The sequence below is a fragment of the Ursus americanus genome, chromosome 18, assembly GCF_024610735.1.
Source record: "Ursus americanus isolate L20-20 chromosome 18, mUrsAme1.1.p, whole genome shotgun sequence".
Classification (NCBI taxonomy): domain Eukaryota; kingdom Metazoa; phylum Chordata; class Mammalia; order Carnivora; family Ursidae; genus Ursus; species Ursus americanus.
This window is the reverse complement of record NC_142144.1, coordinates 36,424,831-36,547,094: the sequence shown is the minus strand read 5'-3', so window position 1 is coordinate 36,547,094 and position 122,264 is coordinate 36,424,831. Positions and strand designations below refer to the sequence as shown.

The 122,264-nt window shown below is 40.9% G+C and overlaps 1 protein-coding gene and 2 non-coding genes across 10 annotated transcripts; all 3 read right to left on the bottom strand.

Moving 5' to 3' along the window:
• Positions 1-1,180: 1,180 nt before the first annotated feature.
• Positions 1,181-118,096, bottom strand: UBAP2 (ubiquitin associated protein 2). Of its 8 annotated transcripts, XM_087869590.1 has the most exons (30): positions 117,747-117,845; positions 98,000-98,123; positions 80,187-80,326; positions 69,665-69,742; positions 67,244-67,354; positions 61,146-61,299; positions 60,557-60,634; positions 46,825-46,879; positions 45,236-45,339; positions 39,059-39,124; positions 35,739-35,791; positions 30,849-30,916; positions 28,222-28,411; positions 24,114-24,327; positions 21,315-21,589; positions 20,549-20,718; positions 18,822-19,035; positions 15,798-15,837; positions 13,001-13,184; positions 11,750-11,819; positions 7,407-7,602; positions 6,484-6,575; positions 6,169-6,216; positions 3,742-3,820; positions 3,298-3,503; positions 2,931-3,030; positions 2,738-2,845; positions 2,522-2,589; positions 2,246-2,437; positions 1,181-2,155 (listed from the first exon to the last, which is right to left on the bottom strand). In XM_087869590.1, exons 3-30 carry the CDS (start codon positions 80,283-80,285, stop codon positions 2,060-2,062), a joined length of 3,408 nt encoding a protein of 1,135 aa, XP_087725716.1. In that variant the 5' UTR covers positions 80,286-80,326; positions 98,000-98,123; positions 117,747-117,845; the 3' UTR covers positions 1,181-2,059. The 8 variants fall into 8 exon arrangements, with proteins under 8 accessions (XP_087725716.1, XP_087725717.1, XP_045636160.1 ...); XM_087869591.1 differs by lacking the exons at positions 98,000-98,123; positions 117,747-117,845 and adding an exon at positions 118,076-118,096; XM_045780204.2 differs by lacking the exon at positions 98,000-98,123 and having other exon boundaries at positions 117,747-117,855.
• On the bottom strand, positions 13,831-13,912 carry LOC123781390 (small nucleolar RNA SNORD121A). Its single transcript, XR_006776719.1, has one exon. It is a non-coding gene; the product is annotated as a small nucleolar RNA SNORD121A (small nucleolar RNA).
• LOC123781389 (small nucleolar RNA SNORD121A) lies at positions 28,019-28,101 on the bottom strand. The gene has a single exon (XR_006776718.1). It is a non-coding gene; the product is annotated as a small nucleolar RNA SNORD121A (small nucleolar RNA).
• Positions 118,097-122,264: the final 4,168 nt, after the last annotated feature.

Genomic DNA, 122,264 nt, shown 5'->3' with positions numbered 1-122,264 from the left:
TTGCTCAACTCACCTCTTCACGGAATATACATTCCCCGTCCTTACTAGCTTTTAGGAAAGGTTATTAAAGACACAGCCATTTGTTAAGCTTAATTCTTAAGTAGGGCACAATCTGCCGGTACAAGCAGGTCGCTGAAGGGATGAGGGTGCTCCACTGCCCTCCCTAGGTAAGCATATTGTTTTCATCGTCATTTGTCTTTTGAACTTCCTGTTGCTTAATAAGCAGGGATCAGGCAAGAGATATAAAAAGTCCCTATTTAGTTTCACTTGTGAACACTTACCTTTTTTCTGGCTGGGATCTCAAGCTGTGGGTCACCAGCAGCACGTGCCCCATCTGATAAAATGACCACTGATTTTAGAGACCAAAAGCAGAAAAGGTGAAGTGAAGCCTGACCCCAGGCCCGTTCGGGCACACCGACTTGGCCAGTATTTGATGTCCCACTCCGGTCGCTTATTTAGCCCAGTGTGAAGGGGTTACTTAGGAGTGAGAGGCTCTAATGCCTCGGGCAACACCTGGAGGTCGGAGCACAGCCGTGCTGCAGACTCCCAGGGCGATCCACTCCTGCCATGCGCGGCTGGGGGACGGCCCTGAGTCCTCCCTGACTGGTGGCCTGGGAGCACAGGAAGTAGCGCGAGAATCCTGGCCCAGGCGAATGGTTGCTTGGGACTTTCCGGAGCACCTATTTAGCCCAGGACCCACTTACCCACTTCATACCACCACGACTTGCTAGTCTTCTCTTCTACCCCATCCCTTGACTAACAAGATTCTGTTTGGTTGATGAAGAACAAAGGACAGAGATGGGGAGGTGTTCAAATTTCCTCTCTCAGGCCACGAGAAACATATCCTCGTTCTTACCTTTCAGATTTTGTCGGCTGATGTTCGGAAAAGAAATGACCCTGCCCTGGTATTCCTGTTGACCGGGCCCTGTAAGAGATTGCCTCGGCAAAGTGAACTTTGCTAACCCCTGCCCGTGCCCTGTCAGCCTCCTCGTTCCCCTTCCCGCTCCCTGGATGCGGACCGGGGCAGAAGGAGGAATGCCCAGTTAAGCCCTCACAACCTGTTGTCAGAAGACTAATCACGGGAGTTCTCCTTCAGCTCTACCGTGAGGTCCAGGGTGCCCGGAACAGAAGACAGCCTCTGCCCTGAGCTACCCTTTAGTCACACCACACAGAGACCGTGCATGCTCTCAGAACTTTATTAGGTGGAGATTGGGCAAAAGAGAAAACCCCTGAAACAGTCGCCCGCCTGGTTCAGGACAACTGGCATAGAGGAGCCTTTGCTTGGAGACGTGCTCTCACTGAGGTGAAGGCATATCTTTGATTTTTTTTTTTTTTTTCTAAAGGGAGCAGACTGACTGAACACCTCTGAGCACAACTTCAGACGGTTTTAAAAAATGGTCAGCCAGAGAAAGGCAAGTCTCTTGGGGACAAGACCAGGAGCAGAAGCCTCTGGTCTGTATGAAGACAAACAGGTGCCACTTTCATGTTGGGCAGGAAGGATATCTCTGCTATTCCCAGATCAAGATTTGGTAGGAGAGGAACAGGACAAATGACAAAAGGACCAGTTTCTCAAAAGGAGGGGGCTAAAGTAATTACACAGGGAAGGCAACTCAAATAATGGCTTACAAGGGAGCGAGATAAGTCGTGATTCTTCATTGGTACCTGACCCCAGTCCCCAAACCGCCTTAAAGCAGCCCTTCCAGACACTGCTCCCAGCTGCCCGCGGGCTGGGAGGCTACACCGAAGGCCTGAAGGCAGAAGTGGGAAAAGGGCTTATTTGCTACAGCGAGAAGGGTCTCGAGTCGGGACTGCAGACCTGGCGAAGAGTAGCAGCTGTACCCCCACACCCCCAAGACTTCTATCACATTTACAAATACATACATAAATACATTACATACAATAGCGAGTCTGGGAGGCAGGCTCCCCACAGAGGCTCGGCTGACACAGTTACACGTCTCAGGAATTCTAGGAAAGGGCGCTGGGCTCCCAGAAATGGGCTCCGTGTGTTCTCTCCTGCCCAGGGTAAGCCCCACCCGAGCCCACCCCTCTCTTCAAAGGTTCAGTTTGTCCAGTAGGGAGAGTTGCCGTAGGCGGGCTTGGAGGCTTGCGACTTGGGCTGCAGGGAGCTGGGCTGGCTGCGCTGACCCGAGCCACTCTGAGGAGGAGGAGGAGAAGAGAAGGCTGTAAGGGCTGGAGCAGGACCCCCAGTCCAGGGCAGGGTGGCTGCCTCCACCACTGGGCTCACCTGGGCATCCTGTGGCAGGTGGTGGTGTAGCAGCTGTGAGTGAGGCTGCTGGTGGGCGGGGAGGATGTGCAAGAACGGTGGGGGCGCGTAACCGGGGGCCGCTCCGGCGGCCAGGGGCCCGGTGGAACCCAAGGCCGAGGGCAGGCTGAATGGTGGGGGAGTCCCTGCATGAAATCCCTGCTTGTCAAAAGTCTGCAGGGGAAAGAGACCATAGTAAGGGGCCAGCGTGGGCAGTACCTCCCACTGGCCGACCCATCCACCCGAATCCTTCCTCACCTGAGTCTTATTGTAGACGGAACCGGTCATGTCAGGTAGGCCGGTAGTACTTGAAGACACGGACACTCCTAGGAGGGAAAGCAGTTGTTCCCACGGCCACTGGGCCCAGCTCCAGCCTCCCCCACCTCCAGGGGCACTCTGGGGTAGCCTTGCCTGAGGAAAAGTAGAAGACCACTACTCTGGGCCTCAATCCTGGAAAGGAGGGGTAGACGCTACCTTTGCCAGGCCCAGAACCTGCAGACTTGTTTTGTGCCTGCGATGATCCACCATAGCCACCCTTGGTGTAGTCTCCCGCTGCTGTCCCCTGGGTCAGGTCATCATAACCTAGCATGGCGGGGGTACAAGAGGCACGTGTGAGCTAGGCAAGCCTGTCCCGTCCGCATTGCTCTGAGCTGGGAGCACCCCTCACCTGCGCTGTAGCTATGCTGGCCATAACCACTGGCCTGCTGGAAAGGGGCGGTGGGGGTGCTGAGGTTCACACCATGCTGCTTGGCTGAGGCCGGAGGGACCTGGTGGGGCAAGCAGGAGAGGCATTAGTGGAAGAAGAGGGCAGAGGGGAGCAGGTCAAGTATCCCCCGCCTTAGCCCCAGGCAGCATAACCACAAAGGACCTGTGTTCAGTAGCGTGACACAAGCTAGCTATAAAAACACACAGGAAAGTAGCTTCGGCCCCTGCCTCAAACATTCTTCAAGGCCAGGTGAGACTGTGTAGGGTCATTTCCCTCCCTCCCTGCTTCTGGTCCCCAGAACTAGAGTAACACCCCCCACAACACTCACAAACATCGTGGGCCCATACTGGAAGGCACTAGGCACGCCTGTGTAGTAGGGGAGGCCGGTGTAGCTGTAGCCGGGGGGCAGCGCGGGATTCAGAAAGGGCTGCTGGGCTGTGTGGTGGGCCTGGGACTGGCTCTGCTGCGGCTGAGCCAGTGTGGTGGGGGGCGCAGGGGATGCGGAGTCACCTCGACCAAACTTTGTGACATCACCTAGGAGAAGAGGGAGGAACGCTGACTCGAATCACTGCCCCCACACCCTCCTTATCCAACCAGAAAAAAAGCCAGACTGGCTCCTGCAAACAGGAACAGGTCTGGCTGCTGGCTCAACAGGAAGCTAGCAGGCCTGTCTCAGCCCTTCCACTTCTGTTTCCAGATTCCTGGGATGACATGCAGACCAGTCCCACGCCCCACTCCCCCACCCCACTCCTCGCCCCCTGAACAGACTAACCTGAATACGGGTTATTAGCTAGGCTCCCATCTCGGCTCGCAAGGGCTGTGGGCGTGGCAAAGGGAATTCCATAGTAATCCTAGGAGAGACCAGGGAGGCTCAATCAGCAGAAGGACCTGACCCCAGTCCCAGGAGAGCAGGCCCCGCAGGTAGCCCAGGTGATGCCACACTCCCCTGGCAGGCTGAACTGTAGGGACACATGCATACCTCCAGAGGGTGGCACTCGAATTCAAAGTAAATGGTGCCCATCGGAGTTGTGCAACGTGGCGGCCACACAGTGTGCCGACGCACTGACAAGTCCATCAGTCTTCGCCAGGCAGAGCCACTGGCAGCCCAATCTCATGGGTAATTTATGGCCCAGATGGATGCTGGTAAATGCCACCGGCCAAACCAACTCTACTGGCTTTCCCTATGTGACAGATTCTAAGGAGCAGCTAGGAAAGCTGACTGGATTACAGTACCCTGAAAAAGAACCAGCAGGAGAGGGGGTGCCTGAGGGTTTAACAGACGTCAGAGCAGCAATGCCAGGGAGGCACAGGTCCAAGAGGAGCCCAGGAAAGGTCCCGAATTGGCCCCTCAACACCCACACTGTCATGGCAATACTGAGGAGCCACGACAATGTGGACACCAAGAACACAAAACAGTGGGAGCTCTGTAGGGAAGGGGAGGCCTGAGCTGGCCCGTACTCACCACCCAGGGCTTTGCCAGTACTAGACATATGGCCCCCTGGCTTCTGGGCCTCCCGGGAAGCCTTCCTGCTTTCTTCGTGGGCAGCGATGCCTGGTCACAGCCAGACAGGAGCCAGCCTGGCTAGGAATGGCACCTCTACCCTCCTTCAGCCTCATGTCCACTTAACCTCCAAGAAATCCATTAGCTTCCTCAGCCCCGAACCCCAGGAGGAGGCAGGACCAGGAAGTCATAGAGGTAGTAAGAACACAACCGGGGACAGGCCTAGAGCAAGACCAGGAGGGGGAGCCCTTCCACAGAAAAACAAGAAAAACCAAAGGCGGGAACTAGGTACAAAAGTACCAGATGCTAATAAATGAACAATGGGAAAAAGAGCACCATGTGTCTCAAAAGGTGGGCTCAGAGGTGATTTCTTCTAAGGCACAAAACTGATACAAAGACTACGAAGCAGGATGACTCCCAGGGTGGGGATCCCACTGAGTCCCTCCTGGGGGCCCCCACCAGGACCCCCTCTGACACTCCATCTGATGCCTGGGGCTCTTAGATAAGGTGGGTGCAAGCTTTCCTCATGAGAGTCAGAGGGCCAGGGCCACTTCCAGGTTCCTCTGCAAAGTCCGAAGGCTCACGCCATTCCTCAGAGACCCTAAGTTCTGTTGACCACCCTAGAAATCTGCCATCATATCTTCAACATTCCCTCTAGGTCCTTCGGGGACACGGGCAGCAGCAGTTTGCACCCAGGGGAAGAGCTGCCTAGCCACCCACCTCTGCCTCTGGAAATACTTCGCAGGTAGAGAAGCATTCTCCTGAGAGACAAGAGCTTCAGCCAGCAGGCCCGGGAGGTGGAAGGGAAACCTGCAGCTCCGTGAGCTCTCTGTGGGCAAGCAGAGCAAGGGGCAGCCAACGGGAAAGAGCCTGAGGAAGGACACCTCACTGGGGGGGAAACCTCTCCCTCAGGGAATAGGAAAGATCACATCGAGCAAGGGTGTTCAAACAGCTCTCTACTTTCCAACAATGTGACAGATGCCCTAGGCTCCTGAAAATTATCAGGAGTCTGGGAAAGGCCAGACCAAAGAAGGCGTGGCGGGGCAGCAGCCCGCAGGCCTGTCAGGCAAGGGAGCACACCTCCTTCAGCACCCTCCCCACTACAGGCCTGTTCACCGAGGCCAGGCACCTCAGCCTGGGAGCAAAGGTTGGATGAAAGCAGGAGCAACCCTGGCCTCACTCAGAGTGAGGCTGCAGAACCAGGGACACCCTGGGGCCAGCATGCTTGCAAACAGTTATGGCAGGTCAGATCCAAAAGGGCCCTTAAAGAGTGTCAGCTCCAGCGGGTCACTCAGCTGGGGACAGAGAAGCCATGCTGCCATCACAAGCATCACTGATGGCCACTTCAGAGGCCAAAGACACAATGGCACTTCAAAGAAGATGACTTCTAAAAAAAAAAAAAACTCTAGAGGCAGTCAAGCATCCCCACATCTTGTGTCATATGGTTTTTCTTTTTCAAAATGGCGGGGGCGGGTGGTAAATGAAGAGAAGGACCCACATGTAGTAGGGGGCACTGCCTCCTGGGACCTCAGGTCCCAGTGGTCTCCAAGTTCCCAAGTGGTAAGCACAGGACACTCCTGCCCAGCTACAGTGACCTGATGCACAACCCCCGAATGCCAGCAGCTTTCTCAGCAGGGCGGCAATGAAGGCCTAGGGAAGAGGGACAAATCCCCCCAGCCCCCCTCACAGCCCACTCACCATTGGCAGACGTGACTGTAGCATCTGGAGCTCATCATAGCCATAGATCTGCAAGAGGACCATAAAGGGTGTTAGGGACCATGTACCATCCCCTGGGAAGCCCAGGCCCATGTGGGGGCCTGAACAAGGCTGGGGAGATAGGACATGGGGACTCACATCACCTGCTGTGGGAAGACACCTTGATGGAGTCCAGATGAGGGAGAAATTCCAGGGAAGGAGCAGCAGCCCAAGGCCCACCTCACCAGGTCCTGCCAGGTGTGACCCCCTAAGGCCACAGGAGCAGGGCAGCCAGGACCTATACGACCATACACTCACCGGATAGGCGGGAAGCAGTCCTCCAGGGCCCACGAGGTACTGGTTGTGCAGCAGGGGAGGTACTCCCTGGGGCAGGTTAGGGGGTGCTTTGCCTATAAAAGCAAAAATCAAATGAATGAAGATGCCACCACAAAGAGTGAGATGCCTCAGCTACTGTGGGGGAGGGGGCGCCGAGCTCACGGTCACAGTGCTGCCCCATATGGGGCCACCCCCAAGAGTGAAGAGCAGCAACTGAGAAACACAGAAGGCTGTGCCAGGAAGTGGGGGAGACAAAGCACGTGACACCATATTCAGCCTCTTTCCACATCAGAGGGTTCCATGCCCAGACAGAAACACCACCCCTCACCCAATCCCATCACACTGCACTGAGCAAACCTGAATATAAGGAACTCTGCCTCCTTAGAACAGAATGAAGGGTGGGTGGTGCCAGCAGAGGGGGACAGGCTGGGTCAACGGCAGCTTTCAGCAGTTTCTACCAAACCACACTCTGCTTGGTCTACACAGACTGCCCAAGTCTGGCTGATGGACAATCAGTCATACTAAGCGGCCAGAAGGAGCCCAAGAGAGCTGTTCCCCTGGTCCATCCACGTCACCAGGCCATCTCAGCTCCAGGAAGGAGTGAGGACAGAAAAGACAGGGGACCTACAAGCACAAAGGCTACCAGGAATCCTGCCCAGGGGAAGCCCACCCCAGAAAACTGGTCTCACCCATCCCCACATCATCGCTGGAAGGACTGGGACTCAAGAAGTCAGTGGAACAAAGAGGACAAGGGAGCAATGACAGGGCTGGAGGGAGACCAGGATGTTCGTATGCTTGTAGCTACCCAGCATGCCCTGCAGCCACCTCTAGGCATCCTCCGTGGGAAGCCAAGCATCACCTTCTAGGGGCGGGGGATAGACAGTGAAGGTCTGGGGAGCACACACCTGAGGTCACCAAGGGCGTGGCCCTGGTGCTGCTGCTGGGGGCGCTCACAGTGGTCCCACCCAGGCAGAGGCTGTTCACTGTGTTCATGCTGCTCGGCAGGCTGAGCCCTGAGGACGTGGCACCCGAGGCAGAGGTCGCTGCCGTTGAAAAGGTGGCTGAGGACGGGAGGGAAGGGGTGCTCTCCGCACTGGCATGCTGGCAAAACAAAAAAGCGAGGACGCATGGATCTGGTGGCAAAACACAAGAGTGCAAGAGAACGTGTCTGGCATTTGGGTCTGCGCTCTGAAGACCGGTCTGAGGGGCTCTGTGCTCAGTGCTCACTGTGCCACCCCGCAGCTAGACAAGGCCATCGGGACACAACTCACGAGCTGAGCATCAAGCAACTAAAGCTGAGCTTTACGGACCAACACCCTCCTAAAAATCGTTGCTCAACCTTTGCTATCTGAAATTAGGTACAGACACCCCACATAAACTTCAGGTCACCTATGAACACAGACCATCATAATGTGAGGTGAGAACCCACCTCACAGAAAAGCAAAGTCTCAGGAGAGTCAATCACGGCATCACAGGCAGCCCAGCCCAAGTCAGAGCCTTCTGGGGCAGCCATCTTCTACTGGGCTTCCTAACTATTCTGAATTGGAAGTCACAGGGGCCCAAGAAAGGCCTTTGCTCCAGAACCTGGGGACACCACGCAGGCCACCAGGACCTACCTAGAAGGGCACGGCCTGCGTCTCTGCCTGTTCGACAGGATCCACATAGGAAGGAAGGGTGAAACCCAACAAAAGCTCTAAAGTGTTCCAGGAAGCCTGCCCAGCTGCTCGATTCCAGCTAGGAACAAGGTACCAGAAAGGGCTTCAAGGGCTGAGGGGCGGGTTGAAGAGGCACACCTGGTTGGGCAAAACAAGGCTGAGAACAGCCTTCAAACCACAGCATGTACAGAACAAAGTAGTAGTCTGGAAACTCCTGGAGGAGAAGCCTCAGGAACAGGAAGCCCCAGGAGAAGGGGGGACAACCGTGCACCCTGTCTTCCACTACACAGATGGTGCTATGTAGGTCCCAGTCTCACAGGCTGCCCTACCCAACTGAGCACTGACCTTAGGGTCGTGACATCCAGGACAAGGGGAAGATAGCCAAAATCATGGTCTCCTGGGGCAGCCTAGACTGACGGAAGCTGGGTGAGAAGAGCCCCAGGGGCAGGAGGAGGCTAGACCAACCTGTCCCAGCACCCACTCCACATTCTTCCGCACAGAGCCAGGCTGAACACCTGCTACAGAATCAGGAACAGCTCTGACCACTGTGCCTACGTTTCACTGGTCATAGATCTTTTCAACTCCTTTTACCACAGGACAAAAAATTACTGTTTCCTAGTCTGGGGAGAGGGGGAATCCACAAGAGCAGCTTACTAGAAAATGAAAGGAACTCCAGTCATCCAGCAAGCCTTTCCTACCTCCAAATGAACCTGACAGAGCTCCTGTCCCTGCTCCTCACCTCCCCTCCCCATGAGGGGCTGGCCTAACTGGCCTTTACTCCATTTTAAACAGCTCACACAGTGGCCCCAAAGGGGCGCTTTTCCTCAGAAACGGCCGGGAAAACCACAGCTGCACTAACCCTTCCACAGAGACACAAAGGGCAGGAGAAAACATGGAGAGTTCCTTCATAAACTTCAAGGGGGAAAGACCTACTTATGACAGAGTACGAAAAGACTGACGTACCTGACCATACAAAAGTCCAAAATAAAATGACACACCTGAAAAAAGTATCTGCACCTCCCATCACAAAGGGCTACTTTCTAGTCTCCTGAATATGGACTGCCTAGAAAGAGACACCAAGGACCTGACAGAAAAATGAACGACATGAAGAACTCACTGAAAAGGAAATTTAATGGCTTTCCAATATATAAGAAAAGATGTTCAATCTCATTCAATTGCACGCTGTACTGACAGGTCGTTTTTCAATTAACACATGGGAAACATAAAAATATTTAAAAGTAACACAATTTCAGGAGGTGGTAGGGAAACAGCACATCTCCTTCGTTGTCAGTGGGAGGTAAACAGGTTAGAATCACTGTGCAGAGCAATTCGGCAATTTGTATAAAACATCAAATGCCCGGAGATTCAACCTCCAGGACTGCCCTGCAGACACAGCAGCACACAGGAAGCGACAAAGGTAGAAAGTTATCGAATGTAACGCTGTTTATAGTCTTCAAGACAGAAAACGGCCCTACAGCTCCATCAGTGAAAGAGGGATTTAGTAACGTGATGCAGCAGAGCTACGGGAAAAGAAGACAGTCTACATTTCAACACAGAAACAGCTCAGAAACGCTGATAAATGGGGGGAAATGCTGAAGGACTCTATCTAGGGAACACTCCCAAATATGTTACGGGGGAAAAAAAAAAAAGGGCAAGAGGCAGAGGGAAAGTGACTGTGTATGCATTTCCTATTTTATGGGTTAAAAAAACAAAAACAAAAACAAAACACTCCAGTGGATAAGGAAATAGTAGGAAGAGGGGGAGAACCAAGCAGACATGACACAGAAACACACGTCAGCATGTATCTCTTCCTACTTTTCATTACTGAATCTTTTAACTATATGAGCAAAGCTGCAATTCTGGCACATGACAAAGCGTGGGACTCCCTGGATGAAGCCATTCTGGCTGTGGCGGTTTAGAGTTTCTTGCTAAGACACAGAGACCGGCGAACCCACGTGAGCAAGAACACTGGCTCCAACGCAACAGGGGGCCAGCTCTCCAGGGCTCGTGATGGCGCCCAGCCACAGCTCCCACCGGCCAAACAGCAGGCAAAGACAGGGGCCAGTCACTTACTCCAAGGGCAGAGGTGTCCACACTGCGCTCTGCTGTAAAGATGGTGATCTATGTGTTTTATGACAAGGAATTATGTGCAAGATTTCACTAGGAAAACTCGAATTTGAAAACCACAATGTTAGCCACATCCTGATAGAAGGAGAGAGCTGACCCTTGGCCATCACTCCTCCATTCTGTAGCAAATGAATTCTTCTTCAGATGACACAAATTTCCCAAATTTCTAATCCCTCCTCTATTGATCTGTACCCCAACCTTCCTTCCCTGCTTGGGGATCCATCTCCTGTTATCTGTTCTCGGTTCCTGTCTGCCTACCCTTATGCTCAGGGTCCCCCAGCCTGAGTGAAGCACCCCACTACCACCCTGCCTCTTCACCATCTCACCACCTTTCATTCCTCTACCACAAGCTACACACACCCACCACTGAAACTGTGCCCTCAACTCTGCGCTCTGAGAAGCCACCCTTCAGGGGCGCCTGGGTGGCTCAGTCATTAAGCGTCTGCCTTCGGCTCAGGGCGTGATCCCGGCATTACAGGATCGAGCCCCACATCAGGCTCCTCTGCTGGGAGCCTGCTTCTTCCTCTCCCACTCCCCCTGCTTGTGTTCCCTCTCTCGCTGGCTGTCTCTCTCTCTGTCAAATAAATAAATAAAATCTTAAAAGAAAAAAAAATGAGAAGCCACACTTCAGTAACTGTCACCCAGGGTTAATCTTTGGCACATCAGGACCCTGGCCAACTGGCATCCCACTCGTACTTCCATGCTTGCCTCTCCACACTCCAGGCTTCCCTCTTCACTACTGACCTTCCCAAAGTCTGCCTCTGAGCTGAGGAGGATGGCCTGAGAGGGCACAAAGGAGGAGTGCACAGAATACCTCACGCCACAAGGAGGAAAGTCCCCATGAGCACCAACACACTGGAATGCAGTTACACTGACTGGGCTAAGAGCCAGGGCTATGAGTCTCAGAGAAAGAGAGATGCACAGGTGCATGTGGCAAAAGACAGCTAGTCCTCACACAAGCTCTCCCTTTTCCCTCCCAACATTCGCTCTATAATGAGAGAGAGAGGTTACTCCCCAAAGTAACAGAAAGTAACCTACAACAGTGCTCTTGATGCAACTTGACTTTTGGTAGAGCACAAGCCGAAGTTAGCGATAAGCCTACTTTGCTCTGAAAAGCTTGCAAACACCTCAACATGACCAACCCCAGAGTATGTTCAAGAGGCTCCTCTAACCAACAGGGAGCTCAGTAAATGCTTAGGAACAAATCCAGACCCAAGAGCCCTGATGATCACAGATCAACTCTGGAGAAGCAATTCCTCCACAAAGTACAGTTTAGGAAGCAAGACGTCCTCCATGGTGCCTAGGAAAATCAACAGCTCAAACCGCACACCTAGAGATAATACACCTGAGCTGTTCGAGATTATCTTAGACATTCAAAACCCACAAACCAAAGCCCCACCTGCACAGGACTAAGCTCCGAGCCCTCTGAGCAAGGTGGGGGATGATGGGGGAGAGAGGACACTTACCGTGTGTGATGTGCTGGAGGACAGTGCTGCATGTGCAGAGGAGAGGCTGCTCTGATGGCTGGAGAGTGAACTAGAAGACAAAACAGAGGACCATGCGTCCACCCCACTGAGTCATCCCACAGGAGCGGCCCATGTGTCCAGGTGGGCTAAATATAACTTTGCCCGGGGCGCCTGGGTGGCACAGCGGTTAGGCGTCTGCCTTCAGCTCAGGGAGTGATCCCGGCGTTGTGGGATCGAGCCCCACATCAGGCTCCTCCGCTATGAGCCTGCTTCTTCCTCTCCCACTCCCCCTGCTTGTGTTCCCTCTCTCGCTGGCTGTCTCTATCTCTGTCAAATAAATAAATAAAATCTTAAAAAAAAAAAAAAAAATATATATATATATATATATTTGCCCCATCCCTCCAAGGGGAGCCCTGGCTTCACACCCATTATTCATCATCACACTGGGGCCCAGACCAGGTGTTGAGATGTTTAGAAATGATCTAAAGGGGCATTCACCATGAGGATCTGGGATATCATGGCCTGGGAAACCTCCAGAGCCAGCTTCAGCCAACTAAAATCATTCGCTCTTTAGACTGTAAAAAGTAAGAACAGGACTGCACTAAGAACGCTGCCAGCCATGGAGACCCCATTCAATCTGTGTGCAAGGGAAGAAGTTCCTATGTTCAAACCCCTCCTCCCGCCCCATGCCATAGCCAGAGCCTGACCTCCCATCAAATCCAAAATTCAAAATCAAAGGCCTTTCTTCCTGCCTAAGGGGGGAAGAGGTATACTCTACTCTGAAGATACACGATAAGGACCAAAGAAAATCCATTCTCCTACACCCTGTTCTAATCATTCACTCTCTGAAGCCAGGACAAGAGCAAGTGAAAGACCTGCTCAAATATCAAACCTCATTCTCACTTCACATCGCAATGACTCAAGCCCAGAGCCGAGAGGAGAGGCCTGGCTCAGGGCACACTCCTGAGGGGTCCAAGAGTAGCAGGAGCGACTCCCTGGCCCCACCCCATTCCCGGGGTCCCGGGACTCTGCGATAGCAGGGGCATTACAAGTAGGCCAGGGTTACACATCCAGTACTTATGAGACCACGCGCAGCCCAAACGTCCACACTGATGCATTACTGCTGAAGACCAGGCTGTCAGGGCTGGGGGCAATGAGAGGGTTTTGTTCATGGCCACTGGCTGCTGTCTATAAGGGTTCAGGACTTCGCCCCAGTGTGCCTCTCACTTTAGGCCCGTATTTTCTCCATACCTGCTAAGCTGAGAGAGGGGGCTGCTGGCCAGGTCACCAGGCTGGGACATGGAGGGCAAAGTGGCAGTGTGCTGGGGTGCAGAGGGCAGAAGCGCGGTGCAGGAAGTGCTGCTGGGCAGGGAGCCCGCAGATGGGAGGGCGGAGGGAGGGTCTGCTGTCTTTGGAGCTGGAACAGATGAAGCTGCTGTAAGAAACAGATCAGTTTAGCTCCAGAACCAATCGTAAGTATCTGAAATATGCTCAGTGTCCTGTGACACATCAGGATCGGTTTGAGAAACGTACATAAAGTTACATTCCCCGGGGAAAATGCCCAAGCATTTTCTGTCAGTTACAACTAATAAAAATGACACGTGAAGGTCAGACAAACAGGACTTGGCCAAGAGCAGGAAATGATAGCTTTAGAACCAACCCTGAACTGTCCTATAATGGAGACGTACTTCTAACTAAAGGCACCCAACCCCGAGCTGCACCAGAAAGGGCAAGAGGCTCTGAGATTGATACACAGGATCAGAATGTGAGGCAAATTTATCTCAAAAGGCACAACGAGGGATGGTACAAATCTGGTAGGCAAGACCGTCAAAGGGTTAGGTCTTTGCTTCTATCAAACCAGTATTAAATCAGGCTGACCTGGGAAAACTCACAGCCAATTCAGGGCAAATGGGGGTTGAGAGCCCAGGGTATATACATTGTGGAGTGTTACAGATGCCTAAAAGCCACCGTCAACACCCACTTTCATGTGCACGGTGAGCATTTCCTTAATCAAAGCCCTCAGAGCACATAAAGGAGGCTATTAGGCTTCCAGAAGAACATAAATATGATAAGTCCTAGCTGTAGAAAAGACTCAGTTTTAATTCTATCCACACATATAACTCAGATATGTGCTTGGATATAAAGCATCATTGTCTTTTCCAGTTAGGAAGGAAGAATAACCTTTACCCACCCGCACGACTCCCTGGTAACCCAATGGAAAACAGCTAGTCTCTACAAAGAAGGACGATTTGAAAACAAACACAGGTAGCAACAGGGTCAACACACAACTTGGCCCATTCTTAGAGGAGTCCTTACAGTCTAGAGGCTTATTTTTTACTGACGAGTCTATTCCAAACATGATACCTGTTTTGTTACAGATACCGGAAGAAAACACCACAGATGCCCCTGACCCAAAACTCAGACCCCATAACTGACCTCCCTAGGTCTTGGGTCACAGTGATTAACAAGTTCCTAAGAAGCCTCTCAAAGAACGGGGGGGCGGGGGGCGGGGGCGTGGGGAGCAGACACAGATGGAGATAAAATGCACACTATGTTATCTAGACATTTCATATCTCACTATATCATTTAAAATCCCCAAATAGGGGTGCCTGGCTGGCTCAGCTGGTTTAGCGCCTGACTCTTGATTTCAGCTCAGGTCATGATTTCAGGGTTGTGAGATCCAGGCCTGCACTGGGCTCCAAGCTGGGTGTGACACCTGCTTTAGACTCTCCCCCTTCCTCTGTCCCTCCCCAACCTCTAAAGAAATTAATTAAAATCTCCAAACAATCGGGACGCCTGGCTGGCTCAGTTGGTAGAGCGAGTGACTCCTCAGGGTTGTGGGTTCAAGCTTCACTTTGGGTGTAGAGATAACTGAAAACAAAAAAAAAATCTCCAAATACTCTAGGATACCTCTATGTGTTCTCAATCTCACGCCATCAGGAAAGAAACTTGCCACCAAGGCTTGTGGAAGGAGAATGTTCCCTGACATGAGAAATTCTCAGAGCTACCAAAATACCTCCAAACAGCTCCAGCAGCCCAGCAGTATCAAAACCAATTCTGAGTAAAACACATGTGTCACTTTAATTCCAACTGAGGCCTCCTCTTGGACTGATGAAATTCCACGTCCACACTACCAAAAATCCTGGAGCCCCGGAAAGTCTGGACACCTGGGTGCCTCAACTGGTTAAGCATGTGCCTTCGGCTCAGGTCATAATCCCAGGGTCCTGGGATGGAGTCCCCGCATAGGGGGGCCCTGCTCAGCGGGGAGCCTGCTTCTCCCTCTGCCTCTCCCTTTGCTTATTTGTGGTCTCTCTCTCTCAAATAAATAAATAACCTTAAAAAAAAAAAAGTAAATTCCTTCCAGCTTCACCCAATAGTGACACCCATTTGCCTTCTGAATAATGAATGAAAGTCATCATTAACCATCACAGATAACCAAGCCAAGAACAAAGGAAAGAAACAACTAACAGGGACTCACGTGCACCAACTCCAGGGATCACTGAGCTTACTAGAATCGGGGGCAGGGGGTCCCTCATCTTTTCCCCACACGTTCATAGTGAGGAGCACGTGCGCTCTCTTCTGCGCAACAGTCCACGAGATCCTGAAGGCAATGAGCAGCTGCCTGAACTAGCACCCCAAATTTTTGCTTTAGACTCCTTCACGGTACTGGAGAGCTCTATGACGGTACCGTAACCTGTACCTCTAAGCAAAGCATCTTTTAAATCCACACCACACTCTACACCTGGGGTGCAGTCAACTAGAACTGAGTAGGATGAGGCCATCACCTCCTCCTTGCTGTACTTACGACATTTCTCATAATACCATCAGCTACAATCTACTCACACGGGCATCTCTAGCTGAGCTTGTAAACCCTGCCAAAGAAAGGATGCCAATGTGATGGATCAGTAAGTAACTTCAGAAAAAATGCAAAAGGACTATTTTTGCAGAATTAGTCGCCGGCCCCTTGTTTTCCCCATCATGTTAGCTATACTCTTTTTCTGTTTGATTCCCACCAGCCAAAACAAGAACAGTTTGTTTATATACTTACTGTCTACTGTCTGCTGACTTCGACCACCACCATGTCCATTCTATAAGGAAAGGATAAGAAAGTAAGTAAAACCACAAAAATCAAAAGACAACTTAGCTGAGTTTCTATTGGAATTTAGCCAGAAACATAAGAAGTATAGATCAGTCAAGAAACGATGGCCTGCTTTATCTTGTTTCTTAATAAAAAAAAGAGGTAATAACAACATATTCTTAGTAAATCCCCAAGAGCTGACATTTTTGAAAACCAGACTGGGTATTCAGGGAACTAACAAGGACACACCATAAGACTCAAATCACAGGAAGCAATGAAACAGTCCTAAAAATTATTAAGTAGCGCAAAAAACTTAGGAACTCACTATACTGCAATCACCACACCTTTCTGTATCATGCACATTCTGTCTCCTGAGTACCACTCATGCATGAAAAAAAATGTTTCCCAATGAAATGGAAAATGGTTCTCAGAGAGAAAGAGATGTTACTTTGTAACCTAGCTTCTCTGACTGGGTAGGGAAAGAGCTAGTTAGCAGAGTGTGGTAGTAACCAAATAGAGCAGAATCTGGAAACAACTAGTCGGCATTATTTCCTGGAACCAAGACACATAGAAGGAGGCACCGTCACAAGGAAACTTTCCACAGACTGAGCAAGGGAAACAGGCAGAGTGAATGACAGTGGAGCCTATAAGACTCAGACACTATCCCTGGATGAGAAAAGGAAGCTGACGGAGATTTCTGTCTTATAAATGTCAAAACTACTAAAGAATGGGGCGCCTGGGTGGCTCTGTCAGTTAAGCGTCTGCCTTAGGCTCAGGTCATGACCCCAGGGTCCCGGGATGGAGCCCCTCATCCGGCTCCCTGCTCAGTGGAGAGCCTGCTTCTCCCTCTCCTCCCCGCTCGTGCTCTATCTCTGTCTCTCTCTCTCAAATAATAAAATAAATCTTAAAAAAACAAAACCAAAAAAAAAAAAACCACTAAAGAAAAAGACAAACCTTATAGATGTTGCCTCTGTATTAACCCAAATCCAATACAATTTCTGTTCAAGAAATGTTATTTACAACGTGTTTTCCTTAAAACAATTTGAAGTTATTTACAAGAAATGTAGACTATAAAAGATCAGAACTTTGAGGGGGAGAAAAACAAAAATGAGTAAAAAGACTGAGGTCAGGTAAAAGGAATCACAATACACCCTACCAATATATACAGATAGGTAGAGAACAATCAAAATGTTACCCTCTGCCTCCCTCTAAACTAGGGTTCACTACACACTAAATGCATGGACATAACATTGAGCACGTACATCCAAAACAGCACAGACGGTGACACACAAAGAAGTGTTCTCAAAACTACACCAAACAGAAATAAAAAAGGGTAACAGAAAAAGAGCAGCCACCAAACCTTAGGAATATTTTATTCCACTTTGAAAATCACTTTTAAAAAACAATGGACAAACTGATACAACATGGGAACTACATTATCTGTGGTGGGGGTAATTCTAGGCAGAAGAATGGTGGGAGCAAAAGTAAAGAAATACCAAATGGTCAGGAGAGATAAGAAATCTGCAGAGTCTCAGTTCAACTATCCAGGCAAGGAATGAGGTGAGTAATGACATGAGCAAGCAACAGACCAGGTGAAATCAGGGCTGGAATTGAAAACGTGAGCAGATGACATACACTTAAGCTTGGACAGCACATCGTGTGATTTGTTTCAGAAACTATAGCCCAGTACTGTACAAGGAAGCATTCTGCAATAGAAGGAATATTCTATACAGACATGTGTGTGTTCCTATACTGTAGCCACTATAGATATTGAATTGTTTTTTGTGGTTTTTTTTTGTTTTGTTTTTTAAGATTTTATTTATTTGACAGAGAGAGAGATTGCACAAGCAGGGAGAACAGCAGGCAGAGGGAGGGAGAGAAGCAGGCTCCCCACTGAGCAGGGAGCCCGATACAGGACTCGATCCCAGGACCCTGACTGAGCCACCAAGGTGCCGCAATGTTGAGCATTTAAAATGTGGTATGTCTGAGGAACTAAAACTGTAATTGTTTATTTAATTTAAATTAACTACTACAGAATTTTACCATATATGGTGACTAGAATTTAAATTAAAAATTGAAATAATTTTTAAAGAAAAGTAGCTCTCACTAGTAACGCTTGAACATCTCTGCCTTTCAGGAAACTAGAATATTACAAATAAGACTATAAGTCCGTCTTGTCTCCAGCCACCCCCGCCCCAAAACCCCATGCAAAGCACTATGGACAATTTGGGATGTATCCTTATGCTATCTGAGTCCATTCATACACTCTTGTGTATGGGTGCTTGAAATGCAGATTTCAGGGGCGCCTGGGTGGCGCAGTTGTTAAGCGTCTGCCTTCGGCTCAGGGCATGATCCTGGCGTTTCAGGATCGAGCCCCACATCAGGCTCCTCCACTAGGAGCCTGCTTCTTCCTCTCCCACTCCCCCTGCTTGTGTTCCCTCTCTCGATGGCTGTCTCTGTCTAATAAATAAATAATCTTTAAAAAAAAAAAATGCAGATTTCACACCACAGCCCACTATTAGTAAACTCAACAAACTATAAGCATCTTATTCAAAAGGTTAGCCAATTTCTAGGGGGTGCCATGCTGGCTCAGTCGGTAGAGCATTCGACTGTCGATCTTGGGGTCGTGAGTTTGATCTCCATGTTAGGTGGAGAGATTACTTAAAAAATAAAATCTTGGGGCACCTATGTGGCTCAGTTGGTTAAGCACCTGCCTGCTCAGGTCATGATCCCGGGGTCCTGGGGATCAAGCCCCTCAGGCTCCATGTTCAGTAAGGCGCCTGCTTCTCCCTCTCCCTGCCGCTCCGCCTATTTGTGTGCGCGCGCTCTCTCTCTGTGTCAAATAATTAAAATCTTTAAAAAAATAAAATAAAATCTTAAAAAGGTTAGCCAATTTCTAAAAGAAAATCTCATCTAAAACCCTCAATTTCCCAAACTAAACAATGACCCTCCAGCTAGGACTTCCTACAAGAAGAAACCTGAAAGACCACTTACCGTGATGGTTCCCGGAGCTGACTCAGATGGACTCACAGAGCTTTGGTATGCAATTCTGTTATGCACAGAACTCTGGTCATAGGAGGAAGACGTTGTTACTGGACTAGTGGAGCTCAGTGATGAGCTGGTCAGACTGGAGGAGGTAATGACTGAAGTTGTATACGTGGAGTTCTGTACTGCACTGGTCATTGGTAGAGAGGTATTCAAAGAATCACTAGAAAAAATAAAAAGATTTGGACATAAATTTGTGTCACTTTACATGGGTTCATCAAGTACTATTTCATTACTTTACTGCCATACTATAAATTAAATAAACATGTCTGTACCTACAAATTTATACTACTGCATTCTTTGACTGTATTAAGGATGCATATTCAAAACATCCCTCCCTGCCCAATCAGACCCACCTAATTTAAATGACAGGCAGAGGAAGATCTTTAAGAATCCTTAAGAATCTGTAAGGAATCCAAAAGTCTGAAACCAATTTTTTTAAAGATTTAAAAAAATTTTTTAAATATTTTTTATATTTTTACATATTTGTTTGTTTGAGAGCGAGAGAAAGAGAAGAGCACGACCAGCCAGAGGGAGAGAGAGAAGCAGGCTCCCCACTACGCAGACAGCCTGATGTGGGGCTCAATGCCAGGACCCTAGGATCATGACCTGAGCTGAAGGCAAACACTTAACTGACTGAGCCACCCAGGCTCCCCCTGAAAACATTTTTAAAAAGAGCAAATGCCAGCTTTCAGCTCTGGGGAGCAGAGAAATTAATAAAATCTAAAATCTGGGCTTCTCTACTTAGGAACCATTTCACTGAAGGAAAATACATGCTGGCAAAGCTGTACAAAAACTGCATCCCTCACAGGTTACTGGTAGGAATGTTAAATGTTGGGGCGCCTGGGTAGCGCAGTGGTTAAGCGTCTGCCTTCGGCTCAGGGCGTGATCCCAGCATTCTGGGTTCGAGCCCCACATCAGGCTCCTCCACTAAGAGCCTGCTTCTTCCTCTCCCACTCCCCCTCCTTGTGTTCCCCCTCTCTCGCTGGCTCTCTCTCTCTCTCTCTCTGTCAAATAAAAAAATAAATCTTAAAAAAAAAAAAAAAAAAAAAGGAATGTTAAATGTTGCAGCCGCTATGAAAAAAGTTTGCTGGTTCCTCAAATGTTAATATAAGGGTTAGCAAAGAACCAGCAATTACTAGGTCTATATCCAGAAGAACTGAAAGGACACAAAATTTGAAAATGAATATTCACAGCACCATGATTCGTAATACCCAAAAAGTGGAAACAATCCAAATGTCCATCCACTAATGAACGGATAAACAAAATGTGACATAGCTGCACAATGAAACACTATTGGGAAATAAAATGCATACAAGCTACAACATGGATGAACCTTGAAAACACCATGCCAAGTAAAAGAAGACAGACACAAAAGGCCACATACTGCCTGATTCTGCTTTATGAAATATCAGAACAGGCAAATCCAGAGACAGAGGATTAGTTGCCAGAGGATGAAGGGAGGGGGAAATTGGGAGTGACTGCTAACAGGAACAGGGTTTTTATTTAGGATGATGGAAGAAAAGTTCTGGAATTAGATACTAGTCATGGGTGCACAAACCCCCCACCACAGGGTATACTGTCTCCAGCAGGTGATTTCTTAGGCTCTGTTTTGTTTTACTTTGCCAACAAGGGACTTAATTCAGTCAAAGCCAGAGAAATAAGAAGATGTGTACCTTAAAGACTTTGAATACAAGCTGATGGGAATCTGGTTACTATTTTCACTGCTTGCAGTTGATCCAAATTCAGAGAGAGAAGGTTCTGATCCAAATTCCAAGGCGCCAAACTGAACATTTAATCCTGTGACATCTGCTGAACCAGGCATTTCCACTGCAGAAGCTGGGATCTGAAAAAGCAGAGCCATCATGTCAGGAACAAAGATCAGAGAGTCCAAGTCCCAGAGGCCATAACAGAGCCAAACAAGTACTGGCTTTCCAGAGCACTACTGGAGGAACAAGGAGCAAGATGCCCAAAAGAAGGAAAAAGCCATAGGATATCTCAAAAACAAAGAGAAGAGAAAAACGAGAAGTTAACAGCAGAATGGTCAGTGCCACGCACTGCTTCTTAGAGCAAAAGCCAAAGAAGGGGGGCGGGCGGGCCGGTGGTGGGTGAGTGAAGGGAGGAGAGCAGGCCACTGATGAAAGCACTATCTAGCCAAAAAACCACTTACTCTCTACCTACGAGACACAGGCAAATACACAAGACCAGCAGATTCTCTGAGCCAGGTCCTGTAATCTGAATGAACAGTCTCTGTCTCCAACACAAAACCATTCCCTCTAATACTAGCCCAGCCACTCAGAAATGGCCAATTCCTCATTAAGAAGTAAGCTGTATGCTTGAAAAAAAATACGTCGTCACCATTTCTGAGACTTACTAACCCAACCCTTGAGCTAAATGTTAAAATACATCCACCACTGGGCCTATGAGTTCTGGACAACACACCTTAGAAGCTGGAGGTATCCGCCGCTTCGGTAGTTTGATGTGTTTAGGCTGTGGCTGGTGGGTAGACACAGCAATGTTTTCTACAGTCATGCTGGGCAGCTGCAGAAGTTTGTTCACAGTGGAGGTACTGTCTCTGGGTGTTGACTCTCGCAGTTTCACTTGGGAAGGAAAGGACTCCAACCCAGGAGGAGGAACAGCAACGGCCTGAGTGTGGTGCTGCTGTCGCTGGCTCAATTGACTAAGAACCGGGGATGGTTCAGGCTGAGATTTGAAGTCTATGAAATATGTAAAGGGAGAGGGAAAGTAAGCAACAATCAATTATTTAGGAACGTGGGCTTAGAGCTCCCTCTCCCACCATGACTAAGAGTGAAAGATTGTAGTCACCACTTCTTTCTCCCAAAAACCTTCTACCTGAGTCCCCTAAGTGTGTGTGTGTGTGTGTGTGTGTGTGTGAGATGTATCGCAACAGGCATATGATAAATGGAAAAGGATGCCTGAATGGTGTGCAGATAATTTCTTATGCAGACAGGAGATGCAGTTTACATTAAGACACATGGAGTGGGTAAAAAGAGCATGGAGTTGCCACACATTTGGCCTTTAGCTAAGAGAGAATTATATTTTTGTTGCTTTATAGATTTTAACAAAACTGTTAAATTATTATGTTTTTCAGTAACTAACGTGATATTACAAAATCCAAGAGGTAAAAAAATGTGTATAACTATAAATCACCCTTTCAACCCTATCCCCAGATTCACTCCACAGAGGCAGACATTGTACCCAGTTTCTTAAATATCTTCAGAGATACCGTTTCAAAACACATACACAGACACACACAGACACACACACACGTGTACGCACAATACATATATATATGTATTATATATATTATATATATATAGCTTCCTCACAAACCATTTGGTTTTCAAAAACTGTTACATATCAACATATGAAGAGCTACTTCATTTTTATGCCCAAATAGTAGTTCAGTGTACATTAGGCATCGATTTTTAAAACTAGTATTATATTAACAGACTTTTAGGTTTTCCAGTACCTAGCTTAGAAAAACAATGCTGCAATGAATGTATTTTTATGTAAGACATTTTGCTCAAGTGCAAATATACCTGTGGGATCAACAACTAAAACCGAGTTACTGGTTCAAAGAGCAACTCTATTTTAAATTTTGACAAACACTTTAAAATTCTTTCAATAAATAGAACACACACTTTTTAATATGCTGTGATACCAACAACTTTTATCCTTCCTAATTTAAATGATGGAAAATGGCATAAAAGGTGCAAATTAAAATGATATAAATTCAATGAGGCATCATTTCATATACTCCAGTATTCTTTGCCTATGATCTCTGACAATACCGCTTTGACCATTTTTTTTTTTACTTTGTTTAGTCTCCTTTATTTTTAGTTACGCTTTGTTATAAAGGAAGTTAGCCTTTTGTCTACAGGATTTTCAAATCACATAGAAGTTGGCAATTTTTTCTGGCAAAGAGCCAGGTAGTAAATATTTTAGGCTTTGAAGGCCATCTGTTAGTAACTACTCAACTCTCCCTTTGTAGACTGAAAGCAGTTATAAGACAATACATAATGAATGGTCATGGCTGTGTTCCAATAGAACAGTACTTATGAACACAGGTGACAGATCCAGTTGAAGGTTTGCCAACCCATGACTTAGTATATTTCCACCTTAGATGAATCTATTTTTTTACTTTATGTTAGAGGCATGTATAAAAAAGACAGGATTTATAAAGAATATGGGAATAGCATGTACAAATCTAAAACTCTTATCACCCACTGCAGTGGGTCTGCAGAAAAAGGTTAACATAGGACTATAGCTGGCATCAGAAATGCCACCTTGCTAATGGCTCTTGGCCAGTGCCTGCAACACAATTTTAATATGTTCTAGGCAAAGGTTGCCAAGCACTCATATCAGATAAAAGTGACTCTCTGTGCCTTTACTGTTTGTACAATGTGGATTATGGTGAACACTTGCTTTCCTACTGGGAATCTGGAATTTTGGTATGTCCTAAGCAGAGGGTACCCCAACAAAAAACTTTGAGTATTAAGGCTCTAATAAATTTCCTTGGTAGACATTACTCCAAACTTGGGTATAGTCTCAGATACTTCCTTAACAACGAACTACTTCTTTCAGGAGAGAAACACGATTCCATGTCTTCTAATAAGCCCTAAACATAAACGTGCCTAGGAAACCAACCCAATGGTTAATAACCCTCCGCTATTCCTTAATACAGTGTAGCATGTGTGTGTTTGTGGGAAATGGGTGTTTTAATGTCACAAAATCTATGGGAATATAGTTTAGAAAACATCCAATTTACATACGGTGTCTTTATTATTATAATAAACCACTGACAGTAAGGCTGGTACAACTCATGATAGATACATATAAATATTAGAGTGAGAAAGCTACCCAGAAGGTATGATTTAAAATTCCACATCCCAACTCTGTGCCCACCATATTATAACAGAGCTTAGAAAATTCTGTCCAGGCATTTAATGAAAGCGTTATTTCCTTATATCTGTATGGCTTTACCATGCTTTTACACATCTCTTCAAGATATGTACTACTACCACTATCACTACTGATAATAATAACAAATAAAGGCAGGTATTTGCTATCTGATTTAAATCACAAACACAACAGAAATTCTACTAAAAAGAAACATCTCTGGACAAAGTCCACATTAGTGTTCACAAGTCAATACACTCTGCTACTGTTTAGCATGTCCTCACTAGGGGCAAATCACCACAGAAAATGTATACTTACCAAAATGACTAAGGACTGAGGACTGGGAAGTTGAGGGCTTGAGGTCCCAAGAAGAAGTGGTTGTGGGGGGACTCGTACTATTCTGCTGTGAACTTGGGGTAGTGGTAAACTGGCCCAAACTCGGAGCTTTCAACTGATCCAAAATCTGGGAGCTGGTGATGTTTGCCATTTTGGAAGGTGCAAGCTCTCCAAATCCTGAACCAAGGACGGATGACTTTAAAAGGAAAAAAAAGCAAAAACCCTCAGCAATACAAACCTCTACTCCAAACATTAAACACATCAAGTATTTTCACAAGAACTTTAAAAACGATAACCTAGAACATCTGAATCAATAAGACTCACATGAGTAAATACTACGTGAAAATATTACCATACAACAAATCTGATTAAATCCAGCAATCCTTCTGGATTCAGATATAAGAAGTTAAAGGGAAGGGGAATATTTTCCCTGGGATTAAAACATTGCTTTCTTTTTGGGGCACCTGAGGGGCTCAGTTGGTTAGGCCACTGCCTTCAGCTCAGGTCATGATCCTGGGGTCCTGGGGTCCTGGGTTTGAGCCCTGTGCTGTTGGGCTCCTTGCTCAGTGGGGACTCTTGTTTCTCCCTCTCCTTCTCCCTCTGCTCCCCACCCCCAACTCATGCTCTTTCTCTTTCTCTCTCAAATAAAATCTTTTTAAAGAATAAAGATTTTTAAAATTTATCTGACAGAGAGAGAGAGAGAGAGAGAGCACAAGTAGGGGAAACAGCAGGCAGAGGAAAGAGGAGAAGCAGGCTCCTTGCTGAGCAGGGAGCCCCATGCGGGGCTCGATCCCAGGACCTCGGGATTGTGACCTGAACCTAAGGCAGCTGCTTAAACAACTGAGCCACCCAGGTGCCCCATCAAATAAATAAAATTTAAAAAACAAAAAGACATTGCTTTCTTTTTAAAAGTGATGTCACAAGTTCACAGACAAAATACCACTGTTTTTTAATAAAGATAAATACCATGAATTAAATGACAAAGATAAGCCTGAGAAATAAAAATACATTATGGAACAACAGTAATCACGTTTATAAGTTTGATCACGAAACGGTTCAGCCATGTCATCCTGCAAAATTAAATGCAGGTTGCAGCACTTACTTAAAAAGTTAATATTCTAAAATCAGACAATGAATTACACATGAGGTATCTGTGTATTGAGCAGATACCCTGGACACTGCTGCATTTATTTCAAGTTGTTTTAATGACTAAAAACACCAAATATGCTCCTTAAGTAAGTATACAAAAGAAAATGTTACACCTCCTCCATCTATCCTGTCAGGTCAGATACCAAGAGCCAAAGAGAATAATACATGTAAAAAAATGAAACTGAACCACTTTCTAACCACCATTCACAAAAATAAACTCAGAATGGATTAAAGACCTAAATGTAAAACCTGAAACCATAAAAGTCCTAGAAGAGAGCTTAGGCAGTAATTTCTTTCACATTGGCTATAGCTACATTTTTCTAGATATGTCTCCTAAGGCAAGGGAAGCAAAAGCAAAAATAAAGTATTGCGACTACATCAAAATTTAAAGAAAACAGGACCCAAGGAAAATGAAAGCCTAGGACTAGTGAACACAGTGGCAGATCAACTGCATTTTTACATACCAAGACCCCTCAGTTTCTGAAAAGGTACTTATTAAAACAAAACAAAACAAAAAACACCTTTTTGAGGAAGCGTGGGTGGCTCAGTTGGTTAAGCGTCTGCCTTTAGCTCAGGTCATGATCCCGGAGTCCCAAGACTGAGTCCCACATCGGGCTCCAGCTCAGTGGGGAGTCTGCTTCTCCCTCTGACCCTCCCCCATCTGGTGCTCTCTCTAATAAATAAATAAAATCTAAAAAAACACCAAAAAACAAAACAAAAAACCCCCACACTTTTTGAAACCATTTAAAAGGTCAAAAACAGAAATATGACTTGCATTCTCTTAAGAAATCAGATATAGAAAGCTGAAATAATAATGTTAACAATATCCAAAGGCATGGAGTATTCCAGTTGTTTCAAGGAAATTCAAATTCTCCAATCTGAGCAAAACATTAGGCAGTAAGCAGTCATTGCACATCAATCACAGAATCTGCTAACATTAATTATCACTACTCCAGAATCCTTCCTCATGCTGTCCAAAACACCTGTTTTATGTTGCTACGAATCCAACAAAACCCAGTTCAAGCCCCCTTGTTCAGTAAAGGCTTCCAGGAAAATGCTTCTATTCTTCCGATCTCTATCCAGCCATCAGCTAATATTATTAAATGCACTTTCTGTGTGCCTTGCAACACAATGGAATCACTGAATCAAGGACTAGCGCTTTGCTTCAGGTTAACACTTAGCACAGGACTTCTCAATTTCACCTACAATCAATGGGGGCTTTAACAACATGTGTATTGATACACAAATAGGCATGCACTCACATATACACAAACATACACAAGTGCCCAACTTGCAACCCCAAGATTCTGACTTATTTGGTCTATGTGGACTCCAGCATTATTTTTATTATTATTACTATTATTGTTATTTACTCAAGTTCCCCACTGATTATGAAAGTACAGTAGGTTGAGCACCACTGCTGTAATATGCTAAACAATACCTGTTTCAGTTTCTCAAGGTGTTGTTCAATATGAAAAGCAAACACCTGAAGGCACTGTTAAAAAAAAACAAACAAACAAAAAACCCCCCCTCATGTCCTACCTATGTGCTGAGTGTCCTGGCTAAGATTCCAGCAGGTCAGCCTAGACATTACATCGGCATACCAGAAGCAGATGGAAAGGCAAAAGAGGAAAGGACAGGAATGGTTCAATCAAAACTTGAGGGTACTGGGGCGCCTGGCTGGCTCTGTCAGTCGAACATGCGGCTCTTGATCTCAGAGTTGTAAGTTCGAGCCCCACACTGGGTGTAGAGATTACTTAAAAAAAATTAAATTAAAAAAACCACCACAATAACAAGAACAAAACAAACAAAACAAAACAAAACCCCAAAAACCTTGAGGGTACTATTAGACCCTCTCAAAATAGAGGCAGCACCATGCCTTGGGCTGTCCTCCTTCAAGCACTGACACCCTCTCATACATAATCATCAATGACACTAAAAATGCCAAGTTCCCAAGCCAGTTATACATGACGTGATGTGTCTCTGTGGAGTAGAAGACAGCAATGAAAAGTTTATACGTTTAATTCTCCATTTTACTAGGGTTCAGCAAATGATTTATGAATCGAGTAGGGGAAAAAGATAATACCATAAGAAATTCTGTTTCTCAACCACAGATTTCAGGTAAACTCAGCAAATGAACCAAAATAATTACCACTAGTGAAAGCTGTGGATCTATGTATGGAGGTATTCCAAGCCCCCCCAAAACCCCCCACTGCCAACTGAGAACTGCCTACAGTTAGGGCCTTCAGTTCACCATTCTGAAGCTACATTCTTTGACATTCTATGCTCTAAGATTTTATTCCCATCAGCCTATCTTCATATCCCTTTCTATCAGTTCCTGGAGTCCTTTCTGATAGGCGCTAAATTCTCACGGGAAGTTAAAGCCAGATATGCAAGCAGTAGATGCCCCTGTTTTCATGAAAACACATCCATATTGTAAGGGCCTCCAATAGTGTGGCATGTTAAGAAAAAGTATACTTTTACAAATAACAAAACAAATAAAAATGCAAAAAATACAAGCACCTAGGCAGACTTGGAGAAATTGTTTTAGCATGATTTTAGCAAGCCAATTCTGACAAACATTTGCATTTAACTGAATTGGAAAACAAATGAAAATTTTAATGTTGTTAAGTACAGACTTTCAAACAAAATTGAAGAAAAAATTATTAATAAGAAGGATGCCTGAGTGATTAGAACTTAAGATTTCAACTAACCATAAAGAAGTATTTTTTATCTTTGTCCAGAAAACTCAGAGTAGCTGAATTCCACACGGAATCATCAGATATGTGCTTGGAAATTATCACATCATTGTTTTCTGGACTGAGATATACTGCAGATATGTTTATATTTTGAAAATAATTAGAAAGCATGTGTCATTTTAGAATACATTTGCTTACGGGTACATTCCTTCAAATCCCATACTAAAATAAAAGTGAGTTACCAGACTCTGAGGAGAATAGGAGTTGACAGCAGTGGAGCTGCCAGTCCCTGGTGCCATCTGATTGTTGTGCTGAGAATTTGTGAAGACAAGGGCTTGACCAAAGCCCTGCTGTTGGGAAGTTTCAAAGGAGCTGACTTCTGAGGCTTGATTGGGAGGAACAGGCTTCTGGAGCAAGGCTACCAGATCAATGCTAAGCAGACAAAAAGCAAATGAGGAACGAGTCAAAAGCGAACCTTATCAACAATGAACTTGAGAAGTGAATCAATATAGAGTAAATTCATGTTAAAAATTATCTAAGTGAGGAAAATCTTTGGAAACTGGAGTTTAAAAGAGCCAAGGACAGCATTAATAAAAAAATAAAAATAAAAATAAATAAAGCATATGAAGCCACAGAGACTAAAGCAGGGCTTGGCAGAGAAGAGAAATGAGAGGGTGCATCAAGACAGTTCCACAGAAATAGCACAATAACAACTGATTTGGAAACCTGGAGCAAATGAGTACACAATTTTCTGAAGTTTGGCTCATTTTCTGTAAAATATTTTGCCCCCTTCATTACTCAGAACCAATGTTTCTTAAATTTGCTTCAAGGAGAGTGAATTCCTATTTTGGGGGAAGAAACACAGCCATGGTAGACAATTCAAGCACTTTCCCATTTATCATAAATATCCCTGTGAGTTCTGCATTCTAAGCTATAATATATTTAAGTTTATAAAAATCTCCAATAATTTTCACTCTTAAATATTCAGGAAGGGACTCCTGGGTGGCTCAGTCAGTTAAGCATCAGCCTTTGGCTCAGGTGGGATCGTGCCCATATCAAGTCTGCTTCTCCCTCTCCCTCTGCCTGCTGCTCCCCCTGCTTGTGTTCTGTCAAATGAATTTAAAAAAAAATATTCAGGGAAAAAACATGCAATATATAAAATATGCACAAAATACTCTCTTAACCACAACTCTTTTATGTCCCCAGAAGAATAGGTATTGCACCCTGAGAATTATGGCCTGAAAACCTAAAAGCATGAGGAAGAAATGACCTTCTAGATCTATACTACCTGACACGTGAGTGAGCTACTAACTCTTCTCCACGGAACCTGCAAGGTGCTCAGGATTAGCTAACATGGTAATCTGCTTCATTAAACCCTCTCAAAGACCAGTTTCCAGTCAGTTCTCCTGTCTGAAATGCTCGCCATGCAGGTGAGGCAGACTCTGGGAGGTCAAATAATTCACGGCCCAGTAATATCTAAAGAGCAAAGTTCCTAGGCCTGAGTTCCTCTCCTTATGTACTACTCACTCTTGATTTCCCATAACCAGGTTGAAGTCCCAGACTAGTATTTTGGATCCCGAGGTAATGTTCTAACTTATGATATCCTAATTCCAGGGATATAAATCCAGGGTATTTTACATATAACCCACCTCAAAAGTTACATTATCACAAAAAGCACAGCACGTTCTATTCTAAAAGACTGATACGGTGTTTGCCTAAAAACAGGGCAGCACTGTCTTCTGAAAAATAACCATTAAAGTCTACTTCTCCTACATATATATATATATATATATATATTTTTTTTTTTTTTTTTTTTTTTGAAAAATGCCTTCCCGTGCCCAATTGTGACCTCTGGTCCTATGCTTTCCTCCTGTTTCAGTGAGGAGGAGAGGGGGCTTCATAGTTTTTTTTAAATGAAAATGATCCTATGAAATTAAGTAATGAATACAATAAGGAAGTTATATCCATTTAATAAGAAATTCTGAGCAATTCACAAAACCTTTGTTCATTTTTATTTCCCTATAATGAAGTCTTATAACCATCTCATTTAGCAGGAAACAAAGCGTGTCAGGTTCAAAATTTCCTTCAATTCTCAGGGGTCATACATAGAAAGGCTTTAATCCTCCTAGATCATTACATTTTGAAACAATAATCAAAGGGTTTTTTTAGTTATTATAGAAACTAGGATGTAAATAAAATGCTTTTCAAGAATTCAGTTCTGTATATACTGTTTCTATTTTTCAGAAAATTCCTTCCTTTTCTGTAATCTAGGAGACTAGATTAAAACTAGGAGAGCCCATATAAAATGCGAAGTTGTATTAGCCTCAGAAGATCTAAATAAACGGTATTATACATAGAAACCAAAGGATATTTTATATTCAGTTCATCTGTCAAAAAACAATATATTTACAAAAGTGAAAACGAACAACCATTAAGTAAGTTTAACATTATTAAATAAGCTTAATATTATTTAGCCAACCTGGATGGCTCAGTCGGTGGAGCCTGAAACTCTTGATCCTGGGGTTGTGAGTCTGAGCTCCACATTGGGAAGAGATTACTTAAAAAAATCTTTTAAAATTGTTTTAAATTAAATAGGTTTAACATAATCTCTATCAGAAATGATAACAAATCACAAATACAACTGCTATTTTAATTCATCAGAGGATACAATAATTAGAAAATGATGGACACTGTCAGCTCACAGGGAAGGTTAGGGATAAAACAAAGTCTTAGAAGGAAAAAGGGTAAAAACAGAAAGAGATTCAAGCAAAGGAAAAAAATAGAGATCTAAGACCCAAAACAAATCTCCTGAGCAAGAAATTTAAATTATGCTTTGAAGAACAAACAAAAGGTGACAAAAGTTGTTTACCTTTGCCCAGGTGTGACATGATTCTCTGCTGGAACAGCTGAGGCAGTGAAGACCTTCGTTTCAGAAAGCTGTTCAGGAAGGAATTAAAAAAATATTTTGCTTTTTTTATTTATAGAATGTAAAACCAAAAATGTATCAAATTCCTGACAATTTTTAGTCACCAGTACTCCTGTTATACCTCACCCAAAAAAATAGTCTAAAAGAAAGGAAATACATTAAGTGATCATGACAAGTAATATTCTTCAGGTGAAGGTAATTTTAGATTGGAAAACCCATAAAAAGGATTTCAAAACAGCGGAACAACGAAGTTAAGTCAGACCAGGGTTCAAGTCCTAGTCACACTACTCTATTTGACATTACATAAAATGAGAATACCAGTAAAACCACCACAAATGCCAAAAGTTTGGAAGGGCAAAAAACCTGACATTTTCTTTCCCCCAAAACAGATGGCTTTAGTGTTTTCTTTACTAGTAATCTGTATTTCTTTTTTATTATTATGTCATAGGTTTCCCTGTTTTTATATAAAAACAACTTTGTTGAGGTTATATCACATTCAATAGTCTGCAAATGTTCAAACCAAATAATTGAAGTTTTATCATAGGAATATCCCCATGAAATCATCACAAAATCAAGACAATGAACATATTTATCCCAAAAGTTTGCTCCTGTCCATATGTAATCAATCTCTCCTACCACTTACCTTAGTCCCCAAGCAACCACCAATGTTTTTTCTGTCACTACAGATTAATGTTGTAATTTCTAGAATTTTAAGTGGAATTTTAAAATACACAATCTTTTCTGGTCTTTTTTTCAGTGGATACAATTATTTTAGATTTATATGTATTGTCTAAATGGCCTTTTAAGTTTTAAGGTGCCCAGGATAAGATTTTTTGAAATCTCAACTCACATTATTGAAATGTAGGCTCTTTTCACATTTTCAAAGCAGAGTATGAGAGCTTTTAAAGGCTGAAAAATGTTGATCTAATGAAATAACATGAGAAACTGCAGAAAATCCTTTCCAAAGACTGATTTAATACTTATAAACTCTAATGGTCTCAGAACTCTGAAACATCATATAAAAATCAGGTTGCCTCACATATTAATAATATTCTGGCAGGGGCAGAGCAGATAGTAGGTGTTCATTTTCTATAAAAACAAAAAGTGCCGAAAAGATTACTGTTTCAACAAGAAGGGCTTACACTGCACTCTATTCCAAGGTAGTATCTTAAAGAGTCCCCAAGGAATCCATTTTTGCCTTAACTCTATTTAATATGTAAGATTCTATAAGACACAGAGAAAAGCAATAAAGGAGTAACTGTGAAAAGGAATGATACAGTAGGGGCACCTGGGTGGCTCAGTTGTTAAGCGTCTGCCTTTGGCTCAGGGCCTGATCCCAGGGTCCTGGGATCGAGCTCCGCATCAGGCTCCCTGCCCCACTGGGAGCCTGCTTCTTCCTCTCCCACTCCCCCTGCTTGTGTTCCCTCTCACCCTGGCTGTCTCTCTCTCTGTCAAATAAATAAATAAAATCTTTTAAAAAAAAAAAAGAAAAGAAAAGGAATGATAAGTAGATCCAAAGCCACAAAAATATTAATCAGTTCAAAGTAAATGAGAACATTAATCACTGACATCCTATTTAACCCTGGTAGAATACAGAAAATTAAATGGTTTCATCCTTCTCTATTGTCTAAATAAAGGAGAGGGGCACCTGTTGGCTCAGTCAGTAAAGCGTGTGACTCGGTTTCAGGGTCGTGAGTTCAAGCCTCATGTTGGATGTAGAAGCTACTTAAAAATAAAATCTTAAAAAAAAAAAAGTATGTAAAAAGTAAGCATTCTCAGATTTCAAAAGACACAAGCCATATTTCAAAATCTGTGAAAAGAAAAAAATCAGAAGAACATACATAAAAATTATTTAAAGTGGCTGCTCCTCAGGGCAGCCTGGCTGGCTCAGTCAGTAGAGCATGCAACTCTTTGACTTGGGGTCGTAGGTTCAAGCCCTATGTTGAATGCAAAAATTACTTAGAGGGAAAAAAAGGAGTGGGGAGGGAAGGGTTAATAGTTATTGCTGTTTTTTTAGTTTGTTTTTTTTTTAAAGATTTACTTATTTATTTGAGAGAGAGAAAGTGAGTGTGTGGTGGGGGGAATCTCAAGCAGACACCCTGCTGAATGTGGAGACCAACTCAGGGCTCAATCTCACCACCCTGAGATCATGACCTGAGCCAAAACCAAGAGTCTAACACTTAATGGACTGAGCCACCCAGACAACCCAACAGTTATTGTTCTAAGCTCTACAAGGAATTTTCGATTTGCACCTTAGATTACTCATGTTTCAAACACCATTATTTTATATCAACTCAGAAAAGTTTTAAATTTTTTTTGATAATTTCTGAGAAAAGACATCCAAATTTCCTATGCTAATTCTTTTCACTAATTACTAATTATACTGTGATATAATATGGGCTCTCCAGCAGAATATTAATCTCTATGTGTGTACATTTGAACTGCTTGTTAGCAGCATTCATTGAAAGACCTCATCTGACCCACAGAACAACTAACAGAAAGGCAGGACAACGGTTACGATACTCGTTATGCTGATAGTAAGGAAAGGGCTCAGTAAGGGAAGAACCATCACTTGAAGTCAACAGGTCAGCTCAGCTAGAATTTGAACACAGGCCTTTTTCATTCTTTTTTTTTAAGACTTTGATTTTATTTTTATTTATTTGAGAGGGAGAATGAGAAGGAGAGAGAGAGACAGCAAGCAAAAGCACAAGAGAGGGGGAGGGAGCAGACCCCCAGTTGAGCAGGGAGCCGAATGCAGAGGACGATCCCAGGACGCTAGGATCATGACATGAGTCGAAGCCACTTAACCGACTGAGCGCCCAAGCGCCCCATGGCCTTTTGCATTCTGAATCCCCTGCTGATTTTCTCACCTGCCTGCTCACCCAGACAGGAGCCAAAGAGATCTAAAGCTTCTAGCACTGGAAATTTTTTCTCTCCCAACAAACCCTTAGCAAAAATTCTAGTAACAAAAAACATTTAAAAGTTGGACAGCTCTGTTTGAAATAAGGTAAAGTGCCCACAGGCGGCTCACTCTGTCTTCTTTCATCACTGGTACCCATTCCTCCACTGATTCAAGTAACCACCCATCTAGTCCAGCATCCTCGTATAACCAGTACCACAGAGCCTGGTGACATCATACCCCAAGGAGTTATGGTTAGTATACGGCAGAAGTGAATATATACCTTATATCTTAATCAAACGAGCATCTCTATTATAGTCTTCCTTCCTCATACTCTATCCATTTTGCTCACTAACAAACCAGACATAATACTGCTTCACAGCAGGACAGGGGTGGCATAACTTAGTTCTTTTTTTTTTTTTTAATATTTTATTTATTTATGTGACAGAGAGACAGCCAGCAAGAGAGGGAACACAGCAGGGGAGTGGGAGAAGAAGCAGGCTCCCAGCGGAGGAGCCCGATGTGGGACTCGATCCCGGAACGCCGGGATCACGCCCTAAGCCAAAGGCAGACGCTTAACGACTGTGCTACCCAGGCGCCCCCATAACTTAGTTCTTTAAAAATATACTTGTAGGGGCTCCTGGATGGCTCAGTCTGTTAAGCATCTGACTTCGGCTCAGTTTATGAACCCAGGGTCCTGGGAGTCTGCTTGTCCCTCTCCCTCTGCCCCCTCCCTGCTCGCTCTCTCTAAATAAATAAAATCTTTAAAATATATATACTTATAAAATAATAATAAATAAAAATATACTTGTTAAAACAAAATGGTAAAGGGGGGAAACTCAAGAAAAAAAATTTTCAAAGTCTGGGGCACTTTATGTGATATTAAAGGTCAATACTTGGGGCACCTGGCTGGCTCAGTTGGTAGAGTATACAACTCTTGGGTCTTGGGGTCGTGAGTTTGAGCCCCATACTGGATGTAGACATTACTTAAAAATAAATTTAAAACCCATCATTTAAATAAATAAATAATAAAGGTCGATACTTATAACCTCTTTATTCTCTCCCGCACAATGTCAGCTCTCTATCATGTACATATACATGCTCTGGAGCTTGAGAGTCAAACAGAAAAATGGTATAAAATATGGTACAAGGCTACTAGTTCAGTTACATTTTAAGTCTTTTTTTTAATCAAAGAATATCTTATGCTAAGCCCAGAGTTATAGATCAATGCTATCAGAGCTAGTATAGTACACTCAAAATGTCTATGGAATAAAATGAATATAAAAAGAGCTAGTCTAATCTTAAGAAAAAGGGGTTGGGCCTAGAACCAGAATCACTTATTCAGGTTAATTTCAGCTGTGACCCAAACACTATCTCCACTAATAAAAATGTTATAAAAAATAAACAGGTCAGGGCAATATCATCAGTTGGTTATCAGAACAAACAAGGGGCACCTGGGTGGCTTAGTCGGTTAAGCATCTAACTTCAGCTCAGGTCATGATCCCGGGGTCCTGGGATGGAGTCCCACATCGGGCCCCCTGCTTAGCAGGGGGCCTGCTTTTCCCTTTCCCTCTATCCCTCCCTCTGCTTGAGCTCTCGCTCGCTCGCTTGCTCAAATAAATGAAATCTTTAAAAATTTAAAGAACTTAAAAAATTTTTTAAAAGAACAAACAAAACAAAAGATAAGCTAAAAAATTATTTCAGTCCTGTTTTACAACTGGTCATTTTTAAGTGGATGCTTTAAAACTAAATTTCTTAAAAATCACAAAACATCAACTTCCTTCTGAGAAACATTTGTTGAAAAACATGATAACCATAGATATCTGAAAAGGAGCTATGAACAACTATAACATGTCTCCAGCGTTCTTCAAGAAATGCATGCGCCTATCAGAAACCAAAAGGAAGACAGATCTAATCTGATGTTGAATACTTACATCCTCAGTCCAGTCATCTGTTGTCCACTCTTCCACAGAATTCTTCCAGGCTCCTGTTGACAATAATCATAGTTTACATCACAAAGCCAAATACTATCTTACTCCAAATAATTCTGTTGTATACTGCACAAGATGTGTCATGTATCTCATCAGTAACTTAGTTCACAATCCGAGAAATATGAAGCTCCTGATCTACTCTCAATGTCATGTTGTCAAATACCAACTTAGCTAGGTACTATCCACAAACTCAAAGCAATTTCTCAAACTGATTTTGCATCAGTATAGATCATATTCAAGTAATTCTGCCACGCGTAAGAAAGGACGAACACAGCACAAGTACACACAGTGAGATCCTTATGATACATAAAATTTAAAACAGAACAAAATTCATTATGAGGCTGGTCTGCCTTGGCCCCTAATTTCAAGTAGATTACTGAATTACTGAATTTACAGAAGCATCCTTTTTATAAGCTATTTGTTCCATTCTATGGTTTCCTAATAGATCTCCAGCAAAGGTTAGTCCTGCTCACATAAAGTATGGTGCTATAATTTCTGATTAGGTCCAGAGGATCTGCTCAAACAATTGTTACAGAACAAACATTATCAAATAATTTAGTGCTTTAAAAAGAAAGCATTTGTGGGGGCACCTGCGTGGCTCAGTCGGTGTCTGCCTTCGGCTCAGGTCATGATCCCGGAGTCCTGGGATCAAGCCCCAAGTCAGGCCCCCTGCTGAGCAGAGAGAGTCTGCTACTCCCTCTCCCTCAGTCCCTCCCCCTGCTCCTTCTCTCTCTCTCTCAAATAAAATCTTTTTTTAAAAAAATTTTTTTAAAAAGCATTTGTGTCCAGAAATGCTGACTTTAGTATTCAGAGATCCTGTATAAGTAAGACCCATTATTTTAAACTATACATGCAAATACATACCCAGAGAAAATGGTTTTGAAAGAAAATATACCAAGATATCAACTATAACTACCCCCAGGAAGTGAAACTGTGAATGTTTTTGTTCCTTCCAACAGGAAGAAATGAGCTGAGCATCTGACTTACAATGAGGTCTGTGTGTGGAGAGGACAAAAGGAAGAGAAACGAGGGAACACTCTTGAGAAAAAAAGACAGGTAACCAGATCTAATCTCCTTGGAATCAGGTCAATAACCTAATAACCAGCTGCCTCATAAATAAATAATGGTATTACCTAGGAAAAGAGTCCTTCTCTATGGAATGCTTTTGTTTGGATGTCCCTAGTTTAGGACTGGTTATGGCAAACATATAATTGATGAATTTATGCAGTATGGCTCCCTATAAAATATCACCTAAGATACGCTATTACATGGGAGATTTTTCAAACATGAAAATATTCCCTGCTATGAGAAACCTACACCCGTCACTGATAAACTTCATCTATTATTGTGGATCATAGGGCATATATATTATAGGAAGGAAGGACGTGGACACAGGCACTCCTTGTTCTTCTGTGCCTCTCAATTGCATGTATCCGTGAAATAACTATAAAGATTCACAGAGAAAGATCTGAACTGACAATCTGATCCTTTGTACATGTTCACTCATCATACCTTGTAATGGTTTCCATAATTTTTCCATGAAGGTCATAAAACAAGTATGAATTTACGTGGTCCCAAAACCTCTCTCTGAGTTAAAATATGTTCTTAAAACTAGAAAAAAGTTCTAGTCTAAGTGAAAAAAACAAAAGGTGCAATTAGTCCCAGCCAGAAATCAGTACCGAAAACTTGTTCTCTAAGACCTCTGCACAGCCTTCTTAGAGTCACCCTATACACAAAGCTAAATAAATCTAAAGCAAGCCATCTACCTACTCTCCACTCTTATATTCCTTCTGCAGTATGACTTTCTTCTAGGTACTAATAATACATCATCTCCAATCTTTGAATATATCTCCTTCGAGACTTCTCTAAGTAAATGTATAGTTTTTTAAAAGGACACAATTAGATTAATTTAAAGGATGGCCAGTACACAGTGTTTTCTTGGTGCCACCTCCATGCAACCTACCATATGCTCACGCTGTCGAATTCATCATAGGAGACAGTATTCTCAAGCTTAACAGATTTTACGAAAAGCTGAGGCTCCACCTAAGCAGTTTTAGGAACATTCTAATCAAGAAACAGAAAACAGGGGCACCTAGCTATAAGGGTCGGTAGAGCATGGGATTCCTGATCTTGGGGTTCTAAGGTAAAGCCCCACATTGGGTGTAGAGATTACTTAAAAATAAAATCTTAAAAAAAAAAAAATCTTAAAAGTTGGAATATAGTTGGAAAGATACATATAAAGAAGGGATATTCCAAAGGAGAAAAATAACGATGAGGCGTTAAAAAACCCTCTATATAAAATATTAAAAACATCCTAAAGTTTACAACATACGTTCTTTTCCAAAAAATTTTAAGTTGTGGTAAAATACTCATAAAATTTACTATTGTGATCATTTTAAATGTAGTCAACGGTACTAAGTTAAAGCACGCCTTCATATACATGATGTAGAGATTGGTCTAACACTTAAGAGACGGGGTATTTTGAAAATAATTAAAACACAAATTTAGACATGGAAAATATAGTCAGAATCGGAGTACATTCAATAATTGGCAGAAGACCATGTATATAGTTACAAGTAGAAGGGGGTATGTCAGGCAACAGAGGAGATAGCCCCTTATCAGAAATCAGGGCCAACTATTGCAGTAACCCATCTTAAATATACAGAATATAAAAATTATGAGACATTACATATAGATGAATACAGGTTCAAGTCCTAATCCTATTTAAAATATTAAAATTTTACAGTAACACTTTGGTCCCCATTATAGACCTACAAACCTACACCTCAAACTATGGGAAAATGTCAGTAACATGAACTTATTTTCAGCTTAAAACAATAAATTTGAGGTGCATGCTTTATGTTCAATTTAACTTGATGTTAGCCCTCTATTAAGAGCACATATAAGGCAGCCACACAGGAAAAAGGAAAATGATGAGGTAAAAATCTATACTGCCTTGAAGGCCAATCTGTAAAACACTTCCATAATCAAAAGCTGTTATTTAATCAAGTAGCTCCAAAAATATAGTTTTTACGATTTTCACCTGATGTTTTCTTAGCTAGCCTTGATTAAAACGGAAGATATTGTAAGCATTTTAGAAGTTTCTTTTTTTTTTTTTTTAAAGTAAGCTCTGTGCCCAACATGCGGCTTGAACTCATGACCCCAAAATCAAAAGTCGCATGCTCTGCAGACTGAGCCAGCTAGGCACCCCCATTTTAAAAGATTCGTAACTAAGGGAAGTTTTTAAATTAAAACAACCATACCTTTAAGTCCATAAGAATTTCTGTTTGGCAGATCCTGAGCTACATTATGAACATCTGATGCCAGCTCTGCAGATCAATGTACAAAGGAAGGTCTTAACATATTAAAATAATGAAGGTATTCATCAAAAGAGAAACTGGTCAGCAACTTAAACAGAGCAAGTAAAGCGTCAAAGCTAAGTCTATGCTGTGCATCAGAGAAGAAAATTTACTGCAATCCATACTCTGACAGCCCACTGTGACTCAACTATAAATCCCATTAGCCAGATGGCCTTTGAACATTCAATTGCATCAACTACCCTTGTTCAGATTCCCATGTTCATCAAACTCACTTCCCGCTTGTTATGAGCATTCCAATGTTTAACAAGTTGTTTATCGTATGTTTAAATTTAATAAATTAGCATTCTGACTAGCCCTCGGTCTATTTTGGTTAACGGAGGTTAATGCTTCTAAGGAATGGATTATCTGGTCAAAAATCAGGTTTCTGAGCCTATAATTATGGCTGAGGGCTAGAGTTGGACCTCTGTGTTTTCAACAGTGACAATGCCACTCTATGAGGCCCCTAGAGAAATAGCCAGGCTCTATCAACGGAATCACTTAACTCTGTTCTGCATTAAACACGTCTGCTTATTTTTTAGAAAGGAATTGACTACTCTAAATGAGAATCAGGGGAAAGAGAGACAAGACAGAAGGGAAAAGAGCAGGAGGCAGAATGAGAGAAAAGAAAAGTAACAGTTAATCAACTAATTCAACATTGTTTCAATAGCTGATTTCAAAATCAGTAAAGGTTATGAATAAAGCTGCTTTACATTCTGCGCAGGTTTTTGTGTGGCTATGTTTTCATCCCTCTTCAATAAAAAAACAAGTGTTGGGATAATAAGACTGTGTTGTGAATGTATGCTTTCACACCAGGAATGTACGAGTTCCAGTTATTCTGCCACCTTCACTAACACTTGGTATTGTCAGTTTCCATCTATATCCATTTTTTTTTTTAAAGTAACCTCTACACCCAACATGAGGCTTGAACCTACAACCCCAAGATCAAGAGTCACGTGCTCTACTGACTGAGCCAGTCAGGTGCCCCTCTAAAGCCATTTTTATGAATGAAAAGTGGTAACCTATTATGGTTTTAATTTGTATTTCTCCTATGACCAACGATAATGAGCATATTTTTATCTTCCTCTTTGAAGTATCTGTTCAAATCTTTTGCGTATTTTTTATTAACTTTTTATTTTGAAATAACTACAGATTCACAAGAAGTTATCCACCATCCTAATGATTACATGCCCTATAATTACAGTACAACAATAAAAAAACTGGAATAGATACAAAGTATGTATAGTTCTAGGTTATCTTTTTATTTTGGTAAAATACACTTAAACACACTTTTTTGTGTGTGTGCAAAAAACCATGTTATCCCTTAAGTGTAAAACTCATTACCAGTAAGTATATGCACAATGTTATACAAACCAACACCACTACCCATTTCCACAACTTTTTCATTTTTTGTTCATTTTTAATTGCTCATTTATTTTATTGGGATTGGGTTACTTATGAGTTGTAAGAATTCTTCATATATTCTGTATACAAATCCCTTTTTGAATGGGGGTTTGGGGGTGTCTGGCTGGCTCAGTTGGTTGAGCATGTGACTCTTGATCTCTAGGTTGCAAGTTCAAGCCCCATGCTGGGTGGAGAGATTACTTAAATTAAAAATGGGAGTTTTACAAATATTTCCTCCTAAATTATGCCTTGTCCTTTCATCTTAATTTTATTCTTAAGAACCAAGTTTTTCTTTTATAATTCATGCTTATTGTGCCTGTATAAGAAATCTTGACTAACCCAAGGTGGCCTAAGATTTGCCCGTGTTTTCTTTAGAAGCTGTCCTTTCAGGTTTCATATTTAGAACTATTACCTACTTGATGTTATTTTTTTTGTGCAGGACAGTATAATATATACCACTGAACTGCCTTGAAACTGTTGTCCTAAATCAATTAATTAGCCATATATCTGTGGGTTTATTTCCTGATCTGCTATCACATAATTGATCAGTCTCAATGCTTTTACCAAATCCACAGATTATTGTAGCTTTAGAGTAACTTTTCAAGGGGCGCCTGGGTGGCTCAGTTCATCAGGGTCATGAGATCAACCCCCGTGTTGTGCTCCATGCTGGGTGAGGAGCCTACTTAAGATTCTCTCCCTTTCTCTCCCAAAAAGATTCCCTCTCTCCCTCTTCTCCTCTTCCCCCCTCAAATAAATAAATAAAGTAACTTTTGAAATCAAGAGTATGATCTAAACTTTGCTATTCTTTTTCAAAAATTTTTGGGTTATGCCAGTGCCTATATTTTTCTGTAAAAACTTTTTTTAAAAAACATCTTATTTATTTCCAGAGAGAGAGCATGCAGGTGAGCACAAGCAGGGGAGGAGCAGAAGAGAGAGAAGCAGGCTCCCCACTAAGCAAGGAGCCTGATGTGGGACTCCATCCCAGGACCCTGGGATCATGCCCTGAGCTGAAGGCAGATGCTTAATCGACTGAGCCACGCAGGTGTCTCTTCTATAAAAACTTTATTTATTTATTTTACTATTTTATTATTATTATTTTTTAAGATTTTATTTGACAGAGAGAGAGACAGCCAGCGAGAGAGGGAACACAAGCAGGGGGAGTGGGAGAGGAAGAAGCAGGCTCTCAGCAGAGGAGCCTGATGTGGGGCTCGATCCCAGAACGCCAGGATCAGGCCCTGAGCCGAAGGCAGACGCTTAACAACTGTGCCACGCAGGCGCCCCCTTCCATAAAAACTTTAAAATCAAGTTGTCAATTTACACAACAAAAATCTGCTAGGATTTTTTCTTAAAGAATTTATTTATTTATTTGAGAGAGTGAGTGCACGCACAAGTGGGAGAGGGGCAGAGAGAGGCAGACTCCCCACTGGGCAGAGAGCCCAATGTGGGACTCGATCCCAAGACTCTGGGATCATGACCTGAGCCTAAGGCAGATGCTCAACCAACTGAGCCACCCAGGCGCCCACTAGGATTTTGATTAAACTTGTACTACACCTTGGGGCGCCTGGATGGCTCAGTCCTTGGGCGTCTGCCTTCGGCTCAGGGCGTGATCCCAGCGTCTGGGATCGAGCCCCACATCAGGCTCCTCTGCTGGGATCCTGCTTCTTCCTCTCCCACTCCCCCTGCTTGTGTTCCCTCTCTCGCTGGCTGTCTTTCTCTCTGTCAAATAAATAAATAAAACCTTTAAAAAAAAATTTTTGTACTACACCTAAACACCAATTTGAGAAAAAATAACTTTTTTATAATATACTGAGTGATGAAGTTAATACACACGGAGTATCTCTCTCCTTTTTGAGTCTTGGTATTTCTCATCAAGATGCATAATTTTCAACATACAAATACTGCACACACTTTGATTTAATATAAGTATTTCATGTCTTTTTCATACTACAAATGGTACTTTTTTCCCTATTTCTCATTTGCAATTGTTCATTGTTAGTACAAAAACACAGTCTTGATTTTAGGGGTGGTCACACAAGTATATGTATTTGTTTGACTTCACCTACTTGTACCCCTTAAAAAGGATAAATACTATCGTCTATAAAATATATCTCAATAAACCTGACATTTTAAAAAAACCTGCAAGAAAAATTTTCACAAGGTGGACTACCATGAATTAGTATGTCTAAAAAGAGCGTCAGTAAAAACTAAGTTTCACAACAGTAAGAGTTGAAACATATGAAAATGGTATATCCTCCCATTTATTTCTTCTTGAAACTTTTGACTACATATTTTAAATATAAGATTTTACATTTTGTATTTTCATAGGTAGCAGTCTTTTTTTTTTTTTTTAAGATTTTATTTATTTATTTGACAGAGATAGAGACAGCCAGCGAGAGAGGGAACACAAGCAGGAGGAGTGGGAGAGGAAGAAGCAGGCTCATAGCGGAGGAGCCTGATGTGGGGCTCGATCCCGGAATGCCGGGATCACGCCCTGAGCCGAAGGCAGACGCTTAACAGCTGTGCCACCCAGGCGCCCCCATAGGTAGCAGTCTTATCATGTTGCTTATCATTACACTTCTTCCTAAGTATTCATATTTTTTGAGGCTACTAATTTTTTTCCCACTTTCTCTTTGTTGATGGTTTATAGAAATGAATCTATTGAACTTCTACCTAGCATCTTTTAAAGAGGAATAACAGGTTTTTCCTCTTTCCAATCCTTTTAACTTTTTTCATTCCTTATTGCAATGATTACAATCTCTAGTACACTGGCATAGAGAAATAGTAAGAGTAAACTCCTTTATTTTGTTCCAGTGAAAAAAATATACAACACATCACCATTAATCCTAACACCTGCTATAAGTTTTGTAGATATCCCTACCTGATTAAGGAAATTTCCTTGTATTCCAGATTTGCCGGTTTTTTAAAAAAAAATCAGAAATGGATGTTGGGTTTTGTCAAATGCTTTTCCTTATTGAAATGGTAAGAATTTTCAGCTTTACTCAGTTAAAGTATGAATAATACTTATTTTTGTTATTGAGATGTAATTCCTACCACATAAAATGCACTCTTTCAAAGTACACAATTGAGCAGCGTTTAGTATATTCACAAGTTGTACAATTATGACTATTCCAGAATATTTTCATCACTTCCAAGAAGAAATCTTGAACCCATTAGTAGTCACTCCCCATTTTTTCCAAACATTCCCAACCCTAGGCAACCAATAGTCTACTTCTATGTATCTGCCTGATCTGGACATTTCATACAAATGAAATCAGAAAATATGAAGTATGTGGTCCTTTATGCCTGGCTTCTTTCACTCAGCATTGTCTTTAAGATTCATCTACGTTGCAGCATGCATCAGCACTTTATTCCTTTTTATAGCAGCATGAGCATTCCATTGTATGGATGTTATACCACATTTTACTCATCCATTCACCCACTGAAGGACATCTAATTTGTTTCCACATTTTGGCTACTAAGAAGTATGCTTCTATGAACACCTGTACACAAGTTTTTACATAAAGCTAGGTCTTCCATTCCCTTGAATATGTATCTGGGAGGTGACTCGTTTTTTAAGTTAAAGAAACTTGACTACCAAAAATACATTTAACATGGCCATGATGTATTATCCTTTTTTATCTTACCGAATGGTTTTCCAATATTTTAGCTTAAGATTTTTACATCTGTATTGAAGAGTGAGATTAACCTATAATTTCAAATGTTAGCACAAACTTTATTGACATGAAGTCAATCTTTTAATATCTGATATTAATTACAATTGTAATTATTATAATTATATTAAAATATAAATTATATAGATACATATTACAATTATAATAACTACTATTATAATTAATATCAAAATCCCTTTTTTCATTCCTATAGCCAATTATGTATGCTGCTTCTCCTTCCCTTAATCAGTCTCAGAGTAAGCTTACCAATTTTATTAGTCTTTTCAAATTACCATTTTTACAACTTTTGTTGATCCTCTCTATAATATCTTTGATTTCTAGTTCATCGATTTTGTTTCCATGGTGGTGGCACAGTCCTGTTTTTTGACCAGGATAGATACTATACGGATGTTTGCTTTTAGATTATTTATTTAACTATACTTTAATATTTGCGGTTAGAATTAATGAATTGTCAAAACAGGTTTTTATAAATACAACTGCAATAATTAATATATATATGTTATCATGAAAAAAATCCTAGAAGCTCTATTAAATAAACACGCCAATTAACAACTTTTTATCCATGAATTTCCAAAACAAAATTATCCAAAAACAATAGTCTACAGAAAAAATTTACAAAAGCAATTGGTGCCCAAATCTACCTATCATCCACACTTTCTCTGGCCACATTTACATCCACCATCAGGAATGGTACTTTTCAGTAACAAGTCATCTCCGAAGAAATTCTATATATCCCTGACACACTGAGATTTGAGTGTGATTTTGTACTGACTTACACAGATTAAAGGCTCTCCCTCAGAGTGCAGAAGGAAAAAAATCAAGTACCTTATGGTCAATGAGATTTTTAAGTGAGACTTTGGAGGAAAGAACAAACTAACAGTCTCAGAGGTGTAGGACAGAGGCCTGTTTTTCATTCTTCTCCACGGGCCCACCTTTGTATGTTAAGGACTCAAACATTTAAAACACATCTTTGACAACAGACACTTACCAGTTCCCTCATCTGCACCATTCTGAGTAGCTTCCCAAACTACTGGCTTTGTAACACACCCATCTATAGATGGAGAATCTGAATAGTCTGCAGGATTAAATGTCCTTGGGTTTGAAAAAAACAAAGAATTAAAGCAAGTGCAACAAGTACCAAAGTCATAAAATCAACTATACATCATCTTCCTCCCCAACCAAAAAAACCCTGTCCCTTCTAAAAGCCACAATAAGAAACTTCACCCTCCTTCTCCTATTTAATTATAGCTAATTCTTCTGGCCATCAGGATGCAAATCTTCTGAAAAGCAGTGACTGACTAGGGACCTTCCAAACACTCTTGCATGACGCCCTTACTTCTCTAATTGCTGCCCTCTGCATCCTAAAGCAGATGTGCACAACTATAATTGTATTAGGAAGAATAAGGGCTCTAATGGAAAGCTCCCTTAAAAACTAAGGCCAGATGTAAACACAGTCTTTTCTTCCCAAGTCAGAATCCAGATCCTTTTTGTGTAGAAACAGATCTAAAGAAAATGTTTCATTCAGGTTTTTTTTTGACCATTAAAATTCTAAACACCCATGATTCAGAAGTCTAACTAAAACCAAATTAATACCATCTCTAAAATTTTCAGAATTTAAAATTTTTTTCAGCTTTATTGAGATTATCATTGACAAATAAAGAAAAAAAAATCACCAAGGAATATTTTTGAAAGTAAACCGCAAAATCCACTAAATAGTCTAAAGCTACTGGGATGGGCACATACAGTATGTTTAAGTGTTCCAGCCAGTTTGCTCCCTATGTATTCATCCTTCCTTTATCCACAATGAGCTCATGCAAGAAACAGAAATGGCAAGAGGTATCACTGCAGTCAGCAAACACCTCCCCACCTCCCCATCTCCCCACCTCCCCATCTCCCCACCCCTCCAGGGCTGCCCTGGAGCTAGGGAGAGACAAAGGGGCTTTGCTGGAACCAATTCCCTTCCTTTCTTGACTGTCATTTACAGATGGCTTCTACAAAAAGCTTAAAAACCTTTCTTAAAATTCCAGAGGAAGCTAATGCTTTAGAAGCAGCAAAAAGTGAACAGAATAACCAGAAATTATGAGTAAACAACAGATCATACTACCAGCGGGGGGAGAAACTATCATTTTTACATTCAAAGACAATTGCTGGATTTATTTACATAACTCTTAGGCAGTGGTTTTCCACTAGGGTGATTATGCACCTCCCTCCCAAGGAACATCTGACAATATCAGAGGTCTTTTTGATTATCACAACTTGAGGAGGGGTGCTACTGACATCTAGTAGGGGAGGGATGTTGCTAAACATACTACAATGTAAAGGATACCCCACCACCTCAACAAACTATTATTAAATCTAAAATGTCAACAGAGCTAAGGATAGAAATTACACTCTAAAGCCCACTGCAATACAATTTTATTTGTACTATTTCACTTTTTCACTATTTCCTCTTTTTAATATAGAATTACATCAGACTCACCAGGATAAATAAATTGGGTACAAGACAGAGGAAGAAAAACACTGGGAGTAGTAACCAGGAAGGGTAGTAACTATAAAAACAGGATGGCTCAGACTTACCCCATGCCTTGGGTTGAGAATCTTCCTGCCCCTCTCCCTCTTCCACGTCCAAATCCTTAAAAAGAAAACAGTACTGTTAAATAATATTTATGTCCTACGCAATTATAATTCTACCAACTTCATTCTCTAATGCAACCACCCAAACACCACCTTCATTGTTCCTAACAGCACCAACATTCCTATCCAGTGCACCCAATCTGCCAGTCCCTACTGACAGTATATACACAGTTACTGATTTTAAAGGATAGAAGGGATTTACTTCTGCTTTTATAGTACTTGTGATATGCAGCAGTTTAACACAGGCAGCTTACATTACTAACTATTCTGCGGGTGCCTGGGTGGCTTACTTGGTTAAGCATCCAACTCTAGGTTTTGGCTCAGATCATGATCTCAAGGTTATAGGATCAGTCTCCGCATCAGGCTCTGCACTCAGCACAGAGTCAGGTTATCTCTCTCCCTCACCCCTCACCCCCCCAACCCCCCTCCTCCAGCTCACACACTATCCCTCAAATACATAAAATCTTTAAAAAAAAAAAAAAAGAGAGAGAGAGAGATCATTTTATTCAGTGACTCTCCAGTTTTTCCCAACATACGAAACTGTGGACTAAAGACCTAAAATGCAAGAGCTATAACTATACAACTCTTAGAGAAAATACAGAGCAAAAGCTTCGTGACACTGAATTTGGTAATGATTTTTTACATATGACATCAAAGACACAGGCAAAACAGACAGACATTAGATTTGTGCACCAAAAGACACCTATAGAGGCACTTGGGTGGCTCAGTCAGTTAAGTGTCTGCCTTCAGCTCAGGTCATGGTCTCAGGGTCCCGGAATGGAGCCCCACATCAGGCTCCCTTCTCAGCGGGGATTCTGCCTCTCCTTCTGCTCCTCCGCACCCCCACTTATGCTCCCCCCTCTCTCTCTCAAATAAAATCTTTGGGGGGAAAAAAGACACCTATTATGGGGGTGCCGGCTAGCTCAGTCAGTAGAGTATACAACTCTCGACCTTGGGGTTATAAATTCAAATCCTTTGTTGTGTACAAAAATTACTTAAAAATAAAATCTTAAAAAAAAAAAAAGATACGAGGTGCCTGGGTGGCCCACTCAGATGAACTATATGGTATGTGAATTATATCTCAAGAAGTTATTTTTGCACTAAACTTAACAATGAAGAAAGCAAGAGAAAAAACACAACTGCTCTTGATCGGTGGACTCATGCATACCCCCTGTAACAAAAGAAAATTCATTTCAAGATCATACATGTGAAAAAAGGCACTTACAACAGTGGTTAAATATTAAGAAAATAGTGGCAAGATTTTAAAGGGGGTTTCTGCTCAGAAATTATTAAACAAACCTGAAATACTTGAGTGGAAAACCAAGATGTTCATTAGAAAAAGAAAAAGGAATTTATACAAGAAACACAAAGCCTAAGGCAAAAATTAAAGAAATCGTGCAAGTATCCTGGAAGAAGTCAGTATCAACTACATGTATCTCCGTCTCCAAAGATCAAAAGCCACACCCAAGTATTGACCACAAACATGCCAAATATCATAAGTAGATTTTAAAAAGTCAAATCCATTATTCCCACAAATTTTTGCAAGATAACAAAATTGCTCTTTCCTATTTACCTGGCTAATAATGCTACCAATAACATTGTTTTCTGTGTACCTACCATTTCCCTACATTGTTACCTGGTATAAATAGCTATTTCTATCTAATAGCTCATAATAAAGACTTGGGATCTTTTAATTAAAACAAAAAATAAAAACAAAAACACAAGACTAAGGAAGATTATCATAAAGAATAAACCAATATTATGATACATGCTACCTTTTCCCCTAGGGGCCTCTCTAGGGACTCTGCACAACTTTTTGAAGCACTGCTCAAGTATTCAGTTAATATTTATGTTTTTACACTGACAGCCTGAACAGAAAAGTTGCTCATGTCCCTTGAAAAAACCAAAACACAGAAAACAGCCAATCGCCTCTACGGAGGCGGACCCTAACTGCAGACATTCCCCACCGGCCCAGTGCCCAACATGTGTGACCTAAATAGAAGCAAATAGGGACAGTGATCCTAATCTGACAGAAAGCAATCCCTTTCCCGCATCTTCACAAGACTGTATGGAGCACTTTGCTAACAGCCAAATGTGTCAGAAGCTGTGATCTTGAATTTATTACTGCACACTCTGAGTCATCAGAAACATCATGAAACATCTTTACGCAAGGTCCTGACTAGTTCTAAGGCTTTTTGTATAGACAAAAATCCCCCAATTTTCATGACTGGTTCAATTATAAAAACAGTTGCCATGTTGACTATGAGCTGCCTCTATGCCCATAGAACTATTCAGGCCATACGAAGAACAGAGCATCTCTTGCGCTTGCCTGGCTCAGAGACTTGGGAGTCAAACAAGTTCTGCCTTTCTGTCCCTAGGTGAGAGTATATTCTCAGACAGGAATATGCCTTTCCAACCCTAAAGCAGCATAAACGAATTAAATGACAACAGCAAAATCTCCCTGGGATTCAGTGAGCAATGAAGTTTAAAATCCACCTTCACAACCCATGTATTAGCTTGTCCTTAGCAAGAAGTCTGATTCTAAATGTGTTATGGGGGCACCTGGGTGGCTCCGTCAGATGAGCGACCCACTCTTGATTTCGGCTCAGGTCATCAGGGTCATGAAACTGAGCCCTGATCAAGCTCTGTGCTCAGCAGGGAGTCTCCTTGAGATTCTCTCTCTCCATCCCTCTCCCTCTGTCTGCTCAGTCTCTGTGCTGAGCGCAGAGCCCGACATGGGGCTCAATCCCACAACCCTGAGACCATGATCTGGGCAGAAATCAAGAGTCAGACCTTAACAGACTGAGCCACCCAGGCGCCCCAATAAATAAATCATTTAAAAAAACATAAATGTGTTATGGTAAATGTTTCAGGAATTAATGGACTCTAAAACTAGTAAATAAAAGTCTGATTTTTTTTAAAAGGATATTTAGGAAATTCTCTGAGCTGGCTCCCCAACCCCTATGGCGCTGCACCTGCACCCCCCCACCTCGCCGCCACTCGCTGAAGGTGTCAGTACACTGAAGAGCCATACCCTAGATGTCATGCTTCCTGCTTGGCAGTGACTGATTGGGTTCCATCTCCTTCCACCCAGAACCATGAGGAGACTGACCCCCTTTTGGACTGAGTAAGCTGCCCCTTTTGTGGTGACAATTTTAGTTTTTTAAATTTTTTTATTTAAAATCAATTAACATGTAGTATACTCTATGTTTCAGAGGTAGAGGTCAGTGATTTATCAGTTGCATGTAACACCCAGTGCTCACGACCTAACTTGCCCTCCTTAATGCCCATCACCCAGTTACCCCATCCCTCCACCCACCACCCCTGCAGCAACCCTAGGTTTGTTTATAGTTAAGTGTCTCTTATGGTTTATATCCCTCTATGATTTCATATTTTATGTGTTCCTCCTTTCCCCTGTAGTGACAATTTTAGAAATTCCCAAATAGGTGGCTCAGTTGGTTAAGCATCTCCTTTAGCTCAGGTCATGATCTCAGGGTCCTGGGACTGAACCCCACATGCGAGCCCCACATGCAGCTCCCTCCTCAGTGGGGAGTCTCCTTCTCCCTCTCCCTCTGCTCCGCCCCCCACCCTGTGCTTTCTCAAATAAATCTTTAAAAAAAAAAAAAAAATTCCCCAGTGGAAGATAATTTCTCCTAAGCCCCATTTCAGGCAGGGCTCTTCAGCATGCTTGAAGGAAAAACCCAATTCAAATTAGCTAATGCAAAACAGGCAATATTAGTTTTATATAACTGGGACAGTTTGAGGTTTAGGCAATTACTAGATCCAGGGACACATAACACATACAAAAAAGGATATTTATATAGTCTCAGAGTACTTCCCTTGAAAAGTATTTATTACTTACAAAGTGCAGTAACTTCATAGAGGAGAAAACTTGGCAGAAACTACTGTTCTTAAGTAATCAAAACTAACATCACTAGTAATGGGATAAACTTGTATCATGTGCCCTCTAATGTAATGCACTGAAGTCAGTGATCCTCACTTTGTGATATTCCTCTCAAAAATAAGTAACAGGTTAACTATACTGGCATTAAAATAAAATTTAAATACACCAGATAATATCAATCTATTCATGGGGAAGTTTCTCAGACTAATACTGAAGGACATTCTATAAGAGAGTCCATATGCTTCAAAAGCATTAAAGCCATGAAAGACCAAGATTATTCCAGACTAATGAACTATTTTTAGATTGAAGGACACTAAAGAGACATGAGGGCTAAATACAATGCATGATACTGGATTGGATCCCAGACCAGAATACTTTCTTATAAAGAACATTACAGAATAACAGTAAACTTTTCAATAAGGCCTATAAATTGCATCAATAGTAATTTCCTGATTTTATCATTGTAAAATACCTCCATAAAAGAATATCTTTTTTCCTCAGGAGATATTCACTAAAATACTAAGGGGTAAAATGGCATTATGTTGTAATTTATATTCAAAGGTTTCAGAAAAAAAACAATATATACAAACATAAAGAAACAATAAAACAAACAGTAAAATACCAAAATTCAGGAAAACTGAGTAACCATTACCCAAAATTCTGTTCTACTTTATTTCAAGGTAAAATGTTAAAACTGCACCCTGAGCACTTCTGTGTATATTTCATCTTCCAATAAGTATTTTTTTTTTTTAAGATTCCATTTATTCATTCAACAGAGAGAGAGAAAGCCAGCAAGAGAGGGAATACAAGCAGGGGGAATGGGAGAGGAATAAGCAGGCTCCCAGCGGAGGAGCCTGATGCGGGGCTCGATCCCAGAACGCCAGGATCACGCCCTGAGCCGAAGGCAGACGCTCAACGACTGAGCCACTCAGGCACCCCTCCAATAAGTTTTTTTAATTCTGTTAAAAAAAAAAAATCCAAGTTGTTTTCCATGTTTACATTAGCTGCTCCTTCTACACAGAATGTTCCTACCTAGATTTTCACATGGCTTTCTTCCTCCTCAGCAACCTCCTCTGGGCACTCAATCTAAAGATGACCCTACTAGGGCGCCTGGCTGGTTCAGTCAGTGGAGCGTAAGATTCTTGATCTACGAGTTTTGAGTTCAAGCCCCACGTTGGGCACAGAGATTTATTACTTAAAAAAAAAAAAAAATTAAAAACGAATAAAGAAGACCCCATCAACAGTTGATCACCAATCATTTTCTTAAGTCAAATAGTGATTTTACTTGACTATCTCTTCTCCCTTCCCACCCTGTTTGTGAGGGGCCATGTCTTATTCGCACCATTATCTGCAACAGTAAGTATTTAAATATTAGTTGCTGCGTTTAAGACTGATACGTAACACCAATTTCATGAACGTAGAACTTATTCATAAACTAAACTCATATTTAGAGATGTAATAATAATGTCACTATTCAATTACAGGGAATCACCCAGCTGTTCAGCAATACATTTTAGAGCACTGCATTCTGTCAAGTACTTTTCGTACCAGGACCCAAGGAGGCACTACAAAGAATTCAAAAGTTTAAAAAATATAATGTTGGTATACAGTAGGTGCTCAGTAATTACTTTTTCAAGTATACTGCACAGAGCATATTCACCTATTAGTTTGTTTTTAAAAATAGAGGAACTTGAGTTGCTAAATAACAAACCATGAGGTAAGTAACGCAAAATAAAGGAGAAAGGATAGGGAGTAAACATTGCCTTTTCACGGCATTATTTTTCTTCCATCCAGAAGGAAACAAACCACCCTCCCTGCAATCTCAAGTATTACTCTTTACCTAACCCAACTCAATCTCACCAAAAGACAAGACAAAACAATACACACATGCTGCCAAACCATAAACCAATAAAATAAATTTGTAGGAATAAAATAAAAAAGGAGTGACTTAACTGTAATTTTCACTTATTGAGAAGATAAAAATAAACATCAATACGTAATCTAACCTTCAAGATGAGAATGTCATTTCTAATACATAAATACATTCTGCTATGCCCCAGAAATCAGATGGCACTAACTCACCAAGTCCACTGGAAAATTATTTTACTACATAAAGCACACTGAACACAAAGTGAAATAAAACAGCCAATAAAAATGGGAAGTCATACTAAATTTTATTTTATTTTGAAGCTTTTAAATAAACCATGACCAAAAAAATAATGAGATAATTTACTTTAGGAAAAACATACACCCAGCAATACAAATTTAAAAAGATGGAAAAGATTTAATAAGAAAATAGGCCTATATCATAGAAGTCTGAAAGTCTAAACTACTCAAAGGCATGAAGCCCAAAAATTATTTTTATTTTTTTACGATTTTATTTATTTGTCAGAGAGAGAGACAGAGAGAGAGCACAAGCAGAGGGAGCGGCAGGCAGAGGGAGAAGCAGGCTCCCCGCTGAGCAAGAAGCCAGATGCCTGACTCCATCCCAGGAGCCCAGGATCATGACCTGAGCTGAAGGCAGACGCTTAACTGACTGAGCCACGCAGGCGTCCCCCGAAAATTATTTTTAAATGCCCTTATATAGAGCCACCTGGCTGACTCAGTCAGCAGAGCATGGGACTTTTGATCTCGGGGTCATGAATTCAAGCCCTACATACAGCACAGAGCTTACTTTAAAAATAAATGAGTGACTGAAAAAAATACATAAATACACTAATACAGACTACAAAAAATACTATCTATATATATTCTCTATGAAACAACAAATTCCTCTCTACTTATCTCTTGCCTGCGTTTCAGAATGGCTGGGAAAATACAATTCCAATTACTCCCTCACCCTGTGAAAATATGTGGCCAACACCAACAAGGGCCACTCCTTGAAGATTTTTACAGTTCTGGAGCTATTAAAGGGCCTACTGGCAAACATACTTGCCTGACATTCCATTAATTCAGCCTTAACCCAAATCCTTGGCCAAATCCTCGGCCAAATCCTCAATTTCAATTCCAATACCCAAAAATCTTATGAAAAAAATACACTCTATAGGAATAATTTTCTAAGAGATTCAGGTCAAGTCTGGCTCTTCTTTGTTCTTGTATAAACATACTATCTAGTGAGGTCAGCTAATGTAGCCAAAAACAAAGGCAAAAAGAACTTTGGTTTCATTAGTTGTTTTTGTATCAAGCTACTGTGAAAGATTTTGACTAGGAAAATTAAATTTGAATTTTTCCACACACACAGTTCATTGACATGGACCATATTTTTTATTGTTTTCATTCTGTTTCTATTCACTGTTAAATTTACCAATGAGGAAAATTGTATGAATAACCACCAAACAGTCCAGAAAAGAACATGAGGATGTGACAATTGTGATTAAGTAAAATTTTATGGTGATTTTACTTGGTCTGTAAAGTTTTATTTCAGTTTCATTTGCCTAAATAAAACCAAAGTAAATATATCAACTCTACATCAAGATAATAAAACTAATCAATCTCACTCCCACCTATACTCCGGTTTTCCAACTCACTGGCTGTTCCCTAGGATGTGTTTTTATAACAATAAATCTGTTCAATTTGTAACAGGAGTCAGTTTTTATTAATCAGCCTTTCATTTTTAAATATGTCCCTAAGCAACCAATCCAAGTTCTGGGACTAGATTTTTACTCTCAAGGACCACACTGAAGGGTTCAAGTGTGCCACAGAGGGAATTCAGTCATGAATATCTCACCATTTCTTTAAGAAGCCCATTTAATTCCAGGAGAAGCATCTCAAAGATCAAATACTCTGGAAAAGAGAAACTTCTCCCAGATAAGACACCCCAGCTCTTCTGTATTCCCTAAACCTTAAAACAAAGGAATTTTCAATGATCTTCTAATTACAATAGGGTAGTAAGGATTAATCAGGCACATAACATCGGTATTACATTGTGAGTACCCTGACCCACAAGCATAGTAAAGTTTAGTGGTCAATAACATCATTATGTTGTTTTTGTGTCCTTCTGTTTTCCTTCTCCACCGGGATGGGCACTTCAAAGCACTAAAAAAACAGAAGTAGAGAGGCTACTGATCTTCTTCACCATGTTTCTACCCTTACTGTGACAATGGTAAACTTGATTAACCCTATAAAAACTTATTCCTAAATATATACAATACTAACAAGCAATTTCAACTCCTCGAACACAGAATTATAGTTTTTACTAATTATTACATGTCATATGACAAAGAACTTTACCCAAAATACTCCACATCTCACATATATTTAACATGATCTTCAATCTAAATTCAGGATTAAGTCAGTATCATTCAGAAGAACTTTCAGTCACAGTAGATATTTAGTATGTATCAGTTAATTCAACATTTTGTACACAAAACGCAGTATTATTTGATGGCTAAGTTACCTTTGAATGGTCACCATTTACAGAGTTCCAACATTTTGACACCAAAAAGCAAAGACCACAACACTGAAGATAGTGGCTGGGCACAACTGCTACTTTCCTCCTCTGGAGAGGCTGTTCTTTTCTCACAAAAACACACAACTCACAAGATATTTCTCTACAAACTATTTAAACAAAGTACAGAAAAGCTACCTGGTATGAGTATCACACTGACTCTTGTTCCGCTGAATGTAGAGCAAACATTCAGTGAATGGTATGGAAACAATATAAAGAAAATTTAATTTTACTTCATTTGCTATAGTCCATACTTTCATGCCATAAAATATACTCCCACATTATATGTTTAATTTTTTATGTCACACAGGTATCAAATTCTTAATATAAAATATTCCAAAAATTATAGATCACCATATTAAATTCATGCTGTTTCATAGTATTTTTTAAGCCAATATTATGCAGATAAGGCAAAAATTAAGGAAGAAATAACTGCAAAGGAACAAAACAGTGAACTGGGTTGGTTTTTTTTTTAAGGTTTATTTATTTGAGGGACGCCTGGGTGGCTCAGTAGGCTAAGCGTCTACCTTCAGCTCAGGTCATGATCCCAGGGTCCTGGGATCAAGTCCCACAGCAGGTTCCCTGCTCAGCAGAGAGACTGCTGTTCCCCCTGCTTGTGCATAAGCGCACGCACTCTTGCTCTCTCTCTCTGACAAATAAATAAAATCTTAAAAAAAAAAAAATTGATTTATTTGAGGGAGAGTGAGAGAGAGAGAGAGGGAGCATGCACAGAGGGAGAGGGAGAAGTAGATTCCCCATGGAGCAGGGAGTCGGACACAGGGCTCAATCCCAGGACCCCTAACCAACTAAGCCACCCAGGCACCCCCAATGAACCATTTTAAAGGCTAATTAAACAGATTACAAGAGAGTAAATTAAGACATTAAATGATTACAACTAATCTGGAAGGTGACAAGTTACATAAAACAAAAGACATTTATCCCTTAATTATTAAAGTAACAAACTATTTGTTCTGCACCACTATTAACTTACTATTAAACTGTACTAATATTCATAAAGCAAAATAATTGTAGTTTTGAGCATGTAGGATACTGAATGTTTCCCTCCTCTTGCCCTGCGCTGGATGTCAGATTCAAAGTAATTCAAAGAAATCTCCAGACAGACCATAACTCTTTCAAGAACATATTTAAATATATTTAAATATAGGTGTTATGATGTAAAAAAATTTTTTTTTCAAAAAGTAAAGGTTAAAGTATACTTTTTAAACATTTTTACTTAATCTTTTGAGGTGGGGGGAGAAGCAGAGGGAGAGGGAGAGAGAATCTGAAACAGACTCTCACTGAGCACAGAGCCCGATCAATGTGCGACTTGATCCCAGCACCGTGAGATCATGACCTGAGCCAAAACCAAGAGTCCGACATTTAAACAACTGAGCTACCCAGGCACCCCAGAAAAAATAAAGTTTAATTAAAATCATACATACTAAACAATGGCAAAAAATTTTAACTCAGCATGCCTGGGTCACTCAGTCAGGCAACCGACTCTTGATTTTGGCTCAGGTCATGATCTCAGGGTTATGAGAGCCAGCCCCGTGTCAGGCTCCACACTAACAGTGGCAACTGCTTGGGATTCTCTCTCTATCCGCACCCCCTTTGTTCTTTCATTCTCTCTCTCTCTCTAAAAAATAAATAATAACTCATTTAAGTTTACATGTGGGGTAGCGTAGACTGATCTTTTTTTTTTTTCGGCTCTCATCTTGCCGTTTTGAGTTCAAGTCCCATTCTGAGTGTAGAGATTACTTAAAAAATAAAACTTTTAAAAAAAAGGATTAGGTATTGAATGAGGGATTTTAATGCAAGCCAATATCATCATTCTATCAGATTTTACTTGCTTTGGCTCCTTCAATCCACAGTGTCTCATAACAATAGTTCCAAGAAGACATGGTTTCAGGGCAACCCACTAGTTAAGTCTTTCCATCTTTTCATAAAGAAAAGAGATTTACGTCCACCTCTGATTCAAAAAAAAAAAAAAGTCTGAATCCTCTAAGACGGAAGGAGGCAAGAAGACAGATAACCACCCCAATATCTACTCTCTCTCCCTTCCTCCCTTTAACTCTGTGAAGAACCTGGGTTCCAGAATAGGTAGAAGTAGTTTACATCCCGACCATGAACAAGTAACCTGCCTCTCTTAAGACTCAGTTCTCTCACATGTAAAACGAGAATACCAACAGCCAACAACAATCCTTAGAAATTCTACTGGGGGATTAATGACAAGTAAAAGGCCTGCTACACAATAAAGCAGTCACAGTAAATAATATCAGCTATTATTAATTATTACAAGTAAATTACATAAATTACAAGTAAATTACAAGTAAAAGGACTGCTGCGCAACAAAGCAGTCACAGTAATTAAATATTAGCTATTATTAATTATTCCATTTTTGTCCAACTCACAGAGAAAAAAATATTCCATAGATAGATAATTCTAAAGACTTAGGTAAGTACACAAAAACAGGCCTAGCTATAGCCCTCAACATTGGAGAGACCAAGCAAGGCCCAACGCTTCCCCTGAGCAGACTACTTTTGTCACAAAGAAAATCAAAAATGGAATTACATATGCTGCAATCCTCATCTTGAATTCCAAAAGAATTCTTTCAAAAACGAAACCAAAGGGATACCTGGGTGGCTCAGTCAGTTGGGTGGCCAGCTTTTGATTTCAGCTCAGGTTGTGATCTCGGGGTTGTGGGATCGAGCCCCATGTCATGCTCCATACTCAGCGAAGACTCTGCTGGGATTCTCTCCCTCTCCCTCTGCCCCTCCCCCAGCCTGCTAGCACGTGCTCTCTCTCTCTCAAATAAATAAATAAAATCTTTTTTAAAAATAAAATTAAATTTAAAAAAAACTAAATCATAAAAACCAAGAAAGGGATTATGTTCAGAAATGCAGTTAACCGGGGCACCTGGGTGGCTCAGTCGTTAAGCGTCTGCCTTCAGTTCAGGGCTGATCCCGGCATTCCGGGATCGAGCCCCGCATCAGGCTCCTCCGCTGGGATCCTGCTTCTCCCTCTCCCACTCCCTCTGCTTGTGTTCCCTCTCTCGTTGGCTATCTCTCTCTCTCTGTCAAATAAATAAATAAAATAAAATAAAATAAAAAAAGAAATGCAGGTAACCTAAAACCTACTGACAAATAAACTTACTAACAATGGACAAATCATTCATTAACCTAAACTAAAAAAATTAAAAGGAAAACAAACAGGTCTTCTGATGCAGTGCAATATAGAATACATAAGCTCCTCTCTGCTTACCTAAAAAACTGAGCTTGAATCTAATCTTTAAAGCTAACTTACATTTACAGTAAATACAGGGGCTAAAGAAATAAGCTAGAAACAAAAGACCACAAGAAACAAAAAGAACAATGCATAATGTGAAACACGGTATCCTAAAAGACAAATAACATGGTTCTGACAACAAATCAACAGTAAGGAGAAAAAAAGGGAGGTACAAAGAAGTAAGAAAGAATATACTCTAGACTAAAGAATATCAAAATATGTAATGTATAAATCTTGTTTCAATCCTGATTCAAAGAAATCAACTATGAAAAGACATTTTTTAAGTAATCAGGAAAATTTATACATAGGTTAAATATTAGATGATACCAAAAGTTACTACGACTTTTTTTTTTTTTAAGGTTTTATTTATTCATTCGACAGAGATAGAGACAGCCAGCGAGAGAGGGAACACAAGCAGGGGAGTGGGAGAGGAAGAAGCAGGCTCATAGCAGAGGAGCCCGATGTGGGGCTAGATCCCACAACGCCGGGATCACACCCTGAGCCGAAGGCAGACGCCCAACCACTGTGCCACCCAGGCGCCCCATACGACTTTTTGAACTGTTAAAATAGCATTATGGTTATATATGAAAGTGTCTACCTTTTTCAGAGGTGCTTAACATGGTAATTAGGGGTAAAGTGACCCAAAAAATCTACTTTAAAATATTTCTGCAGAGAAGGAAGGTAGGAAAGAGATCTGTAAGACCAATAGGGCTAAAATCTTTAAGTGTTATTGACTAAGGAGAAGGGGACATATGGTTCCATCTACTTTCTCCACTTTCTCTAAATTTGAAACTGATCATAATTTTAAAAGGCTAGAAAAAGGAATAATTATTAAAATTGGTTAGATGGGGACGCCTGGGTGGCTCAGTCAGTTAGGCATCTGCCTTTGGCTCACGTCATGATCCCAGGGCCCTGGTATTCAGCCCACATCGGGCTCTGCTCAGCAGGGCGTCTGCTTCTCACCCTCTCCCTCTGCCTGCTGCTCCCCTTGCTTGTGTGCTCACATGCTCTCTCCCTCTCTCTCTCTGTCAAATAAATAATTCTAATCTTATTTTGACTCTGTCTGGCAAATCAGTACATAGTTTTGCCTTCTCCAATCTCTGGCTATCATTTACCTTTGGCATATATAGTATTTTAATAAATGATAGTTGAATGAACGAACAGCCAAGGGAGTTGGTAGTATACATATTGCCTACATTCTTTTTTTAATTGAAATTTTAGGTAATTAACATACAGTGCCTACATTATTTCTATGCTTAATAACATTGCTGATCAAAAATTCTGTCACTATGAACTGCTCATGCAGAGAACAGTCACAACTGCATTTAATAATACATCAAACGGAGGCTCCTGGCTGGCCTGGTCTGTACAGCATGAGACTCCTGATCTCTGGGGTTGTGAGGTTGGGAGTTCAAGCTCCATGTTCGGTGCAGAGATTACTTAAAAATAAAATCTTAAAAGGAAAAATGAAATAAAATGGATCAAACAAAATGTCAGTTCAGGTAGTTCATCCACTGAACCAAAGCAATATCTGCATATTACATTATGTATCTTGATTTTCTGACCCTGAGAAAATTCAGTCACAACTCTAAAGTATATGAAATTACATCATTAAAGTGGCATAATGACATCCCAAGTCAATAAATGTTAAGAAATGATCACTAACATAAAATATTGGGGGATGGGAAGGAGCTAATAAATGGGCAAATACTTCTAATTTTAAAACCGGTATCATAAGGGTAAAACACATCTATTAAAGTCCAACAAAGAAGAATTTAATGACTGTTTGATCAGAGCTTCAAGTTTTAAATTATTCATTTAAAGGACTTTCTCAGCTCAGGTGAAACCAACCAGTAAGTTTTCTCAAAATTATGTAAATCCAACCACTTCACTCATAGCCACTGGTAAACAAATCCAAAGATTGCAGAAGATCAACCCTTCTCTCAGAGTACATTGCCATGTCTTAGTGAAGTAAGTATACCAATAGCCTGCCTCCTCCTTCCAATCACAAGCATCTCCATCTCCTTATTCTGTCTTACCTCTGCCACGGGCTCTCTTGCCACGGTCTGAAGGCTTGTCCCCTTGATTGCAATCAATTCCGTTCTCTTCACCTCTAACTACGGAAGAAAAGAGCACCTCTTGTACATAATTGTACATAAGAGCTATCAAAGGCAAGGACAAAAAGACTTTTTAAAAAGGCCAAAACGTAACAAAAGGGATCAGAAAACAGTAAAAACAAAAGCAAATAAAAGTGGCTCAAAAACTGATGACAGCACATCTAGCTTAATTTGTAGGGGAAAATTCTGTAAGGAAATTAAAACGATGTATCACTTTTTCTTTCTTCTAGTTGGACTTGCCCTCCCGTAAAGCAAGTTTGCTTCAAAAAATCACGTTTGTGGGGCGCCTGGGTGGCACAGCGGTTAAGTGTCTGCCTTCGGCTCAGGGCGTGATCCCGGCGTTATGGGATCGAGCCCCACATCAGGCTCCTCCGCTATGAGCCTGCTTCTTCCTCCCCCACTCCCCCTGCTTGTGTTCTCTCTCGCTGGCTGTCTCTATATCTGTTGAATAAATAAAATCTTAAAAAAAAATTTTTTTTCATAACAAAAAATTGAGGAGAAATGTACTTACACTCTCTCCCACGACTGCCACCTCTTCCTTTCCGGTTGTTGTTTCCACGTCCACGATTTAGTTCTCTCTCACTTCTCTTCTCTCTATTCTCTTTGTTTTCTGAACTTTCTTTTCCAAAATTCTTCTTCTTCCCCCCTACAGTCTCCCATGAAGTCTACCGAAGACAAGAGTGGTCATTCAGAGTTGTCATTCAAAGTGTACACAATTATCAAGGATATATGCATATACCTTTCAGACCTAATAACCCACACCTTGCAGCTCACTTGCCCACCATTTTAATTCTTATCCATATAGTTCTACTTTCTGATGATAAAGACAGCAAACCTCTTGCTAAGCTCCTGTTGCCATATACAGCACAAAAGAATACAGCAACTAGCTGAATTAACAACATACTATATGTTATCCCACCACAGAGCTTTTTCCTATGCTGATTTAAAAATAAAGTAAAGGTCATTTCCCTCAAGCTCCCACACTATGCCACCTCCACCTACCTCAGTAGGCCTTAAACTTATGAATAAGCAGATTAGCTCAAAGAATACAAAATTACCCTAAAATGCTGCTCTAAAACCTCAGGAATAACTTGCTCTATTCAGTTAACCAAAGTAACCAACTAAAAAAATTTAATGGTAGGCAAATAAAATTTGAGGTTATTTTTTTTAAACTAAGTACCCAAAATTTCAACCTCAAAGACCTGTTTCTAATGAGAAGTCAAATAATTTATATAATCTCCCTTCTCTGCCTCGCCTCTAATTGTGATGGAAATCAAATCGTGTGTGTGTGTGTGTGTGTGTGTGTGTGTGTATAAATTGCTGAGAAAAGAACACCTCGTTCTTGTGAAAATAAGTGGTATTAGGATATCAATAAAGGTATGTTACTGAGAAATCCCCAAACTGGCCCATTTGTTTCTGTTTACTTTGTCATCATCTACGTCATTTCACAAGAGATTTGAAGTGATTCAATCCCAAAATAAGAGCAAGAACTATTTTAAGCTTAAAAAAATCTTAGGAACAAAAGGAAATTACTAATATTGTATATCCAAATAAACATAAACACTAGAAATTAAAAAACTAAAATTGAAGAAATATAGCTGAATTACTTCCAAAACAGTGGAGGTCAGATTTAAAACACCTTTTTAGAAAGATTTTTTTTTTTGACATCTACAAACCTCTACTGAACCCATGTATTTAGTTACATATAAAATCATTGCATGTGAAAAAAATAATAATTAAAACAAGTTATTTTCCAACTTTAAGCTTTGATCAATATTTTTTAAAAATCAACAACTGACAGTTACAGCATATAATCTGGTATATTCAGTTCTGGTAGATATCCATCTATTCTAATCTTCCTACAAGTCTACCTAGGAATAGTACCCAAACTGTAATTAGTTCACAGCTTTTGACCCAGCAATTCTAGTTCTAGGCCTTTATTCACAGAAAATAATTTTGTTAATTGTGCAAACATTTATATACATACAGACGATGGTTAGAATGAAGGGTGGGGGAATCCTCCAAATGTCTACCTTAAAAGACTAACTACTCTAAAACATCCACAAATGGAGCAGTATGTAGCCACTTAGAGTTACCCAGGTTGGGGAACCTGGGTGCCCCAATCGGTGGCTCAATCGGTTAAGAATCTGCCTTCAGGGGCGCCTGGGTGACACAGCGGTTAAGCATCTGCCTTCGGCTCAGGGCGTGATCCCGGCGTTATGGGATCGAGCCCCACATCAGGCTCCTCTGCTGGGAGCCTGCTTCTTCCTCTCCCACTCCCCCTGCTTGTGTTCCCTCTCTCGCTGGCTGTCTCTATCTCTGTCAAATAAATAAATAAAATCTTAAAAAAAAAAAAAAGAATCTGCCTTCAGCTCAGGTCATGATCCCGGGACCTTGGGCCCTGGGATGGAGTCAGCACTGAGCTTCTCCCTCTCTGCTTTTGCCTCTCCCTCTGCCTCTCACCTCCACTTATGCTCTGGCTCTAATAAATGAATAAAATCTTTAGGAAAAAAGTTATCCAGGCGTACACAGAAAGAGATCCATGATGTAAGTGTAGCAAGCTAACCAACTAACAAGTGTATAAAACAGGATTATATTTTTTGGTTCAAATGTAAGCCTGTATATATACATATATACTGAAGAAAGGAGTAGTTACCTAAATGAAGACACTTAATTTTTTATCATTCTGCACTGCTTTTTTTAAAAGATTTTATTTATTTGAGACAGAGAGAGAGAGAGAGAGAGAGCGTGTGAGCACACAAAGGGAGAAGTAGAAGCAGATGCCCCGCCAGTGCAGAGCCCAATGTAGGGCTCGATCCGAGGACCCTGAGATCATGACCTGAGCGGAAGGCAGATGGCTCAACTGACTGAGGCACCTGGGCACCCCTCTGCATTGTTTTTTTAATTAGAGAAAACAATAAAGCACATTTATTCCAGAGAAATAATTCTGCAGTGTACAAACTCGATTATGCTTGCTAATATGAACAAACAAGACAACTATGTAAGATAGAATCCTGTCCTCTTAGGTTAACAAGACAAAAGGTAAATTCTAGAAGTCCTAGAAAAGGTACACATAGTAGAGCCAGCATAGGTGCATAGTGTATACAATTAACATTGTCTTTTTTTTTTTTTAATATATATTTATTTTCGAGAGAGAAAGAAAGAGAGAGAATGTGCATGCACGAGAGCAGAAGCAGGGTGAAGGGCAGAGGGAGAAGCACATTCCCTACTGAAAAGGGAGCCCGAAGGGGGACTCCATCCCAGGAGCCCAGGATCATTACCTGAGCAGAAGGCAGACGCTTAACTGACTAAGCACCCAGGCGCCCCTGTATGTGAAACATTTGAGAAAAACATCTTACCCCATTTCATTCAGCAAAGGATACCCATAATCAAGTCTTGGGCTTGATTCAAGACTGACAAGAACTTATTTGTGGAGGAAGTAAGGAGAGCAAACTTAAGGGGCAATTGGTCTAATGCCACTGTAAATGCTAAAGCGAGTATCGCACATTTGGCACAACAGTCTGTGAGCATGCACACAAGCTTTCAAACAAACCAAACAATTACAAAAGACTTTCAACTGAACTTCTGACCCTTTGTTATCTGTATTTGGCTACTTGTACAATAGGTCTGAAGAAAGTCTAAGAGGAATGGTCCTCCCAGACACTACATTTAGTGATCAGAAAAGCAGCTTTCCAGGGACGGCTAAATAAATATCACTCGCCCACCTCCTCATATTTGCCAGGAACTACACAACACAAACACATTACTTGAAAAAAATTTTTTAAAAAAAAAGTACATTAATGCGAGAGACTGATATTTCAGAACTATTCTGTCACTCAAAAGAGCATTATAATAAATAAAAGGTTTATTAGTACTTATGATCATGTTCAATGTCTTCCTTTGTGACAGCTCCTCTTACATGAAAGACAAACTCATCCTTAAAATTATCATGGACAATTCCACCTAATTTTTTTTCCCCCCAAAGTAATAATTTTGTTTCAGGGGTGCCTGGATGGCTCAGTCGGTTAAGCAACTGCGTTCAGCTCAGGTCATGATCCTGGAGTCCTGGGATCGAGCCTTGCACTGGGCTCCCTGCTCGGCGGGAGCCTGCTTCTCCCTCTTGCTCTATCCCTCCCCTGCTTGTGCTCTCCCTCTCACCCTCTCTCCCTCAAATAAGTAAATAAAATTAAAAATAATAATAATAATATTGTTTCAGAAGATCCTGGCACAAAATAAGGTTAGTCAATAGAACAAGATATGTTTGCTTTCATGGTTTATTTTAAACGTTCTTGCTCCTAGCAACCCTACAGTGTTTATTTTGTCTAGCACCTCCACGCCAATAAACTACCCCAGTCAAGGGAAGACATACCTTACAGCTGGTTAGCCATGGCTGCTACAGACAGCAATCAGGTAGGTGACAAGACAAACACTATGAAGAATGATCCTAAAAAAAACCAGTTTCAAAAGGACTTTCCCTCTGCCTCTCCTTTCTACCACAGCCTTCTCATCTCTCAACAAGCATACGCCTTTTCTGTCTGTATTCAGGCCCTAATTTGGTATTTTCTGATCTATGAAGAAACCAAACTAGATCCAACCTCACCACATGATTTCCAGATTCAAGGAAACCAAAGATATGTTCTTTATCATTTAACCCAGAACTACCTCCTTAGGGTTCGGTCCCAAAGGAGCATAAGAAGTTAAGACTCAATAAAACAAAGAGAACCGGACATTTATTTAAGACTTAAAAATTCACCCACTACCACAGAAAAAGAATGAAGTCAGAGAGAGCTAAAGGAAAGGCAATACAAAGTAGTATCCTGACCTACCTCGAATATATAAAAAGAAAACAGGCCCTCCAATTAACAATTTGGAAATACTTCACTTATTCACAGTGTATATACATACATACACACACACACATATAAAAATAAAGGAGGTAGTTTAGGGGCGCCTGGGTGGCTCAGTCAGTTAAGTGTCCAATTCTTCATTTTCGCTTGGGTCATGATCTCAGGGTTGTGAAATCGAGCCCTGAGTCAGGCTCTGCACCAGTATGGAGCCTGCTTAGGATTCTCTCTCTCCCTCTCCCCTATGTCTGTCCCCCACTCTCTCTCCCTCTATACAAAAAAAGACAAAAACAAACAAAAACTGAGAGCCATTCTATACTGTATCCATTATCAATGAGATAAACATATTCCCCATATTTTATAAAACCCAGAAAATACAAACTTAACTATCAGCAAACAAAAACTATTCAAAATTTTATATTGTCACTTAACATGATGTATTTTCCCAACAAACTGACAGACTAGTGTTATCTTGCATGGAATTTTACCCACAGATACTGCTATATTCAAACAGTGAAATACTATCCCAAACATCTGACTTTTATAATTATATAACTCATTCCGCTTATTTCATATTAAATAAAGATACTCATTTTACTTCTGAGCTTGTCACAACAGTTCATTTTTATATAGCCTTTCCCTAATACAGCCTTATCCTTAAGAATGAAAATTTCATTGGGCGCCTGGGTGGCTCAGTTGGTTGAACGACTGCCTTCAGCTCGGGTCATGATCCCAGAGTGCTGGGATGGAGCCCCGCAAAGGCTCCCTGCTCAGTGGGTAGTCTCCTTCCTCCCCACCCCGCTTCTGCCCCTCCCCCTGCTCGTGCTCACTCTCTCTGATTAACTAATTAAAAAAATACAAATGAAACATTGCACAGGGTGCCAGGGTGGCTCAGGTGGTTAAGCAGCTGCCTTCAGCTCAGGTCATAATCCCACAGTCCTAGGATCGAGCCTTGAGTTGGGCTCCCTGCTCAGCAGGGAACTCTGCTTCTCCCTCCCTCTCTACCCCTCCCCTCACTTCTGCTCTCTCTCATCCACACACATACATACACATACACACACACACACACGCACTCTCTCTCTCTCTAATAAATAAAACCTTAAAAAAAGAAAAGAGAAGAAAAGAAGCAGCAATATAATGTGCAATCTCCATGCAGAAATCAAGAAATTAGGGCTGACAACTGCCTACTGTGCCTTTAGTTGTATCCTTCCTAAAATAGAAAGGATAAAGCTTAGTGTGTCTGCACAATCCTCAAAATTTACTAAGCTTAAGAAAAAAAACCAACAGTAACACCTTTCTTTCTTATTTTATCTGTCAAATGGTCATGAAAATGTGCCTGTAGAATAGTCACACATAAGCAAATAGATATACCAGCAAATCCTGGTTTTCTGTTAGTCTAGAGATTTAAGGAGTAGTAAGAGATGATGATTGAGATGAAGAAACACAAGCAGTGAAGCCAAGACAAGTTTTTCAGGTGGTAAAAATGTCTACAGGCCCAGAGAATTTGGGAACTGTGTAAGGCTGAAGTAGATGATCAAGTTCACTTTTGAGTCCTCAGATTCTACAACTTCATGAAGAAACCATATGTAACAAAAACAGTCATTTCAGGTTAGTGTTCTTTCTGGTCTTAGAACAAACATGGAATGGAACCCATTATTCCCTTCACCCCCACCTCCCAAAAAAGTGAAGTCCAAAATGCAATATGCAATTGGAGATAAATCTTAGCACTGCAAATCAATTAATAATACTTATTAATAATTATTACCGTGTCTGAATTCCCTTCCAGCAATATATTGATAGCTTTGTTCACATCTCCATTACAGTCATGTAGGGCCACTATGCATTCATCCTGATTTTTCCCCGTCACTTCCATAAGCTGTTGAAATTATAAGAAAATGGTTAAGGGGACCCCAAAATGGCACTTGAGACCAATTTTAAGATTCTTCTATTTAAAAATAGAAATTACACAATCTTTCCACATGAAGATGGCCTCCTTCCAAACTCTGAGCTTATAATGCAAGAACAGGTTTACCTGCTTTTTGTGACCATCACTTGTCTTTTCATCAATACAGAAGAGCCAAACTACAAATCAACTCTCCTCCAAGATGACCAAGTATCAGATTATTAATCAGCAGTATACACATACATATAAACCAACATTCTCAGCATACTCAAGATCAGCTCTGACTACTCCAATTTAGTTCAGTGGCCTGGGATTCCCAAAATTCTGAACTACTCAAATAGTATGTGTATATGGCCACCATTACCAAAATATCCAGTCCAACTATTTTGTACAAAGAAAACATTCCCTATGTGGTTTATCACCACTTGGATCAGAACACTCCACATACACAGCAACAACACCCAAAGGTCTCACAAGTGCAATTCTACAGCTATCACAAACACTCCTAGACATAGTACTTGTGCAAACAGCTTCAACAGGGTGCTAGGTTTGAAGTAATCAAAGAAATCCCCTTGGTACATTCTCTTTAACAAGGGAGATTAAGCTACTTAACATTTTCATCACAAGTACAATCACAGATTAGGTACAATACAGGTTTTTCAATTACCAGTGAACAAATATACGATTTAAGTTATCTATTCTGTTTTACACACATTTAACTGTTTTAATATGTACTACTGTTCAGAACAGTTTGACACCAACATCTGAAATGATTTCTCTGTCAAAAAACTAATTAATAAAAAGGCCTATCTGGTATCTAGGTATCCTGGATAGAGCTCTTTGCACTATACACTACTCTCTCTCTGCTTTCTTCCCTGCATTGCACAGTGAAAGTTCTACAACACACACTACAACTTTCCAGTGCTTTGGTCTTTGGATATCAACTAGTGTCAGTTTTTATCAGTGTCTGTATTAACCCAATACCGGTAATATACAAGTGGTAAGAACAAACATTAAGTATCAAAATTACCCCCAGTGACTGGATTAGTAAAATATCGAACTAAAGTTTAACCATAAAACTCTGAACTCCTGGACCAGGGCTCTTTTTTCTGTATCCGCTATACTATTCAGATAAAAGACAGTATGATATGTTGAAGTAGTTCTCCAACTGTACATAAATCTCATTCCAGAGAATAAGTCCTATCATTTTTAATAAATCCTTTTTATGGCCTTCTAAAAATATTACCATTAGTCTAATGACAGCAACTGTAAGTATAAACAGAGTTTAGAGAGTAAAGGGCTAAAAAGTTAGGCAGGAAGCTAGGCATGAGCAATACAAGGATGGACCTTAGATATCATGATGGAGAGCCCCAACTGAGGACAGCCTGAGGACCACCCCATTCTACCCATTTAGCCATGGGTTTATGGTTACAACCTCCTGGGCAGGAGTAAAGAGCTAAATTTGTTGTGCTTGTTGCACTTTGCAGAAAGCAGCAGCTTGTCCTTATTTGACCTAATGTCTCTAAAATAGAAATAATGTTGCAGTTTCCTACACCATGCAGGCATTCTGAATACAACTTGGGAAAGGACATGGTAGTTGGCTAATTGTTATATAATCCAGGCTTGTCACTCAAATGCTGCAACCCAAGGACGCGCCCAAAAGAAAAAACTGATATAAGCCCACACCACCAAGTTTCCAGGGCCATTGTCTCTCTTGACTAGCCCGCTTCTTCCTTGGGGTGTACTTTAATAAAACTCTGCTTTGCTTTCATTCCGCTGTTCTGTAATTCTTTATGGTGTCAGTGAAAACCACCAAGGTTCCTTTCCTTTTCCAGCTAACTCTCAGTAACAAGCTCACTGTGGGACATTCACTCCAAGAACAATTACTTGTAGACCTCTACCAAGATCTGGACAGAGGTAGGGTTATACAGCTTGATTTCTAGAATCTTGAAGGGAAAAGAAGCCTCATCAGGTTTTTGAAGATTTTGAAATTTGTATTATCAAAAAGGCCTCTCCTTAAAGTTCTAAATGAAGACATGACCCTAAAATTTACTGACATATTTTTCCAGCATAAGTTTGGAATCACCACCATGTTGGAAAAGGCAATTCAGTTAACATTAAACAAAATTTTCTGAGAACTTGCCAAATACTAAATGTACTTTCTATACACAGGTACAGACAAGGTCAGTTTGCTTCTTCACAAATGTCTAGCTCATTGTTGGTAACACTAGTAACTAGGAAGATTATACTGCCAAATAATAGTATCCTTTGCCACAAATATACCTGTTTAACTTTAGCTTCAAATTCTGAATCATTTTTATCGAAGATCACTTGAGCGAGACGCATCTGTTCAGCTGTTGCCTGAAAAGTACATACAAAATTGTTAAAAACATCTGAGCACCTAAAATACAAGTTAGATGCCAAAATCTCCTGAAAAACATAAAAACCTCAGGCACTATAGTGCTATGGTAACAAAAATACTGATTAGAGCTCTCAAATGTTTATAACCTGTTGCCATAAGCCAAATAAACATCAAATTAAATGGCATAAGGGTTCCAGTCCTTTGGCCAAATGACCTGAAATTATTATTCATCTTAACTGGCCATGTTACTCACTTAAATGTTCTTTCTCTTGGGGAAGTGGAGTAAATAAGAACTACAGAAAATTGGAAGAACAGGAAGTAATGGAGACTGCTAGGACACAGGCTTAGAACCAGCACGTCTGTCAAAAAACCAAAAGGCTCTGCTGTCAACTCTTTTAAGATATCCTGGTCAGCTCTGAAAAGAAAAAGGCTGTATTTAACTATTAAAAATTATTTTTAGGGGTGCCTGGTGGCTCAGTCGGTTAGCTGTCTGCCTTCACCTCAGGTCATGATCTTACAGTCCTGGGATCCAGGCTTGCATCGGGCTCCCTGCTCAACAGTAGTCTGCTTGTCCTTCTTCCTGTGCCTCTCCCCCCTGCTTGTGCTCTCTGTCTCTCTCACTCAGATGAATAAATAAAACCTAAAAAATACATATATTTTTTTAAGTTACTTTTTTTTTTTAGCCACAATTTAAAAATTTTTAAGAAAAAGGAAACTTTCAGGACACCTGGGTGGCTGAGTCAGTTAAGCAGCTGCCTTCGACTTGGGTCATGATCCCAGGGTCATGGGATCGAGTTCCGCATCAGGCTCCTTGCTTATCGGTGAGCCTGCTTCTCCCTCTCCCTGCTCTGCCTGCCACTTCCCCTGCTTGTGCTCTCTCTCTCTAACAAAAAAGATCTTTAAAAAAAAAAAAGGAAACTTTCAAACGCTAAAATTAGTCACCCTAACAGAAAACTCTCTTCCAGTGGCTTTTGGGCCAACACACTTTTTTTAAAAAATCAAATTACTGAATTTTGCTGTTTCCTTTGCAGTATTTTTGGCAATAAAAAATTAGAAAGTTACTATATAAAAAAGTAACTCTTGGGGCACCTGGGTGGCTCAGTTGATTGGGCAGAAAGCACAAGCGGGGGAGGGGAGCACAGAGGGAGAGGGAGAAGAAGACTCCCCATTGAGCAGGGAGCCCAGTGCAGGCTTAGGCCCCAAGCCTGGGATCATGCCCTAAGCCGAAGGCAGACACTTAATCAACTGAGCCACCCAGGTGCCCCTTCCAAAATAGTTTTTTATTCTTTTTTTAATATTTATTTATTTATTTATTTATTTATTTATTTATTTATTTATTTAAAGATTTTATTTATTTATTTGACAGAGACAGCCAGCGAGAGAGGGAACACAAGCAGGGGGAGTGGGAGAGGAAGAAGCAGGCTCCCAGCGGAGAAGCCTGATGTGGGGCTCAATCCCAGAATGCTGTGATCACGCCCTGAGCCAAAGGCAGACGCTTAATAACGACTGCGCTATCCAGGCGCCCCCCCAAAATAGGTTTTTTAAAGAAGGAAATTACAGGGGCACCTTGCTGGCTCAGCTGTTAAGCATCTGGCTTTGGCTCAGGTTATAGTCCCAGGGTCCTGGGATCAAGCCTTGCATCGGGCTCCCTACTCAGCTAGAAGTCTGCTTCTCCCTCCCCCTCTGCCCCTGCTTGTGTTCCCTCTCTCGCTGTCTCTCTCCCTATCAAATAAATAAATAAAATCTTTAAAAAAAGAAAAGGAAATAACAGAGACAACAGTAAAAATAAGTAAAAAAGAGAATAGAAAAATAAGAGGAAAAAAAAATCTGATTCTTTGGCAGGGGGGAATCAACAAAACTGACAAACCTTTTGGCTAGATCAGCCAAAAAAAGAGAGAGAAGACTAAGGTCATTAAAATTAGGAATGAAATAGGAGACATCACTACCTATGTTAGAGGAATAAAAAGGATTATAAGAGAATTCCATGAACAAATGTATGCCACAAACTGCATAACCTAGACAAAAAAGAAGAATTGCTAAAAAGACACTAACTATTGAAACTATGTCAAGAAAAATGAAAACTCCGTAACAAGTGACTGAATAAGCCATCAAAAAGTTCCCACAGGGGTGCCTGGCTGTCTCATTCAGAAGAGCATGTGACTCTTGACCTCAGGGTCATGAGTTCAAGCCCCATGATAGATGTGGAGCCTACTTAAAATAAATAAAAAGTTCCCACAAAGAAAAGCCCAGGGCCCGATGGCTTCACTGGTAAATTCTACCAAATGATGAAGGAATTAACACCAATATCAATTCTTTACAAACTCTTCCAAAAAAATACAGAAAGGAACACTTCCTAACTCATTCTACAAGGTCAGTTTATCCTGATACCAAAATCAAAAACATCACAAGAAAAGATAACTGCAGAAAAATACCACTATGGATGAAAAATCTCTCACAAAATCCTAGCAAACCAGGAACATACAAGAAGGATTATATACTATTACCAAGAAAGGTTTATCCCAAGAACTCAAGGTAATTTAACATCTGAACAATGTAATACATCTATTAATATAACAAAACCCCATGAATATTTCAGAAAACAAAGAAAAAGCATTTGATAAAATCCAGTATCCTTTCATGATAACAAAGACTCAACAAATTAGAAATAGAAGGGAACTTCCTCAACCTAATAAAGGCACCTACAAATACCACAGCTAACAACATACTTAATAGTGAAAGACAACTGAAAGCTTTCCCCCTAAGATCAAGAACAAAACAAGGTGTCTGTTCTAGCCTTTTGTACTGGAGGGTCTAATTAAAGCAATTTGACAAGAAAGTCCTCAGGCAATTAAGAAAGGAAAGGAGGAGGATACATATATAAAGATGGAAAATGTCCAACTATACGCCCTTACAATATGCATGCAAATTTCCAAAAAACATATTAAAACTGTTATACAGGAAAGGGCCAACAACAATCTGGCAAGCAACCATCATGAAATTCTTCATCCCTGAAGCATTATCTTTCCATAAGATCAGAAAAGTTCCTATTATAAAAATTATTAAATCATGAAGTGGAGCTTTGATTTTATTGCTAGCAAAGATCTTAAACATAGTAATACAGTTCAACTCCATAGTATGCCCCTAAGCAATTTACTAATACTCTATGCTGGGTGTTAAAGGCACAGGTCTCCTAACTACCACAGGTATGTAGTGCCCAATATATCAATCATGCTGCCTCCCAGCTAGGAAGGAAACTATTTTACCAGTCTAAGAATATAGTAATGAGGGTCTAGGCTAGTGTGGTTGCCATAAGGAAGGGATGTAAAGGGAGATGATTTTTTTTTTCGGTCATTTTATACTTGAAGACTGAGGAAAATGACTACAACATGTGCAAGGACTAGAAAACTGAGAGAATACAGTCCACATTAGTTATGGGAAACCTGCAGAGTCTGAAGGGAAAAGAGGAACACAGAAAGATATAAATGAGAGGTAGAGGCAAGGTGAAAGCAATCAGAAGTACATAAAGAAAATCTCCAGAACCCTAAAGAAGGCAGGATGTCTGCAGCAAGAAAACATAATAAAATCCACAGAACCTTCTGGGATGAGGGTGATGTTCTGTATCTTGAGAGGGGACTGAGTTATACAGGTACATGCAAGCAACAAAAAATGATCTGATAACACTTAAAATGTCTCTGTGTAAATTTCACCTTAAAAGGTGGGGGGAGAGAGGGACCTAAACAAATATCCAACTCTAGTTATGTATGTATGTATGCAAAAGTGCTTAGGACTGAAGTATATTGATGACTTTAATTTACCTTGAAATGCATCAAGAAAGTAAGATAAAATAATGGATAGCTAATTAGATGTAATAAAGCAAACATATCAAAAAGCTAATTTTGGGTCACCTGGGTGGCTCAGTCAGTTAAGCGTCTGCCTTTGGCTCAGGTCATAATCCCAGGGTCCTGGGATTGAGCCCCGCAGGGAGCCTGCTTCTCCCTCTCCTCGGGCTTGTGGGCATGAGCGCATGCACTCTGTCTCCCTCTCTCAAATAAATAAATAAAATCTTTAAAAAAGGGAAAAAAAGCTAATTTTGAGTGTATGGGTGTTCACCATACAACTCTTTTCAACTACTCTTTGTATCTGAACATCTTCATAATAAAATGTTAGGGGGAAAAAATTTCAACACTTCACCCTGCTTCTTCCCCTGCTTGTGCTCTCTTGCTGACAAATAAAAAAATAAAATCTTAAAAAAAAAAAAAAAAGAATGTGCCTGTTTCAAAACATTTCAGACAGAAAATACAGCATAGAGCAATGTCAAAGAGTACAAGACACACCTAAAACCAGAGATTTTGGCTGTAGTATCTTTCGAAAGGGGTGTGGGATTAAAAGTAATAGGGCAGGGGGGAAAACAGTCACCAATAGTAGATCTAAAAGGAGCAATATTTAAACTTGAAAAGTGCCTGAGAACTGCCTGTGCTTCCTTAATGTACACAAGTTACAGACACACATAAAAAATGCTTCCCTTGACTCTATTAAACTATCATACAAAGTATTAACAAGAAAACACTTGAGTTGACTTTCACTAAAGATTGTAAGAACAGTTATTAATAATAGCATTTTGCTATAGGCAACAGTCTGGGGCTTCCACATATTTTTTACATTTTATATTGTTTCACCCCCGTATTTCTAAAATGTAAAGTTAAGGGGTCCCTGGCTGGCTCGGTCAGTAGAGCATGCAACTCTTGATCTCGGGATTTTGAGTTCAAGCCCCATGTTGGGTGTGGAGTCTACTTTAAAAATATACATATATATATCTAAAAATAAAAAAATAAAATGTAAAGTCTTACATTAGGTAAACACCAATTACTAATTTATTCAGACTTAATTTTCTCAGCTTAAATACTATAACTCAAATATTCTTTGCATTTCTCTTCAGTGATATCATCTGTATTATTACTGAGAGGGCTATCTAGACATAACTTCTGAAAGCAGACCTGATGCACTTAACAGCCGTTTACGACTACAGAACTGCAATACTAGCCTATCATACTAATGAAATAAAAAGTATTTTAAATCAGAACTTTAAATATTTTTTACCTTTGTTGACTACCCTAGCCAAGAAAATTACTTTAAATATGTGATAAAGAAAACCACAAACATAAATTCAAGTAAGACAGGAAACTTGTCAGGACAAACTCTGGGAAATGTCAAAAAATCTGTACAACTTGAGAAATGAGGAAAAAGCAAAATCAACTGATAATTTGAAGTTAAACAATGTGAGTATACCCTACCCTATGATAAACATCAGTGACATCCACCACCCAACTGTCAGGTTGAAAAAAGTCTTGCCAAGAAAGCAGCATTACTAATTCTCTTCCTCTAAATCTCTTTCATTCACTTGGCTTATCATGGCCTAAGCTACTTTCTTCTTTTTTTTCCTCATAATTTTTTAAGTAAACTCCACACCCTCATAGGGCTCAAACTCACAATTTGGAAATCAAGAATTGCATGCTCCATGACTGAGCTAGCCAGGTGTCCCAAAGCTAAGCTACTTTCACAGTGAAGAATGTGTTGACAACTTTTCTATGGAAGCCAAATATTTTTTGTTATATCTGCTACCCCCAAAATTTGGAAAATATAATGAAATATGATTTTTTTAATCATCCCTATGCCCACCGCCCAAAAATAAACATTATTAACATAGTCTACTAGTTTTGGTTTTTTTTTTCTTGTTTTAACAATTGTTCCATACTATAATTTTGGGTCCTGTCTCAGTTGATCAGGAGCCAGGCATTTTCCAACATAATTTCAAACAGTATTATAATCAGTTCATAACTTACATGGAATATACAATGAGTAAAGGTTATCACTTCCTGAATACAACCTATACCATTTTAGTTCCTTACAACCATCCTGAAAAGTAAATATCCTATTCCATGTCACTTCTTTTTTCCTGAAGTATTTATTGGGGGGTGGGGGGTGCGCAAACAGGGTGAGGGGCACAGGGAGAGGGAGAAGCAGACTCCCTGCTGAGCAAGGAGCAAGGACACTGCAGATCCCAGGACCCCAAGCCCATGACCCAAGACAAAGGCAGATGTTCAACCAACTGAGCCACCCAGGCATCCCTCCATGTCACATTTTAAAAACCTGGAGTTCTAGGGCACCTGGGTGGCTCAGTCAGTTAAGCATCTGCCTTCCGATCTGGGTCGTGATCCTAGAATCCCTGGATAGAGTCCCGCATCAGACTCTGCTCCTCGGGGAGTCTGCTTCTTACTCTGACCCTCCCCCCCTCGTGCTTTCTTCCTCTCCCTCGCTCATGCAAATAAAATCTTTTATAAATGAATGAATGAATGAATGAATACCTAGAGTTCTTATCTCTCCATATAATACTAAAGAAACGTCACTTTATTTTTTTTTTAAAGATTTTATTTATTTGACAGAGACAGAGCACAAGCCGGGGAAGCAGGTAGACGGAGAGGGAGAAGCAGGATCACCGAGCAGGGAGCCTGACAAGGAGCTCAATCCCATGACCCTGGGATCACGACCTAAGCCTAAGACAGACCTACTTAACCACGGAGCCACCCAGGCACCCCAAGAAACTTCAATCAAATGATAAAAATGACCACCAGTATATAGGATAAATCTATGTCCTGAACAACATGATATGATGCATCAAGAACAGATCATCACTTTTATGGTATTTCTACCAAAAATGCATAACCTGGGAAGCCCAGGTGGCTCTGTCAGTTGGGCATCCGACTCTTGACTTTGGCTCAGGTCGTGATCTCAAGGTCGTGAGATCAAGCCCCACTTCAGGCTCCCCACTCAGCAGGGGAGTCAGCTTGAGATTCTCTCCCTCTGCCCCTCCCCCCACTCAAGCTCACACTGGCGCACACGCACGCGCGCTCTCTCTCTCTCTCTCTCTAAAAAAATAAATCTTTGGGACGCTTGGGTGGCTTGGTAGGTTAAGCATCTGCCTTCAGCTCAGGTCATGATCCCAGGGTCCTGGGATCAAGTCCTGCATCAGGCTCCCTGCTCAGTGGGGAGTCTGCTTCTCCCTCTGCCCCTCCCCCCTACTCCCCCATGCCCGCTTATGCACACACGTGCTCTCTCAAAAAATAAATCTTAAAAAAATAATAAAATAAAATAAATAAGCCTTCAAAAATGCATAACGCCATCATAATCATGAGTAATATCTCAGACAAGCTAAAATTGGTAGATATTCTACGAAGCAACTGGCCTATATTCTTAAAATAGGTCAATATTATAAAACAGGAAAGGAAGTACCACATTAAAAATGCCTGAAGAGAATGGACATCTGAATACAATGTATGATAAAGGACTTAATTAGCTAAAAAGGACATTATTGAGACAACTGGGAAAACAGTAATACAGTCCGTAGATTACATGATTTCCTGACTTTTTAATAATGGTTTTGTAATAATGTCCTTGGGGGAGAAAAAATACCGAAGTACTCAGATGTAGTATTCACCACATCTACAACTTACTCTCAAAAGGTTCTGGGGAAAAACTGTATGTAGTTTCTTCTTTATAGGAAGGAGAAAAATATAAACATGGTAAAAATGTTAGCATCTGGGAGATCTGGATGAAGAATATTCAGGAATTATGTGTACTGCTCTTGAAACTTTTCTCTAAATCTCAAAGCATGTTTTTTGGTTTGGGTTTTTTTTTTTTTTTTTAAAGTAAGGTTCAACAAGACTTATGTAATTCATCTAGTTGGTAAAGTGACAGACCCACTTTATTCAGAATCTAAGAGCTCACGGTCCTCTCTCTTACATCCCTCTACTGTGGTAGAGGTGTCCTGTTGAGATAACCTACCTTTGGAAATTTAGAATTGAGCAACAAACATCTTACAGAATAAAGCGTTACCCCCACCCCCAGTTTAAGGTTACTGCCTTAGGAAATACATCCTAGAACGGGATTAATGCATAAATGAACATGAACAATGTTATTCATACTACTTTTCTGAGATATTCTCCCATAATTTTTTATTTTTTATTTTTTATTTTTTTTAAAGATTTTATTTATTTATTTGACAGAGATAGAGACAGCCAGCGAGAGAGGGAACACAAGCAGGGGGAGTGGGAGAGGAAGAAGCAGGCTCATAGCGGAGGAGCCTGATGTGGGGCTCGATCCCATAACGCCGGGATCACGCCCTGAGCCAAAGGCAGACGCTTTAACCGCTGTGCCACCCAGGTGCCCCTCCCATAATTTTTTAAAAAGGAAAATCAGGAATCTAAGGGTCTAAGAATCCTTCCACAGCTCAGTGGGCAGTTTTTCATCTAATTACATAAAATGAGCCGTCCCCAAAGGGCCCATGTAAAAACTAATAGTGACAACCCTTGGGAGGAAGAGACCCCTCCCTCCTCCAGTATGGAGACTCTGATTCACTGGAATCAGCCCAAGGACTCTACTTGGGTGGGAAATGGAAACAATTTACATTCCCAACATTTCAATTAGGCCCTCTTCAAAAGCTTACACTTTTTTTTAATTTAATTTTTTTTTTAAAGATGTTACTTATTTGAGAGAGAGAAAGAACACAAGCAGGGGCAAGAGGGAGAAGCAGGCTCCCTGCTGAGCAGGTAGCCAGATGCGGGGCTCCATCCCAGGACCCTGGGATCATGAACCGAGCTGAAGGCAGACACTTAACCAACTGAGCCACCCAGGCACCCCTAAAAGATTACACTTAAGGGGCGCCTGGGTGGCACAGCGGTTAAGCGTCTGCCTTCGGCTCGGGGCGTGATCCCGGCGTTATGGGATCGAGCCCCACATCAGGCTTCTCGCTGGGAGTCTGCTTCTTCCTCTCCCACTCCCCCTGCTTGTGTTCCCTCTCTCGCTGGCTGTCTCTATCTCTGTCAAATAAATAAATAAAATCTTTAAAAAAAAAAAAAAAAAAAGATTACACTTAAAAAAAAAAAAAAAAGATTTTATTTTGAAGTAATCTCTACACCCAATGTGGAGCTCAAACTTAACAATGCTGAGATTAAGAGTCGCACGCTCCACCGACTGAGCCAGCCAGGCACCCCTAAAAGATTACACTTTTAATTTTGACATATTTGATAAATACAAAATGTTGTTTTAATTTATATTTATTTGATTATAAGCAGGGTTGCACCTATGATTCCTCATAACTTGTATTTCTTCTTTGATAAGAAAATGTTTCATGAATAGCCACTTAAGCATTCACCTACAAAAGGAGGGCCTAGTATAAAAAGTCCAAATTTTTGCAACAAGAGGTAGTCTTTCATATCCGTTGTGAATAATTATTTATTGGGATAAATGTATTTAGGAACAGGCATTGAACAGTAGGGTTGTAAGTCTACTGATAGAAGCAAAATTTAAGGCTAACCTTATACTGAAAAATGTAAAGCAACAAAAGTACAGTCTACTCTCTGTATCCCTTAACATCAACAGGACACCTGGTCATCACTGATTATAAAAAAAAAAAAAATTCTTGTATAATTAGCTATCAAAGTATAGTCAAATCATCAATCTGAAATTTATGATGGGCCTCTGAAAAAACGTCTGCAAATCTAGTCAATAACATGTATAAAATGCTCAATTTTGTACCAGGTACTATACTTAGCATTTTACTTAAATTATCTCACTTCATTTAAAATAATAATATAAACAAATTCAGAAGGAGAGACTATTTGTTTTTTAAGATTTATTTTTTATTTATTTATTTTAGCAGGGGCAGAGGGAGAGGGAAAGAATCTCAAGCAGACACCCCATGAGCATAGAGCACCACGAGGGGCTCAATCCCACCACCCAGAGATCATGACCTGACCCGCAATCAAGCGGAAGAAACTCAACTGACTGAGCCACATAGGCACCCCAGAAGGAGGGACAACTTAACATTAAATATTTTATTTATATTGACCTTGTTAATTAAAAGTCATCTTAATATTAAACGGCTCTCCCCAGGTAACAATGCTTGAAAGAAAAGGCAGCTTTTTATAAGTCTCATATAATTCACTTCTCTACTTCAGAGCATAAATTCTCCATATATTCTAGATTTTCGTATTACATTCAGGCACATACCTAGGTTAATAATAAAGGAAAGGAGGTTCCCTTGGCTAGCTCAATCAGTAGAACATGCGACTCTGGATCCCGGGGCCTTAGGTTCAAGCCCCATATTGGGTGTAGAAATTACTTAAAATCTTAAAAAAAAAAAAAAAAAGAAAGAAAGAAAAGAAAAAGAAAAAGAAAAGGGGACAGCCTAGATGCTAATAGGGAGAGGAAAAAGTTCACAAACAGATAAGGAACAAGGTCCAACAGTACCTGAATCAATGATATTTTCTCTTTCCCACTGAATACAACCTACTTTTTAAAAATAAGATTCAAAATCCTAGGTATCCTACAAAGAGTATGTGCTCCCTAATTAACTCTACACAAAACAAGAGTTCCAAAAAAACTTACCTGTACTACTTGTTTCTGTAGTTGTGATGCCTGTGTCGCTGAAATTTGTGTTTTTTCCCGAGCACCTCGGGAACGGTCACTGCTCACTGAAGTCATCATATACAGTATATACAAAATAACGTATGTACAAAATAGAAAATCTGCAAGAAAGCAGGCATGGCAGTAAGCTAAACTTCCAAATCATAGTAAAAGGCAAGGATAAAATTCAGGAATAAGGAAGAAACATGAGACAAAACATAACAGCTCTCTAAAACACAAATTCTCAAGAAAATACCCATTAGGATTTTACATTTTCCTAGGAACAGTTAAGTCAAATTTACTAATGCAATCTAAAAGTCTACGGTTGGGGCACCTGTCTGGCTCAGACAGTGGAGCATGCAACTCGATCTCAGGGTTCCACGTCAGGTATAGAGATTACTTAAAAATAAAATCTTAGAGGAGCCTGGGTGGCTCAGTTGGTTAAGCGTCTGCCTTTGGCTCAGGTCATGATCCCACAGTCCCGGGATCAAGCACTGCACCAGGCTCCCTGCTCAGTGGGGAGTCTGCCTCTCTCTCTCCATTTGCCTCTCTCTCACTCACTCTCGCACATGCTCACTCTAATAAATAACAACAAAAAATAAAATCTTAGGGGTTCCTGGATGGTACAGTCGGTTAGGCATCGAGTTTTTATTTCAGTTCAGATTGTCATCTCAGGGTCATGAGATCGAGCCCCATGTGGGACTCTGTGCTCAGCACAGAGTCTGCTTAAAACTCCCCCTCCCACTCTCACTTGCACTCTAAAATAAAAATAAAAATAAAAATAAAAATAAAAATAAAAATAAAAATAAAGGGGTGCCTGGGTGGCTCAGTCAGTTAAGCATCTGCCTTTGGCACAGGTCATGATCCCAGGGTCCTGCTTCTCCCTCTCCCTCTGCCCCCACCCTTGTCTCATGAATAAAATCTTTTAAAAAATAATAAATAAATAAATAAATAAAAGCTTAAAATGAAGAAATAAAAGTCTATGGTTTATGATTATAGCAATTCTAAACAAAATCTCAAATATCACCAATCGTTCTAACCAGTATTTATTTTACCACTAAATGCAGTTAACACTACATGTAGTTTCTTCTTCCATTTGCTGTTGGTATTTGAGCCCAAAGTCAACATGTATCCAGCCAAGATTTTATCTGACAATAATCCAATTCAAAATGTGTGTCCAAGACTAAGCTATATCTAAAGACAAAACCCACTTTTAAATAATATATCTTCCAAGGACACAAAAACAATTTGTGCATATCATTTTCCCTTATTCAGTCGACAAATACTGAATAGTTACAAAGACCCAAGCATATAACTAAATATGCCAACAAAACATGATTAACAGAGGCACCTGGCTGGCACAGTCGGTTAATAAGCATCCCTGACTCTTGATTTCAGCTCAGGTCAGGATCTCATAAATTGTGGGATTAAGCTCTGCACTGGGCTCAGCACAGAGTCTGCTTGTCCCTCTTCCTCTCCTCCCCCTATGCCCTTTCCCCCCTGCTTGCGTGCTCTCTCACTCTCAAATAAATAAAATCTTTAAAAAAAAAAAAAAAGCTGATTGTAACAATGAAATACCAGTTCACACCGATTAAGATGGCTATTATAATGAGAATTAAAAGTAGAAATTAGGGGCGCCTGGGTGGCTCAGTCAGCTGGACGTCTGCCTTCATGATCTCAGGGTCCTGGGATGGAGCCCCGCATTTAGCTCTCTGCTCAGCAAGCAGTCTGCTTCTCTCTCTCCCTCTGCCCCTCCCCCCAAATCATGTTCTCTCTCTCAAATAAATAAATAAAATCTTTTGAAAAATAAATAGGGCACCTGAGAGGCTCAGTACATTAAGCATCTGCCTTCGGCTCAGGTCATGATCCCGGGGTCCTGGGATCGAGTCCCACATCAGGCTCCCTGCTCACTGGGAAGTCTGCTTCTCCTTCTACCCCTCACCCCTGGCTGTGATCTCTCTCTCTCACACACTTTCTATAATAAAATCCTAAATTAATTAATTAATATAAAAATTGGAATTAAATTTTGGAGAAGATGCAGATACAGAGAAACTGTAACCCTTATATACTGCTAGTGAAAATGTAAAATAGAACACCCAGTACGGAAAACAGTATAGCAACCACCAAAAAAATAAAATAAAATAAATTTTAAAAAAATTACTATCGCATCCAGTAATTCCACTTCAGAGTATATACCAAGAAAAAACTGAAAGCAGGGTCTCAATGAGATATCTGTATACCCACTTCATAGCACTATTATACCCAATAGCTGAAAAGTGGAAGCAACCCAAGTTTCTACCAACAGATAAATGGATAAGCAAAATGTAGCATATACATAAGAGGCTGAGTAATATTTTTTTTTTTTTTTTTTTTAGTTTTTATGTGGGGCTTGAACTCAGAACGCTGAGATCAAGAGTTGCATGCTCTACCAACTGAGCCAGCCATGCACCCCTATTACTCAGCCTAAGAAGGAAGAAAATTCTTTTTTTTTCTTTTTCTAAGAAGGCTCTACACCTAACATTGAGGACACTCTGGGAACAAACAAACCAAAAACAAAAGAACAAACCAAGGAGAAGCTATTTACAATTAACACCATGAATTACCTAACAATATCCATTTGCAACATACTATTTCTCCCTTGCCATCCTCTTGTAAAGAGGGCAAAAAGATAAGTACATTATTTCTCAGCCTCCCAAGTAGCTTGGAATGGCCATGGGCCACTTTCCTAAAAAACCATCTGAATATTCATAGCACCTTTACTCAGTCCCCCCAAAACTGAAAATAAGTCAAATGTCCTTCAAAGTGTGAATTATCTTTGGCACAGTCATACAGTTGAATATTACTCAGCAATAAAAAAGAATGAGCTATTGATAAACACAACAGGGATAAACCTCAAATATATTAAGTGAAAGAATCTAGGCTCAAATTCATTATGATTCAATAGGATTCTTTTTTTTTTTTTTTGACATTATGGAAAAGACAAAACTATAGTGATAGAAAACAGATGAATGGTTGCCAAAAACAGAGGGGCTTAACAAAGGGGTCCAACACAGGAGGCGGCTCACCCAAAAGACAGTGAAAAAAGATCACAAAGACAGCTATCAGGAGGCCTCTGAAGCAATGAAATCTAACTAGAGGACAAGAGAGGGCTACCAAAGAGATGCCTCCAAGAAAATGTTTTTGAGAACCTTTAGAAGCTAATTTGCACATACAAAAGCAAGAATAGAGGTTTATCAGTGGTGGGTACCTAGAAATCTAAGGATTGTGAACAAAACAATTATTAAGTCCAAAAAAGGGGGGGGGGAACATGGCTCAACTATAACATTTATATGGTTATAATAATATGGACAGTGAATACCGATCTAACCAAAAATTACTATATAATATTGGGAGGATAGAAGAGAAGAAAGTGTAAATATAAACTGAGAAAAAAAGGGGGAGGCATAAGAAACACCTAAGAGTTGAAAATGACAGCTTCTGGAGAATGAGGTTCAAGAATAAGCCCAAACAATCCAATAAAGGATTACTGTGGACATAGTGAACATGTTGAAAACAACAAAACAGGGGCGCCTGGGTGGCTTAGTTGTTAAGCGTCTGCCTTTGGCTCAGGGCATGATCCCGGTGTTGTGGGATCGAGCCCCACATCAGGCTCCTCTGCTATGAGCCTGCTTCTTCCTCTCCCACTCCCCCTGTTTGTGTTCCCTCTCTCGCTGGCTGTCTCTATCTCTGTCAAATGAATAAACAAAATCTTAAAAAAAAAAAAAGAAAGAAAGAAATTCAGAATCACAACTTAACTGAATAATCAAGGGAGATGCAGGTTAAGATGAATAAATCCCTTGTTGAAATATCCTCAAGGGATGCCTGGCTGGCTCGGTCGGTTAAGCCTCTGCCTTCAGCTCAGGGCATGATCCCAGGGTCCTGGGATCGAGTCCCTCATCCAGCTCCTTGCTCATCAGGGAGCCTGCTTCTCCCCTTCCTTGTGCTCTCTCTCTGTCTCTCTCTTTGACAAATAAATGAAATTTAAAATTTTACCATGTGGTAATTGAAATATCCCACAAAAGAATTTGGATTTTAAACAAGAAAGAGTCCATTTATTCAAGATGTAGATGATGTCACCAGGTGAAGAGCTGCTCATACCCACCTCTAACATTGGGGCCCTTTCCCATAAGCTTCAATAAACTTGAAAATATCCCCTTCCTAAAGAAGGCTCTCCAGCTTATTACAATCCTGGCTGCAAGATTCACAATCTCACTGAAGGTAAAAATAACACATTTAAATAATACTTTTCTGGGTGTTTTTTTTTTTAAGATTTTATTTATTTGCTTGAGAGAGAGAGAGAGAGCACACGTGTGAGAGTGAGCACAGAGGGAAAGGGAGAAGCAGACTCCCCGCTGAGCAGAGAGCCTGATGCGGGGCTTGATCCCAGGACTCCAAGATCATGACCTAGCCAAAAGCAGACACTTAACCCAGAGAGCCACCCACGTGCGTTTTAAATATTTGTTATTAAAGATGTGTTTCATTCTGGGCGCCTGCGTGGCTCAGTTGTTTAAGCGTCTGCCTTCGGCTCAGGTCATGATCCCAGAGTCCTGGGATCGAGCCCCTCATCAGGCTACCTACTCAGCAGAGAGCCTACTTCTCACTCTCTTTCTGCCACCTCCCCCACATTCGTGCTCTCTCTCTCAAATAAACAAAATCTTATGAAAAAAAAAAATGTGTTTCACTCTGATATTGTGACTCTTGTTAAGCCTTCTGGGTCATTAAGTACTTAGACGATTTGATGAAAAGTATGGACTTTTTCCCCAGAAAAATGCATATCCATGAACAATTCTACCTTGTGAAAATTTTAAGAGGTTTACACCTCTCATATCCTTCCCCAAAGCAATAGGCAACCCCACTCCACCACCCCGCCCCCGCCAATGTCCATGGATGCCCAGGCTAAAAACCATGCTCTAAGAATTTAGAAGTACTCTCACGGCACGTGGTTGGCTCAATCAGAAGAGCATGTGACTGCTGATTTCTGGGTTGTGAGTTCGAGATTCACATTGGGTGCAGAGATTACTAAAATAAATAAACTTTAAAAAAATTTAGAAGAGCTCTAAAATATGCTTAAACCAGTAGGGCCCTTATTCTTAAGGGTATCTCTGATCAGGCAAATTTAAAATACAATACGAGGGCTGACTCAAGTCAGTAGAGCATTCCAACTCTTAATCTCGGGGTCGTGAGTTCAAGCCCCACCCTGGGTATAGAGATTACTTAAAATAAAATATAACTGCTCATTTGGTTATGAATCAAATCTCATAATTATCACACTTTTTATATAGGCTCTCTTCTCTGCTCCCTTAAAAACAAAAGGCACCTGTTTTGCTCCCAAAGGAAAAATTAAGGGAAAACTCATACTCTCTGACCCTCAAAAAAACTTACACCTAGTCTTAATACCTAATCATCGTTCTACCTGTGTTCTTTCTGGAGAAAATGGCTGTTATCAAGATTTGCTGAGATGATACAAATACTAAAGTCTGCTGTTTTAGGAGAATACAATTTTGGGGAAAAATCCATACATCTTTCCCTCCAAACCACATTTCAGAGTACAAACTGGAACTAACCCTCTATGACCTACAAATATCTGTTTGAGTCAAATGATCCAAATATGGCACAAGAAACAATAATATACTCCGTGTCAAATTTTTTTTTCAAAGTTGAGCCTTCATAACTGGAATTTAACACTGTATTCCACTTATAAGATGATTCCATCGATGAGATATCCAGGACAGACACATATAACACAGCCCTAAATGGTCCAACCTATCTCCCTTAAGCCTGTATGCTATCCACACCCTTAGGGAAGCCGAGAAGCTCATCATCCGCCACTCAAGTTCCTCTTTTTAAAGAGCTGGACTTCCTCTCTACTGCCAAGGCCTAAAATGGGGAAAGCATTATATATAAAACCAGCATTTTTCAAAACAGAACCTACTAAGAATTTGGTGTGGCTCTGGTACAACCCCAAGAGTTAGCTATTCAAGACATCTGAACTTGCATAAATCCTGCGTCCATAAAACAGATATTTCAAAACAAATGGGTGGGAGAAAGAGTTGGAAAATGGCAAAACAGAAATACAATTCCAATAGCTAAATATAAAATGTTGTATCAAGTTAAAGAAAATGCTGAAAATGGAGAGGTAACATATGGCAAGGAGACAGTTTTAATTTAGAATGGTCATAACATTTCATGTTGTAGGGAACATGTAAAAAGTTCTAAGAATCCATTTGAGTAACTTTTTTTTTTTTTTTTTAGTTTACAAAATATCTCATATTTTTTATCTTACTGCACGCCTCAAAAGTCTTAAGGAATAGATACTGTGGCATCGGGGTGGCTCAGTTGGTTGGGTGTCCCACTCTTGGTTTCAGCTCATGATCTCAGAGTCGTGATACTGGCCGTATCAGGCTCTAGCTGAATGTGCAGCCTGATTGGGATCTGTCTCCCCCTCTCCCTCTGCCCCTCCCCATGATCGAGCGCAATCATGTACTCTCTTTCTCTCTCTCTCTCTAATATAATAAATAAATCTTGGGTGCCTGGGTGGCTCAGTCAGTTAGGTATCTGCTTTCAGCTCAGGTCACAGATCCCAGGGTTCAGGGATCAAGTTCAGCATAGGGCTCCCTGCTCAGCAGGGAGTCTGCTTCTCCCTCTGCCCCTCCCCCCACTCATGCTCGCATGTACTCCCTCCCTCTCTCTTGCAAATTAAATAAAATCTTTCAAATAAAATAAATCTTTTTTAAAAAGATTATTTTTTTAAATATTTATTTATTTATTTGACAGAGAGAGACAGCCAGCGAGAGAGGGAACACAGGCAGAGGGAGTGGGAGAGGAAGGAGCCTGATGTGGGGCTCGATCCCAGAACTCTGGGATCACGCCCTGAGCCGAAGGCAGATGCTTAACGACTGCGCCACCTAGGCGCCCCTAAAAAAGATTATTATTGCCATCCCCATTTATACAGAAGCACGGACAAAATATTCCTCAAAATAAACAAGCAAACAATGTATGAGTTGGCTCAACCCCTCAAAATTCTGTGCTATGGCTTGTAGCAAAACTTCTAAACACACACAAAAAAAGAAAAACCAATGGACAAAAATTAAGTATATGTACCTAAATGTCAGCTAATGGAAAAAAGTCCATCTCTACGAAACTGTCTATGACTACTTTTGCACTATGATGGTAGTACTGTATAGTTATAACACAAGCAAGGCAGAAAATATTGACTACCTGGCCCTTAAGAGAGAAAGTGTTCTAACCCTTTTAAAAAATAAATAAAATAAAGATTTTATGCATTTATTTGACAGAAAGAGAGCACAAGCAGAGGAAGCAGCAGGCAGAGGGGTAGGGAAAAGCAGGCAGACGCTTAACGTACTGAGGCACACAGGCATGCCTGTTCCAACACGTTTTAAAAGGTTCACTAAGAGTGATAATTCTCCCTCAACTACAGATTTAACTTAAATCTCATCAAAATTCTAACAATGTTGTGGGGGTCTTTTTTAATTTACTTTTTTTTAGTAATCTCTACACCAAACGTGGGGCTCAAACTCACAACCTGGAGATCAAGAGTCACACACTCCTCTGAGCCAGCCAGGTGCCCCTCTATAAGGTTTTATTGTCTAAAACCTGACAAGCTGACTCTAAATTGACATGCAGAGCAAATAGTCAACAACAGTCAGGATACTCCTCCAAAAGGAAACAAAACCAAAAAACCGAGACACAGGACCTACCTCACCAGTATCAAGGATTATAACACTACAGTAATTACAAGAGAACAACAACGGTAAAGGGAAAGAAAAACTGGCCAATGGGTCAGAACAAGAAGCCCAGAAAGAGACCCACACATACAGATATAATTCCTAATAGAGATGGCAGTACATGTGATGAGAAAAGGTAAACTTTTAAAGAAGTGAGGTTGAGGGGTACCCAGGTAGCTCAGTTGTTAAGCATCTGCCTTCTGCTCAGGTCATGATTCCAGGGGCCCCACCTACTCCCCCTGCTTATATCCCCCCCCCCGCCACCAAATAAATAAATAAAATCTTAAAAAAAAAAAAAAAGTGAGGTTGAAAGAAGTGGTTGATTATACTTTTTTTAAAAAATTTATTTTTTATTAGACCATACATTAAAAAGACAATTTTAGGGGCGCCTGGCTGGCTTAGCCAAAGGAGCACGCAACTCTTGATCTCAGGGTTTTGAGTTTGAGTGTGACATTGGGTATAGAGATTATTTTAAAATTAAATTAAATTAAATTTTAAAAAGCCAACTTACAAGTCAGTTGTAACTGACTTGTAACTGGTTAAGTCAGTTAGGCATCTGACTTCAGCTGAGGTCATGATCTCAGGGTCCTGGGATGGAGTCCCACATTGGGCTCCTCACTCAGTGGGGAGTCTGCCCTCTGCCCCTCCCCCCACTTGTAATTGCTCTCTCTCAAATTAAAAAAAAAAATTTAAAAAAAAGGCAATTTAGGGGCACCTGTGTGGCTGAGTCAGAAGGGTATACGACTCTTGATCTGAGGGTTCTGAGTTCGAGTCCCCCTTGGTATAACAATCTGGTATTATCTAATAAAGGTAAACATGTATAGGGGCGCCTGGGTGGCTCAGTCGTTGGGCGTCTGCCTTTGGCTCAGGGTGTGATCCCGGCATTCTGGGATCGAGCCCCACATCGGGCTCCTCTGCTGGGAGCCTGCTTCTCCCTCTCCCACTTCCCTCTCTCGCTGGCTGTCTCTCTGTCAAATAAATAAATAAAATCTTAAAAAAAAAAAAAAAGGTAAACATGTATATACCCTATGATTTAATAATTCCACTTCTTGGCATATCCCCTTTCCAAGCTATATATACCTCTAGCACATCTGTACTAAAAACATGTAATTAGTATGTTCAAGGAAACAATCCAAACACCATTTTCAAGATATTCCTACCAAGGAATGCTATAAAGCTATAAAGCAATGAAAATGGATAATAGCCATATACATGTTGATTGAGTCTCAATAACATACTCTATGGGAAATTGAGAAAGAAAACACACTGAAGAATATACATACTACGGTTACATTACTTTAATATTCAAGAAAACAATATATCATTAACTTTTTTTGTAAAAAGAAGTTAAAATTATAAGGAAAAGCAAGGAAAGGATAAACTCAAAATTCTGAATAGGGGTTCACTTTACCTAATTCACAAGTTGGGTACTGGGAAGTAGCAGACCATGAGTTTCAAAAGATAATGATTTTTTTCTTTCTGAATATTTTTTGTTTTGTTCTTCATATTTATATATTTTATAAATATTGATCATTGATCATATACTTCCTCACATAAAATCTCTTAAGTCAATACATGTTACAATCAGCAATATCTAAGATTAAGTACTCTATTCTGTATACTCAATATTTAATAAAAATTTAAAGTAATGTATACCTGAAGAACAGTGAATGAGAAAAGAACAATCTGCCCTAATAAACAAACATGCAAAATTAAAATACAAAGTTTCATGATCATTTTCATTTCTGGCCTAGTGACCCAGAAGTATTAAGGCAAATAATTCAAATAGGATAGATCACACTAACAAGCCCTTAAGTTTCTAACAAAGTCCATTTAAAATATTCCAAAACAGGTTACAGATTTCCAGTGCTTTTAATATATTACTTTCCTTTAAATACAACAGTACTTATATACAATTCATATTTTAGTTTACTATTTTTTCCTAAACTTAACTTGCCTTCCTAATCATAATATCATAAACAAGATCAGAAATTCATTGTTTCCTTTCATTACTCAGTAGCTACCAATACAAGATACATTTGACAAGTGTGTTGAAATGACATGCTATAGAAGCTGGTAACTTTTAGAAATTAAGAATGACCTGAGAAAGAACAAATCATAGCACAGCCAATGACTCCAAAAAGAACAATAAATGGAATTCTATTTTCTAGAACAATCAGTTATAGAGACCTCAAAGCAAACATTCATATGGTGTGGAACAATGTTCCCCTATGAAATGACACTATACCAGCATTTCTAGATATCTTTTCCACCTGTTTATCTTAAAATAGAGGAGACTAACTGAAATTCAGTATACGAATTCAGGCATCCAAAAGGAAAATTATGTTTCTAAAAACTATTTTAGCTAGAAAAGGTCTGACAAGCTTTTTCTAAGTTAGCTAACCTAATTTTATCTACTTATTTTCTCAAGAGGTCCTCTGTTAACTGGAATGCTAGATAAAGTCCACAGACATATTACTACACTGCCTTTCACATAAACTATAGCAAATAACCAATTAACCAGAATATCTCACATGCCAAATATGCTGATTTAAAACTTAGTATATTTGGGTTTTTTTTTTTAAACATTTACTATTTGAGAGAGAAAGTGTGTGCACATGTGCATGGGGGGGCGGGAGAGGGAGAACATCTCAAGCAGACTCCCCACAACCCTCAGATCATGACCTGAGCCAAAATCAAGAGTCAGACACTTAACCGACTAAGCCACCCAGGTGCCCCAAAACTTGCTGTATTTGACTCTGCCTCTCAGTCAGTATCAGTACGCATTTGATTCTTTTTTCTGAGTTTAACCATTTTGATATTTTGCTGGTTTGGGTTTATTGTTTTGGTTGTGTTACACGGAACAAGGTTAACTGTTTTGCCATGATTACTTTTAGAGCTTTCTCTGAGTTTAGTGTTCTCCAATATGAATAAATACACATGAACAAATACACTTTTTAACTATAAAGTACCAACACATGTTAAAACATATTAGTATTTCTGGGACGCCTCGGTGGCTCAGTCAGTTAAGCATTTACCTTCAGCTCAGGTCACGATCTCAGGGTCCTGGGATCAAGACCTCAACGGGCTCCTTGCTCAGCAGGGAGCCTGCTTCTCCCTCTGCCTCCCTCTCCCCCTGCTTGTGCTCTTACAAATAAATAAAATATTTAATTCATATATATATGTAGTTCTGAAATAAAGGGATTACTTGATTATTTCTAAAATCACCTCTGAGCACTATTTAATTCTATCTTAAGTATCTAAAGTTAAACATCCAATCAAAATCTGAGTGGTGTTCCAGAGTAAAACTTTAAAAAAAAAAAGTCATTTTTAGTTTACTTACAGATTTCCAAACAGTTGCTATTCTACTGAATTATGTGAACCTTTTCTCCTTCATCTTTTGAACTACTTATTCCTGTACGCTCTCATTTATGAAAATAAACTAGGTACATTAAATATAACAAAATGATAATTTCTTCTTACAGGAGTGCCATCTGGTGATAAAAATCTGCATGTACAGAAATAAACTTAAGCTAAACTGAATGAATGCTAAGACTGAGTTTTTTGACTTACCAAAAAAAGACTTTAAATCTTTTTTTTTTTAAAGATTTTATTTATTTATTCGACAGAGATAGAGACAGCCAGCGAGAGAGGGAACACAAGCAGGAGGAGTGGGAGAGGAAGAAGCAGGCTCATAGCGGAGGAGCCTGATGTGGGGCTCGATCCCATAACACTGGGATCACGCCCTGAGCCGAAGGCAGACGATTAACTGCTGTGCCACCCAGGTGCCCCAAAAGACTTTAAATCTTAACAGCCTTGCTATTACAGCCAAACATTTGATATAAGGTACCTGAATCCTCATTTGTCAATCAAGAAAACCATATACTTTTTTTATGTTTCGAACTATTACAATTTTACTAATTCACTGCCTCAGTATAAACATTAAGACTTTATATCTCCATTCCAATCATCAATCCTCAATCTACATTTGATGTATGTGATTAGGCTATAAATAATGTCCCCAGTTCCATGGCTGAACCAGAATTATATTGCTTTGTGAAACATGAAAAGCACATTGCTTACTTTATGTTTACATACTGTTGTTTGAAAATAACCATTTTTCTCTTTTAATTAAGGTTTACTACTCCGGGTTATATATATATATATAAACTGTTACTACAGAAGACTTTTGGCATAAACATTACAAATTCAATCCTTCCAAAAACTTAAAAGAAAAAATGATGGAACCAGCGCATGCTTCTAAGGATGCTTAAACAAATTCGTATTTCTATGAATATGGCAATCGACACTAACACTGAAATGTAAGAATGGCTGTATTCCTGTTCATAAAAAAAGTCTGAGGCGCCTGGGTGGCTCAGTCGGCTAAGTGTCCAACTGTTTTGGGTTTTTTTTTTTTAAGATTTTATTTACTTATTATGTCAGAGACAGAGAGAGCATGCACAGTCAGGGAAAACAGCGGGCAGAGGGAGAAGCAGGCTTTCCACTGAGCAAGGAGCCCAATGTGGAACTCAATCCCAGGACCCTGGGATCGTGACCTGAGCGGAAGGCAGACACTTAACTGACTGAGCCACCCACACGACCCAAGCGCCCAACTCTTTTTTTTTTTTTTTTTTAAATGATTTTTTATTATATTATGTTAGTCACCATACAGTACATCCCCGGTTTCCGATGTAAGGCTCGATGATTCATTAGTTGTATATAACACCCAGTGCACCATGCAATACGTGCCCTCCTTACTACCCATCACCGGTCTATCCCATTCCCCCACCCCCCTCCCCTCTGAAGTCCTCAGTTTGTTTCTCATAGTCCATAGTCTCTCATGTTTCATTCCCCCTTCTGATTACCCCCCCTTTCTTTATCCCTTTCTTCCCCTACCGATCATCCTAGTTCTTATGTTCCATAGATGAGAGAAATCATATGATAGTTGTCTTTCTCTGCTTGACTTATTTCACTTAGCATTATCTCCTCCAGTGCTGTCCATGTTGTAGCAAATGTTGAGAACTCGTTCTTTCTGATAGCTGAGTAATATTCCATCGTATATATGGACCACAACTTCTTAATCCAGTCATCTGTTGAAGGGCATCTCGGCTCCTTCCACAATTTAGCTATTGTGGACATTGCTGCTATGAACATTGGGGTGCATATGGCCCTTCTCTTCACTACGTCTGTATCTTTGGGGTAAATACCCAGTAGTGCAATGGCTGGGTCATAGGGTAACTCAATTTTTAACTTTTTAAGGGACCTCCACACTGTTTTCCAGAGTGGCTGTACCAACTTGCATTCCCACCAACAATGTAGGAGGGATCCCCTTTCTCCACATCCTCTCCAACAATTGTTGTTTCTTGCCTTGTCTATTTTTGCCATTCTAACTGGCGTAAGGTGGTATCTCAGTGTGGTTTTGATTTGAATTTCCTTGATGGCTAATGATTTTGAACATTTTTTCATGTGTCTGTTAGCCATTTGTATGTCTTCATTGGAAAAGTGTCTGTTCATATCTTCTGCCCATTTTTTGATTTGTTTATTTGTTTCTCGTGTATTGAGTTTGAGAAGTTCTTTGTAGATCTTGGATACCAGTCCTTTATCTGTAGTGTCATTTGCAAATATATTCTCCCATTCCGTGGGCTGCCTCTTAGTTTTTCTGACTGTTTCCTTGGCTGTGCAGAAACTTTTAATCTTGATGAAGTCCCATAAATTCATTTTATCTTTTGTTTCTCTTGCCTTTGGGGATGTGTCATGAAAAAGTTTCAAGCGCCCAACTCTTGATTTCAGCTCAGGTCATGATCTCAGGGTCGTGAGACTGAGCCCTGCATCAGGCTCTGTGCTCAGTAGGGAGTCTGCTTGAGATTCTCTCTCTCCCCCTTGACTCCCCCCCTGCTTGCTCACGCTCTCCAATAAATAAATCTTTAAAAAAAAAAAAATGTCTTGTGCTGTCTCTGACAAATAAATAAAATCTTTTTAAAATAAAAAATAAATAAAAATAAAGTCTTGGGGCACCTGGCTGGTCTCAGTCGGTAGAGCATGCTACTCTTGATCTCAGGGTCATGAGTTCAACCCCACATTGGGTATAACTTACTTCTGAAAATGCAAATTTAAAAATATCTTATTTAATGCTTCAGATGTCCAGCAAAAAACCTCCAAAGATAAAACTGGGAGTTTACAGAGCAAGCACAGAGGGAAAGAAAAGTGTTACTAAAATCCCATGGAGAAACAGAGCCCAGGGGGCACCTGGGTGGCTCAGTCGGTTGGGCATCTGCCTTCAGCTCAGGTCATGATCCCAGGGTCCGGTGACTGAGCCTGGAGTTGGGCTCCCTGCTCAGCAGGGGAGTCTGCTTCTCCCTCTCCCTCTCCCCTGCTTGTGTACGCACAATCAATCTCTCTCTATCTGTCTCTCTCTCTCAAATAATAAAATCTTTTTTAAAAGAGGAAAAAAAAACAAAGAGGCCAGAAAATATATTAACAGGATGTTATGATTCAACAAACTTTCTTATACTCACTTTATATAAAACTTCTGGAGACAGTGAATTCACAAATCAAAATAAAAGCAAAGTTATCAAAATAATGATCACCACCGTTAAAAACTGTTACTACCAATGAATTACAAAATGAATAAGGCAAGGAAACTAGCCTATAAAAAGGCAGAACTTTAACGTACTGTCACATGGGGAAATTCTATGTCCTTTCTTCTGGACACAGTTATGTGTAGTAAATAGGAATGCTTCTGCAATAAGCACCCAGTTGCCAGACCAAAGGAATCCAGTTTACACTTGTGTTCCATCCCCTCTACCACTCTCCACCCACAAGAACTACTACCCTCAAACAGGTTCCAAGAGAATTCTTAGAATAGAAACAGACAAGGGCAAGAGATTCTAAAAATAATCCAGTAGAAACTCAAACATACATATCTCAGGTTCTTGAAGTGAAGAAAACACCAGATTATTTCAATCTATCCAATAGAATTTTAAAACCCTTATTTACCTTGCTTCATCCCAAGTAAATTAAAGATGGGATAGATTAACAGCAAGTACGAACTGCTACATGTTTAACCTCTATAAAAACACTGCCAGCAAAATACCATATAAAGCTTCCTAGATTATCTCAAGTGTAGGAATAGTCTAAATTACTTGTTATATAAGGAAAGTAAGCCAGGAGAACAAACTAACTTGATTAAACTACAGACTTCCTCTGTAGAACGGGTATTTTTAGAAAATGCTTTATTAACTGCTATTTTTTCAAGGACTTTTTTAAAAGATAAGGTACCTCAGTGAAACAGAGGCATTTTAAAAGTGATTCTGGAGTTTAGAATGAACTGAAAATGGTTAACAACAGCCACCTGCACTTCTACTGAAGCTCAAATAATACCACAAATTCATCCTAAAAGGACTCTTAACTTTATTTTTTTTTTTAAGATTTTTTATTTATTTATTTGACAGAGACAGCCAGCGAGAGAGGGAACACAAGCAGGAGGAGTGGGAGAGGAAGAAGCAGGCTCCTAGCGGAGGAGCCTGATGTGGGGCTCGATCCCATAACGCCAGGATCACGCCCTGAGCGGAAGGCAGACGCTTAACCGCTGTGCCACCCAGGCGCCCCGAGGGACTCTTAACTTTAAGCCAAAAAAAGGGGAGGGGGAGTGAGTGGGTGGGTAGAAAATTATCCAAAAACCATGTAATATCATACCCTAAAAGAAGAAGGGGGGAAAAAAAAGAAAAAAGGAAGAAAAAAAAAAAAGAAAGAAAAGCAAGGGCACATTTGATCATTCTGAAGAATTACAGAACACTTTTTGATAATGTACTGAGAACTATGAAGATTTTGCTGAAAGCAAAAAGTGCTTTAAGATAGTATCATCAACTGTCAGCAATGGAAGGCAGCTCTAAAACCAGAAGGCTCACACAATGGCCTAGGGTATCTCATCTACTGCATCAAAAAAAAAAAAAAAAAATCTACATTCCAGAAACAGCAAAATGAATGTCTCTTTTTCAAAGACAACATGAATTAGTCAGCTAAGGGCTCAACCACTAAATTTGTGTTCAAGAATCAAGTCCCCATCAAGGACGTTCAGAGATGCTGTTCACTCAGTCCTGAGACCAGTGGTGGCTGGGACTATCTTAGACGGCAAGAATAGGGGTCCTTCATCTATATGAAAATTTGATTCATTCACTCATTCTCAAAAGCCCAAAAACCCTTAAGTAAAATAGTAACAGCAGCAAACACATACTGTTTACTATGTGCCAGATACTACTGAAGTGCTTTATATCACAGTATTAAGTCATTAACCTTCCCAACGACACTGAGGTGAATACTAATTATTACTCCCATTTTACAGACAGCAAACAGAGAAAACACAGATTCACAGCTAGCCAGTGGTAAAGCCAAGATTCAAACCCAGGCCATCTAACTCCACACTCTGTACTCTTAATCACGACGCTGTGCTGCAAAGCTAATATTTCAATTGTAGATATATAAGACTCCAACTCAGCTTCCTCTTCTTTAAAGCACTGTAACTACTGTCAGCATCACCTACTACCTCATATGTGATATGACAGATCTGGTTCTGGGTCAGTATCTCACCTATCTTCCCAGCTTTCAGATACCCACAGGTGCTCCCTTGGCTCTATATTGTTAACGTTTTTGTTATCAGTTCTGTTTCATTATTTGTATTTAACTTCCAATTTGTGTTCTTGCTTTTCTTACTAAGAAAATACCCATTGGGGTGCCTAGGTGGCTCAGTCAGTTAAGTGTCTGACTCCTGATCTCAGCCCAGGTCTTGACCACAGGGTTGTGAGTTCAAGCCCAGCGCTGGGCTCCATGCTGGGTGTGGAGCCTACTTAAAAAAAAAGAAAAGAAAAGAAAAGAAAAAATCCATTAAACAAAAAGAGAAAATACCTATTCTAAACTTTTTCCCCACAAAGGAAATTCATTTATTCATTCCTATAAGAATAGGACTAGTTTATATTGAGAACTTCAAGGGGATGCCTGGACGGCTCATTCAGGAGAGCATGGGACTCTTGATTTCAGGGTCCTGAGTTTGAGCCCCATGTTGGATGTAGCTATTACTAAAACAAACAAACAAACAAAAAACAGTAATAAACTTAAAAAATGTATTTTGGGGTGCCTGGCTCATTCAGTCGGTGGAGCACGTGACTCTTGAACTTAGGGTTGTGAGTTCAAGCCCTATGTTGGGTGTAGAGATCCTTAAAAATAAAATCTTAAAATAAAAAAAAAAGAAAAGAAAGAATTTCAAATGATTTGGGAGGCCCAGAGCAGCCAACAAGAGGAACTCTACATCCCCAACCCAGGAGACAGCAAGGCAGGCTAGGATGCCAACACTCTAGTATAAGACCCAACCCAATGCAACTAAACTGCTTGTGCCCTACAAGCCAGGAGCTGACCAAGCTGATACTTTTATTCTCCACAGCTGCTGAGGGCAAGGTCAAGCCTCAAGCAGCTGGTGAACAAGGTTAACTCCCCTACACCCAAGCTCCACTGAAAGAGGAGCACAACATTATCTGCTATTCTGTGCATATAATCTGCCCCTGGAAAAGATAAGTGCTTGTGAACTCTGAACACCACAGCACATCAAAAATTATTTAAGTCATATTTCCTCTTCCAGGTTACCTAAGGTCAGGGAGGAAAAAGTAATTTTATCTATCTCTGCTTCCATATAGCTATCCCATTCCTATGCGGCTTATTTCTTGGCTCTAAACCCTGTCTTTTAGCCAGAACCCCACTCAGCAGCTACGTTATTACTATCCCTTGAAAAGTCTCTGATTGGGGTGCCTGGGTGGCTCAGTCAGTTGAATGGCTGCCTTTGGCTCAGGTCATGATCCCTGAGTCCTGAGATCAAGCCTTACATCAGGCTCCCTGCTCAGTGGGGTCTGCTTCTCCCTCTGCTCCCCACCCCGCTCTTGTCCTCTCGCTCACTCACTCTCTCAATTAAAAAAAAAAAAAAAAAAAAGGAGGGGCCCCTGGGTGGCTCAGTCGTTGAGCGTCTACCTTCGGCTCAGGGTGTGGTCCTGGAGTTCTGGGATCGAGCCCCACATTGGGCTCTTCCGCTGGGAGCCTGCTTCTTCCTCTCCCACTTCCCCTGCTTGTGTTCCCTCTCTCGCTGGCTGTCTCTCTGTCAAATAAATAAATGGGATCTTTAAAAAAAAAAAAAAAAAGGAGAAGCGTCTCTGATTATTCATGACCAGTCTTAACCCCCCCCTTTTTTTTAAGATTTTATTTATTTATTTGAGAGAGAGAGAGAGACAGCCAGCAAGAGAGGGAACACAAGGAGGGGGAGTGGGAGAGGAAGAAGCAGGCTCCCAGCAGAGGAGCCTGATGTGGGGCTCGATCCCTTAACACCGGGATCATGCCCTGAGCCGAAGGCAGACGCCTAACGACTAGCCAACCAGGTGCCCCTAACCCCTTCTTTTAATAGCCCTTTCTGCTATACTACATAGGACCTCACAAGACCTATTAGGTTATAAGAATAGTATACTCTTAAAAAAAAAGGTACTATACTCTTAATTTACATTACATTCAAACAAGCACCCCACAAATACCAAGATGATACCTTCCTTTAGAGGGTTACTACTCCACAGCCAAGGGAGAAAAGGGTCTATTTATAAAGTAAAAAATTTTCTGATTATAAGAGTGTAACCAGATTAAAATGGAATTTCTACAAATCATCCCTTTACCAGGACAAAATATTAATAATGCCTTCCTCATAAATCCAGTAGTAATTCTTATTTAACAGAGACACATACAAAATCACTATTATCTTGCTCTACTTATATCAGATTTTGTCCACCCTCTTATGTATTATTCTCTGGTCTTCCCCCTACACACACACACACACACACACACACACACACACACACACACACACGAGTTTGTACCTTACCCACATATACAAGGGCATACCTATAGTCAGCTTTCTGCTTTCAATTTCCATTTCTGAAACCTTCCAAGTTCCTCATAGGCTCTAGCAACAAGGAATTACTGGATGCTATTACCTCTTACCATTTCTGATCCTGTAGTTGCACAGTGCCCCTGAAGAACCAGGGGAATGGCAAGACAAGTTAAGGAGGAGCCCGGAAAAACTACAACTCCATGAAACACTAGAAAGTCTCAACCCAGGTTTGTCAGTATACTCATTAGCTAAATATGCCATTCTACCCATGTTCAAATGTTAACAGGAGTATCTCCAGAAGCATGCACAATTTCTCATTATCAAAGAAAGTTTAAGAATCTTGAAAACTGGATTACTATTCATCATCATCCCTGGCTGCACAGTACAATCACTCGGGCAACTTCTAAAAAATGAAATCAAATAAATAAAAAATTAAAGAAAGCAAGCAAGAAAGAAACCAGGTCCTATTAAAATCAGAGCCACTCAAAACAGGACCCAGATATCAATATTCTCTTTTAAAGTTCTCCCAGTAGTTCTTAGAAAGTTAAGAGTTACCATATGACCAAGCAATTCCACTTCTAGGTACATACCCAAGAGAACTGAAAACATATGTTTGCCCAGAAATATGCACATGAATGTTCACAGCAGTATTATGACAAAAAGCAAAAACAACCCAAATACCCATTAACTGATGAATAAACAAAATGAGGTGTAACCATACAATATACTATTATTCAAGTACTAAAAGGAACAGAGTTATGGGGTGTCAGGCTGGCTCAGTCAATGGAGCGTGCAATTCCTGATCTTATGGTCATGGATTCAAGCCCCAAAGTGGGTGCAGAGCCCACTTTAAAAATGAAATTAAGGGGAGTTTGGGTGGCTCAATTGGTTAAGCATCTGCCTTCCGCTCAGGTCATAATCTCAGGGTCCTGGGATCAAGTCCCACATCTGGCTCCTTGCTCAGCAGGGAGCCTGCTTCTTCCTCTCCCTCTGCTGCCCTTCTTGTGCTTTCTCTGTCAAATAAATAAATAAAATCTTTAAAAAACAAAATAAATAAAGGAATAAAGTTCCAATACATGCAATAACATGGACGAACTTTGAAAATAGGGTGACAGAAAAAGACCAGAGAGAGAGAATTTTTCCATTTAAATGTCATGTCCAGAATAGGCAAATGCAGAGACAAAAGTAAATTAGTGATTACCAGGGAAGAATAAGCAGGGATTGCTAATGGATATGGGTTTCTTTTTGGGGTGAGGAAAATGTTCTAGAAAGAGATGTTTGTACAACCTCATAAATATACTAAAAAACCACTGAACTATACTTTAAAGGATGAATTTTATGGTATATGACTTTTATCTCAATTAAAAAAATTTTTTTTCAGGGGTGCCTGGCTGGCTCACTCAGTAGAATATGTGACTCTTGATCTTAGAGTTGTGAATTCAAGCCCCGCAATAGGTATAGCGATTACTTAAAAATAAAATCTTAAAACAAAACAAAACAAAAAAACAGATGCCTCAGCTGTTTTGAGATGCCTCAAAACAGGTGGCTCAGTCAGTTAAGTGTCTGCCTTCACCTCAGGTCATGATCGCAGGGTCCTGGAATGGAGTCCCCACACTGGGTACCCTGCACAGCGGGGAGCCTGCTTCTCCCTCTCCCTCTGCTGCTCCCCCTGCTTGTGCTCACTCCCTCTCTGTCAAATAAATAAAATCTTAAAAAAAAAAAAAACTTTTCAGGGGTGCCTGGCTGGCTCACTCAGGAGAGCATTCAACTATTGATCTCAGGGTTGTGAGTTCGAGCCCCACATTGGCTATACAGATTACTTAAAAATAGGGGCACCTGGGCGGCTCAGACGGTTGAGCCACTGACTTCAGCTCGGGTCATGATCCCAGAACCCTGGGATCGAGTTCCCACATCTGGCTCCCTGCTCTGTGGAGAGCCTGCTTCTCTTTCTCCCTCTGCCTCTGCCTACCTCTCCCCCGGCTTGTGCTCTCTCTCTGTCAAATAAATAAGTAAAATCTTTTTAAAAATTTAGGGGCGCCTGGGTGGCACAGCGGTTAAGCATCTGCCTTAGGCTCAGGGCGTGATCCCGGCGTTATGGGATCGAGCCCCACATCAGGCTCTTCCGCTAGGAGCCTGCTTCTTCCTCTCCCACTCCCCCTGCTTGTGTTCCCTCTCTCGCTGGCTGTCTCTATCTCTGTTGAATAAATAAATAAAATCTTTAAAAAAAAAAATCTTTTTAAAAATTTAAAAACAAAAAGAGATTACTTAAAAATAAAATCTTAAAAAAAAAACAAAACAAAAAACCTTGGGGCACCTGGGTGGCTCAGTCGGTTAAGTGTCTGCCTTGGGCTCAGATCCTAGGATCAGGCTCCCTGCTCAGTGGGGTGTCTGCTTCTCCCTCTCCCCCTTCCCCTTGTTTGTGCTCTCTCTCACATTCTCTCTCTCTCTCAAATAAATCAATCTTAAAAAAAAAAAAAAAATCTTTCCAAGCTTATAATGTGCAACTGGGATGTCAAACTACTACTCTGGGAATTAGTGGTCCTCAAAGTGTGATGTTAAGACCAGCAGGAACATCACCTGAGAACGTCACAAATGCAAATTCTCAAGATCATCCCAGACTTACAAAATCAGAAATTATGTTTAGAAAGACAAGTTTGTGTGTTTTATTCTTTTAAGCAATCTCTACCCTCAATGCGGGGCTCAAACCCATGACCTTGAGATCAAGAGTCCCACACTCCACTGAATGATTCAGCCCCGTGCCCCAGACTGGGCTCCCTGCTCAGTGGGGAGTCTGCTTGTCACTGTGCCCCCACCCCCCTCCCCCCTCAGCTTGTGCATCCACACACACACGCACTCTCAAAATGAATAAAATCTTAAAAGTAAATAAATAAAAACTAAAAACTACTAAATCTAGCTAATAGTCTAGTGAGTATCCTTTCAGTGTTTTCTATTTGTTTTGCATCACTGTCATTCACTAGAAATGGCTGTATCATGTTTTTTGTTTTTTTTTTTTTTAAAGATTTTTATTTATTTTATTCGACAGAGATAGAGACAGCCAGCGAGAGAGGGAACACAAGCAGGGGGAGTGGGAGAGGAAGAAGCAGGCTCATAGCGGAGGAGCCCGATGTGGGGCTCGATCCCGTAACGCCGGGATCACGCCCTGAGCCGAAGGCAGACGCTTAACCGCTGTGCCACCCAGGCGCCCCCTGTATCATGTTTTTATCACAGAACATTGAGATATAAACAACTATGTAAAACCAAGACAGCCTTGTAATTATAGCACCTCATTTACCCTGTTTAGCTGCAGAATCCAGTATTATCGGACTATGAAAGAAAACTCGTTAGGGGCCAGGATGGTTTTGGTTCCAACACTTTTTGATACAAATGCCTTCTAAAATGTAACACATACTTCCTGTCCTTGAGAAATACAGTACGACAAACATGATTTAACTTCTGATTCTGTATGAGTTATTGTAACCATGTGATCAGTAATGTGGGAAATTAGTCTGAATTTATTCTTTTTGTTTTTTTGTTTTGTTTTTTAAGTAAACTCTATGCTCAACATCAGGCTCAAACTCATGACCTAAGATCAAGAGTCGCATGCTTTACCAACCGAGCCAGCCAGGCACCCCAGTCTGAATCCATTCTAACTCCAGGGCATAACTAGGAACTTGCTTTCCTAAATAAATCAATTCCTATCATTGTCTTGTCTGTCCTTGGCCTCTTTCTCTAAAGTGGCACCATTTATGTATCTGTACTTCTGGGCAGCATAGTATGGCTACTTATCAAAAATAGTTGTTTATTTTTCCAGAAATAGTTTCTGAACCCAAGGACAATGCAATGTTTCAAATTGTCATTTATTTTAAAATCATCTGCACTGCGGCACCTGCGTGGCTCAGTCAGTTAAGCATCTGACTCTTGATTTTTGCTCAGGTTGTGATTTCGGCGTTTTGACACTGAGCCCGGTGTGGGGCTCCATGCTGAGCGTGGAGTCTGCTTGATATTCTATCACTCTCCCCCCCAATCATGCTAAATAAATAAATAAATAAATCCGGGTTTTATTGGGGAGGGGGGGCTTTCCACCAAGCCCTTGAGTAGTTTAAGCCCTCAAATCTTGATTTTCAGCAGTTTGCATAGTGACTTCTAGGACAGCTCAAGTGATTAAGAGACAACCTTACCCACCTGCAAGCATCCACTTATGTCAGCATGCATTTTATCAGGGAGGGAGGAAAGAAAGGAAAGAAAGAAGGCCTACTTCCTGAGTATTAACCCAAAAATGGTAATAAATTGCCAAGTGAATGCTCCCATCTCAAATTCTCCTGTCCCTAACCGTACTTTAATGTGGCTCTTTCCCAACCATGCTCAGCTGCATTAGTCTCACCTATCCTCTCTGGAGACAATCAAGTCTCAAGAGTCATTAGAACAGGACAGACTTAATACCAACAATAGTTTAGTCTGTAATAAAGACAGACGTGTTTGTTTTTTATTTTTAGTAGGCTTCATGCCCAACGTGGGGCTTGAACTCACATGTTCTACCAATTGAGCCAACCGGGCACCCCAAGACAGACATGCTTTCATAAATTTTTTGCCTTCACACCCTCAGTCCCATTCTCCCATTGCACTCCAACTCCACATCCATCAGAACAAGATTAACTGCTCAGCAGTGGCTCTGTCCCAAGGCCTTCCAAGGGAAAGGGGATGCAGGAGAGCTGCCTTCTCCTTTTGGCTTATTTCCTCTTCATAAGACCCAGTCAGAAAGGGGTAGAAAGGTGTCAAACCATAGGCTAACTGACCTAACCATCCTTGGGGACAGGAGTTAAATAAGCCAAATGTTTCTTTTAATCAAGTCATATCGACCACAAGCAGTCACAAAAATCAAGAATCTTTTATTCTTGATACTCTAAGCCAAAACATTACCTAAACTGTCAGTTTAACTCATTCCTTATTTTCAAGCACAGAAAAACCATAACAATGGTCAATGCAGGAAAATCTCCAAACTCCAAGCTGTGAAAGGAACTTCAAGAAATCCCATATCTAACAACACTCAAAAACGCTACCTAGTTCAATTCATAATCACTTGAAAGTTTTAGTTCGTATCTCACATTAATTTATTGTTTTGGTTTTGGATAAAGTGGCATCCCTACTAACCATTCTCATATAGTAAATTAGATATTACTGCTAAAAATGATTACATCCCAACCATACTTTCACAGGAGTCAAAACTTTACAAATCTCCAATTCTTACTGAAGACAGATGAGCAAGAATATTTCAAGTTATTCTCATTTTTCACATCTCTGTATGAACCATTTAAACATCTGACACTCAATTGTTATAAATACAAATATTTCACACTGATTTATAAAAGTTCAGTGTATCCATTATTAAACCATTCCAAGACAGCTATATCATCTCTAGCTATTACCGTAAGCCAAAAATATAAATACCAATTTTTAAGTACTTCAGACCCACAGTTTTTCATTACAGTTCTCCAACCTTCCTCATGAATCCAGGATATAGTCTGTTTGTCTTAAAAAAAAAAAAAAAAATGTAGGGGTGCCTGGGTGGCTCAGACGGTTAAACATCTGCCTTCAGCTCAGGTCATGGTCCTAGGGTCCCAGGAATGAGCCCTGCGTCAGGCTCTCCTGCTGAGTGGGGAGTCCGCTTCTCCCTCTCCCTCTGCCTGCTGGCCCCCCTGGCTTGTGCTCACGCTGTCAAAAAAATAAAATCTTTTTAAAAATAAATAAATAAAATGTATTTGTTTTATTCTAATGGCAACTTTATTACCATTTCACTCATGCCAAAAGCAACTTTTCTAAAAATGTCAGTTACCTAAAGAATGTATCTATCAAAATACAGTCATGCAATCCATTCAAATGTTAACACACACACCTGTCAGTTATACATCAGGCTCAGTTTTCATTCAAATACCAAATACGAAATTCCTTAATAAGGAAATCTCCTACCACTACTATTGAGAAAATATACCCTATCCTTTTCCTTCTCGCCAGTGTGCGTATAAAAACCTGTGCAACTATTCTCTATATCCACATTAATCTCAAAAACAAAGGCTTAGAAAACTTACCATCCAAGCACTCTGGGAAACTGCATGTTGTATCTTGTAAGCAATGACTATTTAAGCTGTATATCTCAAAAAGATTACACTCACTGCCTCCACTTCCTCACTAAACATCTCCTTAACTTTTAGTCTGGTTTCCCTCACCCTCTCACTCCAGCAGTAGGAAAAATGCTATTCCCCAGGTCACTACTGACCTCCACCTAACTGTCAAATCTTTTTTTCTTTTCTCTTCTTTAACCTGTCTCTGGCATTCAACACATTTCGTAATTTTATTCCTTTGGTTTCTCAGACACCATACCATCCTGGTTCTCTTTTTCTCAAATCCTCAGCCACATCACCTCCTTCTCCCAGCCCTGGCTTGTAAAACTGTTCAATTCTTGAGCACATTCTCCCTTCCCACAAAAATTTTATGCTCTATTGGCATCAATAATTATCTCCAACTTCAAAGCAAAAGTGAAAGACCTTGTGTTTCTCCAAAGATTCAGCAAACATCTAACTGCCTACTAGGTATTTACACCTATAATGGAATTCATTCAAAAGCACCTTCATTTGAAGACTTGCAAAATTTTCCAAGTGATCAATATTTTTCAGTATTCCAGGGCTCAAAACCTTTAAACTATTCTTTTAATGCCATCATTTCTTCTTATACCCATTTAAGTCACAGAAGATTTAAGACCCTGGGTGGCTCAGTTGGTTGGGCGTCTGCCTTCAGCTCAGGTCATGATCCCAGGGTCCTGGGAACAAGCCCCACATCGGGCTCCCTGCTCAGTGGGGAGTCTGCTTCTCCCTCTGCGGCTGGCCCTGCTTTGTGTTTGTGTGTGAGTGTGTGTGTGTGTGAGCGCGCGCGCATGTGCGCGCGCACGCACCCATAAGTGCTGTTACATAAAAAAATCTTAAAAAAAAAAAAAGATTTAAGACCTTATATCTATGCCTTCCTTTACAATTCTGTCTGCCATCAACTCAGCGTTAAGTACCTGAATTAAAGGTCACTGAATTTAAAGCCTCGTTGCCTTCTAGGAATAAGTTACGTAGCCCTTGTCCAGTACTACTTTTAATACGTCAGTGTCACATACATAACCCAGCAACTACATATATTATCAACTATATTATCAGTAATTGCCTCCTCTCTGGTTCATGGAAACTTCATGCCCTCATTTACTTGCCTGAACTACCGTAACTGTGAAACTGATTGCAAAGTGGCCTGTTTAATCTTTCAGAATACTGCTAAAAATCCATCACCACCTGTTTACAAAACAACTCCTTGATAAAATACAAATTCTTGGGGTGCCTGGGTGGCTCAGATGGTTAAGCGTCTGCCTTCAGCTCAGGTCATGATCTCCAGGTCCTGGGACTGAGCCCCATGTCAGACTCCCAGCTCAGCAGGGAGCCTGCTTCTCCCTCTCCCTCTGCTCTCCCCCACCCCATGCTTGCTCTCTCTGTAGCTCTCTGTCTTAAATGAATAAAAAAAATCTTAAAAACAGAACAAATAAAAACCTCTTTATTCCTTTCTGATTCCTACACTTTGGTCAAAATGGCCTTGCCATTCTCCCAAATTGCACCAATTTTTTTGCCTCCACCTTCCACAGGCATGTTTTCTCAACAGCATACTGAACATACCCCATTTTCTTATTTTTTGTCCCTTAACATAAACAGCAATTACTCTCTACTTGATGTCCATAACTCCAGGGCATTTTAGAGCATTTTAGGCCCTACTTAACAGCAGCTTGAGTCCCTTAAGTGTAATTTTCATATAATTGTATAGCTTTCTTCTGACTCTGTTCTCACAGTGTGCTATCAATTGCCACTTCTCAGTGCTGTGTGCCTGACCTCCTCACAGAATGCACCTAAATTGACAGAGGACTTAGAGAACAGCTCACCATGATGATTAAAACAGCTAGTAAAATCAGAATGAAAAACTGAAGCAAAGGCAGCACTTCTTTTAAACCACAGAAATCAGGTCCAACTAAAGGTCTGACTAAACCCCAACATATAAAATAGTTAAAGCAGGGCTCCTGGCTGGCTCAGTCAGTAGAGTATATAACTCTTGATCTTGGGGTTGTGAGTTCAAGCCCCATGCTGGGCATAGAGCTTACATAATTAATTAATTAAACAGATAAAAACAGATAAAAGTGAAATGGGGCCTAGTGGAACCAAGCACTGGAGTTCAAGGGTGCCACGTGCATCTCCGTCCCTTCATTTCCCCTCCAGTACAAACCCCCAGGCTTATGTACCACAAATGTGGACATTGTTTGACTTATCACCTAGCACTTGGCTATACTCCCAGAGAGCAGTATTTCAGACAGGTAAAGTAGTACAGTACTGTGATTAAGAACACAGGTTTGGAGTGGGGAGTGAACAACAACAGTTTGGAAGTCTCACAGACCTGCATTCTACAAATTACTAGATTAGGTAACCCTGACCAAGTACTTTACTCTTTCTCAAGCCTGGGAGGAGCACCAAACAAAATAATGTACCTCAAATGCTTAGTCTAGGTCCTAACAGCTACCATAAATACTAGTGACTATAGTATTAATGTTCACTGACTTTTGTTTCTGACTTAATTTCAAAATACTACCTATTTATTCAAACAATTTAAATAACTTTACTGAGGTATAGCAAATACTATAAAGTTCACCCTTTCTAAGTGTAAAATTCAATGATTTTTACTGTTTACCAATTATACAACTATTATTGCAGGCCAACTACACTCCAATAGAATCCTTTGTGACATTGGTCATTTCTTTGTCCCACACATGGCTGGACTGTCAAAAGTATTTAAACTGGTTCATGGTATGCTAGCTATATCGCATTACAGCTGCGATCTTTTGATAAAGTGAAATACGCATTAAAACAATTAAATAGAGTGCCTGGGTGGCTCAGATCATGATCTCACGGTCCTGGATCGAGGCCTGCATCCAGCTCTCTGCTTGGCAGAGAGTCTGCTTCTCCCTCTCACTCTCCCTCTATGTTCTGCTCCCCGCTCAAATAAATAAACAAAATATTTAAGAAATAAAAAAAAGGTACCGGGTGGGACGGGTGAATGAATGAATGAATGAATGAATGAATGAATAAATAAATAAATAAATAACAAATAGCTCAAATTGTCTTAAAAAAAAAAACAACCTCTTCTGTGGTAATAAAACAATAAAAGGCCTCTATTAACAAGATTTTTATTCTTGTAATCACCATCTGGACTGTTTTGTAATATACAGGGGTATTTTTCCACCATTACCTTAGCACTCCCAATCACAAGGAATTAAAAAGATACTAAATAACCTGAAGTACCAAAGCTAAGAATTTTCAAGAGGTCATACGGTCTCCAGCAACTCAAAGAAGTGTTTCACTAAGTAATCGATACATGAGGAAACTTCTCATCAAAATAAAATGAGCCCCAGATTGGGGAAAAACTGAGAGACTCAATAAGCTACAATTAAAAGCTGACCCAAAGAAAATAATGTGAGTAATTTAGAGTAACTTGGAGTGCCTGGCTGGCTTAGAGGAATATGCAACTCTTGATCTCAAGAGTCCTGAGTTCAAGCCCCACGTTGGGCATAGACCTCACTTGTAAGTAAATAGAATAGAATAGAATAGAATAACTTAGTTTCTCTTTGAGGTACCTGGCTGGCTCAGTCTGTACAACATGCGACTCTTGATCTCAGTCGTGAGTTCAAACCCAATGCTGGATGTAGAGATTACTTAAAAAATAAAAAATAAATAGGGGCACGTGGGTGACTCAGTCGGTTAAGCGGCTGCCTTCAGCTCAGATCATGATCTCAGGGTCCTGCAACTGGGCCCCACGTCAGGCTCCCTGCCCAGCAGAGAGTCTTCTTTTCCCTCTCCCTCTGCTCTTCCCCCTGCTCATGCACTCTCTCTCAAATAAAAAATCTTTTAATAAATAAATAAAATAAGAGTTTCTCTTTTACTAGCTGCTACAAATAAACTACCAATTATGGCCAAACAAAAGATACAATAATATAGTAATCAAAATAATAGCAAATTCTAATAAAACTGAACTATGGACACAAAATTCTGTTCGTTTGTGTTTAAAGGAGGCTCCACTCCCAGCATGGAGCCCAGTGTGGGGCTTGAACACACAACACTGAGATCAAGATCTGAGATGAAATCAAAAGTTGGACACTTAACTGACTAAGCCACCCTGGTGCCCCTTTTTCTTTATTTTTCAAAGATTTTATTTATTTACTTTAGACAGAGCAAGCTGGGGGGGGGGGCGGGGGACAACAGAGTTGGAGGGAGAGGGAGAGAGAATCTGGGGCCGACTCCATGCTGAGAGCAGAGAGACCGACATGGAGCTTGACCTCATGCCCTGAGATCACAATGTGAGCTGAAACCAAGAGTCAGGCACTTAACCGACTGCACCACCCAGGTGCTCCTCAAAATTTTATCTTTAAATAATCTCTACACCCAGCGTGGGGCTTGAAGTCACAACCCAAGATCAAGAGAGGAACGCTCCACTGACTAAGTCAGCCAGGTGCCCCTAAAATTCAAAGTGTTTCAACAAAAGAAACAATTATATGGGGCGCCTGGGTGGCTCAGTGGTTAAGCGTCTGCCTTCGGCTCAGGGCGTGATCCCGGGACCCTGGGATTGAGCCCCACATCCGGCTCCCTGCTGGGAGCCTGCTTCTTCCTCTCCCACTCCCCCTGCTTGTGTTCCCTCTCTAGCTGGCTGTTTCTCTCTCTGTCAAATAAATACATAAATAAATCTTTAAAAAAAAAAAAGAAAGAAAAGGAAAGAAAAGAAACTTCAGGAATTTGGCCATTATTGATCCTATAAGAACACAGGAACCACTGATTCAAGGAAGCCTCCCCAATATCCAAACTCAACTGATAGTGCTTTCCTCTGTTGCTCCCACAAGGATTCTGACTCCTAAATGCACTGTTCTACTTCTGTCTTCCCATCAGAATGTAAGCACCTAGAGAACAGGGACAGTGCACTAACAACCTGTATCAATAGCACTTAACAGCTGCTAACAAGGTAGCAACATTAAAGCTTTGTTCAGGAGCACATCTACTTAGGAGCAATCATTAATGACAACAACAAACTATTATTCAGGCCTATCGAGGTTAACCTACACTCTAAGCATTTCACAGAAATAAAACACCATGAGAATTTACTCTCCAGGGTGCCTGGGTGGCTCAGTCGTTAAGCCTCTGCTTTCAGCTCAGGTCATGATCCAGGGGTCCTGGGATCTGAGACTGGCATTGGGCTCCCTGCTCAGCGGAGAGTCTGCTTCTCCCTTCACCCTTCCCCCTGCTCGTGATCTCTCTCCCACTCAAACACATAAAATCTTAAAAAAAAAAAGAATTTACTTTCTAAAGTTTTTTATCTGTGTAATAGTTTACCCTTATTCCCACACATCAAAAAGACTTCCCATTATTTTTTCAAAACCTGGAGTCTGCATAAGATTAACAAGATACACAGAATATTTTGTCTTTCTAACAGCCCAAGAAAGTCACACATATTCTACGATAAACTGCAATTTACTTAACAGTAGCAAGAATTATCTAAACTAAATAACAGCAGTAGTTATCTTACTTACCAGATAATATGACTGCCAATTATGCCTGATAAATGACAAAATAATCACTTAAATAGATTATCATTCAATATTATACTTCACTGTCAATACATAAATAGGGTAAAGCAGAAACTCTAATTGCACAGTAACAAAAGTTACAAAAGACATTTTGTGAACTGGGAAATCTAAATATGAATTTTTATCAAATATTATTGATATTATTAATTATATATACGTTATTTAATAATTATTCACTTTCCTAGGTAGGATTAGGTGACTGTTTATTATCTCTTAGTTTTAAGAGAAGCCCTTCCTTTATTGTAAAGAGATACTGCTAAGGAAATATTTAGTCATAATGTCAAGATGTTTCACTTTACTTTCAAAACATTCAGCCTCAAAAGATAATGTACATAGTAGAAAGACAAGTCAATATAGCAAAATACTAAGTAGTGACTCCAGGTCAAAGGTATACATGTGTCATAATACTTTCTGCTTTCATAGATTTGAAAAATATTAAATTAACAAGCTAAAGGAAACCAAACAGAAAAAAGAATCAAAACTGCAAAGAACAGAAAAACAACAAACACAAGACCAATAAAGACTTTGGTGGCAAAAAAATATATAAAAATATCTGAAATATAATCAACGATGACAGTCTCCATGCTCCAGTTAAAGAAGAAGTTGGCAGGAGATGATTAGCAAAGCAAAATCCAGCTGTGTGATGTTCATAAAAGATGTATCTAAACATCCCACTAGAACTGCCAAAAACATTTAAAAATTAAAGCAATACCAAATGCAGATAAGGATGTGGGACTCTTCTCAATTCAGTCTTGAGAATTAAGTTCTAATGTCTAAGGTATTTATTGTATTATGAATTAAACTTCTTCCCTAGGCTTCTAGAATGGTATCAATTATGTACACCCTCAAGAGAATTGAAAAAATAATCACTCAATTTTCTGTGCTCTGTAGTTAAGATGAAGAGCCTCATTAAAAATGACTATGTATCAAAGTTTGGGATCACCTAATAAAGCTACACATACTCCACACACAATCCAAAACTCCACTCCCAGTTACATAGTCTCAAGAAATCTGTTTGTTTGTTTTAGGGGGAGAGTCAGGTTGTGCAAATGTTCACAAAGAGACAAGAAAAATTTCTAATCACAAAAAACTGGAAATGGCACAAACATCCATCACAATAGAGTACAATGTAGTACTCCTTACAATGGAGTACCATACTACTGAAAATGATTGACATTAAGAATCAACATGAATGAATCTAAAACATTTAAGAGTGAAAGAAATATCGAAAGAATCATACAATTCCATTTTAAAAACAAGACTGAGGGGGTCCTGGCTGACTCAGTCAGTAGAACATGGGACTCTTGATCTCAGGGTTGTGAGTTTGAGCCCCATGTTGTGGGTAGAGTTTACTCTGAATGAATGAATGAATGAATTCAAGATTGAAAATAACAATATTAAACTATGTATTATTTATGGATTACATGGAATAAAAAGTATCCTAAAAAATTTTTTTTAATATATATACATATTTTTAAAGATTTTATTTATTTGAGAGAGAAGGAGAGAGGGCACAGCAGGGAGAGCAAAAAGCAGAGGGAGAGCGAAAATCAGGTTCCCCACTGAGCAGAGAGTCCTACATGGGGTTTAATCCCAGCACCCTGGGATCATGACTCCTGAGATCATGACCTGAGCCAAAGGCATCAGACACCCAACCAACTGAGCAGGTGTCCCTCAAAAAAAATAAAAATTTAAAAAACCCAAAATGTAGGCTAATGGTTACCTGTGGGAAAGAGGCAAAGGAATGCCTTGGGAAATGATGGGGGCTTTTAGGTAACACTAATGCTCTATTTCTTGACTAGTCATTTTATTCTTGTTTTTGAAAAAACTACACGTTTTTATACCTCATATATCTTCTTTGGTATGTATTCTCTATTTTTCAATAATCATTAAGTACAAAACTATTATTACACCTTTAAGTATATGCTTTACATAAAGAAAAAAAGGATTTCTGGGGTGCCTGGGTGGCATCTCAATGGTAAAGTGTCTCAACTCTTGGTTTCAGCTCGGGTCATGGTCTAGAAGTCATGGGATGGAGCCCTCAGTGGGGCTCTGTGGAGAGTGCTTGGGATTCTCTCTCTCTCTCTCCCTTTCCCCTGCCCTTCCACTCACTCATGATCTCTCTAAAATAAATAAATCTTTTAAAAAGAAAGGATTTCAGGGGCACCTGGGTGACTCAGTCAGTTAGTTGTCTGCCTTCGGCTCGGGTCGTGATCTCAGGATCCTGGAACTGAGCCCCTGCTCAGCGGGGTATCTGCTTCTCCGGCTCCCTCCTCACCACTAGTGCTCTCTCTCTCTCTCTCCCAGATAAATAAAATCTTTTAAAAAATTAAAAATTAAAAAAGGATTTCTACTAAATGTTAAACCATGATTAAGTCATTTTTATCTTTCGATTTTCTCCAATTTTCTAAAATGTATTTTCTTAGGTAAAATAGTACTTGATAGCCTGACCCTAAAACCTCCTGTAAAATGGAAATCTCAAAAAAGAAAAGGAACAAACTGATTTGGTCTAAAAACAATGTAAGGCTTGTCAATCAATCCTAAAGCCAGTCTTTTTTTTTTTTCCCTAGCCCTATTTCAGCTAAACCTGTATTTTTTTTAAGCCCACTTACTCTCTTGCTTAATGATTTGAAAATGCCAAACACACTATTATCAAATTAAAAATCGCACCCTTCAAAGAGCACACATTCCAGCTAGGTACACACACAATACAGGTAGCACTATGCATCTTGCCCAAGCCCATGAAAAGGGGTTGCAAAGGTATTTTAGGTTTTCCTCTGCCTGCTTGGAAAGCAGTACGTTATGTGGCAAGTACAGTCAGAAGGTCTACAACCTCTTCAGTTGAGACTGAGTGTTGAGAGTGTTTTTGTATGGGGATGAAAGGGCATATAAGGAGGCAGAAAAATAAAATGGAGAGAAAACAAAGGGAAGAGAAAATAAAAAAAGAAAGAGGTAAGGAGTGGAGAGAATTAAAGAAGACAGAGAAGGAGAAAAACACCATTAACAAGAAGCAATTCTGATCTCCTAAAAATCTTTACACATATAATATCTAGGAGTGGTCTGATGAAAAGATTAAGATTACACATAAAAATTTTTGAGTAATGTTCTGAGTATTACTAAATTGTGGACATACAGTATAACTTTGTTCTTTTTAAAGATTTATTTGAGAGAGGGAAATAGTGCACGCGTGCACTGCGCAAGTGCGGGGCAGGGGGCAGATGGACAGAATCTTTAAGCACCCACTGAGTGCAGAGCTGGACACAGAAGCTCGATCCCTGGACCCATGAGATCACGACCTGAGCCAAAACCAAGAATCAGGTGCTCAACAGACTAAGCCACCCAGATGCCCCCCCGTACAGTATAACTTGAAAGTTCCTATGTGACATCTTAGTTAAAAACAGGTTAATAATAGCAGTGTTAATAGTAAGAGACAAGGTTGCACCAACAGTAAGCTTGAAACTAAATCCAAATGAAATTCTCTCTAAAAATCTTTGAAAATATTCTCATAAAATTTTACGTTTTGGACCCAAATGTTCTATTACTTTCAGAGTTCAAAATGAAGAAAACAAGCTACACACTGCTAACAACTTTTCTAAGAATTCTGCATAGTCTTAAATGAAACACCTACTCCTTTATCTAAGCCCCATTTCATAAATTCCAAATAGTTACTGAGTTCCAATTCAATTGATCTCATCATCTAGTATAAAAATGAGTTATCTGAAAATTAAAATTCACTCTAGCATTCATTCCATGTCAGCAACAAATTCACAAACCTGGTCTTGAAAAACCTACACCAAAAAAATTTTTAACTCAATTTTTTTTTTTTAAGATTTTTTATTTTGGGGCCACCTGGGTGGCTTGGTCAGTTAAGCGTCCGTCTTTGGCTCGGGTCATGATCCCAGGGTCGAGATCAAGCCCCACATCAGGCTCTGTACTCAGGGCTCTCTGTACTCAGTACTCTGTACTCAGTTTGAGAGTCTCTCTCCATTTGCCCCTCCCCCCACTCATGCACTCTCGCTCTTCCTCTAAATTATATATTTTTTTAGTTAAAAAAAACCCCAAACCTGATTAATTTCGTTCTCAGACTTAAAAATGAAAAAAAAAAAAAGAAAAGAAAAGAAAAGAAAAAAAAAGGATTCCATTCCTGAATAATTGACAGGTGGGTCAAAATTATTTCAAAACTAACCACAGGCTTACATGGTGATATCCCCTGTAAGTCTTCCCTCTCTTTGCCTTCCTTCAAGTTACATCTTCACTCTCCTATGGGGGGGGGGGGGTGAGGGAGGGAGGGGAAGAAAACAGCTGTTTCCAAGACCTATCAGTACCACCTTACCAGTCAACACAACCAACACAACCAGCGCCACACAGTCCACTTTTAAAGGACACTCCATTTACTTGAATTAACAAAGAACGAACTGATATTTGCTGACCTTATAGGATTAATAAACAATTAAGATTTAAGAACAGAGAAACTTCGAAATCTGTGAATTCATGAAGACTCCTTTTGAGCGGGCATTCATCAAACCTTTATAACAGGCTTACACCAAAAACAAAAAGTGTCTTATAACAACAACACATCATTTTTAAAAAGGATTGGGGACTTGGGGTGCCTGGGTGGCTCAGTGGGTCAAGCATCTGACTCTTTTGATTTCAGCTCAGGTCATGATCTCAGGGTGGTGGGATCAAGGCCTGGGTGGGGCTCTGCACTCAGCAGTCACTTGTTCCTCTCCCTCTGCTCCTCCCTCCCACCTCACACCCCCTTCCCCCTCCATCCCCACCTGCACATGGTCCAGCTCTCTAATACATAAAATCCTTTAAAAAAAAATAAATAAATAAAATAAAATAAAATAAAATAAAATAAAATAAAATAAAATAAAAAGGACTGGGGAATCAATACTTCAAGACTAACACTTCCAAAGTAAAGGCTTCACTTAATATCAGTTCAAAACTTCATCACTGGTTTACACTTTCTACATGTAGTGTACTGTTAAAGGAGCAGAGAGAGCAACCAGTTCCCATCAAAACACAAGGGCCTATTGAAATTAACCACTCTTCTCCATGTTCTCCTACCATTTCTCCCTAAACAATAAAAGTCACTCAGGCTAGGGGCGCCTGGGTAGCACAGTCGTTGAGCGTCTGCCTTCGGCTCAGGGCGTGATCCCAGAGATCTGGGATCGAGCCCCACATCAGGCTCCTCCGCTGGGAGCCTGCTTCTTCCTCTCCCACTTCCCCTGCTTGTGTTCCCTCTCTCACTGGCTGTCTCTCTGTCAAATAGATAAATAAAATCTTTAAAAAAAAAAAAAAAGTCACTCAGGCTAATACCCAGAGACACTGCTAGTGAGCACCGCACAGGCTGCAGCAGTTACCAGGAAAGGGAAGCGAGGTGTTATTGTTGTTCTAGCCTTGTTCTAAAGGCAGCTCCATGTGACTGCTGCTGGTCCAGCCCACATTTAAAGAGAGAGGCCAAAGGAAACCAGAGCAGCAGGAAACAGGCAGGAGAGGCAATTATCAAAACCCTTTCCCATGGCCTCATTTCCATGCCACCACTTCCAGTCAAATTTCAATCACAACAAAAACTCCCTTCTCAGAATTGTTTAATTTCTGAGGGTCAGAAGCAACAAGGAAGCAAACAGGAAATCAGAGCTGTGGAAAACCAGCAGGATAGAGGTGGGGGAAATCTCATCACTGATGCCAACTAGCCTTAAGGAGGAAAAATCAGATGGAACATACCGGAGATAAGCAGAAGAGCAGTGTGGGAAACTAATCACTTCTGCCCAACGATAAGTTTGCACGGCAATGGCAGGATGACAGCCCCAACCAAGGGGCCCTGCAGGTAGGTAAGAGATACTGGTGACTATAAGACTCTATGGTCTCCAGAGAGTGGAATTTTTATTCTCTTTCCTGAAACAGGTAAGTACCATCCCAATTGAGGCACCCAATGCCTATGGTACAGGAAAACTTAGGTATTAGGTTCATCTTCCACCTTTATTACACAAACTGACTCTAATAATTAGGATGTACAATACATGACAAAAAGTGAGGAATACACTACTAACATAACTCTTGGTTTAAAAAGTATACCATAAAAATTAATTAATTAAAAGTATACCATAATTGAAAATATAAAAGGCCTGCGCTCACCCAAAAAGTTAATTATATGCCCTTCGAATAAAAAATGTTTGGATACCTTATAAATACCTTCAAAAGCTCTCAATTGTTAGGGCACAGAGGGGCTAAAGACAATAAGCTTAAATACTGACACACTATGTACCTCAGATATAAGTAGAAACCAATATCCAACAGAGGTGGTAGTAAACTACAAGATCATGTCAAAAGGAAATAACAGGAATGATGACGGGATCAACTCCTAGAGAGAACAAGGATATGAGACCGGAGTGGCGGCAGCACTTGAGATGCCTGGGCAAAAAATCTGATTGAAAACCGAGGGGAAAGGGTGGGAAAGTGATTCTGAGGCGAAGAAAACGGAAATGTAATATACTAAAGAAATAATAACATAGAACTTTCGCTTACAGGGTGCTCTCGAAACTACATTGAAAAACTCTGATAAAACCAGACTAGAGGAACCGGGACTGAGGAGAAAAACGGAGTCCCCAGAATCTAACACCAAAACCTCCCAGAATGAAAAGGAGTAGAATCTAACTATTCCTCCGGGTAAACCGAGAAAGGCTACAGAGCGCAGAAGTTGGGCTCTAAGATGTCCAGTCCCAAGACTACCCACAGGCGTGAAAACGGAAAGGTGGTCAGAATGGGGAGCATCAACGTGGCTCGGGAGCTCCAGCGGACACGCAGGGCGGGACAGAGGTGGGAGAGAAAACCACACCCTCCAGGGCAGAAACCCTAAAGGGGGGAGGGGAAGGCGCCCCCTGGGGTTGGGTGGGGCCAGGCTGACTAGGACCGGGGTAGGCAGGAAGAAGCACAGGACGAGCCGCAAGGAGAGGAAGGAAGACGCCCGGGCCTGGGCATGCTGAGGACGCATGAAGCTGGCGAGGGACGCTTGGCCCGGTCTTCATGAGTGGGCGCTGGGGCAGTATGAAGAGGGTTCGAGGAAAGAAGAGCTGAACCCAGGACTAGAAAGCGCACGCTGCCAAGCTCAAGGCTCTGGAACAGGAAAGGAGAGAGAGGGTGCCAATTACCGCTGCTGTTCTCGCTGGACTCAGGACCAGCTGCCGCCGCCGCCGCCGCTCGTTACCTGCCAATGTGCCTCTTACAAAGCGGCGGCGGCAGCAGAGGCGGCCCGGCCCGTCACGTGACCTATGCGTCATGAGCGAAGGAGGAGCCATCGCGCGACGCTCGCTCGCGGCTCATCAGCCCGCCCACAGAGCGCGTCGCTTCCTCCTGCCTCCCCCATGCCAACTAGGAGAGGCCAACAGAGCGGAGGCGGGGGTAGGCACCGGGAAGGAGCAAATAAGGGAGATCTTACAGAATTTCTCGTACTCAGAGTTGTCAGGAGGGTACTACATACCGCATCCAGGATGCCCACAACTGCAGCTTGTCGCGCTGTGATGACCTCACAAGGCACCGCGAGTCGCTCCCCTGCGGCCGCCTTCCTTTCATCACGTGATGTGGCCCAACCATTCAAGACAGGCCTAGCTTCCCACACCTTGCGGGGGCGGGGGGGAGGAATACTATCGCCAATACGCTGCACAGCAAAGACACTCACCACCGCAGCCTTTCCCTCACAGGTTCATAGACCTTGCATTTATGACTTAGTGCCGAGTCAAAGCCAAGAGAGAAAACAGCATGGGCTTCTGAGACAAATACCAGTGAGCGCCGCTGGCCAAGGTGGCTGAGCGTGGTTGCTCCTGGGAAATGTAGTCCCGGCGGGGGGGTGGGGTTCCGCTACCACGTTCCCGGGCTCGCGCTCCGCTCCGCCCTCTGCGCGGGAAAACGCCAACGGCTAGCCGAGGTACACCGGAGTGGAGCAGGCTTTAGCAGGAATTTACCCAGGGCAGGAGGGCTTCGGGGCTTCTGTCTTGTTAAATGTGGGTGTTGAATTCTCCTTTACCAAGCCCCTTAGGCGTAAATTGATTAACATTTATTGATTGTTTACTGCATGTCAATACAACAATTTTTACTAAATCTTATAATCAACCCTTTGAGGCAGGGATTTTTCCCTGTACAGAAAGGATTAGAGGGGCACCTGGCTGGCTCAGTCGGTAGGGTATGCTAGTCTCGATCTTGGGGTTGTGAATTCGAGTTCCAACTTGAATGTAGCAATTACTTGAAAAATAAAATCTTAAAAAATAATAAAATAAAAAAGGAAGCCTTAGAGAGGTTCAGTTATTTCTAGCTGAAAAGAACCAAACCAGATTTTAACCCTCCTCTCAGAAAGATCTCCAGGAATTAAGATAAAGGAGGAGATACTTGCTTTATACTTGTAGTATTTTGGAGTTTATTTTTTTTAAGATTTTACTTACCTATTAGAGAGAGAGCAGGAGCGGGGGATGGGGGGGAGGACGAGGGAGAAGCCGACTACCCGCTGAACAGAGAACCCAGTGTGGGGCTCCATCCCAGGACCATGAAATCATGACCTGAGCGAAGGCAGCAGCTTAACGGACTGAGCCACCCAGGTGCCCCAGTATTTTGGAGTTTAAAGTACTGATCTATTTGATTCTCAAAGGCAGTATCCCAGGCTGGTTAGGTACACGGACTTTGGAATACAGCAGGCCTTACCTCAATTTGAGCTTCTTTCCTTTGCAATAACGCCGCTTCACCAGTTGTGAAAATTAAATGAGATAATGTAGGGACACCTGGGTGGCTCAGCTGTTCAAGCATCTGCCTTCTGCTCAGGTCATCATTCCAGGGTCCTGGGATGGAGCCCCACATTGGGATCCCTGTTGAGCGGGGAACCTGCCTCTCTCTCTCTCTACCTACCCTCCGCTCTGCCTGCTTGTGCTCTCTCAAATAAATATTTAAAATAAATAAACTAAATAAAAATAAATAAATGAGGTCATGTAAAGTACCTGTTTGGCGCATAAACCTTCAATAAACAGTAGTAATTATTTTCACGCCTGGTATGTACCCTTCGGGCACAGTAGATACAAAAAAGTATGGTGGGAAGGGAATTAGCATACACTTATCTTTGTGCAGGGCACTATATTAATTACTAACTAACACCTCAGTTACTAGTAGACCTTTGTAGGTTAAATTACTTGATGAATAGCAATCAAAACCTTAACAGTCTTGCTCAGTTCAAGGGAAGCCTTTGTTATACATCTGAACTGATCAAAGAATGTTGAAACATTTCAGGCTGAAACAAAAATTATGACCATTCATGTATAGATGTATCTTATCTCTCTCTTTTTGACAGTGAGCTGGAATTGTGCCCAGTCAGTTCAGTCTTCCTCCTCTTTGTATTCCTGCTTTATAGAAATGTGTGGGAGAGGCCAAGATAAAACCACCCTTGGGAGGCAAAGACTTTTTTAATGGAAAGAGTACAAGAAACAATTCTGAAAACAAACCTGATTAACAGGAGCTGTCTCTGTGGAATGGGAAGGAGGGTTTGTGATTGAGGGTGCTAGTCAAAAGGGACTAATCTAATCTAAAACATTTTAATTTTTACATGGAGAAGGTACTGGTCTTTTAATTAAAGATAAACATTAAGGAAAGAGTGACTGGGGTGCCTGGCTGGCTCAGCTGGAAGAGCATGTGACTCTTGATCTCGACATTGTGAGTTGGACCCCCGGGTTGGGTATAGATTTCCTAAAAATAAATACATAAATAAACTTAAAAAAAAAAAGAGGAGCACCTGGGTGGCTCAGTTGGTTGAGCGTCTGCCTTCGGCTCAGGTCGGGGTCCCAGGGTCCTGGGATCAAGTCCTGAGTAAGGCTCCCTTCTCAGCGGGGAGCCTGCTTCCCCTTCTGCCTGCCATTCCCCCTGCTTGTGCTCTCTCTCTCTCTCTCAAATAAATAAATAAAATATTTTTAAAAAGAGAGAGAGATCATGTGTTAGTTCTGTGACTTGTACAAGATATGTCACCTTTCCAGTCCCTCGATTTCCTCTTCTGTTATATTCAAAAACATCTGTCTTTTCTGTACCAGGCATAGTATGCTGGATACTTTCAATAAATAATCATTTATCAAGGGAGAAGTTCCACCTCAGATCTAGGATCAGAGAGAAAAATAAAGGCATCAAAGTCCTAAAACCACACTGATGATAGTTATTACCACCTGGATGTAATAGAACTAGCCTCTCACAATAGGCTCCCCTAGGGGATATCACTACCAACCATTCCCACCCAGCCTGACTCTGATACATTGACTCTGAAACTTACTTCATATCCTGCGACTGCAAAGAATAGCACCGTCCAATTCACCAGTTTTGTTTAAGTACACTTGGCTGGACTACAGTGAGAGCATAAAGTGATGGAAAATACACTGGAGAAATTCTCGGAAGCCTGAGTTTTTAAGTCTGTAAACATGGCAGGCAATAAAGAAGGTGGGTGAAACCAGATGAAGTCCATCTCAGAAAGAATCAGTAATGGGTAGCTGAGATATAGGAAGATAAAATCAAAGTGTATAAACTCCAAAGCAGAATTTTCACAATCTAGATAAAGTTAATCACTGATTAAGTTCAAATCTAATCTCCTGACTTATAGTCTATAAGTGATCATAATCCAATGCATTATACCCTGCAGAAGAATGTGATAACTGAGTGGAAATGGTCTGTCTAGAATCTATTAAAAAAAAAGAAGAAGAAAGAAAGCCTTAAGAAGCAAAAATGTACACCATGCGGGGAAAACGGTAGCCTGACCAACAAGAACATAGAACGTTTTGACCCCTTTGGCAGGTCTCTCTTTAGCACACAGAGATGAATGATCCATGCCTATTAACCATAAAAATCACCCAAGATTTCCTTGCCTATGTTCCATGTCAGGAGCAATCTTCTAATGAGAATTTGGCTTCTTGGGGGTGCCCACTGACTCAGCTGGTGGAGCATGAGACTCTTGATCCCAGGGTTGTGAGTTCAAGCCCCACATTGGACACAGAGCTTACTTAAAAATGATAATAATAATAATAATAATAAACAAGGGACACCTGGGTGGCACAGTTAAGTGTCCGTCTCTTGGCTTGAGCTCAGGTTGTGATCTCAGGGTTATGAGATAAGAACCCCATGTCGGAGGCGGGGGGGGGGGGGTTGCCTGGGTGGCTCAGTTGGTTAAGCATCTGCCTTGGGCTCGGGTCGTGATCCTGGGGTCCTTGGATCGAGCCCTGCATCGGGCTCTCTACTCAGTGGAAAACTGCTTCCTCTTCCTGCCGCTTCCCCTGCTTGTCCTCTTTCTCTCTCTGTCAGAAAAATAAAATCTTAAAAAAAAAAAAAAGAACCCCATGTGGAGCTCCTCAATCAGTGAGGAGTATGCTGGAGATTCTCCCTCCCTTTCCCTCTGCCCCTCCCCCATCTCTCTCTCTCTGTCTGTCTCCCTCTCTCAAGTAAATAAATAAATCTTTAAAGTAGTGAAATTCTGCTTACTTTATATGGCATTGCCAGGTTCATGCAAGACACTGCCTATGAAAGTCCTCAGAAAATAATCGGACTATGAGAATCGTAAGGAACTATTATTACCATGAAGAATATCATTTGATTTCATCAGCACTTATCTAACCCTAGTCAGTGGTTGAGGTTTGGGTTCTAGAGGAATCCAGGAAGGCCTG

Bases quoted from the DNA above. Each gene is read 5' to 3' on its own strand.
- UBAP2 (XM_087869591.1), bottom strand. From the start codon at position 80,285: ATGATGACTTCAGTGAGCAGTGACCGTTCCCGAGGTGCTCGGGAAAAA. The intron at 60,635-61,145 runs GTAAGTACATTT...TTTCTTCCGTAG, and splicing joins TGGCAGTCGTGGGAGAGAGT to TTAGAGGTGAAGAGAACGGA. The intron at 6,576-7,406 runs GTGTGTGCTCCC...TTGCTTTTATAG, and splicing joins CACGCCCTTGGTGACCTCAG to GCAAAGCACCCCCTAACCTG.